The sequence below is a fragment of the Bubalus bubalis genome, chromosome 18 (assembly GCF_019923935.1).
Source record: "Bubalus bubalis isolate 160015118507 breed Murrah chromosome 18, NDDB_SH_1, whole genome shotgun sequence".
In the NCBI taxonomy this organism is placed as follows: domain Eukaryota; kingdom Metazoa; phylum Chordata; class Mammalia; order Artiodactyla; family Bovidae; genus Bubalus; species Bubalus bubalis.
This window is the reverse complement of record NC_059174.1, coordinates 63668218-63790113: the sequence shown is the minus strand read 5'-3', so window position 1 is coordinate 63790113 and position 121896 is coordinate 63668218. Positions and strand designations below refer to the sequence as shown.

Here is a 121896-nt window from a genome sequence, read left to right as displayed (position 1 = left end):
CAACCACAGCTAATAGCTGTTAAGTGGAGTATATACATTCTTTACTTTTTACCTTCAGAGCAGTGCTGGCAGGTGGTAAGCGTAATTCTTCCCACTTAACAGAATGGGAAACTGAGGCACAAAAGTGACAAGTGACACACCGAAGGACAAGCTAGTGGCAAAGGCAGTCTCCGACGGGAGGCGGTCTGGCCTCAGGGTCCCCGCACTGTCACACCCCTGCCCCGTCTCCTCCCGCCTCCCCCCACCCCAGGTGCTGGTTGTAGACTAGGAACCACCAAGAGGCCTGGGAAGTTGCTGGTCTCTGTGGGCGTCCGCAGCCGGGGACGTGCCCATCCGGCCGGGGCTGGAAGGCTCGTTCCACTCTGGCCCCGGCTCACCGCGTGCGCAGCCCCACAGCCACACTGCTGACACGTGGTCACCGTCGCCCCTCCGCTCTCTTCCCCTGTCCCTGCAGGCGCTGGCTCCCAAGGAGGTGGGGGCCGGAGGGGAGAAGGCCGCTCGCTCTCCAACTTCCCCATCTCCCTCCCGCAGCCTCCGCGTCTGCGCAGCCGCGGTCTCTGCGGCGCCAGTTCTGCGGCGCTGGACAGGGTGTGTTTGGGGAGGGTGAGTCCTCCGAGGGACCCCGCGGGCACGAGCGGGGCAGGGAAAAGGGGCTGGGGGCTCGGAAGGCGGGCCGGGGACGCGCGCGTGTGAGCGTGGATGCGTGCGGGTGGGAATACGCACGGGGTGAGGAAGAAAAGGCGCCCCAGGGGGTGTGGGTCTGGGGTGGGGGGGAGTGTCCCGGTCCCGCGAGTGCCAATGGGCTGGGCTGGGGCTGCGGTTCGCCGGGTTTCTCCGTCCCGCCCTGTCTGCCCGCCTCCTGCGGGTCGCACGGGGTTTTTAGCCTCTGTGCGAGGAACCGGGAACCGCCCTGCCTGCCTGGCACGTCAGCTGCGTGCGCGGGTGCTCCGGTCTGGCGGGGGTCAGGTGTCTGAGCTCGCGGGACCCGCGTGTTAACCGCGTCGTACCTGTGTGCCCGCGCGTGCTCCTTCGAACATGTGTGCGCCGTGTGTCTGCCTGGGCACGTGTGTACCACCTGCACGGGCGAGGAGCACGCGCTCTGGAGTCGGTCGGGTTTAGGGTCCCTGCCTGGCTCCCGTTAGCTGCGTGCCTATGTTCAAGGGCCTTCCCAGTCTGTAACACCACAGACTTGTGAGAGCAGCTGCCGCGGAGAGTGGCCGGCGGCGAGGATTAGGTTACAGGAAGACGCGGGGTTCTCCGCAGTGCCTGGCGCCGGGAAGCGGCGGTTGCAGTGTTACTTTACTGTGGTGGAGGTGGTGGTTACTGCGTCTCCGTCCTCCTCCACCTTTTTTCAGACATCCGTAGTTTGTTTAGTCCAAACACATTCAAAATGGAAACTCAATACTTTCCACCTGAAACAAACTAGATACTACCTAGTATATAATGCTTAACGCATTACGGCAATACAGATGACCCTCTATTGTCTTATGCACCCACCACAGCCAATGGCAGAGCCAGCTTGGTTGCAATAGTGTCATGGTCCGTCCTTCTCAGAGGATGACCCGTTACTATGATAAGATAATAGTTGAGGCTCTTGGGTGTGAACTCACACACCCCTGTCACACCCGCAGATTTCTTTCTGTCTTGTGCCCCTCCTCCCTCCTCCCTGAATCGGGTTCTGCATCTTCTGACTTGGGTCGGGGGACTCTTGTCTCCTCCACCCCCGCCCCCTCACCTGCATTCTCTCCATTTCCCACGCCTTCTTACCCCTCAGCTAAAACACACGGTTAACTACTTGATGGGTGATCATTTACCTCAAGAGGCTAAAGCCGGTTTTATGTTCTTGTTCTAGGACCTTGCATGTATTAACCACCTTGCATAATGTAACCCACTGAGTATACTCCTGGATAAGCATTTAGAAAAAGAGTACAGGGCCTTCCTGGTGGTTCAGTGGTTAAGACTCCGTGTTTCCAATACAGAGGGCACAGGTGCGATCCCTGATGGAGGAATTAAGATCCCGCATGCAGTTCAGCAGATAATACAAACAGGCTGAGTGTAAAAAAATAAATCGAGAGCCCCCTTCCTCCTTCTGTCTTTTGACTCTTCTGAAAGTGAAAATGAAATACAGGTCCAAGAAATTCTCTGTTGTAAGGAAAACATGAAGAGGTCTCAATGGAGGCGTGCGCAGCGAGAGGAAATGGAGTGGAGTTGCGACAAAGGTGCGCTCCAGGGCTCTGTGTGGACAAGCCACCCCTTCCTCCCAGCCACTGTTTACCCTTGAAGACGCGGGCCCAGTGGCCCCCATCTTTTGATTTCTTGAGGAAACACTGGAAATCTGTATTTTCAGTTGACATCGTCTGCATTTTAAAATGCCAATAATTATTTCAAACCCTTGAAAGGAAGACATCGTGTAAGCCAGGCGCAGAGGTGGTGGGGCCAGGTTAGACCCTGGGGCTGCCCATTTGCAACTGTGTTGTGGGCTGGGGAGTGTGGAGGGGGTGCGGAGAGGAGGCTGTGAGCACAGACAACGTTTCCCAAGAAAACAAAAGCAAAAACTGGCCTTGGCGGAAAAGTAGTGAGACAGCCCCAGTAGGGAGTAGCGTTTATTGCCTTGGGCCGTTTAATTTTTATTTCATATTGGGGTGCGGCTGGTTTTGTTTCAGGTCTTCAGGGAAGTGAGTCGTCACACTTGCACTTGCATCTACTCTTTCCCGCTGAGGTTGTTGCAGAGCACTGAGTCGAGTCCCCTGTGCTGTTCAGTAGGTCCTTGCTGACATTGTATTTTGGCTTTAATATGAGCTGTAATTAACCGTGTGTTTCAGCTGAAGGGTGAGAAGGCATGGGAGGTCGAGAGAATGCAGGTGAGGGGGCGGGGGGATGGAGGAGACAAGAAAAAAAAATCTGGTTTAAAATGAAATAGTCTTTCACACTCTCATTTTATATCTTGCCAACTTGAAATTCAGGAGGCTGTCACTTGTCAAGTTGACAAGATATAAAATAGAGTATTGAAGAACATGTCATTTTAAAGTATTTATTTATCTATTTTTGGCTATGCCGGGCCTTAGTTACAGCGCTCAGGGTTGGCGGCATGCGGGATCTTTAGTTGTGCGTGTGGGTCAGTTCCCTGACCAGGGATGGAACCCAGGTCCCCTGTGTTGGGTCCTTGGAATCTTAGCCACTGGACCACCATGGAAGTCTCTAAATTAGATTTGTTTAATCCTTGTCTGTCAGATACTCCTCCTCCTTCTTAATGATCACAGAGGAGAAAGTCAATGCTGCAGGGGGCTCGAGGGAAGACTGGGGTCCTTCTTTTTGCAGCCAGAGGGGTTACAGGGGGTGGGGTACTCTCTTTTCCTAAAAGCTTCTGGGTCTGTGCTTTGGTTGTGGAGTGTGTGTGTGGAGTGTTCATGTGTGTTTGTGTGCACACTTGCCTGAACCACCCTCTGGCCATCCTCTCTAAACTCCTTATTCCCTTTCTTGTTTTATTCGTCTCTAGAGCATTTATCATCATTTGACATATTGTCTGTCTGCTCCACTTCCCGCCACTAGAGAGCGAGTCCTAAGAGGGGAACTCGGTTCCGCTCAGCGCTGTATCTCTGTGGTTGCTGTTCGGTCACTCAGTCGTGTCTGACTCTTCGCGACCCCATGGACTGCAGCCCACCAGTCTCCCCTGTCCTTCACTATCTTCCGGAGTTTGCTGAGATTCATGTCCACTAGCCGCTGATGCTATCTAATCTTCTCATCCTGTTTCTCCGGCACCCAGGAATTGCCCTGGCACAGGGCTGGCACTCCGTAAATATTTGTTGAGTGACTGAATGTCTGTCAGTCCTCAGGTCCCAACTCCTGTTCCCTGGGGAGCTCAGCAGGACCCTGGAACGGGGGGAGGAGAAGTAGCCTGTCTTTCAAGTTCCACGTTCTGAAGAGATGCAGAGTCTCAGACCTGAGCAGATCCGGGGGCTGCTGGAGCCCGAGAGGGCAAAGACGCTGCTGCCTCCGGAGAACAAGGCCTGGGAGAAGCGTGCCGCCTTCGCCAAGGACTGGGTGGCTGTGGAGGTTGGGGCCTCCGGCTGCGGCAGCGATGAGAGAGGTGAGGGCCGGGGTCCCGTGGGAGGCGGGGGTGACAGAGGCCATGGCAGAGCCTGGGGAAAGGGGACTTCATCCTGCTGCTCCGTTAGGCACATTTCTAAATGAAACCTTGTGTCAGTCGGCTTTCTGCTGTGTAACAAGTCAGCCCAAAACCGAGTGGCTTAAAGCCAGTCATTATCTGTCGACGATTCTGCGGGTTGGCAATGCATGCGGCCTCAGGGCATGGTCCTGCTGCCCCTGCCTGCGTTTGCTCCCGCTGTGCAGCCGCAGTGGCTCGAGAGGCAGCTGGTCCATGTGAGGCGGCCTTACTGGGGTGTCTGGACGCTTGGACGGTGCTGACTTACGGCCATGTGTCTCCAGCAGGCTTGCTCAGGCTACTTCTCATCGGGGTGGCTGAAGGGTTCTTAGGAAAAACAAGATATGGAAGGCCCCAGGTCACAGGCGCGTTTTCAGCCTCTCCTGGCAACCTAGCAGCTCTTGGGTGTTCAGAGAGTGGTGTCATTTGCTGAGATGGGGACAACCCGTACGGCACCCCCATAGCAGAATGACGGCTGAACCTTCTACCAGGAAAGGGTTCTTCCTTCTTCCCCAGGAGATAAGCAGGCCCTCGACCAAGGTGTGGGGAACAAACATCACTTCCAGCAGCGAGGAGGAGGTTTGGGGTTCCTGGCAGGACCTGGGTGCAAAAGAGTGGGAAATACCCATCTTTGGTTCCACCCCGGTTCTCTCCAGTTTAGCAGTGACAAGAATGCTGAGATTCGAATATGGGGAGATTCCTTCACTGGTGGCTGGAAGCTGGGGAAGCCTCCATCCTCCTGGCTTAACTCTGTGGCTTTTTCTTCTGCTCCCTCACTCAGTTTTTGCCAGAGGGCTGTAGAAAAGGAACTATTGTACCCATTTACCAGGCGGTAGAACAGAGGCTCAGGTGGTGAGTCATATCAGGTGACTCTGTTTAAGTCTCCTGGGTAGGTAGTGGCAGAAATGGGATCAGAACTCAGGTTTCTTCTTCTCTCCACCCCATCTGAACCATGTACATGCACTGTGTCTGTGTGTGTTTGTGTCTGTGTGTGTGTGTGACTGTGTGTGTGTCTGTGTGTATGTGGTATGTGTCTGTGTGTGTGTGCCTGCGTCTGTCTGTGTGACTGTGTGTCTGTGTGTGTGTCTCTGTGTGTCTGTGTGTCTGTGTGTGTGTCTGTGTGTGTGTCTGTGTGTGTGTCTGTGTGTGTGTCTGTGTCTCTGTGTGTGTGTCTGTGTGTATGTGGTATGTGTCTGTGTGTGTGTGTCTGCGTCTGTCTGTGTGACTGTGTGTGACTGTGTGTGTCTGTGTGTGTGTCTCTGTGTGTGTCTGTGTGTATGTGGTGTGTGTGTGTGTGTGTGTCTGTGTCTGTCTTTGTGTGTGTTAGGATATCAGCAGGACAGGTGTCGTGGGTGGGAAGAAAGCAGCACCCATCCAGCTGGCCTGCTCGCTCACTCATGACTCCTTTCTCCTCCATTCCCGCCCTCGCCCAGATCTACCTTCTCCCAAGACTGTGGTTCCCCAGGAGTGGAGCTCGGTGGAGGAAGACGATGAGTCCGAGGACCCCCAGGTGAGCTGGGGATTCCTTCCTCTTTTGATGAGACCCCTCTCTGCAGTTCTCAGCGGACTGTCACACTCCCTTCCTCAGCCTGGAATTTCCTGGCCCCACGAAAGCCTGTCTGGGGATGTGAGCCCCACGAGGTCTCTGGTGGGAAAGAGGACATGTTCCATAGTCGTCAGACGTGGAGTGGAGGGTATCAGGTGGTGGGTGTAACTCCATCCATGTATACCCTCCAACCCTTCACTCATAAATGCTTCATGACTTAACCATTCATTCCTCTGTCCTCTTATTTATTCACCCAAGCTTTCATCTGCCTACTCATCCATATACCCATTCCACCCATCCATTCATCACCTGTTCATCCATCCGTCCATTATCCACCCATCCATCACCCATTCATTCATCCATCCATCCATTATCCATCAAGCCATCATCATCATCCACCCATCCATCACCCATTCATCCATCCATCCATTATCCATCCAGCCATCATCATCCATCCATCCATCACCCGTTCATCCATCCAGCCATCCATTATCCATCCAGCCATCATCATCCATCCACCCATCCATCACCCATTCATCCATCCATCCATTATCCATCCAGCCATCATCATCAATCCATCCATCACCCGTTCATCCATCCAGCCATCCATTATCCATCCAGCCATCATCATCCATCCATCCATCCATCACCCATTCATCCATCCAGCCATCCATACATTATTCATCCAGCCATCATCATCCATCCAGCCAGCCATCCATTATCCATCCAGCCATCATCATCCACCCATCCATCACCCGTTCATCCATCCATTATCCACCCATCCATCACCCATTCATTCATCCATCCATCCATTATCCATTCAGCCATCATCATCCATCCATCCATCACCCGTTCATCCATCCAGCCATCCATTATCCATCCAGCCATCATCATCCATCCACCCATCCATCACCCATTCATCCATCCATCCATTATCCATCCAGCCATCATCATCTACCCATCCATCACCCATTCATCCATCCAGCCATCCATCCATTATCCATCCATCCATCATCATCCATCCATCCATCACCCGTTCATCCATCCATCCATTATCCATCCAGCCATCACCCATTCATTCATCCATCCATCCATTATCCATCCAGCCATCATCATCATCCACCCATCCATCACCCATTCATCCATCCATCCATTATCCATCCAGCCATCATCATCCATCCATCCATCACCCGTTCATCCATCCAGCCATCCATTATCCATCCAGCCATCATCATCCATCCACCCATCCATCACCCATTCATCCATCCAGCCATCCATACATTATTCATCCAGCCATCATCATCCATCCATCCATCACCCGTTCATCCATCCATTATCCACCCATCCATCACCCATTTATTCATCCATCCATCCATTATACATTCAGCCATCATCATCTACCCATCCATCACCCATTCATCCATCCATCCATCCATTATCCATCCATCCATCATCATCCATCCATCCATCACCCGTTCATCCATCCGTCCATTATCCACCCATCCATCACCCATTCATTCATCCATCCATCCATTATCCATCCAGCCATCATCATCTATCCATCCATCACCCGTTCATCCAGCCATCCATTATCCAGCCATCCATCATCCATTCATCCCTCCAGCCATCCATCCATTATCCATCTAGCCATCATCATCCATCCATCCATCACCCATTCATCCAGCCAGCCAGCCATTATCCACCCATCCATCCATCATCCACCCATGCATCCATCTGAGGTCATCCATCCACTTCTGTATCCATCCATCAACTCTCCCATCCACTCACCCTTCTACGAATCCATTCATCCATCTATCCATTGAACACTCCATTCATTTGTCCTCTGATTCATCCACCCAGCCTGCTCATTCACACACATGTCCCATCAGTCCATATATGCAGTTATCTGTGTGCCCACTCATCCTCATCATCCATATGCAATCACTCCATCCATTCAACACACCCACTCACCCATCCTTCTATCCACACATCTGTCTACACACCCATTCATCCATCTACTACTTGTTGACTGTTGGAAGGATGTGCCTTCTTTCATCCGCCCCTTTGCGTACTCATCCATCCATCCCTCCATCCACTACTTACTTACTGTGTTTTAATCCAAGTACTCTGAGTAAAACCAAAAAGAATGACCGAGCACGTTCCTTTCATTGGAAGACCTAATGTTTTCTTTGTGGGGGCATAAGACATCAATATGTGAAATAGTAACAGTGGTTCTTTTATTTACATATTTATTTTGTGTATTAGAAAGAAAGCGTATAATCACTCTTGGCAACATGTGAGGGTCCCATCTGCCAGTCAGATATCAGAAATCCAACCTGGACTGGCTCAAGCCAGAAAAAGGCTTTGTCGACACAAGGTGGGAGGAGGCAAGCTGGACAACCAGCCTTGGTGGTGTAGAAATGAGTGCTGGCTCCCAGTGGGGTGGCCCAAGGGAAGAAGCAAGTGATTCTGTGGGCCAGGAGGCCTATCCTTTCTTAACAGTATTTATTCATTTAGTCATGCCAGGTCTTATTTGCAGCATGTGCGGTCTAGTTCCTTGAGCAGGGATTGAACCGGGGCCCCCAGCATTGGGAGCTCAGAATCTTAGCCACTGACACCAGTGAAGTCCCAGAAGGTTTATTCTTGAATATCTGAGAGAGGAAGAGACACCACACCTATGATTTTATTTTATTTCTGTTTGGTTTTTTTTTTTTTCAAGCTTTAAGCTTTTTATTTTGTACTAAAGTATAGCTGATCAACAACGATGTGGTGGTTTCAGGTGAACAGCAGAGGGACTCAAGTGTACATGTACACGTGTCCACTCTCCCCCAAGCGCCCCTCCCAGCCAGGTGTTTGCAGAGTTTTTAATTAAAACAGCTCTACAGCTGACAGGCTATTTCTTTTTCTTTTCTAAATTTTTGTCTATTTATTTGGCTGCACTGGGTCTTAGTTGAGGCGTGTGGGATCTTTAGTTGCCTGTGTGAATTCTTGGTCGCTTCTTAGTTGTGGCGTGTGGGATCCAGTTCCCTGACCAGGGGTCAAACCTCAGCTGCCTTCATCGGGAGCACGGAGTTTTAACCACTGGACCACCAGGGAAATCCCTGATACACTGTCCCATTCCCAGTTCTGTAATCCCGCTTTCTTACAAGCGGCAATGGTGGCCCCTCCCCCGCTGATATTCGTACTTTTTCTTTGTTTCTGTTTCAGGGCTTTGTGGAGTGGTCGAAAGCTCCACAGCAAATGACCATGGTCTTGGTGGTGTGTGTGCTCTTTCTGTTCCTGGTTTTAACTGGGATGCCCATGATGTTTCACATTTAACTATAAAGGCGGCTCTTGTTTGTGTCATGTTCAGGAAGAGCCCTGGTTTAAAAAATCAGGAATAGGTCTTGAATATTATCAAATGCCTTTTACACATCCATTGAGATGACTTTTCTTTTGTGTTTCACCTTTTCATGTGCCATTTCTGCATTACTGTATTTCACTGAACTTGACATCTTCGATTGTAAATGCATATTATTTTGTGTACTCCTGAGAAACAGAATGCTACTTAAATGATGTCACCAAGTGGAAGATGCAGTGTGACTTCAGAGAAGGTGAACACATGTGCAACATACGAGCAATGAAATTGAGTCAATTTCTCAATTACAAATCACCTTTGCATTCTTAGGATGGAGGCACACCTGGCTTTTCAGACACCGAATTCTGTTCCTGGATATTTTATGTAGGATTCCTGCCTCTATCTTCTTACATAAGATTGGTGCTATCTTTGTTTCATTTCGGTATTGTGGCTAAGCTTGCATCATAGAAGGACTTGAGTAACGTTTGACCTTTTGCTGTGCTTTCGAATACTTTCTGTAGTTTAGGCTGTGCTCAGTCGTGTCTGACTCTTTGTGACCCCCATGGACTGTAGCCCACCAGGCTCCTCTGTCCATGGGATTTCCCAGGCAAGATTACTGGAGTGGGTTGCCATTTCCTTCTCCAGGGGATCTTCCCAACTCAGGGATAGAATCTGGGTCTCCTGTGTTGGCAGGCAGATTCTTTACCATTGAGCCACCAGGGAAGCCCTTTCTCATAGTGTAAAAAGTATCAATTCTTTGACGTGTGGAAAGAACTCAGGAAAGGGATCAGGTCCTAGAGCTATGGAAAGGAGGTTTCCGTGTGTTCTTAGATGGCTTTTCCATTTCTTCTCTTGTTTTCAGCTTGTTAATACTTTTTAACTCCATTAATTTTGATGATTTATAGTATTCTTTTGTCCCTTAGACTATTCTTCATTCCACTGAATATTTTCCTCCAGATAATGAGCTTAATTATGAACAGTATTTTTTGGCTTGGCCAAAAAGTTCATTTGGGTTCTTCTGTAAGATGGTAGAGAGAAACTTGAATGAATTTTTTGGTCAGCCCCAATATAATTAAACAAAATCTTCTCTTTATTCTGTCCCCATTCTGCCTTTGATTTCTCAAAGTTTTATCTAGTTTATTATTTTTCTGAAGAACCAGCATTAGGATTTGTTTATGTCCATTATTTCTCTAGTTTATAATTTTTTTCGTTTAATATGTATTGGGTTTATTTTTTTGTTGTTGCTATTCCTTGTCTCGATTTTTAAGTTGACCTCTTAATTTATTTATATTCTTTTTATAAAGCTATTTGCTGTAATAGTGCATTTAATAATATAAATGTACTTCTGGTTATAGTCTTGGCCACATCTCAAAGTTGGATAATTCATCTTGTTTATCTTGTTGTTTCCTAAGTATTTTATTGCCTTGTTTCTAAAGAGTGATTTGAAACTCAGTGACAAGGTCTATTTAAAAAGAGATTTCTTCCCGATTCACTGCACTGTGAGTGGAGAATGTGGGCCATCACATGTCTGCTTTCAGAACCTTTTAAGAAGCTTTTATCCTGGCCTAGAACATATCCAGTGTCTGTGTATGTTTCATGGACATTTAAGATGAATATATATTTTCTGTCTGTAGAATTCAAAACTACATGTCGGTTAATTAACTTCATCTTATCAATTACATTGTTCAGAATCACATGCTATTTAGTTTTGTCCAAACCTACATGTCAAAAACCAATAAGGCTATGTAAAAACCTGTTAGTATTGATTACATTTGTCAATCTATTTTTATTAATATATACTTTGTGTATTTAGCAGCTGTGTATCTTGGTGCATATAATATATACAGCATTGTTATGTCTTTGTCAACTAAGTAATACATGTAAAACACCCAGCACAGTGCCAAGTATAGAGTAGGCACGCAATAAATGTTGGTTAAAATCTGATTCTTAATCCTTTGCCCAATAGGAAATGATTGCCTTTAACTAATGTAATCCCTTGCCTTAAATTTTACCTTGTCTAATAATGGTCGATATTACCATCTTGCTGTTTAAACTTCCTGTGTATGTGTATTTAGACTCTTTGAGTTATTTTGTTTTAATAGGACTTTGAGTGGTCTCTTTTGAGTTTGTTAGAGACATTAGGGCAGATAAAGTGTTGGCTTCTCTCTCTCTCCATTCCTGTCTCTGGCTGATTGTGTCCAAAAAGCCACAACTGGCCCTTAAAATAAACACATGCCTCAGCTGTTCCATTCTTTAGGATTTTATTGGTTGCAGATGGGAGAGTCTCATTTCATATGAACTCAAGCCAAGAAGGGCTTCCCTCATAGCTCAGTGGGTAAAGAATCTGCCTGCAATGCAGGGGACCTGGGTTCGATTCCTGGGTTGGGAAGATCCCCTGGAGAAGGAAATAGTCAACCCACTCCAGTATTCTAGCCTGGAGAATTCCATGGACAGAGGAGCCTGGCGGGCTACAGTCTGTGGGTTGCAAAGAGTCGGACATGACTGAAGCAACTTAGCACATGTAGCAAGCTAAGAGATTCATTATAGATTCACCAACGTTCAGGATGAAACTGGCTTCATTTAGAGTTGGAATGAACTGTCGTGACTGAAAATGTAAATGAGGATATACAAGCTGTATTAAACATGTTATTTGTAAAAGGTGTTGATCAGTGCAAAAAATAAAATGAAATATCTCTTTTTCAAGAATTATATTCTTGGAGATGTTAGGAAAAGATTCCTGGGTCTTGAAAGATAATTACTAGAAATATGCAGGGAGGTAGTACATATCGCTATTTTTTTTATGTGTTAAGTATTCCTGGAAAAACGGGTCAAGTGGTACAGTGGTAAAGAATCCACCTGCCAATACAGGAGACGCAGATTTCATCCTTAGGTCGGGAAGATCCCCTGGAGAAGGAAATGGCAACCCGATATAGTATTCTTGCCTGGAGAATCCTGTGGACGAGGCGCCTGGCGGGCTACAGTCCCTGGGGTGGTCAATAGTCAGATATGACTTAGCATGCACAAGCAAGTATTCCTGGAACAGAAGCAATGAGTTGAAAGGGGAGACTTGTCCAGGCAAAAAATGGATTTATAAAGAAAAAAATTTAGAGCTGGTTTGTTGTTGTTTTAGTCACTAAGTTGTGTCCAACTCTTTGCAACCCCATGGACTGTAGCCCACCAGGCTTCTCTGTCCATGATATTTCCCAGGTAAGAATACTGGAGTGGGTTGCCATATCCTCCTCTAGGGGATCTTCCCGACCCAGGGATGGAACCAGCATCTCCTGCATTGTGGGCGGATTCTTTACCACGGAGCCACCTGGGATAAACCATAGAGCAGTGGTTATTTATTTCAGCTCTGTCACGTGCCAGAACACTCATTTCATGGACGATGGAGGTCCCCACCGGCACCCTGATGCTCTGGTCTTCACCCAAGAGCCAGGCAGATCCCATTAAATGTAATTAAGACCGTTCGTAATCCACCCAATTCAGGAAGTCAAAGGCAAAGTCCTCCCCCTGGCCATCCAGCCCCATGCGGACGCGCCTGTGTCCTTCCCCACCCTGCCATGCCTCCCTCTTGTTCCCTTCCCTGCTCCAGCCACACTGGCCCGCGGCTGTTCCGACAAGCCCGTCATGCCCGTCTCAGGACATTGGCCCTGGCTCTGGAGCGGACCTCTGCCTGCAGTGTTCTTCCCCACAGACGCCCCCGTGGCTCCCTTGGGCCTTCAGGTAAGCCCTTCATCAGGACCTACTGTGCTGTGGCCTGGGTGATGCCTTGAATACAGGCAAGACTCAGACACTGCGGTTCCTGACCCTGCAGGACACCAGCTGGCAGAGGGCTGTTCTCTCTGTGTGTTTATTTTCTGTTTTGGCTGTGCTGGGTCTTTATGACTGTATGGCTTTTTCTACCTGCAGTGAGCAGGGGCTCCTCTCCAGTTATGCTCAGGCTTCTCATTGCAGGGGCTTCTCTTGTGGAGCACACCTCTAGGGGACTCGGCTTAAGTAGTCGCGGCTCATGGGCTCCAGCACACAGGCTCAGTTGTGGTGCATGGGCTTAGTTGCTCCGTGGGCTCTTCCCAGACTAGGGATTGAACCCATGTCTCCTGCATTAGAAAGGCAGATCCTTTACCACTGGACCAGCAGGGAAGGTTTTTCTCTTATTCATTCATTCACCTGGCATTTCTTCACGACCTCTTGTGTGCCAAGGCCTGTGCAGAAAATGACGGGACAGAAAAAAAAAATGCAGACAGATTCTCTCCTCCCAGGTCCTCCCTGGTTTCCTCTAGAGGGCTGAGAACTGAGAGGGCACGTGGGCAGGGAGGTAGATGTGTCTCCATGTGTTGATCATTTGCTCCTTTCCACAAGCTAATATGCCCAGTTCACAGACAAGGCACAGTTCAGTTCAGTCCAGTCGCTCAGTCGTGCCTGACTCTTTGCAACCCCGTGGACTGCAGCACGCCAGGCTTCCCTGTCCATCACCAAGTTCCGGAGCTTGCTCAAACTCATGCCCATTGCATTGATGATGCCATCCAACCATCTCATACTCTGTCGTTCCCTTCTCCCCCTGCCTGCAATCTTTCCCAGCATCAGGGTCTTTTCAAATGAGTCAGTTCTTTGCATCAGGTGGCCAAAGTGTTGGAGTTTCAGCTTCAACATCAGTCTTTCCAATGGAATATTCAGGACTGATCTTTAGGATGGACTGGTTGGATCTCCTTGCAGTCCAAGGGATTCTCCAGAGTCCTCTTCAACACCACAGGTCAAAAGCATCAATACTTTGGCGCTCAGCTTTCTCTATAGTCCAACTTTCACATCCATATGTGACTACTGGAAAAACCATAGCCTTGACTAGACAGACCTTTGTTGGCAAAGTAATGTCTCTGCTTTTTAATGTGCTGTCTAGGTTGGTCAATAGCTTTTCTTCCAAGGAGCAAGCATCTTTTAATTTCATGGCTGCAGTCACCATCTGCAGTGATTTTGGCTTGACACATTAGTTTCTGATAAAACTAAATCACTTTTTCAACCTGTCTTGGTGGGAGAAGCAAGGAAATCTGAATATGGACTGGTCAGTGATATTAAGAAATTATTCGTTTCATTGTGTGAAAATGATATTGTGGTTGTATAGAAGACACTTTATTTTTCCTTCTGTTTAGTATATGTTCTGCTGAAGTGAGTACAAATTGTTTTTTCCTTAGAGATGCAAGCTGAGGAAGTGAGAGCATGTCTGTAATTTACTTTAAAATTGACCTGGAAAATAGACATATAGATAGATTTTCACAACCTATTTTTAAAGCAAATATGTATTATAAAACATGGTGCATTTCCTTATTTTAAAAAGACAGGTATTATATTTTCTTGTTACCAAAGTTATTTTTAAAAAATATTGAATACTTTATACCTTTCTATATGACTGAACATGTCATAGCAATTGTTTTTAATGTGGACGTTCTCTTTTATGTAGAGAGGTCCTAGTTGCCCTACAACACAGGCCAAATTTGGAAGAAAGGCTTCACTCACAGCTGAGATGGACAAGGCAATGGCACCCCACCCCAGTACTCTCGCCTGAACAATCCCATGGACGGAGAAGCCTGGTAGGCTGCGGTCCATGGGGTCACTGCGAGTCGGACATGACTGAGCGGCTTTGCTTTCACTTTTCACTTTCATGCACTGGAGAAGGAAATGGCAACCCACTCCAGTGTTCTTGCCTGGAGAATCCCAGGGACAGGGGAGCCTGGTGGGCTGCTGTCTGTAGGGTCGCGCAGAGTCGGACACGACTGAAGCGACTTAGCAGCAGCAGCAGCAGCAGAACTGAGAAATATTTTTCAGCAATTTTTTTTTTCTGGAGCTAAACAAATCACAATGAGGTTTAAATAATCATAAGGGATTCTTTATAATAAATCTTATGACCCCTAAATAAATATTTTAAAAAAACAAAACGATTTAGAGAAAAAGAAGATAAAAAATAGTTTATGCCCAAACTGTGTGAAATGGAAACGTCCACCTGCCTTGTCTAAGCACAAAGAGGGTCTCAGATGACAATGAATAAAGGCAAGCTGGAAAACCATTCCATGCGGTACCATTTGGGTAGAAAGGAACATTATATAGCTTTTTAGAATATTTATGCATATAAACAAATATCCACATAAAAATTTGCTTATACATGCATAGAATATTCTGGAAAGATACAAGGCAGCTGCTCTGAGTGGTTGCCTCGAGGGAGAGGAGCTTGCTGACTGGTGGGAAGGAGAATATAGAGGTAAGATGATTACTTTGCTTCTTTGTAAATTATGTGTGTGCGTGTGCGCTCAGTTGCATCTGACTGTAACCCCATGGACTGTAGCCCTCCAGGCCCGTGTCCATGGGATTTTCCAAGCAAGGACATTGGAGTGGGTTGCCATTTCATCCTCCAGGGGATCCTCCTATCCGAGGAATGGAATCTGAGTCTCTTGTGTCTCCTGCAGTGGCAGGTGGATTCTTTGCCAGGGAAAGAGCCACCAGGGAAGCCCTTATAAATTACAGACCGTATAAATTACTTAGAATAATCTTGCGGAGATCTTGCTGTCTGATTAGACCTTGTGTGTGTGTTCATCTCAGTTGTGTCTGACTCTTTGCGACCCCGATCCTCTGTCCATGAAATTCTCCAGGCAAGAATACTGGAGTGGTTTGCCATTCTCTTCTCCAGGGGATCTTCCCAACCCAGGAATCAAACCCTGGTCTCCTGAACTAGACCTTGTAGTCCTCCGTAATTCCTGGTAATGCAGGTGGTCTGCACTAGTGATTGGCATGTTTCATCCTTCCCTGTAGCCACACCATTGAGTCAGCCCTTCCCACACCACCCCGGGCTTGGCTGTGGGGCGTGCTTTGACCAGTGGAACCAGAAGCAAGCTTGGTGCTATGCCCATGTCTCCCTACTCTAAGTCCCGGCTCCCACCTCGAGGGCTCACCAAGCAAGACGTGAGTCAGCTGAGCCATTCTGGAGCACCAGCCCACAGCTGACCACGGGAGCATCACTGAGCCCTTCGCGTGTTACGGTGGGGTTGGAGTGGCGCTGCCCTGCCGGAGTACGCCAAGAGTAAGGGTGCTGTGACTCACCCCCTTCTCCCTTCACGGGCCCTGATGGCCCTCTGTGCCCATGGTGCTCGGGCTTCTCCCCACCCAGCCCTGGTGGGCTCTGGGGCTGGGAAGTGCAGCGGCTGTGCTGACCTGTGCGGGCCTCTCTCAGTTCCGCCCGCGGCTGCGCCCGCCTCCCAGCTGCTGAAGCCCCCTCGCTCTCCCACTGATCAGTGCCGGCGCTCCCCGAGGTGTGAGCACCTTTCCTCTTCACACCTCCCTCCCAGGGGCACACACTTCCTGTCCTGCTTCCTGCTTTTTTTTTTTTTTTTCCTGGGCTGTTGCAGTCCATGGGGTCACAGAGTCAGACCCAACTTAGCGACTGAACAATAAAAGCTACAAGAAGTCTTTCAATTATGTTACACGAATGATCTGTGTTCTACTCCATGCCTTAAAGCAAAAAAGTTTATTAAGAAATAAGTCCTTTTACCCTCTTGCTTTCTGTTACCCAGTTCTGCTCTGAACAGGCATCATACATACTCCATGGACTGACACCTTCTGTCCTCTTAATGCATCCAAGGAAAGAGCCATCCAGACCTCAGCTGATGAGCTGTCTTTCTGTTGCTGTGAAGGCCTGTTACTTTTATGGCACAAAATAGGATTAGGTTCCTTATACTGCTTTGCTCTATGTCACCCAATAACCACAATTTAATTATAATTCCACACTAAGAATCTTTGGCCTGAAACCAACTCAGTGCTAACCAATTTCTATACTGGTTAGTTTTCCCTAAGACAGCAAAAGAACTTAATCTTATTTTAAAATGAGAACAAAATGCTGGTGGGGGGACAACCTGGAAAGAACATGAAACATTTTAGCTCTAGGAAGCAGAGCAGCGGGAACTCGGGAAGCATCTTAAAAGTTGTGGCCAAGAGATGATTCATATTTAGCTCCCGCCTGAATCCCAAGGAGAGAATGTCTGATTGGACTAATGTGAACTGTGTACAAGCTGGTGACGCAAAGAAAACCTCAGGGAATGACATCAGAGCAGCCCAACCAACAGGGAACGAGTCTGTGCATGCGTGGTTTCTATTTGCATTGCAGACAAAAACAACATAGTTCATGTTAACTTTAAAGAGTTTATGTACTTTTAACTATGCCATATTACAGTTATGAAAATTACATTCTCAATAAACTACAAGGCATAGTTTTGTAAGTATAGAGATCCTCCTCATTCTTTTCAGTTACTGCATAATAATCTACTGAACTGATTTTCCAAAATTAACTCATCAATTTACCACTGCTGGATACTTAAGCTGTTCCAAGTTTTTAAAAATTCTGTGGTAAATGTACATCTATATTTTTGTGCCTGTGCTTTTTGAGAAGATAAATCCCTAGAACTGCAGCAGTGATTAATTCATTACACTTTATATGTTTTACATACAATACCATGTTAGTGTGCTAGTCATCCAGTCATGTCTGCTTCTTTGTGACCCCACAGACTGTAGCCCACCAGGCTCCTCTGTCCATGGCATTCTCCAGACAAGAATACCGGAGTGGGTAGCCATTCCCATATTGCCTTCTAAAATGGCTTTCTACCTATTTACCCTCCCAACGCATAAAAACATGTCACATCTGTAGCAGTACTGGATATTATCCATAATGTGTGTGCTGGTCTGTGCTGGTGGCGAGAACTTTTACAGTTTCCGTTTACCTGATCATTAGTGCAACTGAGATTTTCCTTGACTGTTTTCTTCGTTTCGAGTTGCTGTCAGACTGTGTCTCTTACTTGCTGCTTTACAACAGCATTTCTTTTTCAACTTTTTGTTTTGTATTGGGGTACAGCCAAGGAACAATCTGATAGTTTCAGGTGGCCAGCAAAGGGCCTCAGCCATACATATACATGTATCCATTCTCCCCTGAACTCCCCTCCCATCCAGGCGGCCACATAAAGCAACAGCACTTTTTAGAAGGACTATATCCTTTGTAATATATGTATAAAATATCTGTCATGTGTCTTTTCACTTTGCATACAGTGTCTTATACCATGGAAAAGTTTAAATTTTTTACATGGTCCTACCTAACACTGTCCCTCTTCATGACTTCTGGACTCTGTGTCCTGCTTACTAAAGCCTACCTGAACTCAAGGGGATAGAAATATTCTACATTCTCTTCTAAGAAATTTAATATTGTGCTTCCTATTATATCTTTAATCTATATGGAATGAACTTCTCTGTAAGGGGTGAAATGTGGATCTGACTTTATTTCCAGCTGGATAATTGTCAAGCACCATTTAAGTCATCTATCTCCCCCACTGACACATGAAAAATAATTACTTTTGCAAGTAACTAAATTCATGGGGATACATTTTTCAAAAATTCCCTTGTGATGCTTTCCTATTTACCATTCTACATTGATTTTCAGAACAAAATTGTCAGTGGAAAATTATCCTAAAAGAATTGTGACTGGAATTGACTGAATGTACAGACATGTTTACAGTACTAAAAGTTCCTTCTAGAAACATGGATCTCCATTTATTCATAACCTCTGTTCTCCTTAACAGGGGTTAGAAGTACTCCAAAATAATCCATTTCAATTATTTTTTTCTGTACTCTAGAACAGCTTAATTATGATTCCTTGAAGGTTCAGCATTAATCTGTGAAACCAGGTATCTTAAAAAAGGGCTTGATTATTCAAGTTCTCTGCTTCTTCCATTTTAAATATTAGGAATTTTTACTTTTTGCCTTTACTAAATACAGTCTTGCATTATTCCCAGTTATTTTCTAATTCTTTTGATCCAGTCTTATCCAGAGTTCTAGATACTTCCTAAAACATACTCTATGTATTAGGTCATGTTGAATTTTCTCACCAACAAAGGAATACAGTCATGTATGTGGTGGTATAAAGCTTTAAACGTGTTAATGTTTAAGCTTTAACACATGCTAATCCTCATCATTCACATTAAGTTTCAGTTTTAAAACTGTTATGATCTCCAAGTACATATACTGTCTTCCAGAGTTCACTGCTTAAAAAGGGCTTTCAAGCAGACTCTGAAGGATACTGAACTGTCAGTATAGAGCATTTACTCTGGGTCAGGCACTATGCTAAGCACTTGGTATGCATCAAGTAGTTTAAATTTTCACACCAAGGGTTTTAAGAGAGTCATATAATTACATTTACATTTGAACAGACCACTGTGGGAGCAGTGTGAAGAATGAACTTGGAGGAGACAAAAGAGGATGCAGAGAGACCAGTGTTTAGACAATTGGAATAGTCCAGATGAGATGACTACGTTTTGGATTAGGGCAATGAGGATGGAAAGACGTGGATGAATTCCAGAAATACTCAGCAGACATATCCCCAGGATTTGGTGATGCAGGGGGTGGGGAAGAGCTGAGGGCTTGAGATGACTCTGTAGCATGAATTTTATGATGATGAGCAAGGTGTGCACTTTGTCTGAAGACTTCTCCACATTCTTTATATTCGTAAGATCTCTCTCCAGTGTGGATTCTTCTATGTAGATTAAGGTGTCCAATCTGGCTGAAGGTTTTCCTACATTCCTTACACTGATATGGTTTTTCTCCAGAATGAATTCTCTGATGAACAGTAAGCGACTGTCGATGGCTAAAGGCTTTACCGCATGCACTACATTCATAAGGTTTCTCCCCTGTATGACATCTTTGATGGCAAGTAAGTGATGATTTTGTTCTGAATGCCTTCTCACATTCAACACATGCATAGGGCTTCTGGCCTGTGTGAAGTCTCAGATGCTGAGCACGGGATGAGCTGTCACTAAAAGCCTTCCCGCACTCAGTACATTCATAGGGTTTCTCTCCTGTGTGGACTCTCTGATGTTGGATAAGGCGGGTAGCCTGGCTGAAGGCTTTACCACATTCAGTACAATCATAAGGTTTCTCTCCAGTATGAATTTTATGGTGCTGTGCGAGGTGTGCCCTCTGGTTGAAGGCTTTCCCGCATTCCTTACATTCATAAGGTTTCTCTCCAGTATGAATCCTCTGATGAGTAGCCAGCTGTGAACTGATGCTAAAAGCTTTTCCACATTCCTTACATTCATAGGGTTTTTCTCCAGTATGGATCCTCAGATGGCTAGCAAGGTGTATGCTCTGCCTGAAGGCTTTTCCACATTCCCTGCATTGGTAAGGCTTCTCTCCAGAATGCACTCTTTGGTGCTGGGTGAGTGAGGCATGATGGCTGAAGGCTTTCCCACAGATGTCGCATTCATATGGTTTCTCTCCCGTGTGAATTCTCTGATGGACGGTCAGGGATGAGCCGTAGCTGAAGGTCTTCCCACACACATTACATTTGTAAGGTTTCTCCCCAGTATGAACCCTCCTGTGCTGAGTAAGTCCTATGTGATCGCTGAAGGCCTTGCCACAGTCGATGCAGTCGAAGGGCTTCTCCCCAGTGTGATAATATCTCCAGTGCCGGATAAGCGATGTGTTCTGCCTGAAAGCTTTCCCACATTCAATACATTCGTAGGGTGTTTTGCCGGTGTGACACCTCTGATGTCGGGCAAAGGACGAGCCATCACTGAAGGCCTTGCCACATTCCTTACACTTATAAGGCTTCTCCCCAGTATGAATTCTCTGATGCTGAGCAAGGTGTGCAGGCTGGCTGAAGGCTTTTCTACACTCCTTACATTTATATGGTTTTTCTCCAGTATGAATTCTTTGATGTTGAATAAGATGTACATTTTGGCTGAAGGCTTTCCTACATTCCTTACATTCAAAGAGTTTTTCTCCGGTGTGTATTCTGTGGTGCTGGACAAGGTGCTGACTCTGGTTGAAGGCCTTCCCACAGTCCTTACACTCATACGGTTTCTCTCCAGTATGAATTCTCTGATGAACAGTAAGAGATGAGCTCTGGGTGAAGGTTTTCTCACATTCATTACATTTAAAAAGTTTCTTTCCTGCATAGACTTTCTTGTGTTTTAATACCATGGAATTTTTGGAAAAGTTTTTTTTATCTGACTTGTGATTATTATAAATATTCCCTTCTATACTGTGTAGAGGAACAAATTTCTCAGGTTTGTTATATCTGTGGTCTATTTCCACAGTGAGGTTTTCTTTAGGAGCACGTCTTTCTTGCCTGATAAATGTCTCTTGGCTTAACAACTGCCTCTCAAAAAGATCTTCACATTTCCAATTTTCTCCAAAAGTAGGACACTCCCGTTCATAGCTTGCAATTCTCTCCATTAACATATCATCACATACAAACTGCTTCAGAGCTAATTCTTGTGTCTCATGTATAGATTCCCAATCTGAAAGATTCAAAAAACCAAATGTTTCCTTTATCATGGGCTATAACAAAGGAAACATTTAACACAGAAAAGGTGATTTGAAAATAATGAACTCCACAAAATATATTATGCACAGGCATTTCAACTGAAAAAAATATGTAAGCAGACCCCAGAGAATGAGAGCTCATAGAAGAATATAGAAATGGTGATTTAGAGTTAGAGGAGCAAGGTCGTGAGGCAAGGAGCGGTGGTTTTGCAGCCGCCATTTCTTCCGCCTCAGGTCTCTGGATCTTTTGTAGAGCCTCCAACAGAGCTATGTTGGGACAGAGCATCCGGAGGTTCACAACCTCAGTGGTTCGTCGGAGCCACTATGAGGAGGGTCCAGGGAAGAATATACCATTTTCAGTGGAAAACAAGTGGAGATTACTAGCTATGATGACTTTGTTCTTTGGGTCTGGATTTGCTGCAGCTTTCTTTATCGTCAGACACCAACTGCTTAAAAAGTAATCCATGAGACAGATAGGAAGAGAAGCATATTAAGAGGTGCAGTCTCTTAAAAGGATCAATCCCTTGAACTCAGCATCCTAGATGTTTGTAAATAAACTTATAGCATAAATCCTTAAAAAAAAAAAAAAAAAAAAAAAAAAAAAGAAATGGTGATTTAGAAAATTAAATGTAGGATAAGAGAGTCCTGAAGGTGTAGGTTGCAATGGTAATAATATTTTATGCCTGTATTAACGTAACAGACTATACATGAAATTCTCTTTATTCTCTCCCTCTTCTAGGAGACTTGCATATACAGCCAGGCTAACTTTCTTAAAAAACCAATACTACCACATAACTCTGCCACTCAAAAATCTCTGTAGATTCCCTGAAACCACAAACACCTTATGCTTTGTGACTTCTCTTGGAGTTTAGGCAAAATCCTAGAGTCATCTCTTCATAATCAGAAAATAGCATTCCCATAAGACATTTCCATGTATTTTAATAAAGTAAATGCTCTTCATTTCTCATAGATCCTTGAACTTCAGAGTGCATATTAAGGGATTTTTCCATTCATCATCTTTCTTTCACCAGCCTAGGAAAACTATCACATCTTAATAGGGTTCTGCCATGTGTCTTTTTGTAGGAACTAGTCTTACAGAGATATGTGGGTTGGTATCACTGTTGTTAATTAAATGCTTATTTACTACCACATCACTACCTTTCTTACCTTGTGAGATAGAATATAAGCTTTTGGGAAGAAATAAATGAGCCTTATATACTACTACTAAGTCACTTAACGTATATCATAGGAACTCAGGCATAAATAAGAAATTCTTGATAAATCTATAAAGAAGAAATGTGTATAGAAGAGGTGACACTAAGAGAAAACTTTAGGGAAGAGGTGATATCAAGAAATATAATAACAAATTACTGACTAATCCAATGCTCCCTAAATAGTTTTCTACTACATGTCAAGCATGGGGAACACTAAAGTAATTAAAGACAGTTGTTCTAGAGAAGTACAGAAGGTTATGAGGAAGACAAGACCAACAAAGCAAGTAATTTGAGAAGAAAATATATCAAAAATGAATCCATGTGGTAAAAAAGTAAAACTAGTATAAAAGTTCAGAGATGCGAGGGATCAAATCTACCAAAGCAATTAAGAAACACTGAGATTTTAACAAGCTTCCTCTCCAGGTCATTCATGGTATCAGGAACACCCAAACTTCAATAATTCTAGAACTGGGCCCATAAGAACTCAAGAAACCAATTCCCCATGGTTCTTCTTATGTAGATGGACTGAGGGGAGCAATCCTAGAAAGAGAAAAGCAGAAAGATGACAGCGTCATCTGCTCCTCCCTCAAATTTACTTTTTGTCATGTGAAGGTTGTCTTCATTTCCAGCCTCCCACGGAGAGCCGTGGTTGTCCCTTACCTTTTTGGCTTTTCTCAACATGAATGCTGAGCTATCTTAATCACTGAAAAGCCATACTGTCTTATTACTTAAAGCCATACTGTCACTCAATGTCCCATCAGATTTACAACAGGCTTCTTTATCCCCTTTCCCTCTTCCTGTATCTGTTCTAACATGGACAGTTATTACCTCTTATCAGGAAAGTTCCTCCTTCTGTTTTCCTCCTTAAGGCTGATAGTAGCTTCCTACATAACCAAACTATAAAGTGTGTCTAAACCGAGCTTATATCCCTCCTAATATTTGGAGGATCCTAGAAGTATAGGGTCCACATCATCCCCAAATGTAAAGATCAAACACTGTTACAGAAGTGAAAGGAGAATTTCATAAAGGCATAATTATCATGTATGTTCCCAACATTCCCTTGTCTTTGTGAAATTTAGGTTCAGTGGGGGAGGCAAAAAATAAGCACACACCATTACGGGCTCTCCTGAGTGTTAAAAAGAAACAGTGGCTTCATAGATCGTACTTGGGTTGGAATAGGGAAATGTTCGTTATATGAGGTGGTTAGGAAGGTCTCCAATGAGATGATTTTTAAGCTCTGGCCTGAGAGCCAGACATAGACAGAAAGCCAAGAGGAGAGCATTCTAGGCAGAGAAAACAGGAAAAACAAAAGCCTGAGTGGGAAAGAGCTTGCAAGTTCAGAAAAGGTGACCTATGGGCTAGAGCAGTGCTTTTCAACTGTACATCAGGCACTTGTTGAAAATGATAATCCTAAGACACTGCCTATGATCCAGAGGGAATCAGACTTGGAACTCAGACTGCCTCTAACCTCATCTGTTCTCTCACGGCTTAGAGACTCAGGATGTGGGAATACCTGTAAAACATATGGAACATACCTTGATACCTTGCATCGTGAAGAAAACTCTGGGCTAAAGTACAGTGAAAAAGCTAAAACATAATGGAAGATAAGGCTGGAAAATTAAGGAGCTGGTAGGATTTGGATTTTTCCTATTTGCAACAGGAAAGCAAAAAATGATTTAAAGTAGCAGGGTATGTTATGATTTGTATGCAGCATCTAATTTTGGAGTTAAGATTTAAAAAACAGAGAAGTTTATGTTAAGTCAGTATGTCAAAAGGAAAGAGGGAATGGGAAGGAGCTGGATAAAGATGTTTGCAAAATGAGTTTTTAGAAGAGTCAAGATTGCCGGGAGAAATAACAATCTCAGATATGCCAGTGATACCACTGCAATGACAGAAAGTGAAAAGAAACTAAAGAGCCTCTTGATGAGGGTGAAAGAGGAGAGTGAAAAAGCTGGCTTGAAACTCAACTTTCAAAAAACTTAAGATCATGCCATCCAGTCCCATCATTTCATGGCAAATAGAAGGGGAAAAAGTGGAAACAGTGACAGATTTTATTTTCTTGGACTCCAAAATCACTGCAGACTGTGACTGGAGCCATGAAATTAAAAGACACTTGCTCCTGGGAAGGAAAGCTATGCTAAACCTAGACAGCATATTAAAAGGCAGAGACATCACTTTGCTGATAAAGGTCTGTATAGTCCAAGCTATTGTTTTTCCAGTAGTCATGTTTGGATGTGAGAGCTGGACCATAAAGAAAGCTGAGCGCCAAAGAATTGATGCTTTTGAACTGTGGTGTTGGAGAAGACTTGAGAGTCCCTTGGACTGCAAGGAAATCAAACTAGTCAATCCTAAATGAAATCAATCCTGAATAGTCAATGGAAGGATTGATGCTGAAGCTGAAGCTCCAATACTTTGGCCACCTGATGCAAAGAGCCAACTCAATGGAAAAGACCCTGATGCTGGGAAAGATTGAAGGCAAAAGGAGAAGGGGGCAGCAGAGGATGAGATGGTTAGATAACATCACCAACTCAATGGACATGAATGGAGCCAACTCTAGGAGATACTGAAGGACAGGGGAACCTGGCATGCTATAGTCCAGGGGTCAGAGTCAGAAAAGACTGAGCAACTGAAAAACAAGTAGAAGAGAAGATATTTGGGGAGCTCACGCTAAGAAGTCAACTTTCAGTTTTCTTCCAGGTTTGGAAAGCTTGAGAAGAGTTTCTTTTTTTTCTTTTCCTTTTAATTAATTTAATTGAAGGATAATTACTTTACAATATTGTGATGGGTTTTTGCCATACATCAAGATGAACTGGCCATAGGTATACATGTGTCCCCCTCATCCTGTACCCCCCTCCCACCTCCCTCCCCACCCTGGCCCTCTGGGTTGTCCCAGAGCACCAGCTTTGAGTGCCCTTCTTTGAGAAGAGTTTCTAAGAAGCATAAGAAAGGAGGAAAGATCACCTGTGCAAATGGCTGAGCCATTGCCTAGAAAGGATTCCCCTCTCTGGTTCTCCCACACTCACCTGGGAATGGGCTTCTCATCTCATTCTCCATCATCATCCAGGGCTCTTTCCCTTGCTCCAATAAGGAGATGACATATGGCTTAGAGATACAAAGTCCTGCATACAGAAAAAGATATGAAAATTGGTCATGTTTTGGACATTTCAGCTGGTCCCTTAATTCTGATGGAATGACATGATAGAAATGAATAGTTCAAGGAGTGACAGACTATATAAAGCTTCTGGCATAGTTTAGTGGGGCTGCCAACAGTCAATCCTATAAAAGTGGAATCATTTTCTAAGAGACTGGAGGCAGAAATTCAGCCCAGCATTTTTAGAAGATCATTGGACAGCAGTAAGTGAGGTAATATAAAGGACCCCTAGAGACAGTTTGGAGATGGCTGGATGGCATCACCGACTTGATGGACATGGGTTTGGGTAGACTCCAGGAGTTGATGATGGACAGCGAGGCCTGGCATGCTGCGATTCATGGGGTCGCAAAGAGTTGGACACGACTGAGCGACTGAACTGAACTGAGAGACAGTTTGGAGTTTGAGTTAACTGTCTGATTAAAAAACAAAATCAGTATTCTTCAGAGGAACGTAACAGAATCCTGAATTATTTATAATAATCCTGTATTATTTATAGTGTCCAGGAAAAAATCTAATTACTCCCTAAAAAGTGGAAAAAGTGAATCATACTCAGAAAAAAAGGAATTAATGGAGACCCAACCTGTGACAAGACAGATGCTGGAATCAGTAGACTAGGATTTTAAAACAGCTATTATATCTATATTCAAGAATATAAAGGAAAATATGCTTGTAATACTCTTGGCACCAAAACAGAAATTATAAAAAAGAACCAAGTAAAAAGTCTAGAATTGAAAAATATAGTATCTGAAATTTAAAAATTCACTAGATGGGCTTAATAAGACATTGAAGAGGACAAAGAAAGCGGCAGTGAACTTGAAAATGAATCAACAGAAATTATCTAAGCTGACAGAGAAAAAAGATTTTTAAAAGGGAACACATCCTTAGTTACCTAAGGCACAATATCCAAGGTTCTAACATGTGTGCAACTGGAATCCCAGAAGGAGAAGAGAGAGTAGAAAAAATTAAATAATGATCAAACATTTCTCAAATTTGGTGAAAGACATACATTTAGTTTCACAACATTTAGTGAACCACAAGCAAGCAGGATAAAAGGGGCCTCTAGACAAGAGAAAGCTAAACTAGCCAATGAGGTGGCCCTAGGGCTGAAAAGGGTGTTAGTTTCCCTAAGAACATCTAAAGCAATTTTCAGCTTATGCCTCACTAGTTCACCTTCTGCAAGTTAATAAAAATATACAGGTTTTAAAGCAATATTCCGAATTCCTAACGATCCGGCTATATTCTTGGTGAGCTCTGTTACGCTGGTAACACTACTATAGGGCAGAGGAAAGGAGCCAGCACAGGAGGCCAGCGCGAGTCACAGCATGCCCTGTGCTCCCAACGGGCTAAAGGCCACACTCATGAAATAGCTGATACACACCAAAATCACCGACTCAACCTGAAACGGTCACCACTTCCTGAACATCCTCTTCATTTTCCAGATTCAATTCTGATCGACACACAATAAATTAAAAAAAAAAAAGTAAAGAGTCTCTAAGGGTAATTCTGAATTATACAGAGGGGGAAAAAATCCTCACCCAGTGATACCAGGCTCTGATAGTTCTCCAACATCATACTCCTGTACAAACTTCTCTGAGCAGGGCTCAGCCATTCCCATTCCTCCTGGGAGAAGTCTATTGCCACATCCTTGAATGTCACCAGGTCCTGAAATAACACAAAGACCTTCTGGATCAAGCAATGCTCGTGTCCACACGTGACTTCAAGCTTAAGCATTAAGTTGGCCCTACATTATGTGAGAAATAGCCCTTCGAGGAAAAAAACCTTAAACATATAATATTAAATAGTTCTTATTGAAGTTGCTAAATTGTATTGTATACAATGGTGCTAATCCATTTCTCTTGTGTGTGTGACCGTGTGTGCTCAGCTGTGTCTGACTTTGCCACTCCATGGACTACAGCCCACCAGGCTCCTCTGTCCATGGGAATTTTCAAGCCTGGGGAAATATGGACAGATGGCCACAGGGCAGTAAACAAGGGCTTCAAGGAAGGATGTGTATCTATGGTTGAACCTTCAAAAACAACAAAAAAGAATATTTAAGTTGATATTATGGAAATGGTACCCTATGGGATCCTAGTGCCTTAAGGAAAAGAGGCATTGAACTGACATGGCTGGGTTTTTTTTGGTTGACACAATAGAAAATATATTTAGAGTGCAGTTTTTTTTTTTTGGTGGGGGGGCGGGGCTTGCTGAGCTTCATGGCTTGTGGGATCTTAGTTTCCTAACCAGGGATTGAACCCAGTCCCAGTAGTGAAAGCACAGAGTCCTAACCACTGGAATGCCAGGGAACTGCCCTAGAATGCAACTGTTCTTTAATGCTGTACCATTAAGAATTAATTAGCATGTCATGCCACACTTCAGTGACCTGAACAGCAACATGCTGTGCAGGACTGCAACACATCCAACTTGTGTACTAAATTTGAGTACAACAAGCCAGTATATATTTAGACAATATCAATATGAAACCAAAAATAGTTATTTTCAGTTTCTTAAAGACAATGCCCAGTTATAATCACCAGCAGATTAAGACAATTTTCTTTTTTTTCTTTTGGTCAATTTTGAGAGGTTTGCAGGTTTTTTTTTTTGAATTGAGATATAGTTGACAAACAATATTATATAAGTTTCAGGTATACAATATAGTGTTCACAATTTTTAAAGGCTATACTCCATTTATAGTTATTATAAAATATTGGCTATATTTACCTGTGTTCTACAATATATCCTTGTAGCTTATTTTATACATAATAGTTTATAGCTCTAATTCCCTACCCCTATCTTGTCTCCTCCTTCCCCCTAGTAACCACTACTTTGATTTCTATATCTGTGAGAGTTGTGAGAAAATTTTTAAAGTGTTATGGGCATTTTCATCTTCACATTTATTTCCAATGAAAATACTAAAAATCTTTGTAATGCTCAGTGTTGTCATTTACCACTACATGGATGGAACTAGAGGGCATTATCTAAGTGAAATAAGTCATACAAAGACAGGCAAACACAGTATGATCTCACTTAACTACAGAATCTAAAAAAACAAAACAGAAACTGACTTTGGATAGATAGAGCTAGAACTGGTAGTTGCCAACGGAGAGGGGAGTACAGCATGGAAAAGTGGAACATAAAGGAGTAACTTACAGTGCAGAAACCTGGTAATACTACCCCAACTAGGCACTCAAAGTATAGTAATAAGTCACGTTGACAGTATGAACCCTTGATGTATGATACATGATGAAAATGGAACTCTGTGATCTTCCTTCTAAAAATACATTAGGCCAGTCTAATCAGAGGAAAAAACATCAGATTTCAGAGATGTTCATAAAATAACCTGCTGCTGCTGCTGCTGCTAAGTTGCTTCAGTCGTGTCCGACTCTGTGCGACCCCAGAGACGGCAGCCCACCAGGCTCCCTGGTCCCTGGGATTCTCCAGGCAAGAACACTGGAGTGGGTTGCCATGAGACCCTCTCAAAACTGACAAGGTTTTCAAAAAGAAGGAAAGTATGCGAAACTGTCACGTTCAAGGAGACAGAACTACTAAATGCAATGTGGTACCCTGGATAGGACCCTGGTACAGAAAATGGACATTAAGTAAAAACCAAGGAAATGTGAACAAAGCACGGACTTAGTAATAATCTATCAATGTTGGCTCATTAAGGGCTTGCCTGGTAGCTCTGCTGGTAAAGAATCCGCCTGCAATGCAGGAGATCCTGGTTCAATTCCTGGGTCAGGAAGTTCCCCTGGAGAAGGGATAGGCTACCCACTCCAGTATTCTTGGGCTTCCCTGGTGGCTCAGCTGATAAAGAATCTACCTGCAATGTGGGAGACCTGGGTTTGATCCCTGGGATGGGAAGATACCCTGGAGGAGGGCTTGGCAACCCACTTCAGTATCCTTGCCTGGAGAATCCCCATGGACAGAGAAGCCTGGTGGGCTACAGTCCATGGGGTCAAAAAGAGTCGGACACAACTGAGAGACTAAGCATAGCACACACCAAACTAATGTAAGATATTAGAAACTGGGGAAGCGGAGTGTGATTCATATGCATAGTCCCTGCTATCTGCAAATTTTCTATTATAAAAAGGAAGTTTATTTGTAAAAAATAAGGGGCATGCTCTCTGGGAGAGGTGGGAACCAGGCCCTTAGATAAGACTGTTGTTGTTCTTGTTCAGTCGCTGTCATGTCCAGCTCTTTGCCACTCCATGGACTGCAGCACACCAGGCTTCCCTGTCTTCACTGTCTCCTGGAGTTTTGCTCCAACTCATGTCCATTGAGTAGATGATGCTATTAACCATCTCATCCTCTGCTGCCCCCTTCTCCTTTTGCCTTCAATCTTTCCCAGCCTCAGAGTCTTTTCCAAAGACTGTTAATCAAGGGATTTTCATAAAGAAAACAGCTTTACCAAGTCCTAAACAGAAAGACTGCCTTTCGAGGAAGAGATATGGAATAACTAACCTGGGGTATGGCTTTCACTAGTTCCACTGTCATTTTCACCTTCTTTTCCTGGCTTTTCTCTTGGAGAACAGCAGTGTCCTGGGAGGGTAAGGCTGGAAGAAGAAAAAGAGTGAGAAGATGAGAACCTCTCTGCACTCCCAGGATCACCAGCGTAAAAATTCTGTCTTCCCCTTCCTCCTCCCAGCCTTCTTTGGTTTCACTGTCCACATAACCAAGAGATTACAGGCAACCAATGGTGATTGAGGGGTCTAATTTATAACTCTTTCTCTTAAGCTCGAGTTCCTAAATTTGATCTTTTCTAAAAGTTGCATTCCCATTCTTTGGTCTTATTATGAATAAAACCAATGAGATGTGCTAGATACTCTGCATACATTATGTTCTCTCACTTTATTTTAAAAAATAATCCCATGAAATTGTTGCTTTCTCTATTTTATAGATAAAGGTGGACTCTTTCCTTCCCACATCTCTGCTTCATGCTTTGATACAGTCTACAGTTTGAAAATCTGACTCCTGAATGCCATGAGAGGACAGGGTTATCCTCCTCCTCCTGCCAAACCTTTGCTTTCCTCCATGACAGTGGATCCTTTAGCACCCAATTCTACCACCTTCCCTCTCATCTCTCTCCTCAACCCCTTGGTTTCCCCTCCTTTCTGTCACCCAGAACTGAGGGTGTCCCCTGCTCCAATCAGGAGATCCAGGTGCCCCACCTCTTGCTTCTCAGTGGAACTCTTGGGACTGGGAGCAGGGAATTCTACCCCAGGATTCTTATCCTGGCAATACACAATTCCATAAATCAACATGCACAAGGCGGCCAGAGTTATCAACCTTCCAAGCAGTCTCCCCCAAAACACCCCAGTCACACAGGCGCTGTTACAACCACACCGGGTGATACACAGACACTGATACAAGGTCTCACACACCCCCTGATCACAGGAAGGACACAGTCACAAGCATCCAGTGGAAGGCACATCACTGCAGCCGCACCACCGCCGCAGAGAGCTCATGTACAAGCACGTGGTGATCACAAACATCACACACACAACCCCAATCTCAGTCTCTCTCACACCCACGGCCCCTCATCTCTGCCTCGCTCACACACGCACACTCCACGACCTCGCAGAGGCTGTATTTGCACACCTCGGAGTGGCGAACCATGGTTCAGTCTCTCTCCTACTCACTTTGGTCTCAACACATTAGTTTTCCTCCCTCTCTCTCACACACACACAGTCTCAAAGGTCTCTGCTTCTGAGACACGTGGATTTCTCGCGCACATAGATACACAAACACTGCAATTGCTACCTCTAACACACGCACACACAATACACACTGGTCTCCCTCACACGAGGACAAACAGGCACTGTCACACAATCTCACACGCCGGACACACCAATATGCTGGCGGTCTCTCACACACACATCAGCCCCTCTCTGCACGATCTCTCAGCCTCTCCCGGGGACCCCGCGCTGGCTAACCTTTCACACACCCGTTTCGAACACTCACACCAGCACGCCCCGGCCGCACGCTCTGGACGTTCACAGCCCAGTCCTGCCTCTCGCACTCGCACACCCCGATCCAGCCGCCCCAGACACCGATCCCGGTCCGAGCCGCAGCCTCGGCGCACCCGCGCGGGCCTCTGGGAAATGTAGTCCGCCCGGCAGCGACCGAGCAGCGGCGTCCAGGCCGGGGCTCCACGGGCGGGCTCAGAGCCGCCCGCCTCGGCGGCCCTGCCTGGCTCTTGGGCTCAGACACTAGACCACCCTGACCAACCCACGAGCCTCCCACGGAAGCCAGCCGCCCTCACCCGAAGGACTTCGGCAGCCGACGCCCCGGAGACCAGCGCACAGGGGGTCGAACCTCCCCAGGTGGGCGAGCAGTCAGGCGCGAGGGGCGGAGACAGGGCGTGGCTTAGCCGAGGGGGCGTGTTCTTAGGCTGTTGAGACGGAGAGGTGGAACCTTAGCGTCAGAGCGGGAGTGCCTGTGCACGTACGCGATTACGCCTGAGGGGCGGGGCCCAGGATATCAGAGGCGTGACTACGCCGGAGAGGCGGGGCCCGAGGGTTCAGGGGCGTGGCGCGGCTGGGCGCGAGTGTACGCAGGCGCGGAGTATGAGAACTGCCCCCTCCCCTCTCCTGGAAACCAGAAGCGTCCGTAGTTACGGGAACCGACAGTCCTCTGTGAGCTCTAGTGTGCACCTGTGATGTCCCGCTGTCTGTGTCTGTATGACCGCGGTGTCGCTCGAGTGCAGTCCTCTGAGCCTGCCCGTGGGAGCGTGATTTTCTTTCTGTGTTAAGTTTTGGGACCGTAAGATCAGTACGGGATGACTTGTTATTACACCAAATTAGTAGATTTCTCACTTGCAGAATGGGAATGTCGTTATTATCACTCTTCAGAAAGTATTTTCTTTGGAACCTGCACTGGTGTTGAACCCCATTCTGCTCCTGATCACAGTGGAAATGGCCCGTGGTATGAGATACTAAGAAAATAGTAAAATTAGTAGCTGACTTGGAAATTGAAGCAAATAAGGAAAAGCTGCTGCTGCTGCTGCTGCTAAATCGCTTCAGTCGTGTCGGACTCTGTGCGACCCCATAGGCGGCAGCCCATCAGGCTCCGCCGTCCCTGGGATTCTCCAGGCAAGAACACTGGAGTGGGTTGCCATTGCCTTCTCCGAGAGGAAAAACCTAAAGGAAATCAATTCTCAATATTCATTACAAGGACTGATGCTGAAGCTCCAATATTGTGGCCACTTGATGCAAAGAGCCAACTCATTAGAAAGGGCCCTGATGCTGGGAAAGATTGACAGCAGGAGAGGGGATGACAGAGGACGAGATGGTTGGATGTCATCACTGACTCAATGGATATGAGTTTGAGCAAGCTCCTGGAGATGGTGAAGGACAGGGAAGCCTGGCGTGGTGCAGTCCATTGGGTCAAGAGTTGGACATGACTAAGCGACTGAACAACAAATGAAAAGCCATTCAGGGGGATACAGCAGAGAAAAAACCCACAAAACTCCCCACCCTCTAACATCTTACTTTCAAGTGAATGGAAACAAACCACAAGAGAATGAGTAAAATAGTGTATTGAATGGTGAGAAAGGCTGTGAAGAAATAGAAAACAGGGAAGAGGAATAGAGAGTAGAGAAAATGAGAATATTTACTGTTGAAAAATGAAGTCAGGGCACTGAAGTCTTTAATCTTCATGCAGCTTTTCATCCTGAATTTCAAGGTCGGCTCATTTAGGAGTAACTCCTTACATGGAATCTACTGTTATATTCTCAGTGGTAAAGAATCTGCCTGCCTGAGACGTGGGTTTGATCCCTGGGTTAGGAAGATCCCCTGGAGGAGGAAATGGCAACCCACTCCAGTATTCTTGCCTGGGAAGTCCCACGGAAGGAGGAAGCTGGCGGGCTATAGTCCATGGGGTTGAAAAAGAATCGGACATGACTTAAGACTAAACAACAAAGGGTATGTATTTTTCTTCTCTACACTGGTGCATGCATTTTATAAATGCTTTTATATATGCACTGAAAAGAAAAAAGAAAAAAAATCCTGTGTGCTCAGTTTAGGAATACCCCCTAACATCTATTAATATGATACCCCTTATGTCTGTCCTAGTGCTGGTCCTTTGTGTCAGCCTCTGGATTCTTGTTCAAAAGTGACAGGTGCAGTGATGAGATCGTTAAAATACAGCAGCTGTAGGAGGAAGCGTGGGAGGAAATTCAGGAAAGCCCACTGGTTGGGTAATTCGAAGCTAAATCTGTGACCAGATCTGGGCACCATTTTTCAGATGTAAAGTATTAAGTCATGGCTGTTTGTTTTTTCACACTTTGCAACATTCAAGCCCCACCCCGCCCCTTGCTAAAGATGTGAACTTGGTGGCATATGTGTCTCTCCCATCAGGACAGAAGCAAAAGCCAAGAACCTGCATTGTAAACCTGGTTTCAGGGCATTAAATGTGAGGGTACACAGGCTCAGGGCCAGTAAAGTCATTTGTGCAGGGCTGCTGTTCATTAGTGATGGCAGCCAAGTAGGATTCAGGTAGGAGTAGGAGGCTAGAGTTCTCCAGATTGCAGGATAATGGTTTCATGTTCTGCTTTTAACTTGCTTTGCTTCCTCCCTGTCTTTAGTTATTCCATCCAAAGAGCTCTTTAAAAAATTGTTTTAATTATAGTTGATTTACAATATTGTGTTGGTTTCAGGTGTACAGCAAGGTGATTCAGTTATACATACACAAATATCCATCTTTTTCAGATTCATTTCCCACTGTTGTTGTTCAGTCACTAAGTTGTGTTCCACTTTTTGAGACTCCATGGACTACAGCACACCAGGCTCCTCTATCCTTCACTATTTCCAGGAGTTTGCTCAAATTCATGTCCATTGAGTCAGTGATACTATTCAACCATCTCATTCTCTGCTGCCCCCTTCTCCTACTGCCCTCAATCTTTCCAGGTATCAGGGTCTTTTCCAGTGTATCAGCTTTTTGCATCAGGTGGCCAAAGTACTGGAGCTTCAGCTTCAGTCCTTCCAGTGAATACTTGAGGTTGATTTCCTGTAGGATTGACTGGTTTGATCTCTTTGCAGTCCAAGGGACACTCAAGAGTCTTCTCCAACACCAGAATTAGAAAGCATCAATTCGTCAATGCTCAGGCTTCCCCGGTGGTTCAGACAATAAAGAATCTGTGTGCAATGCAGGAAACCCAGGTTTGATCCCTGGGTTGGGAAGATCCCCTGGAGAAGGGAATAGCTACCCAATCCAGTATTCTTGCCTGGGGAAGACTATAGACCGAGGACACAATTCCACGGGCAGCCTTCTTTATGGTCCAAGTCTCACATCCGTACACAACTACTGGAAAAGCTGTAGCTGTATTTCCTTTGTAGCTTATTACAAAACACTGAGTATAGTTCCCTGTGCTATACAATAGGTCCTGGGTCATTATCTATTTTTCAGTTAGCTCCTGAGACCTTGAGAATAAGCTGCTTTTCCAAGAGTCAGAGTCAACTGAGGCTGCTTGTTTTCAAGATCTTGACTGATGGTTAGGTAACTGGAATAGTAACATTTTCAAGTCTGGTATGCGTTTTCAAGTCTCCCGTATGCGTTTGCTGATGTCGACTAAGGTGTGACCGGCACCTGAAGGACTTGCCGCATTCGTGGCAACTGTAGGGCTTTTCCCCAGTATGAATCCTCTTATGCTGACAGAGCGAGGAGGAGGTGCTGAAGGCCTTCCCACACGCATCGCATCTGAAGGGCTTCACTCCACTGTGAGTCCTGTCATGCGTCACCAGGGAGGAGTGACTGTTGAAGGTTTTCCGGCACACCTGACATTCATAGGGCCTCTCTCCCGTGTGACTCCGCCTGTGGACAATGAAATGGGACCTGCAGGTGAAGGCCCGGCCGCATTCCTGACACGTGTAGGGCTTCTCACCCGTGTGGGTCCTCTGGTGCTGAGTGAGCTGCACGAGGCGGCAGAAGGCCTTCGGGCAGTCCTCACATTGATAGGGCTTCTCTCCGGTGTGAGTCCGCTGGTGCTCCGTCAGGGAAGAGAGACGGATGAAGGACTTGGTGCACTTGCTGCATCTGTAGGGCTTGTCTTCAGAGTGGACCTTCTGGTGTCTGAGGAGCTGGGCGCTCTGTGTGAAGGCTCTGCCACAGGCCTTGCACTTGAAGGGTTTTTCTCCGCTGTGGATTCTCTGGTGGTCCGCAAGGGCGGAGGGGCGGCTAAAGGCCTTCCCACACTCGCTGCAGCCATGGAACCTCTCTCCGGTGTGGATGATCTGGTGCTGGGTGAGGTGTGTCACCTGGCTGAAGGCCCGTGTGCACTGCCCGCAGGTGTAGGGCTTCTCGCCCGTGTGGGTGCGCTGGTGTTGGGCAAGGTGGGCCTTCTGGTTGAAGGCTTTGCTGCACTTGCTGCATTGATAGGGTCTCTCTCCTGTGTGGATCCTCTGATGCTGGATGAGAGTTGATCGACGACGGAAGGATTTCCCGCACTCGAAGCACTGGTAGCATTTCTCTTCCTTCATCTTCTGATGGATGACGAGGCATGCCCTGGTGCTGGAGGCTTTTGCATATTCTCTACCCGTGCTGCTCGTTTTTTTCATCACTCGTTCACGATGGTATGTTTCTCCTTTTATCCTCTTCCTTAAAGACAATTCCTTGCTCTTCTGTGTTGACTCACTCTCTGAAAACGAACATATAAACACATTAATATAAATAAATGTACGTATCCCCACTGCTAAGAATCTATCCTTAGAAAAAGGTTCTAGTATTTAAGGATGTATGTACAAGGACATTTATTGTCATACTCTACTAACAGAAAAAGCTAGAAACAAATACCTGTTTATTCTTATTTTTAATTAAACATTTTTTTATTGTGGAAAAATACACAAAACATAAAATTTACCATTTTAACCAACTTTAAGGGTGCAATTCAGTGGCATTAAATACACGCCAATGTTGTGCAACGGCTAGCACCACACATTATCCTTATTTTTTATTTGAAATGCATTTTAAGTCTTAAAAAAATTGAAGTATAGTTGATTAATAAATATCCATTTAAATATTAAATTATTTAATCTCTCATGAATGGAATTAGTGCCCTTCTAAAAGGGACCCCTTCCACCACATGAGGGCACAGTGAGAAGATGGTCATCTGTGAACCAGGAAATGGCCCTGCCAGACACTGAATCTGCAGGCACCTTCATCTCCAGAGCTGTGAGACATGAAGATGTGTTGTTTAAGCCACCTGGTCTGTGGTGTTTCTGTTATAGCAGCTCAGACAGACTGAGACAGACATCAAGGGCTGACATGGCCCAGACCGCCCACAAGAGCTGGGTACTGTCCACCCCACCAGTTCTCAGCTGGGGCATTCCCAGCGGCAGTCTCCCATGAGAGCAAGAGGTGCACCCAGGACTTGGCTTGAAAAGGTCTAGACGCTGCAGGTGAGCCGCACACACAAGAGGCCAGACCCCTGCACCAACCCCACAGATGTGTTTATCTCTGGCCACTCTGGTGTGTGTGCAGTAACCACTGTGTTTGAAATGATCCAATCTTGGTTCCTACTTTGCCAAGGTATCTAAGAACATCTCTTTTTTAAAACTGGAGCATAGTTGATTTACAATATTGTGTTAGTTTCAGGGGTACAGCAAAGTGATGGATAATACATACATATGTATACATCTGTATTTTTTAAATTTCGTTTTATATCCATGATAGGTTATTATAAGATATTGAATACATATAGTTCCCTGTGCTATGCAGTAAATCCTTGTTGCTTATCTATTTTATACATAGTCGTTTGTGTCTGTGATTTCCATACTCATTTATCCCTGCCCCCACCTTCCCCTTGGGAAACCATATGTTTGTTTATTTCTGCTAGTCCATTTCTGTTTTGTAAATAAGTTCTTTGTATCATTTTTTTTTTAGATTTCACATATAAGTGATATCATACAATACCTGTCTTTCTTTGATTTACTTCACTTAGTGTGACCATCATCTTAGTGTGATACTCTCAACCATCCATGTTGCTGCAAATGGCATTGTTTCATTCTTTTTATGCATGAGTAATATTCTACTGTGTATGTGTACCACATCTTTATCCATTCATCTGTCCATGGACATTAAGGTTGTTTCTACGTCTTCAATATTGTAAATAGTGCTGCAGTGATTCAAATTAGAAAATCTCCAGCTATATGCCCAAGAATAGGATCACTGGATGATACAGGAACTTTATTTTTAGTTTTTTAAGGAATTTCTATACTGTTCTCCATAGTGGCTGTATCAGTTTACATTCCCACCAACAGTGTAGGAGGGTTCCCTTTTCTCCACACTCTCTCCAGCATTTGTTTTGTAGACTTTTTGATGATGGTCATTCTAACCAGTGTGAAATAATACGTCATTGTAGTTTTGACTTATATTTCTCTAATAATTAGCAATGTTGAGCAGCTTTTCATGTGTCTGTTCTAAGAACATCTCTTACTTTCCCTTGTTAAATAGTAAATTCCTTGATGGGTTCTAGTCTCTTACAAAATGCCCTTTCTTGGCCAGAACTAGAGATTGAATATGTTTGTTAATGGAACAGTTCTTGGATGGATATATTTATTCAATTTATCAGAGGTGAGAGTGAGAATTTTTTGGATACATAAAGAAAACACAAGTTTTGAGATATCTTTCTGAGGAAACAGTCTTATGAAATGAATGAAGGATAAAGTGGTGAAAAACAATCCAGAGAGTAAAGGTGGAGAGCTGATCACAAACTTACATTTGGAGTCAATTATTTAAAAAGGTGGGTGAGTATAGTGAATGAGGATGAGAGGTGGATCCACTGGGGACCTCAGACCAGAGGCCCTCTGAAGGAAGATGCCCAAACACCTTAAAACTGTGGTCATCTCAGAAGGCAGCTGGCCTTTTGCACATACATCTTTCCCTCAGCTTGGTCCCAGACTCACCTGCTCCTGGAGCTCCTGCATCCTCCTCTCTCATCAGCCAGGGCTGTAGGCCTCGCTCCAGTAGGGAGGCTATGTTGGGCTCTGCAACAGATATGCCTTTGGAAAGAGAAAGAAGTGGCAGTTGGTCATGCCGTTATTACCCAAGAATTCATCTCCTACCACAGAATCAGGATCAAAGCCCTTATAAGAATGGCCAGAATAAAAAAAGAATGGCCAGATGAAATTTGAAGGTTTTTGGAAGGACAGTAAAGAGGAACTTGTCCATTTCTAACTATGCTCTTTCTGGGACACGGAACAAAAAGTAAAGGCCACTGTAGGTCCCCAGAGATTTCCAATAGGAGCAGGAAGATATAGCTACAGGCAGATGTGAACTAAGGGCTGGGTGCACTTACCCAGCCAGATCAGGTTCTGGTAAGTCTCCAACATCACAGCGGTGTACAGTTCTCTCTGAGCGGGGTCCAGGAGTCCCCACTCTTCTTGGGAGAAGTCGATGGCCACATCTCGGAATGTCAGTGACTGCTGAAAGGGCAGACACTTTCTTACCCACAAGGCCCGAGGGGGAGGGCAGTCCTGGCTGAACAATAGCAGGCGGCGCACAGGCACTGTGGTGTGTGCTGGAGGGTCCAGGGCTTGTTGTTTTGTTTTTGCCAAATACAGATACATATTACAGATAGTGAAAAACAACTCCTTGGGTAAGAAAAATTATCCTGTATTATCAACCAAAATGTTAAAACTGGTCGTGGACCCTGTTTGAGGAAAGCATTCCAGGAACTTATTTGGAAAACAAGGATTTTTGAGGAAAGCATGAACCACTGTGCCTCTACCCTGAGTTTGTAGCCTGTGGTTCTAGTCAACAGATCCGGGCCTCCAGCTGCAACATCCAACAGCATCTCCAGTCTCTAGCCAGCAGTGCTCATGTCAGACTGGCCCCCACATCCTTACTGGTGGGAAACAATTCTTTAATCTACTGTTTCTCCTGCCAAATAGGGATTTTGTACAAACTGGTGGTGTTTGTGGACTGACAAACACTCCTGAGTTTGTCTAAAGTCTGAAGACAAGGGAAGACTGTCAGCAACCCAGGACCTCAGTTCAGTCCTGAATGGGTTTTTCCTCCAACTGTAGCCCAAAGCTTTACATATGTCTTCCTGTCCCTATAGAGTTTACTAAATGTCTAAATATATGTAGACGGAACTTTACCACCTTCTAGATTCTCTAATTATTTAATATATTCTATAGTGTCTAATTGGAGAAGGAAATGGCAACCCACTCCAGTGTTCTTGCCTGGAGAATCCCAGGGACGGGGGAGCCTGGTGGGCTGCGGTCTGTGGGGTCGCACAGAGTCGGACACGACTGAAGTGACTTAGCAGCAGCAGCAGCATAATGTCTAATACATCACATCCTTAAAGTCATTTGTCCATTTTTTTCCCATTTGTCCATTTATCTTAACATTTAAAAAAAATCTGAATATAAGGTCAGCGTATACTTATGCTCAGTATTTAATGGTGAAATTTACATGTAAGTACAATGAAATGTGAAAACTGTATATTTAAGTTAAAAATGGATTATAGATTTCTCTTTTGATAAGTACATTTGAACTGACGTACATTTCATAATTTACTAGAATCCTGGAAAACATATTTGTTTAAATATGTGTCCGTGTGAAATGGAAACTGTTCTCCAACTAGTAAGGAAAAGAAAATCTCACTTCTTTTAAAATTTGTCCTTGGATGTGGGATTAAAGCTCAGGGCACTTGATAACAGCAGTATTTATGAGGATTTCTGTTTTACTAGATGACTTTATTCTCTAGGGTTAGGGTTAATCTTTATTCTTTAGGGTCTCCTTGTAAGAAAAAACAAACCATAACTCACCTGTGATATGCCTTCCAGAGGTCCAGCGGCTGTGCTCCCCTTCATGGGGCCTCTCTCTTGAAGAACAGAGTCCTGTGAATGTGGAGCTGAGGAGATGGAAGGAACTATCAAAAAAAAAAAAGCATCAAATTTGTGTCATTCTCTCCCCTCTACCCCCCGCCCCCGTAAACCATCAAAACAGAGTGGTGCCCAATCACAACACCTTTTTTGAGGTTTACTGGTTCTGCAAGTTGTGAGCGATTCTAGTGCGATGTCTCCACATCTGTTCCTCAAAACGGTCACTGATGCAAGTGACTAACCGCAGTTACCGTGCCGAGGGCTTTACATGTGTTTCCTTCACACTCCGTCGTGGCTGAGGCAGCCGTTCCCGTCTCAATGTCTCTCCCCGAAAGCGCACGAGTGGGAAAACGGGTCCAATCAGAAAAAGGCCAGTAGATGGGTTCCCAGTATCTTGATGTCTTAACATGAAAGTATACGTGACTTACAGCATTGTGTTAATTTCAAGTGTACAAGACTGACTCAGTGTTAGTTTTAGATATTCGTTTTCTTCAGGTTTTCCCCCTTATTGTTGTTTAGTTGGTATACAAATTTAAACGAATAGCCACACAGCCTTTCTAAAGCTCAGAAGAGTCCTCAACAAACACCCGCAGAAACCGTGAGCCAAATCCCATAACCACACGGAGAACAGCCGTGCAGGCGGACAGGACGCCGGACAAACCAACGCGGACACCCAGGTACTCTCAGCCCCAGCGACCACGCCCGCCGCACCCTCCCGCAAAGCCCCTCCCAGCCCGCCTCCAAGGACGCCCCACCGACTCACCGCAGCGCTTCCGCCCCTCCAGAGATCGGCCGCGACTCTGCGCGCCTGCGCAGCCTTCCCCATCCGGCGCCCTTGGGCACGACCCCACGACCCCACGGGCGACCGCGCACCAGCGTGTCCGTTACTCTCGGGTACCCGGCCCCGCCTCCATGGACGTCAGTACGCACGCGCGCTCCGTTTCCAAAGCGCCTCCCCGTCCCATCCCTGAGCCAAGCCTTGTGAAGGGGAGGGCACCCCCTGCCGGATAAAAGCAGTCCAGCTCGTTGACACACCCAGACACTCCCAGGCCTGCACGCGGCCGTCGCTACCAAAATCCTACCCCGTAGCGGGCCAGGATCCCACTGCATTCTCGTCTCCCGGACCACGTTGGTGAGACCGCGCACGCGCACACTGGGGCTGCGCGAACTCCCGGGAGCCCCCGCAGCGCGCGGGCGTTGTTTTGGGGCGGGCACTTCCGATCGGGCAGGCATCTGGGGGACCTGGTTCGCGCTCGGGACGTTTTCCTCTTGCCGCTCGGGCTACTGGTGCGTTCTCAGGTTAGGGTTCCATGTTGGCAGGGGCGGCGGCGGCCGCCGTTCGCAGCCGCTCGGGGGAGGGTGGCCCGGGCACTCGGCGCTGTGCGGGCCGGGCGTCTGGGTCTTTGGCTTGGGCTGCCGCCCGAATGGGCGAGTTCAGTGTAGTGCGGGCGTTATCAATATATTGGTGTTTATGAAAGAAACTCGTGTGTGTGTGTGTGTATACACACATGTGTACGGGCTTGTATTATTAAAGTTATATTACTTTTATTTTTGTTGTTCCGTCGCTAAGTCTTGTCCGACTCTTTGCGACCCCGTGGACTGCAGCACTCCAGGCGCCCCTGTCCTAAACAGTCTCCCGGACTTTGCTCAGATTTATGTCCATTGAGTCGGCGATGCCATCCGACCATTTCATCCTCTGTTGCCCCCTTCTCCTCCTCCTCCAATCTTTCCCACCATCAGGATCTTGTTCAGTGAGTCAGCTGTAACTAATTCCATCCCTGAATAGGCAATTGAGGCATTGGAAAAAGCCCCGTTACATGCACTGCTCACTAAACAAAGTTGTATTTATTCATTTTGCCCACCCGGCACTGCTGCTTTGGGGATGGGATATTAGTTCTCCAATGAGGGATTGAACCCGTGCCTTCCATAGTGAAAGCCAGGAGTCCCAACCACTGGACCGCCAGGAAATTCCCACAAAGTTGTGTTTTGACAGTGAGATCTTTCCCGGCGTTTCTTCTGGCACATAGTCGAATATGGGTGGCATTATTATGGTCTCTTTGAGTATACTTTCTCCTCAGCTCTGCATTCATGGTGTTATGGGAGAGGGAAGTGTCCCATTCTTGGACCGTCAGGAATTCTTAGGCTTGAGTGCCAACTGAGGGTCCTTGGCCAAAGACAAGCGAAAGCTTATAAGGATAAGGACATTTACTAGGGCACTAGCAAAAGATGAAGTGTAGGATCGTGGGATGCAGTTTTGAGTTTTAATAGCTTAAGCAGGAGACAGGCTTCATCTGTGGAAATACCTCATCAGTTTTCTTTAAATGAGGAGCAAAACACTAATCTCCGAAGAAGATTGGTGAGCAGGCTCTTTCCTGGAGGAGAGCCGTATGCAAGGTTGTTTCATGGGTCCGAATTTCTATGTGGTGCAAACAGATTTGATTCTTTCACCTCTGAATATTGATAGCAACTCATTTTTATTTTGCATAACAGACTTTTCTTCTCAAAGAGAAAACTCCTGTTTTCTTTTTTTTAGGGAAAGAAGCAGTATTTTCTCTACATGTGCTATTAAGATGACTCATATTATTCATGAAGTTGCTAAAGTGTATATAAAAAGAAAAGTATAAAATATTTCAAGTCTTATACAGATATATATATATACATGCATTCATACACACATACACAAAAAATTTTTTAACCATTTTATTGTTTCTTTTCTGTTTTATTTTAACCACATGAAATATTTATGCCTAAGGCTCTTTTGACCACAGCACTTTATTCCATTCATTCTGTGCTACTCTTACTCTCTTGATATTCTTGTATGTTATCATTGTAATTGAAATACAACTTACAAATAATAAAATACAGATTATTAACTATGCAGTTTTGCTGTTGATTACAGCCCAATCAGTTCAGTTCGGTCGCTCAGGTGTGTCTGACTCTATGCAACCCCATGAATTGCAGCACGCCAGGCCTCCCTGTCCATCACCAACTCCCAGAGTTCACTCAAATTCACATCCATTGAGTCGGTGATGCCATCCAGCCATCTCATCCTCTGTCGTCCCCTTCTCCTACTGCCCCCAATCCCTCCCAGCATCAGAGTCTTTTCCAATGAGTCAACTCTTCGCATGAGGTGGCCAAAGTACTAGAGTTTCAGCTTCAGCATCAGTCCAATAAGCACCACTAAAATCAAGATAGATTCCTGTCTCTCCTGAAACTCCCTTCGTGCCTGATTTCCTACCCTCACTCTCAGAGGAAACCACTTTGTTTTTGTGACAGTAGACTTGTTTTGCCTGCTTTGTAAGTTTTTCTTTCATCTGACTTCATATAAATGGAACCAAGCAGTGCATACATTTTTGTGTGTCCAGCTTCAGTCATTCAGCATGTTTTTTTTTTTGAGACTCACTGATGATGTCTATTAGTAATTTATTTTCTACTGAGTTAGGGTTAGGGTTAGTGTTCTGTTGTGTTAATATAGTACAATCAGTTTATCCATGTTCTTCTTGATAACATTTGGGATATTTCTGGATTTGGGGGCTATTTTGAATAAAACTATGAATACTTTTAAACATGTGTATTTGTAATACTTTAGAAGAGATAATCGGAGAAGGTAATGGCACCCCACTCCAGTACTCTTGCCTGGAGAATCCCATGGACAGAGGACCCTGGTGGGCTGTAGTCCGTGGGGTCGCTAAGAGTCGGACACAACTGAGCGACTTCCCTTTCACTTTTCACTTTCATGCATTGGAGAAGGAAATGGCAACCCACTCCAGTATTCTTGCCTGGAGAATCCCAGGGACGGGGGAGCCTAGTAGGCTGCCACCTATGGGGTTGCACAGAGTCGGGCAGGACTGAAGCGACTTAGCAGTAGCAGTAGCAAAAGAGATAATAGTTATGAAAAAATACTGGGGTTTAAAGAGTATCATGAAAAGTCATTCATTGAAATAGTACAGTTTATCTAATCTATGGTGAGATGTTTTCTGCTAGACAACATTAAGACTCGGTGCCTCTGGATTTTATTGGAGGCTAGTTGCAAGGCACCTTCTGCCTAGTGTATGTGGTGGTGGCGGCGGCGGCTTGGTCGCTAAGTCGTGTCCGACTCTTATGACCCCAGGGACCGTAGCCTGCCAGGCTCCTTTGTCTCTGAGATTTCCCAGACAGGAACACGAGTTGCCATGTCCTTCTCCAGCGGATCTTCCCGACCCAGGGATGGAACCCGTGTCTCTTCCATCTCCCGCATTGTAGGGCAGATTCTTTACTGCTGAGCCACCAGGGAAGCCCCAACCTAGTATATGCCATATACTATATGCTTTTCAAATTTAAACTCACAGTTAGCATGTAGAAACATGCCTGGCTTTCATAGGAACTTCAGTGGTTAGGACTCTGAGCTGTCACTGCTGAGGGCCTTGGTTTAATCATTCGTCAGGGAACTAAGATCCCAGAGGTGTGGTAAAACAAAATAAAAAACTTACGCGAATACCCTGTAAAATCTGTCCTCTGATAGCATTTGGTCAACTCTGGAAACTTTAGTTTTTCCTTTTTAGGGAGCGAAGTTCATCTAAAATTTGAAATTTTTATCAAAAATGTGAAGTGTTGAGCCTTATTTTGAATGCCTTTTATGTGTGTTAATACATCCTCACTTTTAGTACTGTAGAATGCTTTTACAGAATTTTTAAGTGCTTATATTCTCTTTGAAAGAAAAAGCTTCAAGGTTAATAAAACCTCTGTTTAAATTTCAGTGAACTGTTTCTTCTGTGTATTGTTATGTTCATTTTCTAGCTTCTCAATAGGCCTCCGGTTCACTTATAGTTTTCTTGTCTATGCTGCTGCTAAGTCACTTCAGTCGTGTCCGACTCTGTGCGACCCCATAGACGGCAGCCCACCGGGCTCCCCTGTCCCTGGGATTCTCCAGGCAAGAACACTGGAGTGGGTTGCCATTTCCTCCTCCAATGCATGAAAATGAAAAGTGAAAGTGAAGTCACTCAGTCGTGTCTGACTCTTAGCGACCCCATGGACTGCAGCCCACCAGGCTCCTCCGCCCATGGGATTTTCCAGGCAAGAGTACTGGAGTGGGGTGCCATTGCCTTCTCCGTTTCTTGTCTATAAATGCATTCAAAGTAGTAACTTTTCGAGTATGTTTATGGCCACACTCCACGGGTTTTGTTTTATACTGCTCTCATTTGCTTCATTGTGCTCTGTTGTTTCACTGAAGGAGAAAACACTAGGTAGTAATTAACATAAATATTATTTTGTGAATGTCTAATTTATTATATTCTTATCTGAGCCACAGCCCTGCATGATTTGTTTGAAACTTCTCCATACCTTCCTCAACTTGATAAATGTTTAACTGTTGTTTAAAATGCCTGGTGTTTTATTTAATGTGCATTTTCTGATGCATAATAAATAACGAATGGGGATTTTAAATGCACAATACGTTCTTCAAATATGAATTTTCTGATTAAAAGAGACTTATGACTAAAGAACTTCCCACACACCTAACATTCACAGGATTATTTTCTCTTATGCTTTCTTTTATTTAAGTTAGGATTAGCTTAGACTGACTTCCCTGGTGGCTCAGACAGTAAAGCGTCTGCCTACAATGCGGGAGACCCAGTTTCAATCCGTGGGTGGGGAAGAGCCCCTGGAGAAGGAAATGGCAACCCAGAAGAACTTAAAGAACTTATGCCATAGAAAATCCCTATAAATAAGAGAAGAAAAGACTTCTCCTGTCTCATTCTTAACCTTGTCAAATGTGGAAATGCTTTTTGGTTCAACTCATGTTAGATTTCTATCAGCAGATTCATCACTATCACATTCATCATTAAAGACCCTATTAATATGATGGTGTAGAAAAGCTTCTGGACACTACCTATCAATCATTAGCAACTGGAAAATTCACGCTGGCTAGCAACCAAAGATGGAGAAGGCAATGGCACCCCCCTCCGGTACTCTTGCCTGGAAAATCCCATGGGTGGAGGAGCCTGGTGGGCTGCAGTCCATGGGGTCTGCAGAAGCCCCTGGAGAAGGAAATGGACAGAGGAGCCTGGCAGTCCATGGGGTCGCAAAGAGTCGGACACGACTGAGCGACTTCACTTTCACTTTCAAAGGGTTTCCAAGATTTCTCCACTTCTTTGGTTGGCTGCTGCTGCTGCTGCTAAGTCACTTCAGTCATGTCCGACTCTGTGCCACCCCATAGACGGCAGCCCACAGGCTCCCCCGTCCCTGGGATTCTCCAGGCAAGAACACTGGAGTGGGTTGCCATTTCCTTCTCCAATGTATGAAAGTGAAAAGTGAAAGGGAAGTCACTCAGTCCTGTCTGACCCTTAGCGACCCCATGGACTGCAGCCTACCAGGCTCCTCCATCCATGGGATTTTCCAGGCAAGAGTACCGGAGTGGGGTGCCATTGCCTTCTCCATCTTTGGTTGCTAGCCAGCGTGAATTTTCCAGTTGCTAATGATTGATAGGTAGTGTCCAGAAGCTTTTCTACACCATCATATTAATAGGGTCTTTAATGATGAATGTGATAGTGATGAATCTGCTGATAGAAATCTAACATGAGTTGAACCAAAAAGCATTTCCACATTTGACAAGGTTAAGAATGAGACAGGAGAAGTCTTTTCTTCTCTTATTTATAGGGATTTTCTATGGCATAAGTTCTTTAAGGTTGGGAAGATGAGTGCCCGAAGTCCTTCCCACGTTTCTTTCATTTACTGGGAATGAATTTTGTGTTGAGTAAGCTGTGAGCACTGACTAATGGCTTTCCCACATCCCTTGCATTCTATGGATGTGGCTTCTCACCGGTGTGAATTATCTGACGTAGTTTAAGCTGTGAGCCCTGCCAAAGGCCTTCCCACATTTGTTACATTTTTAGGCTTTCTCACCAGTTTGGATCCTCTGATGTTGAGGAAGATGTGAACGATGGCCAAAGGCCTTTCCATATTCATTACATTTATATGACTTCTCACCACTGTGGATTCTTTGGTGTTCATTAAGTTGTGTGGTACTGCTAAAGGCCTTTCCACATTCCTTACAGACATGGGGCTTTTCTCCAGTATGCATTCTGTGATGTTTAATAATCAACGATAAGTAACTAAAAGCTTTTCCATATTCAGTACATTGATAGTGTTTTTCACCAATGAATTCTATGACGGACTCTGAGTTGTGAGAACCGAACAGAGGTTTTCCCACATCCTCAGATTCATAGCGTTTCTCACCAGTATGAATTCTCTGATGTCTTGTAAAGAGTGAAACAGAACCAAAGGCCTTTCCACATTCTTCACATTCATAGGATCTTTCCCTGCTATGAGCTCTCTGATGAGGAGTATTGGGACTGTGATGGGAAAGCCTTCCCACACTGCTGACATTGACAAGATTTCTCACCAGTATGAATTTTCTGATGACTAAGAAGAGATTTCTTCTGCCCTGACCTGTTCTACATTCATTACACACGCAGGGTCTACTTCCAGGTGGAACTTTATGAAGCCGGTTACGGGATGTTTGCTGTCTAAAAGTGTGTGTTTCTTCATGGGTGGTTATGACTTGATTGGAACTTTCTTTCTGATTTCTGTGATATATCTCAAATGTGCCTTTACATTCCCAGTCATCTTGGAAACTGGAATTCTCAGGATCTTTGTAACATTTCCTGTTTTCTCCCACTTGGACACCTGATCTGAAAGATAATGAAAAAGCAGAGATGCTTGTTTTAGTCCAAGGTCAGTTAGAGCTTCTTTAGTAGAAATAGTTTGAAACTGAAAATAATGCTTATGAAGAAAGCACGCTCCCAAACAGGAATCCAGGAATTCCTGTTCTCCAAAACCCCCAGAGTACCTGCTTCAGCAGGAAGGATCCAGCCAATCAGCGATTCATATCTGAAATACTGATGGGGATAGTAGGTGGGCTACGATCAAAAGGTGGGGGTAGTGACGGCGAGCGGCCTTTTCTCTGGAATTCGGTGTCCAGGCATTTCTGGCAGCAACGGCTGTGGTTTCCTCATCTTGGCCTCTGAGCGCAGATCGCGGCCGAGGCGGTGTGTACTCGGAGGCGCGTCTCTGCCTTAACGTGGCTGAGGAGACACCGCTTCTGGCGACTTGCTGTTGCCACATTAGAGGAGGCATTTCTGGAGACCTGCCTTAGAGCCAGCTCCCGGAACCCTTCTAACAGTTTTATAAGCACCCATTTCCCATATTTGAATCTTTAAATATAATCTTAATACTGACCTTAAGAAATTGGGGGGGGGGGTGGGAAACAGGATTTCAGGAAAGATAAAGCAGGTTATTAGGAGCAACCCTTCCACTAAAAATGTGTTTTAAAAATAAAACTTACACCAAAAAATCTTTGTCAAAGGTTTGGGGGAAAAAAAAAAACTCAGAATTAACAGGCAAAAGTCTACGGAAACTTGAGCTCCAAGGCTCAAAGAGTACTGAAGCTGGTTTGCCCTGAGTACCAGCCCTAATTTTGTTCAGATGATCTCCTGTGTATATGTTGTGTGTCTTTTTTGCCCAAACACGTCACCTGGTGTCTTGGTGCATTTGGGCTGCTAGAAGAAAATATTAATGCCACAGACTGGGTTGCTTATAAACAACAAATTTCTCACAGTTCTGGAAGCTGGGAAGAATTCTGAGGTCAAGGCGCTGACACTCAGCGACCAGGAAATAAATCCTTACATTGAGACACCATATTTTGGAGTCTGATAGCAGCAGCTTAGCTTAAGCCCTGAGACAAAGTCAGCCTAAAATCATATGTGAAAGGAGCCTCATTTTCTCTGTAAACCTTTTGAGAAAAAAGTTTAGAAGGAAAAACTGGAAGCCAACCAGGTGAGCTTCTCCTGTCCCCCACAATGGCTCACCTCTTAGGCCGCTGTCTCTTCACCACCAACAGTTACTCCCTTTTTTGCAACAATCGATCACACTTGACTTAGAATTGCTAAACTTTCCATGTGAAAAATAAATGGAACCTAGTCGTGCAATTGGTATCCAAATGCCCAGTCCCTTGAGGGGACATTGACAGAGGAGAGTAATGAGCATGGCTAGACAAATCAGGAAGGTGATGTTTCAGAAGTAACTCAGACCTGTTTCCAGCTTTACCAGGCTCAAACTGTTGCTTCCGAAATCCAGTCAAACTCTTTAGCGGTTCCCTGGAAAGTCAAGTTGGTGGAATCATGATGCTTAGATGATAGGTAATGAATTCTGAGAGTAAGGTCTTAACCAACAGCTGTCCTCCAATTTGTGCATGTCCCTCCCGGTGGATACGTGTGGGAGGAGAAGGAGGGAATTAGCCACCGATACATACTCGGCTCCAGCGGACTTGACGGCTGCATCTTTGGGGCTACCCTGGTATGGAAAAACTACCGTGTTTAGACTTTGAGAGCTGAGTGACCACATGACCATGAGGGGAAGGGTAAATTTGCTACATAAAGGGAAAGGGCACTATAAAAAATTGCTCAGGGTTAACTGAGTTAAAAAGTGCTTATTATGTTATAGTGCCATATATATAAAACATACGCTATTATGTTACAGTGCTACACACACACATCTTCCTCAATTTACTATGGGGTTACAGCCTGATAAACCCACTGTAAGTTAAAAATATTTAGTCGAAAAGCATTTAATAATACACTTAACCTACTGAACGTCACAGCTTAGCTTCAGCTACCTTAAAGGTGCACAGACCACCTACATTAGCCACAGTTGAGCACAGCCACCTAACACAAAGCCTACTTTATACTAAAGAGTATCTCGTGTAACTTACTGACTCCTGTATTGAAAGTGAAAATCAGAATGGTTCTAAGTGTATCTGTTGCTTCCCTTTCTGATATCCTGGCTGTCTGAGATAACTTGCTGGAGCTGGAGCTTCTTGCTGTTGCCCAGCATCATGAGAGCCTCATACAGCATATTGCTAGCTCAGAAAAGGGTCAAAATTAAAAACTCAAAGTACAGTTACTCCTGAATGAATATCACGTTCAGTTCAGTCGCTCAGTCAAGTCTGACTCTTTATGACACCATGGACTGCAGCACACCGGGCCTCCCTGTCCATCACCAGCTCCCAGAGCTTGCTCAAACTCATGTCCATCGAGTTGGTGATGCCATCCAACCATCTCCTCCTCTGTTGTCCTCTTTTCTTCCTGCCTTCAATCTTTCCCAGCATCAGAGTCTTTGGGTTTGCATCAGGTGGCCAAAGTATTGGAGTTTCAGCTTCAGCATCAGTCCTTCCAATGAATATTCAGGACTGATTTCCTTTAGGATGGACTGGTTGGATCTCCTTGCAGTCCAAGGGACTCTCAAGAGTCTTCTCCAACACCACAGTTCAAAAGCATCAATACTAAAGCGCTCAGCTTTCTTTATAGTCAAGCTCTCACATCTATACATAACTACTGGAAAAACCATAGCTTTGACTCGATGGACCTTTGTTGGCAAAGTAATGTTTGCTTTTTAATATGCTGTCTAGGTTGGAAAAAGTTGGCTTAAAGCTCAACATTCAGAAAACTAAGATCATGGCATCTGGTCCCATCACTTCATGGGAAATAGATGGGGAAACAGTGGAAACAGTGTCAGACTTTATGTTTTTGGGCTCCAGAGTCACTGCAGATGGTGATTGCAGCCATGAAATTAAAAGACGCTTACTCCTTGGAAGGAAAGTTATGACCAACCTAGATAGCATATTGAAAAGCAGAGACATTACTTTGCCAACAAAGGTCCATCTAGTCAAGGCTATGGTTTTTCCAGTGGTCATGTATGGATGTGAGAGTTGGATGGTGAAGAAAGCTAAGTGCCGAAGAATTGATGCTTTTGAACTGTGCTGTTGGAGAAGACTTGAGAGTCCCTTGGACTGCAAGAAAATCCAACCAGTCCATCCTAAAGATCAGTCCTGGGTGTTCATTGGAAGGACTGATGTTGAAGCTGAAACTCCAATACTTTGGCCACCTCATGTGAAGAGTTGACTCACTGGAAAAGACCTTAATGCTGGGAAGGATTGGGGACAGGAGGAGAAGGGGACGACAGATGAGATGGCTGGATGGCATCACCGATTCGATGGACATGGGTTTGGGTAGACTCCAGGAGTTGGTGATGGACGGGGAGGCCTGGCGTGCTGCAATTCATGGGGTCGCAAAGAGTCGGACACGACTGAGCGACTGAACTGAAGTTGGGGGCTATCTATACATACAGAGATAGAGATATCTTTATCTACATATAGCTCTATCAGGTCTATTTATCTCCATGTCAATCAGTAACAGTCTTTCTTTAAACAAACACACAGAGACTTTCTCCTTGAACTAACTAGATAGGCTTCTCCAAGCCCTCAAGGCTCCAATCTCGGATTCTGTTCCTAACCCATTGAGTCCAGTTTTACAAGAATTCTGCTGGGTCAGTTTATCAAGACTCCCCACTCCTACCCCAATCCTTAACATCTTTTCACTCTCGACAGCTTTCAGCAAGAATCCTATTAAGTCCATTTAGCCAGATTCTCCCTCTTGTCTTCGATGATTTGTCTTTGTTAACTGCACATCCAGTGATTCCCCACCTTGCTCCTTGACTATAAATCCCGACTTGTTATATTTGGAATGGAGCCCAGTTTTGGACAAAGGCCTCTGGCCCTGTGGCAATAATTCCTGGGTAAAATTTGCCTTGAGAAACTTTAGATTCTATCCAGTTCTGGTTTTCTTTGACAATATTTTGGGGAAGACTCAGATATTGTGGATAATCCACATAATTACAGTCTTCCTAGGGAAAACGCAAATTAAAAAAAAAAAAAAAAAGACAAAATTGCCCACAGCCATAAGTGGTTTCTGGGGTCTATGGATCCTACGTCAAGAATCTTCAAGAAGGCTGGGATCCTTTTGGGGCTGGACACAGGCCCCACTGCCATGGTTGCTGAGAAAGGTAGTCCCGAGGAGAAGAGCTAAGACTTGCTCATCCCTCACCTCCCCCGACCGACCAAATACCCTCCCTGCCACCCACAAAGAGCTCTGATCCAACCCTGGGCTGAGCAGAACGTCAACTCACACATGCATAAGTAATCACTTTGAGACAAAACCAAGCGAGGGTTCCTAGTAAGTTATTCAAAAAAGTAAATACTTGCAGGCCACCGTTACCAATGATAATAAAGTAAAATTTGAAGTTGATCATTTAGAATGCTTTCAGCTGCAAGTTTACAAAATATTCAACTAAAAGTAAGTTAAGCAATAAAGATTTATTTTTCTTATATAACAAAAGCATCAAACAGTTTCAAATTGGCCCTGTAACTCCGTGTTGTTAGGGTTCTGGGTCAGCCTCTTTGAGGTCCTCTCTTTTCTGCTCTTGGTTCCAAGATGACCGCAGCAGCTCCAGGCATCAGGTTCCCAGAGAAAAATGTTTAAAAGCAAGAAATGAAAGAAGAGGAGTCTTCCTAATATATCTGTCTCTTCTGAATGAGGACGATCTTTCCCTGAAGACCCTGTAGATCCCTAGAATATACTGGCCATACACTGGAACGGATGGGCCATCTTGAGCTGCAAAGGAGGCTGAAAATTGGCATCTGACATCTTCAGAGTCTAAGACAAGACACAGATGCTGCCAATAGAATGGGAATTGGGTATGGCTGCTAGGTAGGCAACCAACCTGTTCTGTGACAAGTTATAAAAGATAATCCAAACAAACAACCTGAAAATTAAGAAACAGTCTCCTAATTTCCCTTGGATCAGAGAGAAATAAAAAATGAGATTATTGTAGGATGTGTGTTTAGTCGGCTTACATGACCGACTCTTTGTGACCCTATGGACTGTTAGCACATCAGGCTCCTCCATCTATGGGATTATCCCGACAAGAATCCTGGAGCCAGTTGCTGTTTCTTCTTCCAGGAGATCCTCCTGACTCGGGGATGGAACCCGAGTCTCCTGCAGCTCCTGCATTGGCAGGTGGATTCTTTACCACTGAGCCACCTGGGAAGCCTTAGCAGAGAATGTAGGATAGCTACTTCCTAGTTCATCCTTTTCTGCCTTTGTTTCCTATTGTCTATCATCAGGGTGTTTGGTATTCTCTTTTCTGGCTTCTTAAGTAGTACATTTAATATATTTGAGTACTATCTTTCAGGTTTTCATGTTTACATGCACTTAAAGGCATAAGAAATTCCCGAGTAGCTTCAGCCACATCCCACATTTCTTGGCATGTAAAACTCTCCTCATTGTTTTCATTACCATCAATGGTAACTGCATGATTTAGTTTCTTGTTAACCCAGGAGTAATTTGGCGTGTTTTGTTTTCAAATTTCCAAGAAAACTCACTTTTGGCTATTAAAATTATGACACTGTGGTGAGAAAATGTAACTTTGGAATGTGTTAGAGACAAAATTTTCTCCAACCTTTCTGTCTTTTGAAAATCATGGTCTAAAAAAGTTGCACCCATATAATTTTTCTTCAATATGAATTTTATTACTCAGGATAAAAGAAAGCTCTGAATAAAGGAATTCTCGCTTGCATGATATCCTTCAAGTCTTTCTCCAAGATCTAAAGAGTAAGTTGTGATTAGCCTAAGCTAATGGACTCTTCCCACTATTTCCATTCATATGATTGCTTGCTAACATAAATTCTCTGATGATTAATAAAGGGTAAGTGCTGATGGACGGCTTTTCTACATTTATTAAATTCACTTGTGTTTCTATATTATGCATTCTCTGATGTTGAACGGTAGCTGAATCATGATTTAAAGTCCTCCCATGTTCCTTATATTCATAGGGCTTTTCCTCAGTATGAATTACCTGATGTTGAATCAGTTGTGAGCAGTGGCTGAAGGCTTTCCCACATTCCCTGCATTCATATGGCTTCTCACCTGTATGAATTCTGTAATGTACAGTAAGATGGGAGACCCGTTTGAAAGCCCTACCACATACCTTACATTGGTAGGGTTTCTCTCCTGTGTGAATTCTCTGATGTTGCTTAAGTTGTGAGCTTACCCTAAAGGCCTTCCCACATGCCTTACATTCATAGGGTTTCTCACCAGTATGAATTCTCTGATGTCGAATAAGAGTTGAGCCTTGATTAAAGGCCTTCCCACATTCTTTACATTCATAGAGTTTCTTGCCAGTGTGAATAGTCTGATGTTGAATCAGCTGAGAACGATGACTAAAGGTTTTCCCACACTCCTTGCATGCATAGGGTTTTTCACCAGTATGAATTCTATAATGCACTTTAAGATGTGAGATCCGATTGAAAGCCTTGCTACAGTCCTTACACTGATAGGGTTTCTCACCAGTATGAATTCGTTGATGTTCAATCAACTGTGAGCTTCGACTAAAGGCCTTTGCACAATCCTTACATTCGTAAGGTTTCTCACCAGTATGAACTCGCTGATGTTGTATGAAATTTGAACCAGAATTGAAGGCCTTTCCACATTCCTTACATTCATACGGTTTCTTGCCAGAATGAATATTCTCATGTTGAATTAATCGTGAACCATATTTAAAGGCCTTCCCACATTCCTTGCATTTATAGGGCTTCTCATTAGTCTGAATCCCTTGATGATTAATAAGGAAGTCCTCTTGCCAGAAGTCTTTTGTACATTCATTATATCCATAGGGTTTTTCTCCGGTATGAATTTTCTGATAAAAAGTAAGGGGTGCTGGCTGGTCGAAAGTGGATATTTCTTCATTTTCGATTATCATTTGACTCAGATGTCCATCTGGATTTCGCTCTTCCCTGTCAGAATGACTTCTGCATTCCCAGTCATCTTGGAAGCTTGAGCCCTCAAGACCGTAACTGGTAAGGCTTTCCATTACCTCCCACGGGCGTGACTGTACTTCACAACTCTGCTGCTTTGGAGAGAATACCTCAGTATCATACCTGGACTTCAGCACTGAAAAAGAACAGAACAAGCATGTGTTGGTTTTTTTCCTTTTCCAGAAAAAGGAACTTGTGTAGTAAACACTGGAAAGTTGAGACTCAAGATAATATCTGTATGCTCTTGAATGTGATTAAGAAATTAGAAAATGGACAAACAGAACAGAGAAAGAGGAAACACCATAAATTGAGGTGAATGAGGTAATCAGAGAAATCATTAAGAATAGTTCTAAAATGTTAACGTGGAGCAGAATCACTGCTGAACCATGGTTTTAAAAAAATGAATGTTTCGTGAAACCCTAGAAAAGACAAACAGAAGAGTAACAGAAAACAAATCATTTGTTGCTTGTGGCTAGGGGGTTTGTGTGGGAAGGAGCACACAGGAACTTTTCAGGGTGATGAAAATTTATCTCGTCTGTGGTAGTGGTCATATAAGTGTATACCTTTGTCTATAGTCATTAAAATATGCTTAAAATGCAGGCATTTTCCTATAAATTGTACCTCAATAAAGTGGATTTTTAAAAACGATAAAGAGGGTTGACTAGATACTTCTCTGGCCACAGGAATGAGATGGTGCATCTGCCTGCCAGCGGGTGTGGTGCAGCAGGGCTGCTTGCACATGTCCAGTGGAAGACACAGCTGTGGCCTTCTGCTGTGGCGCTTTCTGTCTCTGACATTTAGCTGAAGACCACAGCTACAGCTAATGTCAGCTGGACCAGGCTCTCCTGGACTTTCCTGTTGCCTAAAAGTGACACCTGGGAGAAAGGAGAGCCTTGTTCCTTGTTTGGAAGATTAGGCCCAAATTGAATGGAGGTGGCCTCTTCCAGAGCATATTCTTTGCTGGTTATTCAAACTGCAAGGAAGGGCTGAATGCTGTTGCTGAACTTGATTCATGTACCTGGTACATGATTTCTACTGCAGTGGCCTGTTTTACTGCAATCATGGAAATCAGTCCCATTCAGCTAATAAAGAATTGGTTGTCGCTTCATGCAGGGAACTATGGGGAAAGTGAATGGGTGCTTTTGAATGTGTTCATAAAGTATATGAGAAGGCCAAAGAGGACTTTATAGGGGGCATGTCTACTTCTTATGGTAGCATATCAGAGACCACTATTCATTTGTTTTTTGTGTGAAATTATTAAGCAAGAACTACTGGAATAAAAAATTACTCTGACAATACAGATGAAAGTCTGTAAAAGAAGTGTCAGTTTTGTGGGAATGATGCTGCTGTCGCCTCAGAAATGTGTACCGCAACCACAGTGTATGCATACACATGAAGGTGTGATTATAAGGCTATGTGAAAAGATCAGACAGCGTGTTGCGTTGTTCACGAGGGCAGCTGTCTTTACGGGTCCCTGTACTGTGGTCTAAGAGCTGTGGGAAGGCAGATTCTAAACAGCGCCATTGTAATGCCACCAACGCATCCGTGTCCATCTACTCAGTGGTCAGCAACACCTGGCCGCCAGCGCATAAACAAGGGCAACCAAAAGACTGCAGCGGGCCATGGAACATTAAAGCCAGCCTGGTAGACAGAAGAAAATGAGTTTGGGATCATGTAACTATGCCCAAGTGGAAGTCTGGTTTTAGGAATTAAAGTGATCACACATTATTGGTGTTTTGGGCAATGTGGGAAAAAAACCAGAAGAGCTGTCTCTAAGGTCATGCCATTAAAGGCACGCCTCTCTCCAAACTGCTGCATATTCTGTCAAGACAGCTGACACAGTTTAGTTCTGTTAACTGATGGCAGTCAGAGTACAGTGTTTATTCCATGAGCACTTTTGCACTCATCTAAATTAAGCTATCTCTAATCATATATTGTGAAATAATGTTACAAAGATAGTACTGATTTTCTAACTTTTAGCTTCTCTTCTCCTTGTAAGGTTGCAAAATAGCAAAAATAATAGTGAGGTCCTCTGTATTGTTTTTACATTTTCCTGACAAGATCTGGCACAGTTTTTTAATTTAGCATTCGTAGACGCTGTTTTTGACAACCAATGAGGTAATGTCTAAAAATCTTATGGATAGTCTTAGCAGGTTTTGTTTTGGTTGGTTTCCTCATATGGAACCTTAAAGGATCCCTAATGGCCAAAACAATCTTGAAAAGGAAGAACAAAATTGGAAGAACAAAGAGGCCAAAGTTGGCCTCTCTCACTTCCGATTTCAAAACATGTTAAAAGAGCTACAGTAATCAAAACTGTGGAACTGCCATAAAGGAAGATATTTATCCAGTGGAACACAACAGGGACAGCAGAAATAAACTCTTATACAAATGGTCAAATGATCTTTAACAAGGGTGCCAAGACCACACACTGAGGAAAAGACAAGCTCTTCAACAAATAGGGCTGAGGAAACTGGATATCCACGTGCAAAAGAAAGGAGGAGGACCCCAACCTTACATTAAATAAAACAGCTCAAAATGGACTAAAGACCTAAACCTAAGATATGAAGCTCCTAGAAGAAAACAAGGGAAAAGCTTCATGACACTGCATCTGACTGTGAGTTTTCGGATATGGTACCAAGAGTGCAGACGCCAGAAGTAAGACTGGACAGATGGGACGACACCAAACCTAAACACTTCTGTGCATCAGAGGAAAGAATCACAGGGTGAACAGGCAACCTACAGAATGGGCAAGGCATCTAAAATCATGGATCTGGCAAAGGGCTAATATACAGACAATATAAAGAACTAAAACTCAACAAAAAAATAACCTGATTTTAAAATGGGCAAAGGATTTGAATAGACATTTCTCCAAGAATACATACAGATGGCCAACAGGCATGAGATTCAGTATTCAGAGTTTGGTATTAGGAAATCTATTCATGTAATCCATATTTTATGGATTGAAAGAAAAAAACTTAATAAAATATGAAAAAGTAGATGCTTCTTTAAGCGAAGAAAAATCCCTATGTCATTCCTATGGCTGATATTATGCTTAATAAAAGTTACTAAAAATATTCCTGTTAAGGTCAAGAACAAGATTAGTATGTAAAACCCCTCTTAATACTGTTCTGGAGGTATTACATAATCAGCATCCTAGTCAGGCAAGAGAAAAAAACCTGTAAAATAAAAAAAGGTAAAAATATCACCATTTGCATATATATATATATATATATATATAATCAAATGCTTGGAAAGCTCAAGAGAGTTACATTAAAAAACTATCATAAACAATGAGAAAATTCAATAAATTGGGTCAGCTACAAAATTCATCTGAAGATGTGAATAACTTTTGTTGTATTAGTTATATTAACTGAAAATAACCAGTTGGAGTATAATATGGATGAATGCTGTATTAATCCATTTTATAGATTATGCCATTTTCAACGGCAATAAATATAAACTACCTAAATAAATGTAATAAGACATACAAAATCTTTATTAAAAAAATGTGAAAATCTTCATCAGGTATAGTCATAAAGGGAAGGGAAAAGCCTGTCATGTTCTTCAATAGGAGACTCCACATGATAAAATCAGTTTTCTCTTAAATTAATCTATATATTTACAGTGATTACAGTAGGGGAAAAATGCATGATTTTTTTTGAAAGCAAATATTCTGATTCTAAAATTTAGGTAGAAACGTAAATGAGAACAGCCAGGAAAATTCTGAAAAACAAGAATGAAGAGGGACTAATACCAGATATATAAAACATTTAAACCCTTAATAAACTAAAACAGTAATGGTATAGACACACGGTTAGAGATTAATGGGCTACAACAGAAAGTCCAAAAATAGATTCGGTGCGCAGATGATAAAGCAGACGACAAAGCTGGCTTTATACATTAGTGATGAAGAGATGAACTGATAAATGCCGTCTGAATAACTGGATAATCTGGAAAGTAACATGAAATCACATCTTACACTAGGAAAAATTCAATATGAATCATAAATTTCATCGTAAATAAGCTAGAAAAAAATCACAGGAGACGCCTAACCTGAAACGGTGAAGTTCTGTTTAAATATGACACAAACCCACAGGACAAAGGAGTAAACAAACTGAGCACCTCAAACACACATTGTCAAAACTCAGAGGACAAAAGCAAAAATCTGTCCTCTGACATCCTTGGTGTGGTAGGTACAACAGCCTCCCTGAGACGTCCGTGTCCTAATTCCCGGAACCTCAACGTATTAGGTTACAGGGCAGCACACGCCCCCCTCTCCCCATGCTCATCCCGTACCTGACCTCACTCACGCCCAGGGCTCATGCTTGCTTCTTAAGTTCCCATTTAAAATTATCTTATAGTACACTGCGTGTTGCAGAAACTCTTTATGGACGTGAATTTGCTCCCATGTTACACGGTGGCTTTGAGTCTCATCAGGGAAGATTTTGCACACACACGCATGTTTGCACACACACGCATGTATACACACACACCCACACACACACACACCCACACATCACCCCCTCGGGAACATCTGGTAATGTCTGGAGACATTTTTGGCTTTACAACCGAGGGGAGGCCAGGGAGCCTGCTAAACATCCTGCCATGCATAGAATGACATCCCCTCTTCCCGCCTCAAGTAGCTCCCCAACAAAGAATTATCCCACCATCCAGAGCAGGAGCACCCTAGGCAAAAAAGGACAGCTGGGGACAAAGCCTCAAAACAGGAAGACACTTGATGCATCAAAGCCGGCATGTGTGGACTCCCACTGTCCACTCTCATGCCCCTGCAGCAGAGCTGAGTAGCTGTGGCCCAGACCAGAGAGCTGGCAAAACCTGAAATGTGTCCTGTCTGGACCTTGAAAGAAGACATCTGCCAAACTCTATGTGAATGGAACAGCAGGAGAGGCTGGTGTGGCTGTAACAGAGCAAGCAACATGGGGTGGTGCGAGATGGAATCAGGGTGGAGGCAGGCGACAGGTTACAGAGAGCACGGCGGGCCGACAGAAGCTGCGGGGACGCTGAAAGCGCCCTGCTCTGCACTGTCCACTAGGGCAGCCCTCACTGCTCACGGCTACTCGGCAGCTGAAGTGTGGCGTGGGCAGCTGTGACAGGGAATTTTACTCTTCATTTTAATTAAAAGTTTCAGTTAAAAGCCGTGCCACGTGTGGCCGACGGCTACAGTATAGACAGAGCCTTCTAGGCCATGGGATAGATTCGGGCTGGTCTCTTGAGTGAGACAGGAAGCCGTGGGCAAGCTGTGAGCAGAGATGTAATACACCCTCGCTGAAGATTGAGAAGGGCTTCCCAGGTGGCCCAGGGGTAAAGAATCCGCCTGCCAGTGCAGGAGACCCAGGAGACGTGGGCCTGATCCCTGGCGCAGGAAAAGCCCCTGGGGCAGGAAATGGCAGCCCACTCCAGGATGCTTGCCTGGAGAATCCCAGAACAGAGGAGCCTGGCGGGCTCTAGTCCATGGGGCTGCAAAGAGTCGGACACGACTGAGCACGTACGAATACACACACGTGCACGCACACACACGCACGCACAGAGGACCCCCCCCACACACACACGTTTAACAGTACTGTTTGAAATCAGGACATGTGCATCCAGCACGCACGCACTCTGGCTGCCATGTGGAGACTGCCCTGTGGTGGACAAGAGTGGACAGAGTGCAGGGGAGGCCACTGCACTTCCAAGTGGCGGGGCGAATGCGGGAGGCAGCAGCATTGCTTGTTGGTGAGAAGTGCTTAAATTCTGGATGTAGAGCTAACAGGATCTGCTGACAGACTGAGTATGTGTGTGAGATGGAAAGGCCAGGGATGCTTCAGCAGTTTTTGACTTAAGCAAGTCGAGCAGAGTCCCCTAGTACTGATGTGCAGAAGAAACGGGGAGGGGTATACCTGTCGGGAACGACCACCAAGGACTCCCTTTGGGACGTCAGTTCAAGGTGTCTGGTGGACATCCAAGTGGAGCTGACAGGGTACAGGTACTGAGTTCAGGGAGAAGCTGAAGCTGAAGGTAGAGCTTCATCCGGTGATGGAAACATTCTGTATCTGCACTGTCCAGTAGAGAAGCCACAGGCCACAAAATAGCTACTGAACACCTGGAATGTCAAGTGCAACTGAGGTACTGAATTTTGAAATGGATATTATTGTAGGAAATTGCCGGGAGCCGGCATATTGCATGTTGAGTGCATATTGCATATTGCATATTGAGTGCAGCACTTTCCACAGCATCATCTTTCAGGATCTGGAATAGCTCAACTGGAATTCTATTACTGCCGGGAGCAGGAGCTCCGCCCATGGCAAAGGTCATGAGGAAGGAGGCTCGGCACACGCAAAGGCGGGATCGAGCCTCAGGAGTCCCCCTGGACATTCTCGAGCATCTACCCCCAAACCAGAGTATGCCTACTTTCGGCTTTGTGCTCTCACCTACACCTCTGACTTTACGGGGGCTGTCCCCCACTACCGCTCTCTGAAAAAAGAGTTAGCTTACAGCTCCAGTTAATAATTCCTGGGTGTGACAGTGTTTCAACCTACAAACTCCTTTGGAAATCCTCTAGCCTGCCTGAATAGGTTTTTCCGGCCACATGAGATTGTTCAGAGCCTCCCAACTGTGAGAGGCAGGAGATGTTCTAAACTGTCTAAACACAGATTCTTTTGAGTAGTTAAAAGATTGATGAGAAATTGTATTGGTGAAGGGTTTTTCACTTATTGGGCCAATGTTTGCTGCTAAGTCTCCATACTCCGTACCTACTGTGTCCTTGGCGGTGTATTGATTGATATAATGGGTGTATAGAAATGTAAGTAGTAGCCTCAATGTTTGTAACCTTGGACCCTTGAGTTAATTCTTTTCTTGATTGAGCCCACCTCACCTTCGCCCTATAGGAATGCAGCTTTGTCCAATGCTTTTTTGGAGGCTAGTGCCTGACTTTGGAATAATCACCTTTAGAGAAAGAAAAGTTTCTTAAAATGTTAACAGGCCTCCTGGCCAGAAGATGATGTAATTCACCTGAACTTTTGCATATGGTAAGTTTGAAAGCCTGGCTTCGATTAGGACCAGGAACTGCTGTCCTTGCATGACTTCACCCCTTCCCCCATTATCCTCTATGCACAACTTTAGGTATAAAAACTACTTTGGAAAATAAAGTGCGGGCCTTGTTCATCGAAACTTGGTCTCCCCATGTCGCTCTCTCTTTCAAATTCTGGCTGAGTCTCCATCTGGAGCGTGGAACCCGCCATGCTTGCTAATTATGCCTGGGCTTCTAAGATTCGACCGGGGAGGCCTCAGTGTCTCCTCTCCTTCGGGAGAACGGAAGGATGCCTGCGGCCTATGTAAGTGGTGCAAACTTCTTGTCTTGAAGTTTTATTGGTCTCCCGCGTAAACCAAGCTACTCAGCCTCTTTTCTCCACTGAATTTTCCTCCTGAGCTATCCTTATTTCAGCCGCTTTTCTCCACTGAATTTCCTCACTGAGCTATCCTTATTCTATTACTCTTTGTATCCTTAATTAAAGTGTAATTAAGCAGTTGTTTCCTGACCCTTGCCTATGCCGTCTCTCCTTCGAATACCCTGGATCAGCTGGGGCTGGACCCCAGCAGGAAATTCCCTGGTGGCCCCGTGGTTAGGACTCCCATGCTTTTACTGCCTAGGGCCTGGGTGCAATATCTAGTCAGGACATGAAGATTCCACAAACCTGGAGGCATAGCCAAAAAAAAAAAAAAGTGAAATCTGTGGTACATATACACAACGGAGTATTACTCAGCCATTAAAAGGAACACATTTGAATCAGTTCTAATGAGGTGGATGAAACTGGAGCCTATTATACAGAGTGAAGTAAGCCAGAAAGAAAAACACCAATACAGTATACTAACGCATATATATGGAATTTAGAAAGATGATAACGATAACCCTGTATACAAGATAGCAAAAGAGACACTGATGTATAGAACAGTCTTTTGGACTCTGGGAGAGGGAGAGGGTGGGATGATTTGGGAGAATGGCATTGAAATACGTATAATATCATATATGAAACGAGTCACCAGTCCAGATTCGAGGCACGATGCTGGATGCTTGGGGCTGGTGCATTGGGACGACCCAGGGGATGGTGTGGGGAGGGAGGAGGGAGGAGGGTTCAGGATGGGGAACACGTGTATACCTGTGGCGGATTCATTTCGATATTTGGCAAAACCAATACAATATTGTAAAGTTTAAAAATAAAATAAAATTAAAAAAAAAAATGTATCTGCTTATAGTGAATTTAAGTTTCCATGGCCACGTGTGGCCGGTGGCTTCTCCTTAGCCAGCACAGGTGTGAACGGTGTGTATCGCGCGGTCCTGGAGAAGGTCTTGGGGAACAGACATACACAGCAGAGGCCCAGGTCTGAGCCCGGGGTGCTCTAGCTTGTACTGAAGGTGAGCTCCAGCTCAAAGTGCCTGCCTCCTCATCAGCCTGCTGGGCAGTCAACCACACTGTGTTCTCTCTTCCCACACATGCCCCACTCACCTGGGCACAGGCCTCCTGTCACCACTTCCTCCACCGTCCAGGGCTCTTTGCCTTGCTCCAGGAAGGAGATCACATCAGGTTTGGAAATGGCAAGACCTGGATGTAAGAGAAAAACATGCCACCCGGTTATGCTGTGAGGCCTCAGAATTCAGACCAGGGCCTGGTTAACAAGCAAGACAGGCAAGAAGGGCCAAGGGAATAGGAGAGTCACATGAGGGTTGGGGCAGATGCAGCTTCAGGCCAAGGAGCTGCCCTTTAACCTCTCAAAAGACCCTCAACATTGACAAGGAACCCATGTGGCCTGGGGTAACCTCCAAAGTAACAGACCTTACCCAGGGAGACCAGGTTGCTATAGGTCTCCAACATCACGTCTCTGTACAAATCCCTCTGAGTGGGTGCCAGCTGTTCCCATTCTTCTTGGGAGAAGACTACAACCACATCCCTGAATAAGTCTGACCCCTGGAACAACAGGCAGGTATGTATAAGCATATTTCAAGGCAACATTTTTCCATGGGATGAGAGGTGATGGAGGAGGTCTCTGCAGGAATGGTGTGTCCTGGTGAAAAAGAAGGCTGGGGCTGGGGGCACCTGACGTGACAGGAAAAGATGAGCACAGGTGAGAGAGGTTCAAGTATTCTTGAACTTTCCTTTCTACTACAAACCAAAGCTTGTGTACTCGGGTCTAGGAGGAAAATTAAATCCAGCCAAATCGAGTCTTCCCGGTTAGGACAGTGTAGTCGAGCATACTGCCCACCCTGTGCTTGGCACACGATAAACTCTCGTGTGAGGCCTGCCATCTGTACTTCTATGGAGTAACAGCAACAAAACCCAACAATTTTGGGGTAGTCTTTCCTCAAAATATTTTATTAAAAGAAATACTTAATATCTTGTGCATGCTCAGTCATGTCCGACTCTTTGTGACCCCATGGACTGTAGCCCCCCAGGCTCCTCTGTCCATGGACTTTTTCAGGCAAGAAAAAAACTGTCCACGACTTTTTCAGCGTGGTTTGCCATTTCCTCCTCCAGGGGAATCTTCCTGGCCCAGGGATGGAACCTGCATCTCCTGCATTGGCGGGTGGATTCCTTACCACTGAGCCACCTGGGAAGCCTGGTGTTTTATCTTAGAAAACAGAATTTTCGTTTGTCAGGAACTGCTTGAAGACACAGGCTCATCATTATATGAAAACATGTCACACAAATTTTTCCTTATGGGAAAAATCTTGAGTGATGACTACTTTTATTAGCTGCATAATTTACTATCAAGTGAAATAACTGATTCAACCTTTCTTTTACTTTGGATGCAGAGGTGTCTAAGGTCTTTCTGTTCTTTCAAAACTATGACTATCCAGATTCGGAGCAATGCATCCATCTAACTAACTGTCTTACAGTCCCAGCTCTGCACTGCTCCTGCTCTTAAGCTGAAGAAGCTGGTGGAGAATGACCGAGATTCACATGCTCTGTTCAGCCTCAAACTGGACCTTAATGCGGGCATTTAATCTCATAGATGCCCGATAAACTTCAGTTACACATCCAGCTGTCAGTACAGGAGATGGTGACCCCACAGTGAAACTGAGCCCAACCAATACCAACTCCCCTGATGTTGTGTGTGTGATCTCTCATCAGTATTCATCTCCATTTCATCAAATTTCAGTTCTTGTAAGGCATGTTCTCATTTTATATAAGGAAATAGATTTCTTCTCCCTCTGGCCTCCCAGCAGAATACCAAGCCATCAGAAGACATAGAATGCTATATAGGATGAATCCACGTGGGCACTGGTCAGCGTGGATGGGGCCAAGGGGGAGGGAACCTCTGAGAAGCAGATTCTTGGGTGGAACCCAGGTGGGAAACTTCAGGATAAGGAACACAAATATTTACATGATTTGAAAACTCACGAGGGACATGACTGTCAGGATTTCATGGGCTGCTGCGGCCTCCTCTTGGTTTGTCTCTTGGGGAAGGGCAGAGTCCTGAGATGACAGACCTGAGGGGGGAAAGAGCAATCATATGAGAGGCCGGGCTTGCCTCACGGCTCCCGGAAAGTGCGCAGTGACAGTGCCCACCTCTCCTCCCCACTCCCCAATTACAGGGAGCCTTTCCCAGCTCCACCTTGGCACTCATGCGATCTGAGGTGGGGATGCACAGACCTGGTCCAGCGACAGAATCGGGTCCCTGGGACCAGGAAGGCTGTCCTCGGGCTAGGGAGCACAGCCTGCCTGATCTGCTCAGTGAGACCTTCCCAGAACCAAACCGTTTAACTCTCGTGCCCACACTGTAACACCTTTGGAGGTCTCCCTGGCTCTTAAACTAACGTTCTAATTAATAAAGAACCCTACAGCCCTACCTAAGGTCTGGCAGGCACCATTGTGCAGACCCTGCCTTGAGGCAACAGATGTTTGCAGTGGGCAAATAGATGGGGCAGGCCCCGTTCTCCACCATAAATAAGCCTCTGCACAGAGATGTAAGTGAGCGAAGCTCTGGGTACAGCATTTGCTGAAAAACAGAATCAAGATGAGTACATAACAGTTCACAAGTAGGCGAGTGGTTGAATCATATGATGGATGTCAAGCAACTATCAAAAGTCATGTGGGACAACATCAACCGACAAATATATTTGCAACTGGATCCCTTCTACAACAAGGTAACATTCAGCAACAGAGGTCAAACCCGCCCACCTACTGACAGGCAGGCTAACACCGCCCCCCCCCCCAAACTAAACTGGAATGGAAAACATCCAAGTATTAAGAATGATGCCATTTAACCACTTTCTGAGTTCATCAGTAAAACAGTAGTATTTTATAAAAGAGCTTAGGACATTGCCCAACATGTAACAAATACTTAATGTGTAAACGGAATAATGATTTTGTTTAGTCGCTAAGTAGTGTAGGACTCTTGCGACCCATGGACTGTAGCCCACCAGGCCCCTCTGTCCATGGGATTCTCCAGGCAAGAATACTGGAATGGGTTGTCATTTCCTTCTCCAGGGGAATCTTTCCCAACCAGGATCGAACCCGTGTCTCCCGCATTGCAGGTGGATTCTTTACCACTGAGCTATCGGGGAAGCCCACTGTTCCTTAATGTCATGTAGAAGGACGTTTTCCTTATGACAACTTTCTTTAAAGCATAATTTACATTCGCTGTAACTATTTCATTACAGGGGTGGCCCGTGATTTACTCAGCCATCTTCCCATGAATAAACCATGGAAGTGAAAGTCGCTCAGTTGTGTCCAACTCTTTGGGACCCCACGGACTATACGGTCCATGGAATTCTCCAGGCCAGAATACTGGAGGGGGTTGCCTTTCCCTTCTCCGGGGATCTTCTCAACCCAGGGATCGAACCCAGGTCTCCCGCATTGCAGGCGGATTCTTTACCAGCTGAGCCACAAGGTAATCCCCAATGGTTGGACAAATTTTGAACAAGATCCTCTAAAATGTTTCCAAGTCGCTGCTTGTAAACTAGAGGTTCCAAATTTCCAGGGGTCTTCCAACTCTGAAAGTCTCATGAGACAAGACGTCACCCCAAATTTTTAAAAGGATGCATAAGAAAAATGCAAAACATCCATAAGCAAGCACTTTCTGGTGGCCGGAACCCCAACAGGCACACCCACCTAAGGGGTCCATGGACCCGGGCTATGAGCCCTGACGGCAACAGGGGGCGACAGCAGGGCGCGCCGCGGGGGCCGATGGGGAGTGTAGTCCGGAGCCCGGAAAGCCGCAGACCGACGGCGAAACGAGACGTTCCCGTTCTTTCCAGGCCCGTGACCCGCCCGGCCGCAGCGCCCACTTGGGCGCAGACCCCGGGGCTCCTGGTAAGATCCGGAGCCCCTCACCTGCCAGCTCCTCTGGTCCAGGTGCCCCCTCGGCCGCGCCCCCCGCAGCCCCGGGTGCGCTTTCCCGTCCGTACCAGTGGACTCAGGAGCCGGAAGATGGCGCAGACGCACAAAGCACTGCCGAGGCTGCGTCGCGGTTGGACAGGCGCCGCAGTGTCTTCTGGGAAACGTAGTCTCCGTCGTCAAGGCTGGCTCCAAGGAGCAAGACTGCGTCTCGCGATGCTTCGAGTGGGCGGGGCTCGTGCGTAGGTCGGTGCGTGGGAAATCGTCTGGGAAACGAAGGAGCCTTGTGGGTTTCGTGGGTCGCCGGGTGAGTACCTGGGCATCGGGCGCGCTCTCCTCGCGTGGGTGTCTCCCTGATGCAGGTGAGTGTGGGCGTGGCCGTACCCGCGTGAGCTGTGTCCGGTTCTGACCCGGTCGTTGAGTGTGTGACTGGGACCGTTAAACGCCGGGTACATGTTTGTGTGTGTAAAATTAGTATGTGAAAAAAATCCCACTATTAAATCACCGTCGCCGTGGAACAGCCATTTTACTGGAAGGCTTGGAGGGAGGAAAAAGCCCGAGAGTTCATTTGGTAACTAATTTTAAAACGTTGTTGTCGCTCAGTCGTGTCCGACTTTTTGCGACCCCAAACACTCCAGGCTTCCCTGCCCTTCACTATCTCCCGGACTTACCTCAAATCCTGTCCATCGAGTCAGTGATGCCATCCAACCATCCTGTCCTCTGTCGTCGCCTGTACTGTCCTCCATCTTTCCCAGCATACGGGTCTTTTTCCAGTGAATGGGCTCTTCACATCAGGTGGCCAAAGTATTGCCCAGGTGGCTCAGTGGTAAAGAATGGGCCTGCCGGACAGGAGACGCGGATTCGATCCCTGTGTCGAAGAGATGCCCTGGAGAAGGAAATGGCAACCCGCTCAAGTATTCTTGCCTGGAGAATCCCATGGATGGAGAAACTTGGTGGGCTATATACTCCATGTGGTTGCAGAGAGTCCGACACGACTTAGGGACTAAACAGTTTTAAAACATTGTAAAAAAAAAAAAATGCTGAAATACTTGCAGACTATGAAGGAAAATACAGAATCAGCAAAAAGGTTTTGAAGGAGATGTCAAAGAGTTTTCTGTTATGAGATGATATTTCTCGGCTTAGATCTCTAGCTACAGGTAGTTCAACTTTGGTTTGTGAAAGCGTGAGAAGCCCTGAACTTTGCCCATCCCGGGACAGCATGTTCTGATATGGTGGGAACTCCAGTGGATCTGCTCAGTTCAGTTTGGTTCAGTTGCTCAGTCGTTTCCGACTCTTTGCGACCCCATGAATTGCAGCACGCCAGGCCTCCCTGTCCATCACCAACTCCCGGAGTTTACTGAGACTCACGTCCATCGAGTCGGTGATGCCATCCAGCCATCTCATCCGCTGTCGTCCTCTTCTCCTCCTGCCCCCAGGTGAGACCCTGTTAAACCTGGCCTGTAAATGAGGAAAGCATTTCTGTGCAGGGTGATACACTCGTGAGCCAGACCCAGCCCAGCGCCCTGGCCTCAGAGTTGTCCTAGAATACGCCCTCTTGCATCTGCCTTCTTGAAACGTTTTTCTGAAATCTGTGCATATTCACATTGTTGCATGTCTGAAGAATGCTTTTCTCTAAGTTTCAAAATGTAATTTAAACCCAATAAAAATACCAGTACTGTTTCTCCATTGGAAATAGGTTGATACTAAAGCTCAAAGTAAAAAGTAAACTTGCAAAAATGGGTAAGAACATTCTGAGAAAGGAAAGCTATAAAGTATGCTAACATGACCAGATATTAAACATTCTAAAGAGGGTCTATAATTGTAACTACTGCGTGGTATCGACTCATGAATTGTTAGGTGGGAGAGACTAGACTGTCCAGAAATATCAAGTGCAGAGGGAAATCTACTGTATGTAAATGTAGCATATCATTGGGATAAAAATGGATTTTTTAATAAAAAAGCTTGTGGAATAACTGGATAGTCAGTTGGAAAAAAATAAAATTATATTAATACCTCACATAATGCAAAAGAATAAACTCCAAATTGGCTTGACTTCTAATTTAAACCATACAAATAGCAGACATGTACAGAGGTGAATTCCATTATGACTTGGATATGTGGAAAGACTTTCTGACTTAAAAATCCAGATGTAATAAAAGACCGCTGCACTTGAGAACTTGAGAGTGGCATTGAAACATGTATAATATCGTGTGTGAGGCGAGTTGCCAGTCCAGGTTCGATGCACGAAACTGGATGCTTGGAGCTGGTGCACTGGGACGACCCAGAGGGATGGTACAGGGAGGGAGGAGGGTTCAGGATGGGGAACACGTGTATACCTGTGGCAGATTCATGTTGATATATGGCAAAACCAATACAATATTGTAAAGTTAAAAAATAAATTAAAAAACAAAAACAAAAAACTAAAGCACTTATGTAAGGCAAGATACACCATAAGCAAAGGCGAAACGCAAATGACAAAATTTTTACAACTTTATGAATCTCAGATAAGGAGCTAACATTCCTAATAAATAAAAACCAAAAGCCAAAAAATGCAGCTTCTGAACTCAATTTAGTAGATTGTTTTTCATAATAGCTTTGGTATCATGATTTGGAAACTGTTTTATGTGCATTATTGTTGTTGCTTAGTTGCCAAGTCATGCCTGACTCTGTGACCCCATGGACTGCAGCACGCCAGGCTTCCCTGTCCTTCCCTGTCTCCCAGAGCTTGCTCAAACTCATGTCCGTTGAGTTGGTGATGCCATCCAACCATCTCATCCTCTGTCGTCTGCTGGGAGCCGGCATATTGCATATTGAGTGAGGATCTGTAATAGCTCAACTGGAATTCTATCACTGCCGGGAGCCAGCGTGAGCACTCCGCCCATGACAAAGGTCATGAGGAAGGAGGCTCGGCATACGCAAAGGCGGGATCGAGCCTCAGGAGTCCCCCTGGAAATTCTCGAGCATCTACCCCCAAAACCAGAGTCTGCCTACTTTCTGCTTTGTGCTTTCACCTACACCTCTGACTTTACGGGGGGCTGTCTCCCACTACCTCTCTCTGAAAAGAGAGTTAGCTTACAGCTCCAGTTAATAATTCCTGGGTGTGACAGTGTTTAACCTACAAACTCCTTTGGAAATCCTCTAGCCTGCCTGAATGGGTTTTTCCGGCCACATGTGATTGTTCAGAGCCTCCCAACTGTGAGAGGCAGGAGATGTTCTAAACTGCCTAAACACAGATTCCTTTGAGTAGTTAAAAGATTGATTAGAAATTGTATTGGTGAAGGGTTTTTCACTTGTTGGGCCAATGTTTGCTGCTAAGTCTCCATACTCCGTACCTACTGTGTCCTTGGCGGTGTATTGATTGATATAATGGGTGTATAGAAATGTAAAATGCAGCTTTGTCCAATGCTTTTTGGAAGGCTGGTGCCTGACTTTGGAATAATCACCTTTAGAGAAAGATAAGTTTCTTAAAATGTTAACAGGCCTCCGGGCCAGAAGATGATGTCAATCACCTGAACTTTTGCATATGATAAGTTTGCAGGAAGAAAGCCTGGCTTGCTGCATGACTCTACCCCTTCCCCCATTATCCTCTATGCATACCTTAAGGTATAAAAACTACTTTGGAAAATAAAGTGCGGGCCTTGTTCACTGAAACTTGGTCTCCCCATGTCACTCTCTCTCCCAAATTCCAGCTGAGTGTCCATCTGGAGCGCGGATGTCCTCTGCGACCATTTATTTGCCTGGGCTTCTAAGACCCACTCGAGAAGGTGTCTAAGGTGGGGCCACCTTCCGCTATTTGAGAGGGCGCCTGCGGCCTCCGTGGTCAGAGCTAACCTGGTGTCACGGGTTATATTGATTTTCCGCGTAAACCAAGCCACTCAGCTTCTTTTTTCCACTGAATTTTCCTACTGAGCTATCCTTATTTCAGCCGCTTTTCTCCACTGAATTTCCTCATTGAGCTATCCTTATTCTATTACTCTTTGTATCCTTAATTAAAGTGTAATTAAGCAGTTATTCCCTGACCCTCGCCTAGCCGTCTCTCCTTCGAATACCCTGGATCAGCTGGGGCTGGTCCCCGGCAGTCGTCCCCTTCTCCTCCTGCCCTCAATTGTTCCCAGCATTGGCGTCTTTAGAATTGAGCAACTGAATAAATGCATTGATTTGTTGGTGGCCAATGTTTTACTGTGGGAATAGAGAGATATAAATAAAGGATAATAGAAGGTAAAGAACCACCCCATGATGTTGTTGGTGTGCACTCATGATTAAAAATAGGTTTGTGCAGCTCACTGAGATCAGTGTTAACACCCATAGTGATGGCATGCTAAGATCAGGTACTCATGATAAGATGCGGTGGAAGTGGCACTTGGCCTTTATGATCTTCCTCCCAAAACACAGAGCCTCATTTTAATGACAGCATGGCAGACAAATGGCAGTCCTTGGACATTGGACAAAATATCTGCCCTGAACTCCACCAAAGTGGAGGGACGGTCATTGTAAACAAGGAAAGTCTGAGAAACCATCACAACTAAAAGGAGCCTACTGAGACACAACTACTAAAAATAACGTATCCTGAGTGAGATCCCGGAAAAACCAAAGGACATTAGATAAAAAGTGGGAGAGATAAAGTGTGGACTTTAATAATAATGCATCCGTGTTGGTTCATTAATTGTTAAAAAAAAAATTAACCAAAACTGGGTGCAGAGTATGTGGGAACCTGCTGTACTATATTTGCAGTTTTTCTGTAAGTCAAAAACTTCTAAAATAAAAGTTCATTTGAATCAATTAGTCTTACTCTTTTTTTTTAAGTGTGTGTGTGTATAATTTTCTACTTCTCTATTTGGTGAAGGAGCGTGGAAGCAATGATGCCTCAGTAGCAATAAGCAGACCTTGGTCTCTAAATACCATTCTCTAATAAAAAGGAACCAAAGCTTATTGGGGTGATGTCTGATTCCAGGATGATGGCAGGGAAAGTACAAAATGAGAATGGAATATCTTCTTATGCCCAAAAGTGGGGAGATGCTAAAAAAATATCACAGAGGATCCCCTGCCCACAAGTGCAGTGGTCTTATATAGTACAAAACTTGCCATCCCCCTTTATATACAAATAGAAAACTAGGTAATGTGTAGGAAACAAGTGTTTTCAGATACTGGACACCTGGTAGTGCGAGACTTGGGCCCCTGAGAGAGGGGAGGATAAATGACTTCTACAGCAGCAGCAGCTGTCTCTCGGGAGGCACAGTGCAGACAGTACAGGAAGGAGGGATGCAAGCAGAGCGCGCCAGATTGCCTAACGTGAGACAGACAGCAGAGCTGGGGAAACAGGTGACTGGAATTTGCCAAGCGGAGTGTGGAAGAGGAAGGAAGGGATGGGAGGGAAAGAGCTCCAGAAATATGCACAGGAGTCTCCCTGAGTTCTTAAGCTGTGCATGTATCTATTTAAAGGGAAATTCTAGAATGTGCAAAACTGTAGGGACAGAAAGATCAGTGGTTGCGCTGGTCCACAGGTTCAGGGAAAGTTGGAAAAGGAATGGAAGGGGAATTTGGGGGATGATGGAAATCTTGCATACCTTGACTGAGTTGGTGATCACATGGATGTAGATATTTGTTGAAGCTCTTTGAAGCATATTCTCCAGGATTCCGTTTGAGGAGGGCTCTTGTGGGCGTAACTAGGACAATCTGAGCGTCAGTATAATTAGAGTAACTGCGCTGCTGCTGCTAAGTCGCTTCAGTCGTGTCCGACTCTGTGCGACCCCAAAGACGGCAGCCCACCAGGCTCCCCCGTCCCTGGGATTCTCCAGGCAAGAACACGAGTGGGTTGCCATTTCCTTCTCCAATGCATGAAAGTGAAAAGTGAAAGGGAAGTCGCTCAGTCGTGTCCAACCCGCAGCGAGCCCATGGACTGCAGCCTACCAGGCTCCTCTGTCCATGGGATTTTCCAGGCAAGAGTACTGGAGTGGGGTGCCATCGCCTTCTCCAGAGTAACAGTATAAGTGAACATATTTCATATATCCATACTAAAATAAATGATGACTGAATGAGAAGGGAAAGAACTTACAGAATTTCAACCAGTGAATGTAGAAGGAACGATAGAGCTATAAGATATCTTCAGCCATCCTGATTCTAAAGCTGTTGCTGAAGATTGATAATGAACAGGATATCTTTGTAGTCTCAAATTTAGCTCCTCACAGATAACTGGCTACAAAAACAAAAGTAGTCACTTTAGAGCGCTCGCCGCTAATCAGATGCTTCGAATCTGCAACTGTCTTCTGGACTGTAGGTTCTCAAGGTATGAAGTTCAGTCTTGCTGTGCTCAGTCACTTCTTGGTTTAATAAAGTAGCCAGATTTTGTCTCTAAGATTTTGATGTTTTGTTCATAATGAACTTTTTACATTGATCTTTATTTTTAAAAACATTTCATCCATGTATCATGTGTTCTGGTTTCTGGTTCTGTTTGGTTTTTTGGTGCCCCCTTAAATGTCTGCGAAGGAGCGCTGCACTCCCTGAGCTGTAGTTCTGGGCGTTTAAATGAGGGGGAGGAGCAAAGGGGGAATGCGAGAACAGAGGGGCTGCGGGAGTGAGGACATTCTGCCCTACTCTCAGGGTCCGCTCCCTTTTCTTCAGTGGCTAACGTGTTAGTCGTGTCCGACTCTTGTGACCCCATGGACTGTAGCCCACCAGGCTCCTCTGTCCATGGAATTTACCAGGCAGGAATACTGGAGTGGGTCATCATTTCATTCTCCAGGGGATCTTCCTGACCCAGGGGTCGAACCCAAGTCTCCCACATTGCAGACAGGTTCTTTAGCGTCTGAGCCAGCAGGGAAGCTCTTCTTTGGAGGTATTTCAGCATATTCACAGGGTTGTGTAACTATCAGCACGATCTAAACTTGAAACATTTTCATCACCAAAGAAGAAAGCCTGATGTTCCTGTTCATTCTTCATTTCCTCCCCTCAGCCCAAACAACCACGGATTTACTTTCTCTGAAATTTTTGCCTATTCTGGATATTTCATATCAAATGGGCTCATACAATACGTAGTCTTTTGTGACTGGCTTTGCACATAGTGTAATGTTTTCAAGGTTCATCCTTGTAGCTGGGTGTCAGTACGTCATTGCTTTTATTACAGTTGATGACTGAATAATAAGGGCATTTGGGTTATTTCCACTCTGGCCATCATGAATAATGTTCCATCCATCATTATTATTAATGAGCTGTTGTTAATGGCTGTTATGAACCATTTGTGTACTAGTTTCTGCGTGGATGTGTGTTTTCAATTTTCTTAGGTATATATACATCTATGACTGCAATTGCTGGGTCATGTAGTAACTCTAGCTTTTTAAGGAATGTCTGGAATGTTTCTCCAAGGCAGCTACTTCATTTTAAATTCCCACAGGCAATGTATGAGGGTTCAGTGTCTCCACATCCTCACCAACACTTGGTCTGACTTTTTGATTCTAGCCATTTTTGTGGGTATGAAATGGCAAGTCATTATGGTTTTGATTTACATTTTCCTAAGGACTGATGTGGAGAAGGCAGTGGCACCGCATTCCAGCACTCTTGCCTGGAAACTCCCATGGACGGAGGAGCCTGGAGGGCTGCAGTCCATGGGGTCGCTGCAGGTTGGACACGACTGAGCGACTTCCCTTTCACTTTTCACTTTCATGCCATTTTTGACTCTTTGTGGGTGTGAAATGGCAAGTCATTATGGTTTTGATTTGCATTTCCCTAAGGACTGATGTGGAGAAGGCAGTGGCAACCCACTCCAGTGTTCTTGCCTGGAGAATCCCAGGGACGGGGGAGCCTGCTGGGCTGCCGTCTATGGGGTCGCACAGAGTTGGACACGACTGAAGTGACTTAGCGGCAGCAGCAAGGACTGATGATTTGAGCATTTTTTCAAATGCTTTGGACTTTCTGTTTATATTCTTTGGAGAGATGTCTGTCCATATCCTTTGCCCATTTTAAAATTGTGTTCGGGTGCTAAAGCAATTTATTGGAGGAAGAATAGCATTTTCAACAAATAATGCTGGCGCCATTGGACATCCACGGCAACAAAAGAACTTCGACCTCCGCCTGTTATAAAATTTAACTCAAAATAGAGTACAGACTTAAATTTGCTCCAGTATTAATCCATGAAAAAATAAATATATCTTCATTATGACAATGAGAGCAAAGTAAATGGGTCCTTCTGTCTCGGATTCTATACTCTAGTACTCAAGATCATGTACTTAGACTACTCCATTAAATTTAATGTGCTAGGCAGACATCTGTTTGCTGATTATTGATTTGAAAATGATAAATTTGTTTTTTATGCAAGTCAGTAAATTTTGATGCAAGCTTTGTAGAGGGTTCTGCCAACAGAAGCTTAAAAGGTAATAGTTGAAAACAAAAAAAAATGTTATCACCTATCTTCTTCAGGGTAAAGATGCCCATACATCTTTATGGGCATTCAAGATTCTTCATACATCTGTGAAATGTGGGAAAGGCTACAAAAACCTGCACGTTTACTGATACGTCTTAATTTGCATGTTTGCACTGTTTCAGAAAGCCAGAGGTTAGGTACAGTCGGAACTTCAACGTTAAAACACAAAACCAACTAGTTTTTGTGGATTGTGTTCCTTTTACTTTTTTATATATAGGAACAGCTTTCCAATAGTGCAATCTTAATGTAGTTGTAACAGATTAATTCCCTTTAAGAAAAACAAAACCCCAGAAATACAGGTTGCTTCAGTATCACACAAGTAGTTTTATACGTTGTATAATTTCAAACAAATGTATTTATTTCTCTACTTTTAACCATGTTGTTTATATTCAACATGGTATTACTATATACAGTGTTTCAATATCTTTGTAAATATAACATTTGCATTTTGTACATTTCCTCCATATAAACATTTCCAGCTTTTTGTCATTGGTTCCTTTGATGAGAAGTTACTCTGAAGCTCCACATCCTATAACGCGATTTCAGAAAAGGTGAGGCATGAATGTAGACGAGAGCTAGGAGTTTATTAAACATTTTCAGACACACGCTGAATAGGAACAAGAGGGTGTAAAAGAACAAAGTACTGAAAGAATGGCCTTGTGCTCTGCTGTTCTTTATAACGTGTATCAATTCCCAGTATTTATCAGTATCTCTTTTTTCCTATTAAATTTCTCCCACACTGGAACCTCAGCTCCGCGGATGGCGATTTTGGCACGTTCCTAGTTGCGTCCCCAGCGCCTGCAACAGTGCTCGGCGAACTGTGCTGTCCTTGGTCGCTCAGTCCTGTCAGACTCTAGCCCGCCAGGCTCCTCTGTCCATGGGATTCTCCAGGGAACAACACTGGAGTGGGTTGCTACGTCCTCCTCCAGGACATCTTCCGGACCCAGGGATGGAACCCAGGTCTTCCGCATTGGCAGGCGGATTCTTTACCACTGAGCCATGTGGGAAGCCCTGCTTGGCACACAGTAGCCCCTCAGTAAGTGGCAAATGAAAGGATCGGGAGGACACAGGGGTACATGAAGAGCCCCGAGCCCCGGCGCTCTCCGTGGCCCGTACACCCAGCCCCGCCGTCTGCGTTACCCCAGCGCCGGCCCGGAGCCCCACCTGCGGCGCCCGCACGGACGCGGCCACTGCGCGTGCGCCCCACAGCCCCGCCGCCACGCGCGCCCAGCGTTTCTGGACGCCTCGGCGATGCGAGCGAGGTGCGCCTGCGCAGTTCACGCCGGCCATCCAGGTCTAGGCGGACTCGGCGGCCGGGCGATGGGTCCGCCGGCCTGAGGGCTGGGCCGGGTCGGCTCTGGGTCGGAAGGCCGGGGCTGCGGGAGCGCGGCAGAGACGACCCGAAGGGACGAAGCCGGAAGCTGCCGGCGCCTGGGGCCGGCAGTCCCGGCATGCTCCGCGCCGCCCCCGGCCCCGCGCCGGACTCCAGCTCCCGGCGGCCCCCGCGGCCGGCGCCGGCTGCCCGCCCGGGCGCCGCGGCCCCTTTGTGAGGCCGCCGCTCGCGGCGAGATCGAGTCCCCGCCCCGGCCGCGGGCCGCTCGGCGCCGGGCGAGGAGAGGTGAGGCGTCCTGCGCGGCGCGTGGGCGAGCGGCTGAGGGCGTCGGGGCCGGTGGGAGCCGGGGGCAGGGTGTGCGTGACCGTGTGTGGGCAGAGCGAGCGTGTCACTGCGTGTGAACCGAGTCTGGCCGTGTGTGACAGCCCGTGACAGCGCCCCTGTGTGCGTGACCTTGCGCGTGGGAGTGCGCGCGGCCGTGTGTGAAGAGAGTTTGAGGACGCGGGAGAGAGCATCGTGCCCGTGCACCCGCCGCCGTGCCCGTGCGTCCCCGCAGGCTGCGCCCGGGGAGCCGCCAGCACGACGGGCGGTGGGGCGTGTGTGTGAGTGTGTGCGCGCCGGGGCCCCGGGACTGGGGGCTCTGTGTAGTGGGGCAGACGCGAGGTGGAGGAAGAGAGATGGAGTTCACGGAAGAAAGAGAGCTGGGGAGGACACGGCCTCGGGCCCGGCGGGCAGAGCCCTGAGCGCCGGCCATGACCTCCTCCGGCACCGAAGGTCCTTCCACTGCCGCTGTACTGCCAAGGCAGGGGAGTTCGTGGACAGTAACTCGTAACTTAGGGAGTTGCGGTGACTGTTTCTGCATGTCCCTGCACCTGCACACCCTCCCCACCCCCCCGAGGAAATTTCTTAGAAAAGTTGAGCGAATGGTTTTCCGGTGTGTTTTATAAGCCAGGACCAGAAGCAGGAAGTCCTCTTTGGTCCAGGGTCCTCCAGACCACACGACCCCTGTGCGGGCTACCCTGTGTAAAGATGCTTTCTCTGAGGCATTCACTTTGTAGCTTTTTAATCTCATCGTTGTAGAAAGGGTGGGGACACATTTCCCTTCAGTGTCATCCTCTAGTGAAGAGACTAAGGAGGCAGATCTGGATCCCAGTTGGGCTCACCTGCTTGAGCATGAAGCCTTGGATAATTTCACTGATGAATACCCTTATTTGTGAAGGGGGACATACCCCTTACTTGGCAGTGCCACTCTGAAGGGTGCTGTTCTTCTTATAAACGAGGAGCTATCTTATGCACAGAGAGTTTATGTTGCATATTGAGATCTAAAGCACGTGGGAGATTTAAATGGAGTATGAGCGTGTTAAATTGCTTAAGTCATGTACTACTCTTTGGGAGCCCATGGACTGTAGCCCACCAGGCTCCTCTGCCGTGGGGTTCTCCAGGCAAGAATACTGGAGTGGGTTGCCATTTCCTTCTCCAGGGATCTTGCTGACCCAGGGATCAAAGTGTCTCCTATGTCTCCTGCATTGTTAGGCGGGTTCTTTACCACTCGAACCACCTGGGAAGCCCTAAGTGGAGTATGATCTCTGAAGATACTGAGTCACTACCTTGAACACTTGAAACTAATATAACACTGTAGATCAGCTGTGCTTGAAGCAGGTAGGTGAAAGACTTTAGATAGCAAAGACCAACTGAGTGACACGTCTTCTTTACTCCTGTGGTGGGGAGAAGGGCAGCGAGAGGGAAAGGCGACTTTCTTGGCTGACAGTGCTGGGAGCTTTGGGCAGGCCTGGCGTTTTATGTTTTCTTCCTCCCGCTCCAGCTGTGTTTTCTCGGAACACCGCTCAGAGAGGAGCCGGAGGGAGGAGGGCAGAAGAGCTGTCGTCATTTCTTAAAGCCATGTCCGAGGTAAGGAAATGTTTCTCTTAATGCCTTGTTTTTTTAGATTTTACATGGACATTTTGCTTTTCTTCTGAAATTCCCCACTCTACTGAAGTTCCATTCATTCAGTGACCTGGTCCTCATGTTTTCCAATCTGGTGAAAGGAGATTTCCCCCCCCCCCACCACCCCCACCCCCAAAGCACAGCGAGCTTCCTTTTTTTTTCCCCCTCAGACAGAATTTTCATCTTCTATTCAAGAAACAGTTTAGCACTTGCTGTGGGTGAGGTGTTCAGTTGGGAGGTCTTAAGAGGGCAAAATACACTCCTTGGTGGAATATGAAAATCTTCGCTGGAGGGACTTGATTCATTGAGGTCAAAGTGGGTGTTAAGATGTGATCAACAGTTTTGAGCTTTTCCACAGACCTTAGTTTGAGAGTAGACAGGGACTGCTGGGGAAGTCTTAGCTGTGGTACAGGACAGGGTCTCTTGCTCAGGGTGGTTTTGAGGAGTGGGATTTGCTGTGTCTTGAGTATTAAAGAGTGGGTCAGCTAGGCAGGAGTTTAATTCAGGCACTGGGTGAGCATTAATGAGTAGGACTCCACGGGAGTAATGAGATATCCTGAGTTAGCATCAGGCCACAGACCGAATATTCTGCATCATTCCGTGAAGGTTAGTAGAGTTAATATGGAAAACTGCAGGACATTTTTTGAAAAAGGAGACTGATAGGAGGGAATATTGGATATACATTAAAAAGTGGCTGCTTACATCTGTAATAACAGAATCAGTAAATAATATAGAATGGGGGCCAGAGAAATAAAAAGATCAGCACATAACGTCCAGAAACAACTACAAGTACAAAGGGAAAATACTTTTTCACTCGCTGAACATATAGTTATTAAAGACTTACTGTATATTAAGTGCTGGCAACACTGTGGTCAAAAAAATAGATACTGTCTTCATGGAATTTACTGTCTACTAGTTTATTATATGATAGTGTAATGATATTTTGAATCAGAGGAGAAGGGCTGGATGTTCACTTGAAATTTTTTTCTTCCTCATACTTTGAGGCTAAAAACATTCTCTAGATTAAATACAAAAAATAAAACCACAAACTGCTACATCTTTCTCTTGTTTTATATCACACAGAGCAGCACTGTGACGATTGGTGGCAGAGATGCTTTGTTTGCACGGCCCAGCACCATGTATGGACTAGTGTGACTGAAGGACTGAATTTTTAAATGTTAATTGATTTAAATAGCCACATGTGGCTATGAGCTAGTCTATTTAGACACCAGAGTTCTAGGTTCATAAAATGATAAAGCCAGAAAGAAAATTATGAGTAACCTGGTTTTCTGAGACTGTTTTCCAAATGAGGAAAAAGAGGCCAAGGAAGGAGTGAAGTGCAGACGTCACTGTTGGTGACTGTCAGAGGCAGCAGGCTGTACTCCTGAGGGTCAGCACCAGATGCTGTGAGAAGGGTGGCAGGACAGTGAACGGCTCCTGGGGGCAGAGTGCTCCGAGTCCCGGAGCACGTCACTTCTACACGGAATGAGGTCCTGTGTCCTTCCCTTGTCTCTCACGTCCCACACAGCCCAGCTCCCGGCGCTCAGACCTCATTTCCTCCCGCCTTCACTGCTCTCTGCTCCAGTCACGCTGGTCGGCTTGCTGTCCCTCAAACGTTCCAAGCTCCTCTCTATTTCTGAACATTTGCATTTGCTCCTTCCTCATCTGTAACTCGCCTCCCCTAGAGGATGGCCTGGCTAGCTCTCCCACTTTATGTAGATTGTTGTTCAAATCTCAGCTCATTTTTTTTTTTAATTTTATTTTATTTCAGCTCATTTTTAAGATTTTATCTTTATCTTACATAAAAGTGAAAGTTAGTCACTCAGTCATGTCTGGCTCTTTGTGACCCCATGGACTGTAGCCCGGGAGAAGGGAATGGCAACCCACTCCAGTGTTCTTGCCTGGAGAATCCCGTGGACAGAGGAGCTGGTGGGCTGCCGTCTATGGGGTCACACAGAGTCGGACACGACTGAAGTGACTTAGCAGGAGCAGGAGCAGGACTGTAGCCCGCCAGGCTCCTCTGTCCACGGGATTCTCCAGGCAAGAACACTGGAGTGGGTTGCCATTTCTTTCTCCAGGGGGTCTTTCTGACCCAGGGACTGAAGCAGTCTCCTGCACTGCAGGCAGATTCTTTACCATCTGAGCCACCAGGGAAACCCGTTTTTACCTATATGAATGCCCCTGTAACTCTTAAGTTACCCTACCTTGTTTCTGTCATAGTATTTAATATTATCTGACTTTGTGTGACCTTATATTGAATGTTTTTCTCCTTTGTCAGAATTTTAATTCCATTAGGGGAGGGGCTATATTCTGTCCACCTTTGTATTCCCAATATAGGTAGTAGGGAATTACAACAATGTAGGTAGTAGGCATCCACCAAATATTTGCCAAATTAATATATAAATCAACAAAAGAATGAATGTTTGAGGCCAGGGCAGCACGAGCCAGCAAGCAGTGTCTCTCCCGCTGTCTGTGAGCTGGTGACGGAAGGCGGCAGGGCATGTGATGCGGGACAGACAAAGCCCATCGGCCCAATGCTCTGAGGTGCATCACAGTCTCTTGTGATGGGGCCCAGGAAACCACATTTTTATTGAGTCCGCTGATGATTTTAATGCACAATTTTTGAGAACCTCTGCCTCTAAAGATTATATATTTAAAGTATGCCTCTTGTGCTCAGTCACTATGTCGTATCCGGTTCTTGTGACCCTGTGGACTGTAGCCCACCAGGCTCCTCTGTCCACGCGATTCTTCAGGCAAGAATACTGGAGTGGGTTGCCTTTTCCTTCTCCAGGGGATCTTCCCGACCCAGGGATTGAACTCGTGTCTCCTATATTGGCCACCTGGGAAGCCTCTTATTTTTTCTCTATTCTCACAGACAGGCTATTACTCTTTTAGTGGCCACTTTAGGATAATATGTATCCATTACTTCTTACTGTAATGATCATCTTTCTTCCCTCTGTAATCTTCCTTCTGTAGTTAGTACTTTTGCTACTTTCTCAACAAGGTAACTCCCCTATATCATTAGTAGTAGATGTTATATTTAGTTATTGTTTCGGGGCTCTGAGTTTCTTCCTGTGCTACAATGCTTCCATTTTCCTTTTATTTTTCATTTTGTTCCATTTTCCTTCTACCTGAAAAACTTGTATTAGTATTTCTTTGACTACAGGTCAAAACTTCAGTCCCAACCTGATTTTTTTTTTCATTACGTCCTTTTCTGACTAGGCCAGAATAGTGTAATTTAAACTTTTTTCTGATGTTAAGTTCGGAAATCGTAGTCTTAATGGAGAGAAGAACTTTTAGGAATATATTTTAAGACAATAACTAGAGACCTTTGTAACATCATAGTGAAAAATTAAGACATAATTGAAAATAATCAAGGGGTTAGTAAATCAGATATGGCTGATTGACATGATTGACATTAGTATTGATAATAATATGCATCTAACGAGTGATGTTATCAGTAAATGAATACATAATCATAGATATGTCTGTGTAAGGGAACGTGAACAAATACATACTAACTGTGCATTTTGACTGCTTATAGGAGGTAGGTAGATGTTGGGGGTTAGGACTTCCGAGTTTTTAACTTAGAAAGGGGAAAAAAACACTGGGTAGAAATACCAGGCACTATTTTCTTTCTTTCAAAATTTTTTTTTTCTTCTATTCTAAATAATCTTGCCATAAGAGTAGCCTAGGCTGCAAGTTTTTCCCTTTCAAGTCTTTGAACGTATCTTTCCAGTCCCTTCTGCCCTGCACTGTTTCTGTAGAGAAGTCACCTGAGAGCCGCATGGGGGTGTCCTTGTAACTAACTGTGTTCTTCTCTTGCTGCTGTGAGAATCCTGTCTTTCACTTTTGAATTTGTGGGAGAAGGTGGGCTTCAGAAGTCTTGCTACTCTGGCATCTTGATGGCTCTCTCCAGACATTATTTCCTGGGCTTCTTTAATAAGGTGACAAAATGATATAAGATTCCTGTTTTATAGAATCAAAATAAAGACCTTTGAAAAGTATTCAGATCTCATTGGCTAAGAGGAAAATGTCAACTAGACGATCAAAACCCAGAATCCATTTGTTTGTGTGTGCAAGTAAAAAAAAATAAGAACTTTACCTGGCAAAACCTGCCTGGCCTCTACTACAGAAAACATGGCGTGTGGAACACTTTTTTTTGCACACGGTTTTAAAGAGTGTATTGAAGTGGTTGAATTTTAATAGAATTTATGATCGATGGTGCCCAGTCCTATCTAGCACAAGTTCCATCTTTTAAACCCAACCCGTGTTGCCTTCCTTGAAGCCTTCACCCACTTCCCAGATTCCCTTTGTTAAGAAGTGGTTTTTGAGGTTGAAGCACGTAAGATGGAAGCTGAGCACGTAACTGATGTCTCGTGGTGTCCTTTCACGTCACTTGTAGCTTCCTTACCTTTTTGTCCATTACTCAGACAGTTACTCATATACTGACTCATTTTTTTTCTTCCCATTAAAAATGTTTCCGTGTAGCATCCCTGATAGGCTTAAATGCATCTTCAGTAAGGGTATTACTACTCTGTCAGGAGGCACGTTAATAGGAGTGACATTCATATTTGACGACCCCTCCGGCCAGGACACATCCAGAACTTACCCCGATGGGGTCCTGGACGCTGATGCAGGGCGGGCGTCCCCTCCCTCCTGGACTGTGGGGAGGATGGCCGCCCGCGGGGCTCCCTGCAGCTGCTGTTCACCAGCCAGCGTGGAAGGATTCCAGTATCTGACAGGTCGGCTCGGCTGTTTGGGCGTGTGCCATTGAGGGCAGCTGCGTGTCAGTTCAGCTTAAGGGTAGGTTTTGCTCTGAATGTGCCAAACCTGTAAAGCACGTACCAGATCATACAGTCAAAAAAAATTAAGTCTGGAGCAGACTTACATAAGGAAGAATCTGTATTTTCTTAATTTTGGGGAAGCAGACTAGGTCTCATTTCATATTACAAAGATCCTTAATTTAACCATGGTATTTGAGAGCTATGTGGTAACATTTCAGCAACTCTCGTTCACACAAGCCAGGTGTGCACAACTGGGTGTGTTTCTCTAGTGAGAGCCGTAGGTGTTCTGTGATGCACTGCGTTATCACATTTGAAATGCTCCCTATTTAACTTAATAGTGGTTAAAATTACTATTTGTCTTTTAGTGGGCATGATAAGTTAACAACTGTCTTTGAAACTTAGTGATGTTATCAAGAGCTGTTATGTAATCTTTTGTTGTTCCTGATTGTTCTCTGTAATGGCATACATTTAAGTTATATTTTTGCAAAATCACCATAAAACTTCTTTACTGCTTTTATTACATTTCTATGTTATTTTAGAGTACCAATACAGTGAGCATCAAATATATTTTTATATATACCTAATTGATATAGGTGGAACACTGATCATTCAGTTGCATAATTTGGGAAAAAGCACATAAAAATTGAACCTAACCCATGCTTCTGCCTTCCTCCTCGAGGCCTTTTTTCACTGCTCCAGTCTGTCCTGATTTTCCACACTGAGAAATGCTCTAGCATGTAGTTTGAGTACTGAATTATTTCACATTTGATTGTTTACAGTGTTCTGTTCTTGCCAATTTTCACTTGTATCTTTTCTCCATCAGTACAGTCTCTGAAATTGTGTACTTTCCATGACAGAGTATCAAGACTAAGCACAGAGAAGTCATGTTGCACAGACCCCAAGATCCTGACAGGAAATTTCACTATATGCAGTATTTCTAAGAACACAGGCCATTTAACTTTTTAAACTATGCTCATGTGAGGGTAAGAACACCAGTCGAGCAGGAACGTGTCTGTGTCATTTCAGGATCTGGTGACATTTAGGGACGTGGCTGTCGATTTCTCGCAAGAGGAGTGGGAATGGCTGAACCCTGCTCAGAGGAGTCTGTACAGGACGGTGATGCTGGACAACTACAGGAGCCTGGTATCGCTGGGTGAGGAGGTCTCCCTGTAAGGCGGAATCCGCACGGAGGCTGCTTTCCAGTGCCACGTTTGGGGAGCCTCTGCTGCACCTCACTACTGCTCCCCCAGATGAGTGTAGCTCTGTGGAGTTGGCAGCTTGGTTGGATGTTCCTGCAGCTCCATCTCCCCACCCCCAGAACTCGTCACCTCGCCCTCAGCTCCCTCCCCTTCCCAGTGACCAAGCAGCTTGATCTGACTGATGGGCCTGGCTAATGCCCCTTTTTATTTCTTGTGAGCAGGAGTTTCGGTTTCTAAGCCGGATGTGATCTCATTACTGGAGCAAGGAAAGGAGCCCTGGATGGTGAAGGAGGAGGGGCCGAGGGGAGCGTGCCCTGGTGAGTGAGCAAGACCCAGGGCTGGAGAGGCCCCTGCCAGGAAAAGCTCAGCTAGTCTGAAAAGTCCAGCTCCTAACTGATGCTTCCTGGGTAGCGTCAAAGGGCTCCAGGCCTGGGAAGAGACAGAGGTGTCTCTGGCCTGAGCTCCCCAACTAAACTCTCTTCGGATTCACTCTCTCACACAGTACTGTCCTCTCAGATAACCTCTTTCTGTTCTCTGGATCCAAATGTCACAGCGTCTCCTTGTCTCTGCTTTTCAGTTTTTCACAAGTTGCTCCAATCCTGTGTTAAACATCTAGATGCAGTAATGCGCTTTTTTTTTTTTCCTTTTCACTCATTCATTCCTTTTAGAATGAAGGACTGGTTCATTTATTTATTCACTTAATCTCTTACCAAGATTCAGGTTTTTACTTTGAGAAAATCATTCTATTAAACTTTTAGGATTATTCTGACGTTTATAAACCATCAAAAGAAAAATACTTCTGGTAGTATTTTCTTCAAGTCTGGGTAACTGGAAGGTGATAGCATTTAACAGAAACAAGTCAAAAGGAAGAACAGGTTTGTAGAAGAAAAGATGAATCTGACTTAGGACAGTAAGAGAATTATCTGATGGGAAGATTTCCTAGTGAAGAAGTGCAGCATACCACTGGAGGGAAGTGGAGGCTAGGAAGATAGTCTGATTAGATGTTAGTGTGACGGAACGAGGTCAGCAGTCTTAGAGTTTGGAAGAAAAACTCTTTACCAGGGCCTCTGTGGGGAAGTAGACCTTTGATAGCTTTCTCAGTGTCCTCTGGTAAGTGGCCTCCTGATAGCTTCCTCCTTGGGTTAAATTATATAAATTTAATTTTTCTAGATAGTTATCAGGTTTATTTCCATGAACCTGAGCATAATAATTGCTTACAATTCTTTTTGTTTTGTACTGTAGTATAAAATATCCTATTTTAATTTCTTATTTTATATAGCTAATTTTTTTAGTTGTTAGGTTGCTACTCATGAATCAGTTTTGCTTATTTATTTTTAAATTCCAACTTTTGGCTATATCTGTTAATATAAAATATAGCTTCATAGTTCTCCCTTTTTCTAATTCTCTATTTTCTGTTTTTCTTTTTACTAATTACTTCCTTAGATTTACTTTGTTTCCATTTTTTGGAAAATGCTAAAAAACTGAAAAAAGCTTAAACTATTATTTCATTGTCTCTTAATTCACTAATGAAATTATTAGAGGTTTTAATTTCTTCTTAATATAGTTTCAGCTGTATTTGATATTTAGTGGTTTTATTTCCATTTCCTAGACAACTTTTCTTTTAATTCCCATTTACATAACAGTTTGTTTAACAGAAAGTTTTCTGGTTTTACTGTATTTTGATCAAATTGTTTTATCATATTTGATCAGGATAGCAGTTACTACTAATTCTATTTTCTAACGAGTTGAGGATTTTATATGACCTAATATATAGCTTTTTTTTTTTTTGAACTATTCTATAGGTTCCAAGTTAGAGTATTTTTAGTGTAAAGTGCTTGTTAACATGAGTTTTACTTTATGTCACTAAAGTCTGTCTTTACTTAGTCTTTGTTTCCATCCATAATTTTTCTTAACTTTTTAAGACAGTAAATTGCATTTATGTAAATTACAGTGTGATGAGTTCTGACAGCTGTCTACATCCATGAAACCATCACTGTAATGAAGACACAAAATGTTTCCATCACCCCAGAAGCTAGCTTGTGCCTTTCTGCAGTCCATTCTTCTCCACTCTGGCTCCAAACTAACCTTTGTTGTTTTAGATTAGTTTGCATTTAGACTAAATGGAATCGTACTATTCGGTTTACTTCACCATCAAAATTTATTTTGTTTGTTTGTTTTTTTTTTTTTCAAAATTTATTTTGAAAATCACACTGTTGCATGTGTGAGTAGTTTACCCTTTTTGTTGCTGAGTGTCAGTCTACTGCAGACGGTCCACACCTTTGTTTTGCCACTCACCTACTGATGCAGCTTTGGGTTGTTTCCAGTGTGGGCGGTATGAAGTGGTCACATACAGGACTTTGTATGGACATACATTTTCATTTCTCTTAGGTAAATATCTAAAAGTGGAGAAATAGGGGTGGGGGTTGTGGGAGGAAGGCTCAAGAGGAAGGGGATATACGCACACATGTAGTCGTACTTTGCTGTACAGCAGAAGCTAACACAACACGGTAAAGGGATTAAACAAATTTTTTTTAATACCAGCTTAAAAAAAAAGTAGAAAAACTGAGTCATATGACAGGAATATGTATCACTTTAGTTCTCCAAGGAGATGGTATTTTCATTCCCTTCAGCATTTGTAGTAGAGTTCGTGTGCTCCATATCCTCACCATATCTTCTGAGGTTACTATTTTTGTATTTAAAATGATTTTATTGAAGTACAGCTGATCTACAGTGCTGTGCTAATTTCTGCTGTACAGCAGAACGGCTCAGGTGCACGCACAGGGGGCCTTGTTTGCCATCCTGTATGACAGTTTGCAGCCCTAGTCCCAAACTCCGGATCCTTCCCTCCCCAGCCCTCCTCCCCCTCGGCAACCACAGTGTGTTCTCTGTATGAGTCTGTGGCTGTTTTTCAGATACACAGTTGCTCCAGTGCCCTTTTTTAAAAGACTTTCCCTTCCCCATTATATTGTCTTTTTGGTGTCTTTGTTGAAAATCAGTTGGCCATGTATGTATGGGTTAAGTTCTGAACTCTGTTCTTCTCCATTGATCTATATATGTCTGTCCTTTCACAGGACCAGACTGTCCTGATTACTATAGCTTTATAGTAAATTTTGACACAAGCTGAATTTGTAAAATCACTCTGACTATTTTAATAGATCATTTGCATTTCCATATAAATTCTAGAATGAAGTTGAGCATTTCTACCTAAAAATCCTGCTGGGGTTTTGTTTGGGATTGTGTTGAATCTATGTATCAATTTAGAGGGAACTAATATCATTGTTTTATCACTGACATCCTAATATCATTGTTTTCCAATTCCTGAAATTTAGCCATTTTTTACAGTCTTAGTTCTATTAGTATTTTGTCATATCCAGTGTAGTGGCTTCTTATAAGTATTATATTTATATATCTATATAGAAAGATACAGTTTTATGGATATAAGATATATAATTTTTTAGAAATAAGTTTTTTCCAGTAATGTGTGCATATGTGATCAGTTGTGTCCGACTCTTTGCAACCCCATGGACTATACAGTCCATGGAATTCTCCAGGCCAGAATACTGGAGTGGAGAGCTGTTCACTTCTCCAGGGGATCTTCCCAACCCAGGGATTGAATCCAGGTCTCCTGCATTGCAGGCAGATTCTTTACCAGCTGAGCAACCAGGGAAGCCATGAAAAGTAATGTTATCTGCAAATACAACTTTATTTCTTATTGAAATAGCTAGGATTTCTTGTACTGTTGAATAGCATTGGTTAAGAGCAAATATACTTGCACTGTTCTCAATCTTAAGGGGAAATGTATTCACTCTTTCACCATTAAGTTGTTACAGATATTTCTTAGATGCCCTTTATCAGCTTGAGGAAGTTCCCTTCTATTCCTACTTTGCTGAGAATTTTTATAGTAAACATGTTAAATTTAGTGAAATACTTCTATACTGATTGAAACAACCATATGATTTCCATCTTTAATCTGTTAATGTGGTGAATTATACTGATTTTCATATATGAAACCAACCTTGCATTTGTGGGATGAACTCCACTTGGTCAGGATTATGCTTTCATATTTTCCTGGATTTTATTTGCTATAATTTTGTATCATTTTACATTTATGTTTCTGTGCTACATTGCTTTTGTAAATCATAATAGGAAGTCTGGTTTTACTACAGATAAGGTGAGAAACCATTGGAAAGTCTTGAACAGAGTAATAGGTGATTTGATTTAGGAGTGGAAAAGAAGGCAAATAAAGGCCTATGGCAGATTAATAAAACCAACAATTTGAAACAAACTTACTTCAATATGAAGCCATCTTAGCTTGAGTATCAGCTGAAAATTTACACTTGGGTGGAACATATCACACAGAAAATGATACTCAAGAAGACTATTTTCAGACTGCTAAAGTTTAACCATAGCGTTTTATATATAGCCTGTGGCAATTAATAGGGTTCCCTGGTGGCTCAAGACAATAAAGAATCCGCCTGCAATGTAGGAGACGCAGGTTAAGTCCCTGGGTCGGGAAGATCACCTGGAAAAGAAAATGGCAACCCACTCCAGTATTCTTGCCTGGAGAATCTCATGGACAGAGGAGCCTGGCGGCCTACAGTCCATGGGGTAGCGAAGAGTTAGACACAACTGAGTGACTAACACTTTCATGGCAATTAATGACACCTGGTGTGTTTTGGGATGTGGGGATCTAATAGATTTTTTTTTTTAGCCACATTGACATGAAGTTTTCTTTTTTAAAGCTAACGAACTTACCTTGAATGCAGGCTAACCTGAGGCAAGAGAGGAAGGGTGTTTGCAGACTTATATTAATATAGAGATATATATATATAATGAATGATTGTGATTTTCTGATGGTTACCTTAATAGTTATGCATGAGGTATTTTCTTAATAAATTTTCCTACATTTTCATTCTTTATAATCTCATCGTTAGACTGCATTCAACAGCTATTACATCCTTGAACTTATGTATGTAGTTCATTCACCAGTTTGTGTTTTAGAAGTTCTTTTCTAATGCATAAATACAAAAGATGTTTGTTTTCTTGATATCTTTTAGGTTGGGAGTATACATTTAAAAACAAGGAATTTCCATCAAAGCAAGTTATTTATGAAGAATCATCCAAAGTAATGATGATGGGAAGAAGCCATCTTAGTTATAACCTCAACTGCTCCAGTTGGAGAGGAGACTCTAAAAGTAAGGACTGGTTTAAGAACCAGTTGGGAACTCAGGAGGTACATGCTAGTCAGCTGATCGTCACTCATAGAGAAATCCTAAATGAGGATCACAGTAATGAATATACTAAGTCCTGGCAAACTTTCCATCAGGATACAATCTTTGATATAAAGCAGAAACGTAATAAGCATGAGCCACAAAAGAGAAGTTACCGGAAAAAACCCGTCGAAATGAAACATAAGAAAGTCTGTGTAGAAAAGAAACTCTTGAAATGTAATGAATGTGAGAAGGTGTTCAACCAGAGCTCATCTCTCACTCTTCATCAGAGAATTCATACTGGAGAGAAGCCCTACGCATGTGTCGAATGTGGGAAAACTTTCAGTCAGAGTGCAAACCTAGCTCAACATAAGAGAATCCACACTGGAGAGAAACCCTATGAATGTAAGGAATGCAGGAAAGCCTTCAGCCAGAATGCCCACCTTGCTCAACACCAGAGAGTTCACACTGGAGAGAAACCTTATCAGTGTAAAGAGTGTAAAAAAGCCTTCAGCCAGATTGCACACCTGACCCAACACCAGAGAGTTCATACTGGAGAGAGACCTTTTGAATGTATCGAGTGTGGAAAGGCCTTTAGTAATGGTTCATTTCTTGCTCAGCATCAGAGAATTCACACCGGAGAGAAACCTTATGTATGTCATGTGTGTGCAAAAGCCTTCAGCCATCGTGGATACCTAATTGTACATCAGAGAATTCATACAGGAGAGAGACCCTATGAATGTAAGGAATGTAGGAAAACCTTCAGCCAGTACGCACACCTTGCTCAACACCAGAGGGTTCATACTGGAGAGAAACCTTATGAATGTAAAGTATGTAGGAAAGCCTTCAGCCAGATCGCATACCTTGATCAACATCAGAGGGTTCACACTGGAGAGAAGCCCTATGAATGTATTGAATGTGGGAAGGCCTTTAGCAACAGTTCGTCACTTGCACAACATCAGAGAAGTCATACTGGAGAGAAACCTTACATGTGTAAGGAATGTAGGAAAACGTTTAGCCAGAATGCAGGCCTTGCTCAGCATCAGCGAATTCATACTGGAGAGAAACCTTACGAATGTAACATTTGTGGGAAAGCCTTTAGCTACAGTGGGTCTCTAACTCTACATCAGAGAATTCATACTGGAGAAAGACCCTATGAGTGTAAGGACTGCAGGAAATCTTTCAGGCAGCGAGCACACCTCGCTCATCATGAGAGAATCCACACTATGGAGTCATTCTTGACTCTTTCCTCCCCCTCAGCCTCTATGTCCAGTCAGCTGCCAAGACCTGTAGGTTTTATCTCCTAAATATGCCTTGAATCTGATTCCATTAATCCATTTCCATTCTATCAATGTTTGTCCAATACACAATAATCTATTTGACACAGACGATGGGAAGGGCTTTCTAACCCACCCCCTGTATTTACCATTTCCTGTTAGTAATCCATATTGCAGTCAAACTTGTATTTCAAGAGTCTGACCATATCACTTCTCCTTCATTAAAACCCTTCATTGGCATCCCATAGGGCTTAGGGCAAGGTGCACATTGCTCAAAATAGCCTAAAAGACCCCTGCCCCCAATACCTTGTCCCACTTTACATTTCAGAGTCCCATTTCATGTGACCGTCTCATTCCTGGGCTACTTATCAAAATTCAGAATTCATATTGCAGCAACAACTAGATCGGGGTTCCAGTTCTTACTGTTCCATTTTCTAGCCCTCTAGTTGTGGAGAAACATTTTGTCCCTTGTAAGCATCTTGTCTTTTTATTTCTATTATAGAAATAATAATGGTACTACCTCAAAAGTTAATGGGAAGATTAAATGAGATAATGCATGTAAATTGCTCAGCACAGTGCCTAGCATAATCAATAAACATTAATGTAAAATAAAAAGATAACTGTATACAAAGAAGACCTGATCATCTTAGCAGTGATTATCGGTGAAATAACAAAACAGCTCAAGACCCAGGAGACTAAAGACTTTTGAATAGAAAGAGCAGCCCTTGTTCTGAAGCTGAGTGAAAAGGGCATCCAACACAGTAGAGTTAATGTTGGAGTTCATGATGATAGAGTTAAGATGGTTGCTTCTGTTTCAGTACAAACATGGAAATATGATTTTGTTGATAAGAAAAACTAACTTCATTATATATTCAACACTTTTAAGAAACCAGGTGTTAAACATCAATTGTAATAAGTAAAATTTACTGAGATGTATTCGTCATTTACATTTAGACAAAGGCAATACAGTCCTCAAAAGACAAAACTTTAAAAGATCAATAACCAAAGAAGATTAGAAAACAAAATTTTACTCACTGTTCCTAATTCCAGGTAGATGAATCATGTTAAATCCATGTCATTTAAATAGAAAAGGTGTTAGTTTCTAAGCTGTAATTCCAAGACCAGAGGGAAAAGAAATCAAAACTATAGGTCAAAACTCATAAATGTGTTTGATTTGTGTGAAATTTAAAATGAGTACCTTTAGATGGGCATTTGTTTTCCACTTTTCCACAGTTCAAACTACTACCTGTTGTCTTACATCTGACTTGTTTTGCACTTTATTACTTCCTGACTCCTGAAGGCTTTGTGCAATCAGTGCTGGAACCAATTCTCATGTGACTATAAGTACAAAGAAAAGGAGTAAAGTTTAATGGAGGATGAGAAGAACAGACATTTTATCCTTCTGTAGGGGAAGATTCAGTATTATACAGATGTTAGTAAGCCCCAAATTAATCTATTGATGCTTCGTACCTAACAAAATCCTAAGAATTCAAGGCTTGAAACATTGTGTTTATCAACACAAACGCATAAACATTCACAATAGATATACACATAACGGAAACTTATAATAAAGGTGATAGTTCATTGTCAGTAGCTTAACAGTATTGGTATATGAGATTCTGCTCCAAATTATTTCTGTACAAAACAACTGTCTCATTCTTTTATCCAAATGCAAAACAGTCATTAGAGGATACCATACATAATCATGGAAAACAATCTCCCTAAATACAACATGAGATCCAGAAACCACACACATGGATTCTTGACTATATAAAAACGTTAATGAGCTTTTTATATAGTCAAAGATAGTACAAAAGGTTTTTAAACATTAGAATTTGAAAAAATTAGTAAAATACGTTTAACCTATGAGATTCATATCCTTAACATATAAGTACTCCTCCAAATCATTTAGAAAATGACACCTCTTCCCTTATGGGTAAGGGGTATAAAGAGATAACTGATGAAAATGATAAGTACCGACTCTCAAAAGGATCAGAATACAAGTTAAACAAGTGAACTACCATCTTTCAATATCGGATTGATAAAATTTGCACTGCAAAAGCATAGGAGAGGAGGTACTTCTGTGTACTGATGTAAAGGTGACTTGTCAATATCAGAATTTTCAAGGCTTTCTTTTGCAATTAAACACACGAGTTTACCCTTCCATATCCTATAACAGATAAAAGATATCAGAAAAGAATCAAATTTTGTTAAAAACAAAAGGGAAAAAAGTGCTTATTCATGAAATGTAGCAGAAACAGCTGTGACTTGAAATGTCTGCCTGATGGATTTCAGTAATGGGAAGTCAAGTCTGTCCAAAGGTCCCTAGAGAAGCTCATGCTCTAAGTTAGTGTGTGTAGAGGCTGGGGGTAACAATGACAAGACAGTTTATATGATTTTTTATGTGAAAGTTATGGTAGTATCCCTACCAAAGCTTTCCCATTGTACTCGTCTGTAAGTAAAGTAAATTGGATCCTTTCACACCATTCAGAAAGATTAGTTCTAGTTGAATAAAATCCTGAATGTTAAAGTATTGGGAGAAAACATAATAGGATATGCGTATGACTGCTGTTGGATATATCTTCCTAAACTAGACAAAAACGAAAGCCACAAAGTAAAGATTAATGAACAATTTGATTGTATCAAAAGTTGTTCGGTCACTAAGTCTTGTCCAACTCTTTGCAATCCCATGGACTGCAGCATGCTTTTAAAAAGACAAACAGAATGGGGAAAAGTTGTAATAAAATACTAAAGGAAAGATGTAAGAATACCTATAAATAGGTAAAGGACAACCAAGGGAGAATAAAAATGAACAAAGGATAATAATGAATAAGTCAGAAGAAATGCAGACCGCTGACACTGAGTCCCTGCTTAGCCTTGCTAGTAGTAAGAGATGCAAATTTAAATAATCTAATTTTAAAAACCTGGCAGTTGTATAGAGAAATAACTACTCTTATCAGTACTGCTTTGGAGGCAATGAAGTTGTTAAAACATTAACTAACCCCTTCAGAGGGCAGTATGGTTAGTACATGAAACTGAGAACTATTTAAATTTCCATCAATAGAGAAATACTGGCACTAGTTTAAAAGGATGGACTGGTAATATAAGGATTTGACTAAAAGGCACTGATTAAAAATTTTCAGATTAATAAGAGACTATATATTTAAAATACATTTCTATAACTGCAAATACAGAGAAATAAGTCCTGAACAGACATATCCAATTTGTGTTTTGCGGAGGGACCTGGAATTGGACATTCTGGTCAAGAGGGTAGATTTATCATTATCTGTAATGTTTTAAATGAGAATGTTGTCATTAAAACTATGAAAAAATTCAATGAACTTGTGGAGAACTACAGCAACTAGAATGAGAGTTGGTAGCTTAAGTTGAAACCTTTCCTGGAATTTGGAGACTCTCATCATCTCTCCAGCCCTTCCCAGGCACACTGAAATCCCAGTAAATCACTTCATTCAGCGGAACAGATCTATAGTGAGAATAACCAAAGTCCTCCTACTGTCTACCTAGGAGACTCAAACAGGATCATTTTCAAATGTGAACAGACAGCTTAGGATCATAGATGATGGAAGAGTATCAGCATGATGAGGACTAAGAGACAGACTAAACCTGGAGCAGGTGAAGTTATAGAATGAGAATAAAACTTAAAATGTACATTTGAGACTGGAATAGATGTTACACTTTTTTTTATGATTTTATTTTTTTAATTTTTATTTGTTTTTTTTTTAAGCAAATATGAGAAGCTACCAAAAAGAAGACAACTCCTAAAAAAAAAAAATTACTGTTATAGTAGGTTTCAAAGAAAGTTGGGGAAATTCTTCCATTTGATAAATTTGGAAGAAAATGAGAAACAAAAGGGACTTGGAAGTCGAGTAGAAGGCCCATCTAGTTAATATGAGTTCTACCACACACACACACATAATAGAGAAAATAAAATAAGAATGTGTCAAATAATTAAGAATCTTTCTAAACTGAAGAAAGTTAGGAATTCTCAGCTAGGAATAGCTCACTTGAATGTTGGGCAGGCTGAACTGGCAAAAACCATATTATAATAGAAAAAAATGTTTAAAAGACACCCAGAAATATGCTTGTGGAATTCTGTAACACTAAAGAGGACACTATCCTAAAAGCTTTCAAAAAACGTGAATTTCTCCTGATAAAGAATAATGATCGAGATAGCATTAGCCTTCCCTCCAGTGAGCAATATTAGATTGTAGAATACAGAACAGCAGCTGCCAACTTAGGACTTGAAACTGCTTTGAATCTAGAGGTTTATACTGGAACAGTAGCGAAACATGAGGCCAAATACTGATATTCTGTATATACAGTTTGCTTCAGTTTACTTCCACTTGTCTTTCAATAGGGCAGTGAATGATTAGTTTTAGCAAAATCTGGTTGGAAAAGGGAAAAAACAGAATCTAACCTAGTAAAGTGGTGTTGAGGGTGACTAGGATGATCACTGTAAAAATCAGACCAAATTACTGGCAGGCTAGATATCCAGGGAGTCAGTGAAGAGAAACTTCAGGGAGAAAGGAAGGGATGGGTTACATTAAATAGAAAACACAGAGTTTGAGGACTTCTGTAATATGGTGAAAACAAACTCGTCAGAAGGACAGACAGACAATTATTGGCTTGGGGAAAAAACAAAGGAGAAGCCATACGAGATACCATGGTCCTAATATAAAGCAAGCCCCATAAAATGTGACATGACTTTGGAAACAGAATATGGGAAAAAAAAATTTAAGTGAGTACTGGGATCATAACACTGGACTTGTAGAGGAAATGTAATCTTCAACAATGCTTGGCTCTGACTCTTACGAGAATATTTATACAGTGATAATGATCTAATGCTATTTTATTTCCAGCTTTAAAATAGACAAATCCCTTAAGTCTCTGTATGTGTGTGCATGTATGTGTATAACAGACCCCATGGACTGTACTGTATCATCCATGGAATTCTCCAGGCCAGAATACTGGGGTGGGTAGCCTTTCCATTCTCCAGGGGATCTTCCCAACCCAGGGATCAAACCCAGGTCTCCTGCATTGCGGTGGATTCTTCACCAGCTGAGCCACAGGGAAGCCCCTTATTTCCAGCTTTAAAATAGACAAATCACTGAAGTTTCTGTATGTGTGTGTATGTATGTGTATACATTATATATATATACACACACACACAGTGTAATATCTATTTAATAACATAAAGGCAAAATACAGCTGATAGACTGGATGGTGGGAGGCTAACTGGGAAAGAAGAACTTGAAGCAAGGATAAGGGGCAATATGCTCATGGTATATGGAGAGGATTCAGGAGATCTGTCTAAAGTTGATAGAAGAAATGTAGGTTAGTTGTATTTGAAGTTAAAACACATCAGAGGAGCTATTATAACCCACTTGGTGGGATGAATTAAATCCTTACCTTTCATGAAGACTCGGAGAGTATATAAAGTTAGTAAATTTACAAATAAAATCAACTGTAATCAGGACTCTGATAGAAACCCAATTCAAATCAGGAAAAAGCTGATTTATTAGCTCCTATAAATGAAAGATGCAGAGCATGTATGTCGCAGCCTCGGGTACGCTGGACTTGGTGCTCAGGCTCATCAGATTCGTAGCTCACAGCTGTGCTTTCTCTCGTTTCATCTCTGGCAGGCAGAAATCAGTAAGATAGTTGGAAAACTCCTAAATATTTGAATATAACTAGCTGCTGTCTATGGGGTCGCACAGAGTCGGATACAACTGACGCCGACTTAGCAGCAGCAGCACAATTTTTAGTAACCCACAGGTTAAAAGAAAAGGCAAAATAGAAAGCATTTTGGATTGAAACTTGTAACAGCATATCAAAATACATGGAAAGCAGCTGACACATTACTTAGAAGGAGACATCACTAAATTGTAAAATAAAGCTCTCAATGGCTTCAATCTCACCTTTATCAGATTAGAAGATGAAGAGCAATGAAACCCAAAGGTAGCATAATAATGGAAATAAAGAATAGAAATCAATAGGAAACAAATATAAAAGGTCAATAAACCCAATATATCTTCACTCAGACAACATGAAAGAAAATATTCCAGTTACAAATACCTGGAATGACAGAGATGACATCACTACAGTTATTAAGCAGATGATAAGGGAATACTGTGAACCTTACGCCAAAAAATTTGACCGCTTAGATAAAATGGAAAAACTTTCCTGAAAGATTCAAACTGCCAATCTTACTCAACCTCTTTAAACTTATTGTTTCATCCTTTGTCAGGTGCTTTTTATAAAGGAATAAATGTTTGATTTCTTGATATATCTGCCACAGCAATAGATCCAGTTTCCTATAGCAAATTTTATAACTTTCATGAAATAAATCCAAGGTTAACCTCACCTTTTAGGATCTTATTATAAATAATGAAGCATGCAAGGTAGATGAGCTTTTGTCTATTAGCAAAGATCATTAAAATCACAGTCAAAAAGTGTCAACATAAGAATTAACTATCTTGCAAAATTAACTTGTATTCCTGGTATCTTGCAAACACATTTGAAGAAATACAGGATTGGGGGCTTCCCTGGTGGCTCAGTAGTAAAGAATCCACCTGCAAATGCAGGAGACACAGGTTTGGTCCCTGATCCAGGAAGATCCCACATGATGTGCAACAACTAAACCCGTGCACCACAACTCCTGAGCCTGTGCTCTAAAGCCCGGGAGTCTCAACTATGAACTCATGCCCTAGAGCCCTTGCTCCACAGCAAGAGAAGCCGCCCCAATAAGAAACCCCACGCACCACAACTAGAGACTAGGCCCCGCTTGCCGCAATCAGAGGAAAGTCCTGCAGCAACAAAGACTCAGCACAATCATAAATAAAATTATTTAAAAATAGATTTATTTTAAAGGATAGGACTCATCTTATTTGAGAATCCCTTAGATTGAAAGGCGATCAAACTAGTCAATTCTAAAGGAAATCAGTCCTGAAATTCATTGAAAGGACTGATGCTGAAGCTGAAGCTCCACTACTTTGGTCACCTGATGGGAAGAGCTGACTCACTGGAAAAGACCCTGATGCTGGGAAAGATTGAAGGCAGGAGGAGAAGGGGACGACAGAGGATGAGATGGTTGGATGGCATCACCGACTCGATGGACAGGACTTTGAGCAAGCTCTGGGAATTGGTGATGGACAGCGAGGCCTGGCATGCTGCAGTCTATGGGGTGACAAAGAGTCAGACACGACTGAGCGACTGAACTGAACTGACAGGAAACAGTTAAAAATGAGTGCACAATCTGCCTTGACTTTTCGCAAAGAGCTCCTCATTCTCTTCTAAATGATTTAAAATTCATTCCATTTTTTGGCAATGTGGCAGAAGTACTGGGAATCAAACATAATGGGGCAGCAGGAGGTCAACTTGGCACTAGATAGTCAAGCCGACGTCAAAGGAAGTAGGTTCTGCTTCGTGTGGAGTCGGCGGCTGAGGGGACGTGGGCTTGGTCCTCGAGGCGGGGTGGCCTGAGGTTGGGGGAGACTGAGATGCAGGAGCGGTGGAGGCGTCTGCACTTTAAGAAGTTAAATAACACAAGTTCTTGAATTTAAAATCAGTTGGTAAATTTGGGGACTTTCTCATTTCTGATCTGTTACCTCTTGCCCAGATTGCCTGAATTTTTTTACATATGAGTCTTAGAAAGGAAAAACTGCCTGTTCTTTGGTTTTTGTTCTTTTTCTGCCTTCTATTGGGTTAACTAAGGATTTATTATTCCATTTTATTTGATTAATTGCTTACATCTCTTTAAAACATGTTTTACTGGTTACTCTTAAGGTTATAATCTACATCTCTAATTAACCAGAATATATCTTCAAGTAGCATTAACAAGGTATTACATGATGTTTCCTAATCTCTCCCATCCTTTGTTTCTGTATCTACACTTACACTGCTATAGCATACTGCTGTTGATGGCTGTCTTCCAGATGTTTAGGTAAGCCTAAAGTTAATAAAAATTATCTTACCTTCATTTATTCCATTTCTAGATCTTTGTGCATATCCGAGTATATGCTATGTTTCACATCCCTTCTGCTTAAAGAACCTCATTTAACATTTCTTTTAGAGTAGGGTTTTCTGGCAATGTACTTTGTTTTTCTTTCTTTGAGAAAGTCTTCATTTATCTATCAATTCTGAAAGATATTTTTATGAAAAATTTCATAGAGACAGTCCCTCCTCCCCATTTTGTTCCTGTGTAATGTCTTAACAAAACCTTTCCTGGTATTAAGCTTTATAGATTTATGTTCTGTTGTCATTATCCATTATTTATTCAGATATTTCTTATCAGTCATTTTCTCTGCTTCTTCTGGGATTCCACTATGTTATGTATGGGGACAACAGATCTTTCCCCACAGCTCTTGGGCGATCTATTCTTTGCTGTCACTCCTACCCTCCTTAGTGTTCCAGTTTGGCTACTTTTTATTGACTTACCTTCAAGTTCAGTTATTCTTTCCTTGGCTGCGTCAAGTATACCTATGAGCCTGTTGAAGGTTTTGTTCATCTCTACTGTGTTCATTTTTTATTATTTCCATTTGATTCTCACAGTTCCATCTCTCCGATCAAATGACCCATCTAATTTGCCTGTTAAACACATTTTTCATTAGAGCCTTTAATGTATTACTCACAGTTATTTAAAATTCTGTGTCAGGGAGTCTGGTTCCATTTCTTGATTGCTTTTGTCTCTTGGTGGTGGGTGTTGATTTTTCTTGTAGTTTTGTAAAAATTACTTTTGACCAAACTCCATGTATCTTGCGTTGGACAGTAGAAACAGAAGTAATAGATTTTAATCCTTAGAAATGGCCATGCCATTTTTTCTGTGAAGCCTTTCATGTTGTCATTAATATAAAAACTGGATGAGGTTTAAGGTTGCTTGTTGCTATGACCACCCTAAGTTCATCACAGCCTTCAAAATTCACTAACGATTCCTTCAAGTGAGGGCTTGTTTTTCACAGGTTTATCTCAATGTCTGGGTGACCTTCGAATTTAGGTGTTCCCTTTTGACTATGCCTTAAGAGAAAATCCAGCTAAACTAAGGTTATTTTCATTCATTCAGTATCACTGTTTACTACTTACTTTGCGCCAGTCACTGTACTAAATGCTAGAACTTGTAACTCCCCTAATACCTCACAACCCTCTGCCATTAGTTTGTACATCTGTACTTTCTCTGTTGCCTTCAACAGCCTCCCAACATTTGTGTGCCTAGTAAAAACCTATTCTGCCATTAATACGACCAGTCACCAAAAGTGATCGATCACCATGGAGTTCACTATCCTTGACATTACTTGTGTACCTATATGCTTCCATATTTAAATAGTCTGTATTCCCTAAACTGCAAGTGCCTGCAGGCAAGAACAGTGTCTTATTAGTACACATAACATGTTTCAGGTTTGTGACCATTGATTTGGAACCAACATCTAGGGCGGATTGGCAGAGGACTTAACAAACTAGAGGGGTGTGTGTACAGAACGGTAGGGAGAAAAGACATGGCCCTCCACGAGCCTTCTCTGTGTCGTCTGCTCATCCGTTTGCTTGAAGTGCTGATTTTTATGCTGAGTTTGCACACTGATATGACAAGTTTAAATGGAAAATTAATTGTTCTATTATACTGCATGCATGCTCCCTTCATAAATCCAGTTGTTATTTTCTAAGCTGTGTTCAAAGTTAGAGTGACCTCATGTGACCAAACAATCCACATAGTTGTCTTAACAACATATGGGTATTTTCAAAAATAGCTTTTGCAATAGGAAAACACACAGAAGAGTCCAACTGTATATAAGCCAGTTCCAAAAAAGAACTCTGATTTTATTTCTTACATATTTTGCACACACTGGAAAGAAGGACTGAACACTATTGTATATATGGTGAACAGCTGACAAGAAAAGAGCCTGGCACATAAATGCAGGGTTTTTCTCATGTCTTAGTTCAGTTTGCCATAACAAAACACCATAAACTGAGTGATGTAAAATTCATTTCTCAGAGTTTTGGAGGCTGATGCTGGTGAGGGCTAGTTTGTCTTCTTGTGTTCTCGCATGGCAGAGATCTCTGGTGTCTCTTCTTTTAAAAACACCATTCCTATTATGAGGACCACATCCTCAAGACCTCATCTAACCCTTACTATATCCCAAAAGGCCTCAATTCAAATACAGTCACACTGGGGGTTACGTTTTTAACATGAACTCAGTCCACGACATCCCATTCTCCACCAATCACTTGTGGCACACCAGTGTTCTTACATAAAAATACCAATGTTTATTCATATAAATATAAATTCATATACAAACAAAACAATAATTTCTCCCCATTCTGAAGTTCCTCATTCTTCAGTACATCCTGTTTTTTTCCCCATTAGCTTGTCCCAGGCTTGTTAGATTTTTCACACCATGAAAATCCTATATCTTCATATCGACAGAGACAGTATTGTAATGATTCTATCGTGCACACAACTGTGAGTGCTATTATCTCTTTACTCAGTCTTCTTTATTCTCACCCACAAGTTACTGTTAGCTGAAAGTGGCACCCTGGTTTGTGAGAAAATCCCTTCTGTGATTCTTCTAAGGGACAAACTCGAACTCTCTCTTCACATGCCCTTAAGTCAGGCTCACAGATCCATCCAGGAAAATGGATTTACAATTTACTTTGTTGTACATGACCAATGAAATAGCTTTAAAGTTACGATGGAAATAAAGTATCAGTTATTTTTATCAAATGAAGAATGCTCTTCATTAAAAATGACTGACCCAATCATCTGAGCTTGTTATTTTGAAACTAACATATATGATAAAGTCACTGCTTCAGTTGATTTCAGATCCTCCGGTCAAATCACCAATGACTTTTGTTCTTTGGCTTTCAAAGTGGGACACAACATCAAACTGCCCCATTTTTACAGTTTGTGTTACAGACATGCATTTTCCCACGCCTCTGTCTCTGCTACTTGGCTGGCCTCCCTCTCTGCTTTTACATATTTAAAACGATCTTAAGCCTTTTCCTCAGAATGTGTATTCTGATGTCGAATCAAGGATGAGCTCCGACTGTATGCCTTCCCACATTTACTACATTCATAGGGTTTCTCCGAGGAATGACTTCTCTGATGCCGAATAAGATCGGAGCCGCTGCTAAATGCCTTCCCACATTCATTACATTCATAGGGTTTCTCTCCAGTGTGACTTCTTTCATGGAGGATGAGGGATGTCCGCTGGCTAAAGGCCTTCCCACATGTTTTGCATGTGTATGGTTTCTCTCCAGTGTGAATTCTTTCATGTTGGGCGAGGTGTGCGCTCTGACTGAAGGCCTTCCCACACTGATCGCATTCATAGGGTCTGTCTTCACTATGAATTCTCTTATGTCTCGTAAGAGAGATGCGGTGACTGAAGGCTTTTCCACACTCCTCACATTGATAAGGTTTTTCTCCAGTATGAATTCTCTGATGTTCAATAAGAAATGACTGGCGGCCAAAAACTTTACTACACTTATTGCATTTGAAGGGTTTCTCTTCAGAATGAATGTTCTGATGTATTTTAAGGTTGGCAGTTCCAGAAAACATCTTCCCACACTCTTTACATTCAAACAGTTTCTTTTTCTTTGTATGGACTTTTTGGTGTTGGATAAGGGATGAATGCCGATTGCAGACCTTCTCACATTTATTACATTGGTATAGTTTCTCTTTATTATGAATTCTTAGATGTAGAATAAGGGTTGAAAGCCGCCTGAACATCTTCTCACATTTATTGCATTTGTGGGGTTTCTCTGAATTATGAATTCTCTGATGAAGCATAATGGATGAAATTCTACTAAAGAATTTCCCACATTTTCTGCATTTATAAGGATTCTCTAAATGGTGACTTCTCTGCTGTAGACTGTGACTTAAGGTCTTCTCACTTTGACAAGTTTTCTCTCCAGTATGAATTCTTTTATGTATAACAAGGACCGATTTCTTACTGAAGACTCTCCTACATTTATTGCATTTGTATGTTTTCTTTCCACTGTGAATTTTCTTATGAAGTAAAAAAGATGACATGCGAATGAAGGCTTTCTTACATTTTCTGCACTGGTAGACATTTTCAACAAAGTGGATTTTCTGATGTATACTGAGAGATGAGCACTGACTCAAGGCCTTCCCACAGTCAAAGACCTCCTTCTCACCATGAACCTTCCTGTGTAGGAGCAGGGATGTTCTCTGAATGAAGCTTTCCCCACATTTATCACATTCAAAGCTTTTCCTTCCACTGTGGATTTTCTGGTGAAGAATGAGGGATGAGATCTGTCTGAAAGCTTTTCTACAAGTACTGCATTCATAAGGCTTCTCCCCAGCATGAGAGTTCTGATGGAATTTAAGAGATAAGCTTTGACTAAAGAACTTCCCACAGTCGTTACATTTTAAAGATTTCTTCTCTGAGTGTACTTTCTTGCGTTTTATTAGGACTGAATTTTTCCTGCAGCCTCTCTTTCCTGTGGGAACTTTCTGCGGTGTGGAAACTGGTTTCTGATAGATGCTTTGCCCAGATTTGTTGCACTGATTTGGAGGTAACTTCTTGGTCTCACATTTAGACCCTAAGTCTGAAAGACATCAAGAAATTCAGTTTGTTTTCCTGTGCTAAAAAAATGAAGCTGTTTGCAATAATTATCAATCAAAATAATAACAATGATAATTAGAAAAATAACTCTTTGAGTGTTTTATTATAGTTTTAACATAGTAAGGACTTTATAGAAATATTTAATAACAAATTCACAGAAGTGCAATTTGAAATGAATAAAGGTTTTATTATTGAATAAATATATACCATATACTTTGGAAGAAAAGCTATGACAATCCTAAACAGTCTGTTAAAAAGCAGAGACATCACTTTGCTGACAAAGGTTCATATAGTCAAAGCTATGGTTTTTCCAGTAGTCATGTATGGATGTGAGAGTTGGACCATGAATAAGGCTGAATGCTGAAGAATTGATGTTTTTGAACTGTGGTGCTGGAGAAGACTCTCGAGAGTCCCTTGGACCACAAGGAGATCAAACTAGTCAATCCCTAAAGAAAATGCTGAAGTGGAAGCTCCAGTACTTTGGCTATCTGGTGCAAAGAGCTGACTCATTGGAAAAGACCCTGATGCTGGAAAAGACTGAAGGCAGGAGGAGAAGGGGGTGACAGAGGATAAGATAGTTGGACGGCATCACTGACTCAATGGACATGAGCCTGAGCAAACTCCAGGAAATAGTGAAGGACAGAGAAGCCTGGCATGCTGCAGTCCATGGGGTCACAGAGGTGGACAAGACTTAGCAACTGAACAACAACATATACCACATTAAACTCCATAAACTGTTCAATAGATAAATGTAGTTTTATTGTAGGAAATGTCCAGGAAAGGCAGAAGGTAAAGTATAGACAGACACAATTTGCCAAAACTCAAAACATAAGAAAAAGATGATCTGAATAGGCACATATCTATTTAAAACACTGAATCAGTAATTAATAACCTTCCAAAACAGAACGTACCAGGCCCATATGTGTTTGCTAGTGAAATATACAAAACATTTAAGAAAGACATCATTCCAATTCTCCATGATCTCTTTCAGAGGACAAAAGCAGAGGGAATACTTACTACCTCATTGTATGAGGTCATCATTACCTTAACACCAAAACAAGACACACCATAAGAAAAGCAAAGTACAGACCAATATCCCTGTTAAATACTTATGCAAAAATCCTAAACAAAATACTAGCAAGCCAAATTCAACAGTACATTAAAAGGATCATACACATGAGCAAGTTGGATTTATACCTGGAATGCAAGGATAATTCAACATAGGAAAATAAATGTAATATATCACAATCACCAAATTAAAGGACAAAACCACATGATCATCTCAACTGATGCAGAAAAAGCTTTTGACAAAATTCATCACTCTTTCATGATAAAAAACACTCAGTGAGCTAGGAACAGAAGGAACTACCTCAATTTCACACCAAAAACAGTTTGAACATTTATTAACTAATTTGAATTAATAAGTGAATTAATTCAGTAAAGTGGCAGGATATAAAATCAACACTCAAAAATCAGCTTTGTTTCTATATACTACCAATGACCACTCCATAAAGGAAATTGAGAAAACAATCCCATTTACTATAACATCAAAAAGGATAAAATATTTAGGAGTAAGTTTAACCAAAGAGATGAAAGACACTGAAAACTACAAACATTGCTAAAAGAAATCAAAGCTATAAATAAATGGAAAGACATCCTGTGCTTGTGGATTGAAAGACTTAATATTGTAAAACTGTCCATACTACTCAAAGTTATCTACAGATTCAATGCAATCCCTATCAAAATCCCAGTAACATTTTTTGCAGTAGAAAAAAGTCCTAAAATTCATATAGAATCTCAAGGGACCCTGAATAACCAAAACACTCTTGAAAGAGAGAAATGAAGAAGGATGCTTAGACTTCCTAATAATTAAGATGGTGTGGCAGTGGCATAAAGGTAGATATGCAGACCAATGGAAGACAACAGACAGCCCAGAAATAAACTCTTACATATCTGGTCAAATGATTTTCAACAAGGGAGCCAAGACTATCACAAAGGGGAAAGAACAGTTTCTTCCACAAATGGTGTTGGGAAAACTGGGTACCTACTTGCAAAAGAATGAACATGGACCCCTTAGTTACACTATATACAAAAACTAAGTCAAAAATAGACTAAAGACCTAAAATGTAAGACCAAAAATTATTACACTCCTAGGCAGAAAACACAGGGGAAAAGCTTCAGGACATTGGATTTGGCACTGAATTTCTTGGATATGGCACCAAAAGCACAGGCAACAAAATGAAAGAAGAGAATGAGACTACATCAAACTTAACTTTTGTGTTTCAGAGAAAACAACAGGGAAAACGCAACCTATAGATATTGCAGATCACATATATGATAAAGGACTAACATGCAGAATATATAAAGAACTTCTACAACTTAAAGACAAATTACCCTATTAAAAAAATGGGCAAAGGACTTGAATAGATATTTCTCCAAGGCAGACAGACAAGTGGCCAATAAACATATTAAAAGATGTTTTAGATTTAGATTAGAGAAATGCAAATTAAATCCACAAGATCACCTTACAACATAAAAACAGCCTATATATATATTAAAAAAAAAACAAACAAACAGAAAACAAGTGCTGTAAGGATGAGCAGAACCCGGAACCCTTGTGTGCTACTGGTGGAAATGAAAAATGGTGTAGACACTGTGGAAAATGGTATGGTGGTTCCTTAGAAACTTAAAAACAGAACTACCATATGATTCAACAATACTAACACTGGGTATATATATCCAAAGGAATTGAAATCAGGGTCTTGAAGAGATTTATCTGTACACCCATATTCCCTGCAGCATGAATCACAGTAGCTAAGATGTGGAAGCAACCCATATGTCCACTAACAGATGAATAAAGAAAGAAAATGTGGTACATACACACAGTGGAATATGATGTAACCTTAAAAAACAAAATCCTGTCATGTACTACAACACGGATGAACCTTGATGACATTATGCTAAGTGGAAAAAAGCTAGTAACAGAAGGTCAAATACTGCATGATTCCATTCATATGAAGTATCCATAGTAGTCAAAATCATACCAAGGGCTGAGTGGAGAGGTGGAAAGAATTAGTGTTTAGTGGATACGGAGTCAGTATTGCAATACTTAAAAGTTCTAGATACCTCTTGTTCAACAATGCAAATATACTTAACTATACATTTAAAAATGGTTAAGATGGGAATTCCCTGGCAATCCAGTGGTTAGGACTCTATGCTCTCACTCCTGAGGGCACAGGTTCAATTCCTGCTCAGAAAACTAAGATCCCACAAACCAAGCAGCACAGTCAAAAAATAAATAAATAAAAACTAAATTTAAATGGTTAAGATGGTAAATTTAATGTTATGTGCTTTTTACAATTAAAAAATTAAACTCATAGCTGTAAAAATGAACTAAAAACACAACAAAATTTAAAAACCCATAATTTAACCAATCAAAGAAGAATTTATTAATACTAGAGAAGGAAATGAGTTCTTGAAGAGCAGTCAAAATAAACGCTTGTGGGAAAGATTTTTAATTTTTTTTTAAGGAATAAAGACAATGATGCAAGTCAGATCATTATAAATACAATCACTAGAGAAGTCAGAATACACACACTTTCTCTGAAGGGAAATATGAAAACCAAAGCAGGATGGGGATGAGGCTATTAAAACCTGAGCTTCTGAGACCAGAAGCTGGGGTTCAAATCCCAACTCTGGTGCTACTTCCCAGCTAGATGACCTTGGGCAAGTCACTGAACTTCTTTGGCCCTCAGTTTCCACATCTATAAAATAGGAATAATAAGAGGATCTACCTTATAGAGCTGTTGGGAGGAACCTGTACTTAAAAAAGAGTTATCAAGGACTTCCCTGGTGGTCCAGTGGTTATGCATTCACTTTGTTATGCAGGATACGCAGGTTCAACCCACAGTCAGGGAACTAAGATTCCACATGCCACAGAGCAACTAAGCCTGTGAGCTCTGGAGCCTGTGTGTCATAAGTAGGGAGTCTGTTTGGCAATCCAGCATGACACTACTAAGACCAGATGCAGCCAAATAGGGAGAAGGCGATGGCACCCCACTCCAGTGCTCTTGCCTGGAAAATCCCATGGACAGAGGAGCCTGGTAGGCTGCAGTCCATGGGGTCGCTAAGAGTCAGACACGACTGAGCGACTTCACTTTGACTTTTCACTTTCATGCATTGGAGAAGGAAATGGCAACCCACTCCAGTATTCTTGCCTGGAGAATCCCAGGGACGAGCTGAGCCTACTGGGCTCCCATCTATGGGGTCGCACAGAGTCGGACACGACTGAAGTGACTTGGCAGCAGCAGCAGCAGCAGCCAAATAAATAATTTATTTTTTTTAAAGAATATCAGATACCTAGTGAGAGACTTGTTGAATATTAATTGTTCTCCCTCTGGGGACACATACTGAAGAGACTTGAGTTTTCTGCACAACCTTGGGGTCTTTGAGGTGGAGAAAGTGGCTCTCAACTATTATCTTAAAGATGTTGCCCTTTTATGATGGAAGGCACTCACCCAAGCCCCGGCGTCTTTTCACTGGGTCCACCATCCAGGGCGCTTTCCCTTTCTCCAATAAGGTGATCACGTTTGGTCTCCGAAAGGAAAGTCCTACAACACAGGAAAAACATTGGAACTGAGCATGATGCGGGCACCACCGCTATTAGAATCAGGCTTTGTCTCAAGAGAAATGGGGTGTATTCATGCAAAAGGAGCACAGAGGATGTGAAGGGTAGGTGGAGAAAAGGATGAAAGGTCAGTCATAGACAGCATAGCTATTCACCTCTAAGTCTACAAAACCGACTGCTCTGGGGAAGAGCTGGAGCAGAACTCCTGAGGCTGGTCATTTGGTGACAGTCTGCCCACATGCGAGCCCGCGCGCTCTGGTCTGCTGTAGCCCACACTCCCATGCCAGCTGCTCCCGTCAGCGTCCGCCAATAGCAGCACTGGCGGCTTCCACTTCTGCTCTGCTTTTTCCCGTGACTCCCAGAACGAGCCTCATGTTGCCCCCTCAGCACGATAAACAAAACAGGCAGTGCTCCCCTCGCCTTCTGAAGTCTGAGTCCTATCCCCAAAGTCCTAAAAACTCCAAACTCTTCCCTCTGTCCTCCCAGCCCTAGGATGGAGGATGTGTCCTGCAGTTACCATATGTTACTTCAGCGTCCAATATTTACCTTTTAATAGTACCTGTTAAAAGTCAATTCTTTAAATTTCTCTCAAAAACAAGTCCTCAAAAGGTTATATATATAGTTACTATTGATATATGACCAGTACCTACCACTCCTAGACATATACCCAAGAGAGATGAAAATATGCATCCACACAAAAATTTGTACATGAACATTCAGAGCAGCAGATTCGTAACAGCCATACAGTGGAAACAACCCAAATGCCTATCAACTGGTGAATGGAAAAAGAAAAGGTGGAATATTATTTGGCCACGAAGAGGAAATGAGGTACTGATACATGCTACAATGCAGATGAACCTCAAAAATATTACCTTAAATGAAAGAAGTCAGACACAAAGGACAACATATTTAATTTCATTTTTATGGAACACCAAGAATAGGGAAATTCATAGACAGAAAGTAGATAATGGTTTAGTGTTTGCCTAATCTGGGGGCGTTAGTTGGCACAGGTAAATAAAAAAGTGATTGATGATAGTTACAGGCTTTCTTTGGGGGGTAATGAAGATGTTGGAGAAGACTCTTGAGAGTCTTGGACTGCAAGGAGATCCAACCAGTCCATCCTAATGGAGATCAGTCCTGGGTGTTCATTGGTAGGATTGATGTTGAAGCTGAAACTCCAATACTTTGGCCACCTGATGCGAAGAGCTGACTCATTCAAAAAGACCCTGATGCTGGGAAAGATTGAGAGCAGGAGGAGAAGGGGACGACAGAGGATGAGATGGTTGGATGGCATCACCAACTCAATGGACAGAGGTTTAGGTGAACTCCAGGAATTGGTGATGGACAGGGAGGCCTGGCGTATTGCGGTTCATGGAGTTGCAAAGAGTTGGACAGGACTAAGTGACTGAACTGAAGATGTTCTAAAATTGACTATGGTGATGGGTGCTCAAGTCTGTAAATACACTTAAAAAACCAACTGAACTGTATGCTTCACATGGGTGAATTATACCTCAATAAAGCTATTAAAAAAAAAAGCCAAACTGGAGTGGCTTCTATTTCCCTGACTAATCGATTCATCTCCCTCAACAGTCCAGTTGTGGATCATGGGAGCAGGAGAGCCTTACCGAGAGAAACCAGGTTCTGGTAGTTTTCCAACATGACATCTTCATACAGATCCTTCTGAATGGGGCTCAGCCATTCCCACTCCTCCTGGGAGAAGTAGATGGCCAAATCCCCAAATGTCACTGGTGCCTGGAACGGAAAAGCAGATGTCCTTTCACTGCGGGCTTGTGCTTCCACACGGCTGGAGAAAACAGTGGACTTCCAAACATGGAAGACACATGATGCCAGGGTTCTATTAAGGAAACACTGAGGCTCTGAGATCAAAAGGGGCCGTTGTAATAAATAAAACACAATGCAATATGATACAGCTGGTGTTAAAGGTTTTTTCCCATAAAAAGCACATCAACTTGGATTTATACGGCACTGACAAAGACAAGGCGTTCTTCTAGGTACCCTGCATGCACTAGCCCACGTTAGGCAGTGACTGGGGCACCGCCGAGAGGACCACAGCAATGGTACAGATACAGGAACTGAGGCCCAGAGAGGTGAGGTAACGTACTGGAGGTCTCACAGCTTGTAAAAGGAGAAGCTGGGGTTCAATCTGGGCAGTCCTACTTCTGATTCATGTCCCTAACCACATGTGAGCGCATTATATGTGGCAAAATTTTTGCAGATGTTATCAAGGTTAAATCAGTTGACCTTGAAATAGGAGGAAGTAGCCTGGATTATCTAGGTCGGCTCGGTGTCATCACAGGAGCCCCCAAGAGCAAAGGATTTTCTCCAGCTGGCGGAAGAGGAAAGCGCAAAGGGAAGTCGGGGAGATCTGCAGCATGAGTGGTACTGGACCTGTTGAGGCTGGTTTGAACAAAGGGAGCAAAGGGAGACCCTGGGACAAAGGGAGCCACTTGGGAAGCAGAGGAGAAGGAATGAAATTTTGCCAGTAACCACTGAGTTCAGAAGAGGACCCTGAGCATCAGATGGGACCACAGCTGGGGGACAGCTTGATTTCACTCTTGTGAGACCCAAAACAGAGGACCCAGCTAACCCAAGCTGGGTCTGAACCCCAACCCACAAACTTGTGAAAATAAATGTATGCTGTCTTGAATGGCCAAGTTTGCAGCAATGGGGAACAAATACACACAACTTAAAGGGCAGAAGTGTCTATTATGAGAAACTGCATTCAGGAGGCTTGCTGTAGAAAATTGCTTGACTGCTAAAATCTTGAAACATGCCTATCATAGGCGGCTGCCTCACTGGCCTGGGTCCAACTAACTCTACCTGAATACCAACAGGGTCAGAAGTCTCGCAAAGTTAGAGAAGTTTCCTCCTCGTAAATACGGGCTGTATAAGTAGAAACAACGGCAACATTAGAGATTAACTCTGGAGGACAACATCCAGCCCTCTGCCCCAGCAGGTCCCACCTGGGCACTTATGTCCACCTTGAGAAATCATGGTGTCTCTGGCCTTCTCTCTGGGGAGGGAAGACAGGCAGAGCCCCTGGAGATGCTGAATGCATAGGTGAAAGGTCATGCACACACTGAGAAAAAAAGAGACGGGGCCCCTACTCACGCTCCCACCCTCTGAGGTGATGGTAGGAAACCAGGGACCATGTCTTCATGGGGCCGGAAGGCAAGAAATGGTTTCCTACAAGGCAGAAGAACTTTCCCGAAGGAAGAGCAGTACTTACCTTGGACTTGGACTTCCCCCGAGCAGCAGGCATCCTCTTCTCTGTCTTAGGGCTCACAGCTGGAGGAGGGAAGAGCACTGAGAAGGTAAGCCTAGGGGAGAAGAGAAGCCGTGAGACTGCCTGCGCCATCAGGAGGGCCCACAGCCTCCAGGCCCACACCTTGGTCACACACACACACCGGGTAAGTCAGAGCATTGTCTGAAACATTCCTGCCCTTTCTCAGCACCAGGGAGAAGCTGTAGCCAACACCGTCTATTCCTGAGATCACAGGAGGTGCCAGGTCAGGAGACAATGAAAGGGGCAGACGCCTGCTCTTCCAGCTGACAAGTAGCTGTGGCGTGCCCGCCACGTGCCAGGAGCTGTCCCAGGGGCTGGCGGGGGAGCAGAGTCAGAGCAGAGAGGCACCTGCTCCCGGTCCCTTACATTTCAGCAGGGAGGACAGGCCCACACAGAGCCCAGTGTGAGCTGTGATCCCTGCTGTGAAGGAAACTGGACCTGAGCAGGGAAGGAGGGGCAGGCGTGGGGGGGAGGCCTCTCAGAAGCAGCCACCCGGAGCCAAGGTGTGACTGCAGGGCACGCATGAGTCACCTGGGCATGGGGAGAAGGGCATTCTGGGCAGAGGTACAGCAGGTGCAAGAGCCGTGCAGCAGGTGCACGCTGGGCATGTGGAGGGCAGAGAGAACGCAGGTGAGCAGAAGCAGCATGAGAGAGCGGGGAGATGGTGGGCCTGAGGTGACTGGGGTCAGGAGGAGCCAGGTCATGAAGGGGGTGACAAGCAGTTTGGAACTGATCTAAGTGTGATAAGGTGTGGGGAGGGATGGTAGCTGAGCAAAGGAATGATGTGACTGACTTAACATTTAACAAAAATTTTTCTTGGTGGCTATGTGGCCAATACTATGAATGTGTGTTGGTGGGGTACAAAGGAGGAAGTAAGAGCTGCAGAAGGGGCTCATTAGACAGGTGCGCAGAAATCTGGAAGAGAAACCTCAATGGTGTGCACCAGGGTGAAAGAGCAAGAGCTGAGATGTCAAGAATCACCTCCAAGGGAGGCCCTCTGTCGCTCCATCACTCTATACCTGTCTCGTCCAACATGAATACCAGCGGACACTGAGTTCAGGAAATAAGAAACTGTTTCATTTTATTTCAATTCATTTATTATTAAAACTATAAAAATGATAACTACTAGAATCATCAAATTAAAATTTATCACTAATCTAAGATTAAAAACTGATCCTTAGTTCAGTTACTGTAAAACTTTTACGTATGTCTGGAACAGTTTGGGTTTGTTTCTTTGGGCCATGCCATGTGGCTTGTGGAGTATCTCAGCCCCCCAACCAGGAATGGAACCCAGGCCACAGCAGTGAAAGCCTAGAATCCTAACCACTAGGCCACCAGGGACTGCCCTCCAATAATAAATTTTACAAAATTTAAATATAGATCAAATATCTCCAATAAAAATTAAGTGTCTGGATTGAGGTGCACTCTAACCATAAAATACATACCTGATTTTAAAGACCTACTATGAAAAAAAATAGAATGTAAAAAATCCCATGGGTAATTGTTTATATTGATTACAAGTTGAAAAGGTAATATGTCAGATATACTGTATTGAGTTTTAAAATGTATTATTAATAAGACTATACAATGTTGGAAAGACAGTCTCTTCAACAAATGGTGCTTGGAAAACTAGACAGTCATACATAAAAAAAAAAAAAAAATGAAACTAGATCATTCTTTAACTCCATACACAAAAATAAGCTCAAAAAAGACCTAAACGTGAGACTGAATACTATAAACCTCCTATAGGAAAACATAGGCAGAACACACTCACATAACCATAACCACAGCAATATCTTTTCAATCCATCTCACAAAAAAATGGAAATAAAAACAAACAAAAACAAATGGAATGGGACCTGCTGCTGCTAAGTCGTTTCAGTCGAGTCCGACTCTGTGCGACCCCATAGACGGCAGCCCACCAGGCTCCCCCGTCCCTGGGATTCTCCAGGCAAGAACACTGGAGTGGGTTGCCATTTCCTTCTCCAATGCATGAAAGTGAAAAGTCAAAGTGAAGTCACTCAGTTGTGTCCAACTCTTAGCAACCCCATGGACTGCAGCCTACCAGGCTCCTCCGTCCATGGGATTTTCCAGGCAAGAATACTGGAGTGGGTTGCCATTGCCTTCTCCAGGAATGGGACCTACTCAAACTCAAAAGCTTTTGCACAGCAAAGGAAACAAAAAACAAAAAGACAGCCCACAGATTGGGAGAAAATATCTGTATCGATGTGACTGGTAAGGGATTAGTCTCCAAAACTTACAAACAGCTATGATACTTAACATTCAGAAAACTAAGATCATGACATCTGGTCCCATCACTTCATGTCAAATAGATGGGAAAACAGTGGAAACAGTGACAGACTTTATTTTGGGGGGCTCCAAAATCACTGCAGATGGTGACTGCAGCCATGAAATTAAAAGACACTTGCTCCTTGGAAGCAAAGTTATGACCAACCTAGACACCATATTAAAAAGCAGAGCATTACTTTGTCAACAAAGGTCTGTCTAGTGAAAGCTATGGTTTTTCCAGTAGTCATGTATGGATGTGAGAGTTGGACTATAAAGACAGCTGAGCACTGAAGAATTGATGCTTTTGAACTGTGGTGTTGGAGAAGTCTCTTGAGAGTCCCTTGGACTGCAAGGAGATCCAACCAGTCCATCCTAAAGGAGACCAGTCCTGAGTGTTCATTGCAAGGACTGATGTTGAAACTTAAACTCCAATCCTTTGGCCACCTGACACGAAGAGCTGACTCACTGGAAAAGACCCTGATGCTGGGAAAGATTGAGGGCAGGAGGAGAAGGGGACGACAGAGGATGAGATGGTTGGATGGCATCACCGACTCAATGGACATGGCTTTGGGTGGACTCCGGGAGTTGGTGATGGACAAGGAGGCCTGGCGTGCTGCGATTCATGGGGTTGCAAAGAGTCAAGACATGACTGAGGGACTGAACTGAACGGAACTATGATACTTAATGGCATCAAAACAAACAACCCACTCAAAAAGTGGGCAGAAGACCTAAGTAGACATTTCTCCAAAGACGACACACAGATGGCCAATTGGCACATGAAAAGATGTTCAACACAGCTAATTATTAGAGAAATGCACATCATAACTACAGTGAGGTATCACTTCACACCACTCAGAATGGCCATCATCAAAAATCCACAAACAATAAATGCTAAAGAGAGGGTGGAGAGAAGAGAACCCTCCTACATTATGGGTGGGAATGTAAACTGGTACAGCCGCTATGGAGAACAGTATGGAGGTTCCTTAAAAAACTAAAAGTACAGCTACCATATGGCCCTGCAACCCCAGGCCTGGGCATGGATCTGGAGAAGAACATGACCTGAAAGGATGCACGCACCCAACGCTGACTGCAGCAGTGCTCACCGCAGCCAAGACATGGAGGCAACCTGCATGTGCACCGACAGAGCGACGGACAAAGGTGTGGACACACACACAATAGAACACACTCGGCCATTAGAAAAATGACACAATGCCATCCGCAGCAACACGGATGGACTAGAGAGTGCTCTACTGAGTGAAGTCAGACAGAGAAGGAGGAATACCGTTTGACATCCCTTACACGTGGAATCTAAAAAGAAATGACACAAAAGAAGTTACTTACAGAAGAGAAAGACTCACAGAGAAGGAACTTATGGTTGCTGCAGGAAGGTCACGTACACACTGCTGTATTTAAAATGGATGCTGGGTAGTCTGCAATGTCTGCGGATTTCCATGGGGTACAGACTGCCATCAGAGTGCGCTATAAGATATCGAACTGATGCCACTGAACCTGAGGCTGGGGAGACGTGTGCCCCAGGGGCTCGCGTGAGCCGGGGTAGGCCAGCTCCAGCACTCCACTGCCACGCGGCCTCCAAGCTCTTCTGACTACATCCCTGCACAGCAAAGGAGGGCTAATGTCTAACTCAGCAGCCTGAGAACACCCCAAAGCAGCTGCCCAACCACATAAAACTCCTGAAGTCTTCTGGTTTTTTTTTTCTGCAACAACCATATGACTTTTGCATTCCACCTCATGATAAATCTGTGTTAATATAAAAACTGTGTTTAAAAATCACTTACCAGATTCTTCCTTTCTGATTCCTCAAGTCAAGTGGACTGCTCCAGGAAGTGGCACGGCGTCCATCCTGTGGTTTCTCATAGCTGCTTGTGCTCGTCACACACCGTGAATTGAAGGTGTGTGATTCTTGTCCACAAAGTAATTTCCTCCAAGGAACTCGGCACAGCTGGGAGGAAAGAACAGCAGTTTGTCGTTAGATAATTCTGGATTCAAAGTTTGCCTCTGCCGATTACTGGCTGTGGGAGAGCTACACAGAGCCTCAGGCTGCTCATCTGTACAATGGGGTAAACACAAATCTGCCTCGCCCTTAGCTGGCAGAAGTTTACCTGAGTTACCCTCAACAACAGGCACACAGTTATCTCTCGCCTTCCTTTTCCTTTTTAATTTGGTATACACCAAGCATCACCAAGGACGCCTGACACCCACCAAGAGGGCTGCGGCAAGAATCCTCACACAGGGCTGGTTAGAGAGAGACCGGCGACTTGGCAATATCGCCTAAGACTGAGGGTGCACATACTGTTTGACCCAGGTATTTCTGATACGTCTTTGGACATTCCTGCGTGTGTGTAAAATGACAGGGTTTGCAGGAGGAGCCAGGGCAGTGCTTCGGTGGAGGGCATGCATCTGGAGCCAGGCGGTCTGGGTTTAGCTTCCGACCTCGCCACCCACTTCCTGAGTGACTCAGATGCCCTCCCTGTCCTCTCTGGGCCTCAGCTTCCTCAACAGCCAAACGAGGAAAATAACCAGGACAACTCCACAGGGCTGCTGTGAAAATTAAATGAATAAAAACACTCAATGAACTCAGGGGAGCACCAGTGCTAAACAAGTGTTAGTGTTTAAATTTTCATTACCTTACTAAGTCCGAGCTCCAGTGCTCAGCATATGACAGACCAATGAACCGAGAGACGAGCTGCTGGAACAAGGAACAGTGACTTTATCTGGAAAGCCAGGAGATGAGAAGGTGGCGCACTCATGTCCCAAAGAACCACCTTGCCTGAGTTAGAATTCAGGCTTCTTTTATGCAAAAAGGGGAGGAAGTAGAGGCAAACATTTCCTAGTTCCAGTCAGCCTCTGAAAGGGATGCATTAATTTCTTCCTGCCTGCAGTCATTCACAGGTGGCCTTGGTCAGGATGATTCCAGAGACCTAAACAAAGGTATTTTACCTCCATGCTCATTACCTGGCAGACAGAGTTCCCGGAGATGGACCACTATGTGTAACTTAAGCTTACAAGCAATGGCCCTTTAGTGATTAACCTGTAATAGAATACAAAGGTTCTCCCATTATGATTAACTACCTGTCAAGAGCCTGGAAACAACTGCCTATCAGTAAGAAAAGGAGTGAACGCTACATGCACATATGGGGCACCAAGCAGCCTGACAAGGAATAAGGCAGCACTACACCCGTGGGTCTTTACTGGGGTAATTGTGCTCCCAGGAGATGCAATGCCTGGACATTTGTAGTTGTCCCAGCTTGAGGGGTGAGGTGCTCTAGGCATCTAATGGGCAGAGATAAGAGACGCTGCTAAACATCCTACAAGGTTCAGGACAGTGCCCAGAGCACAGAACGAGCAATCAGGGCCACGATGTCAGCTCTAAGGAGGCTAAGAGATCTGCTGTGCCTGTCATGTGTGAAATGATTTCCAAGACATGGTATAATGATGGAGAATAGGTGTAGAGGAAAATGTTTAGGAAAAAAAAAAAACACACGATATGAATACTTGAGTGAAAAGGCACAGACAAGTTCTGGAAATGGAATAAAGAAGTTGGTAGCAATGACTGTCCCTGAAGAATGGAATTGGGTCACTAGGTTTCAAAATTCCCTTTTCCCTATCTACGCTTTGGCAAGTGCACAGACAATCACCTCTTCGAAACAACAACACAAAATACAGAGGCTGGATCCCACGACACCTCAGGGGAGGGATCTAAACCGGGCCTGTATTCTGAGTCCCAGACCACAGGGTGGGAGAGGGCTGTGCAATTTAGCACAACACTAAAGCCTTGCTCCTAAGATGAGGATGGCTAGAACCTGGATGAGTACAAGCTTCAAAACTTACTGGAAAGCTCTACCCCACACTGCTGCCAGTGTTGCTGGCTCCTGCAGCCCTGAGCCCTCAGAGCCTCAGCCCTGATTGCCACCCCCGGCCCAGGCAGGAAGGAGCCAAAGGTCGTGGTGGTGGGCGACAGGGGCCGTGGCAAGACGTCGCTGCTGGTGGTGAACGGCCAGGGCTCCTTCCCCGAGCGCTACGCCCCGTCCATTCAGCAAGGACAGGGCCAGCATGACTACGGGCAGCAGGGAGGCGACCAGGAACCCCCATGACGCTGCTGGGCACAAAGACTACGATGGCTGCGGCCCCTGTCCCACCAGAACACCCGCCTCGTGCCCACCTGCCAGGATGTCACGAACCCCACCAGCTATGGCAACGTTCTCACGGAGGGCTTCCCTGAGGTCACACGTCTCTGCGTGGGGTCCCCATGCTGCTCACTGGAGCTGGGGAAGGACGCGGAGTGGCTGCACAAGCTTCAGCAGGCCCAGCTGGAGTCCGGCACCTGCACGCAGGGCCAGCGTGCCCTCTACCTGGAACGTTCTGCCGTTTTGGGAGAACGAGGAGGACATCTGAGAGGCCGTCGAGGCCGCCCTGAGCACACTGCATAAGGCACAGCGGCAGAAACAAAGCGGCTGTGCCTGTGGCTTGGACACCTCCCAGCGGGCACATGGCCCCCATGGCAGGACGGACAGTGCCCAGGTCCGCACACACAGACTGCCCTCCGGATCCGGCCCCTCCTTGGCTCTCAAAAGGTGCTTGGAGCCGGGCGTCTCCAGGACCTCGTGTCTGGGGCCTGTGGTCAGGCCCTTGGCACATTCTGGAACTCTCTCCTTTCCCAGCTGGGGCTCTGACCACAAGCTCCCCTCCAGCCGGGTGACAATGGCGGGGAGGGCGGATTCTGTCCCTCTGGACCCCGAAGCTGGCATCTGTCCTCAGGACTCAAGAGTGCCCTCTTCACAGCCAGCCCCCAGCTGTGTCAGGCCCCGCACAACAGGTCCTCAAGGCCTACGCCTGAAAACGCGAAACAACGTCCAGCATGTGGATAAACGTGACCTGGCGGCCTTCCACAGCTCCCAGGCCTGCTCTCCCAGGCCACCCCTCCCTGGGCTCCTGAGAAGGCACAGCTGCATCCTCCAGCTTCCAGCTTTCTCCCCCAGGAACTCGGGCAGCACGGTGGGGCCGGGGCCCATGAGAGGACACGGGCCCCAGCCCCGGGCGTGGGGGCTGCACCAGCCCCCTCCCACCTCCTCATGCAGAGGACTTCAGTCTCAGCCCTCAGCCCAGCCACCATCTTTCCAGGGCTGGACGCACAGGGGGCAGAGAAGAACTTCTCTCAAAAAGCATTCCCTGGACCATCTATCTGACTCCTGCTCAGCGCTCTGCAACCCTCCTCCCACCAAAACTTGCCAGAAACCCGAGATGAAAAGTGACATCAGCTCCAAGTGCCCTTGGGCAAGTCGGGTCTCTCTACAGACTGTTGCCCCACCTGCAGAAGGACAGCACTGGCCTATTAAACTGTCATCACGCTCCCCTCTGTCCCTCACCAGCCCCACTTCTGCTGAGGAGTGGAACCACGTGTGGAAGCCAGGCCATCCTGGCCACCTGAGAGAACAGACTTGATGAACCCCCAGCACAGATTCACCGAACCTCCTGGAAGGTCTGGGGTCAGGGGCCCCAAGTTTTTAAACAAGCGCCCTGGGTGACTCTGATGTCCCGCGGATTGGGAGCTGGTGGCTCCTGAGTAAGCCCGGGAATCAGCATTACCTAAGATGAGCTCATGGCAGCCCATGGTTCCTGCCCACCCCGGTTCTCTCTCACATCAGCTCCCTCCCTGGCCCAGTGCTTCGGCCTCCAGCGGACCTAAGAAAGAGAATTCTGAAATCCTCCCTACCACACCTAGGTTCCCCAAGGCCCAGCCATGGCCTGGGGAATCAACAGAGCATTCTGTCCAAGACCTCGTGGAAAAATTATAGTCTAGGGCAGAGGTCCATAAAATACAGTGTGTGGGCCAAATCTGGCCACTATTTTTGTAAAGTTTTGCTGAAACACACACACACAAAAGTTACTGGACAGTGAGACTTCCCTGATGGCGCAGGGGATAAGAATCTGCCCACCAGTGCAGGGGACACAGGTTCGATCCCTGGTACAGGAGGATTCCACATGACATGAAGCAACTAAGCCTGTGCGCCACAATTAATGAGCCCTTCAGCCACAACCACTGGGCCCACATGCCGCGACTACGGAAGCCCGCACTCTTAGAGCCTGTGCTTCGCAACAAGAGCAGCCACGGCAATGAGAAGCCGGCTGCTCACCGCCGCTAGAGACAACCCGCGCAAAGCAACGAAAACCGAGCACGGCCAAAAATAACAAAGAATTTTTTTTTTAAGTTACTGGACAGTGGCATGCCTCCCTTCTGGGCACAGCACCCCTGTGATCCGGGGGGCTCTGCTGGGTGTCGAGTTGGGGACGGGTCCTGACACACCTGAAAGGCAGTCTCACTGCCTCTGTTTAGCCAGCCTGTTCCTGCTGTACCACCTGTCTAGTATTTTAAGCTCACTCTCACCCTGAACCTGAAAGCCCCAGACCCCAGGGATACAGGAAGGTACTTTCTCCAAAGACGCAAACGCAGCTGAACAGAAAACACAGGCTTTGCACCTGAATGTCAGCCCCGCCATTTTCTCTGCTGGGCGTGGGAACAGATTTGACTTCCTCACTTAAAATGGGATGGGGCTAGGAATGTCCCTACTGCAGGCAAGTACAGCGGTCAGGACTGCCTTTGACAAGATATTGGAAGCACTGGTCACTGGTATCTCCTCTTCCCTCCCCACCATCAACTTAATTTCTCTTATACTGAGAAGCCCCAGAAGAGTCCACAAACTCTCACAGCCATAGCTCTCAACCCTGTTTGTACACAGTAATCTCTCGGGAGTTTTTTTTAATTAAAAACTGATGGCAGGGCCTGATGCCAGAATAATCAAGTCAATCTCTGGGACCTGAGTCCAAGCATGTCTTATTCCTATCTTCTAAGATTTCTACTTTATGCAAAGCCACAGTTTAGAACTACTGCCCCAGTCTCAGAGCCCCAGGCTGGAGATCTCCCTGTCGAAGCCCAGACCTGAGCACTGGGGAGGAATAAGTCTTTGATAAGCTCAAACTTTTATATTCCCTGACCAAAGAATTCCAAGGAGGGACTTCTCTGGTGGTCCAGTGGTTAAGAATGTGCCTGGCAATGCACAAGACATGGGTTCAATCCCTGGTCCGGGAAGATCCCACATGCCTCGAGGCAACGAAGCCCACGTGTGCCACAACTACTGAGCCCGTGCTCTAGAGCCTGGGATGCTCTGCAACAAGAGGAGCCACCACAGTGAGAAGCCGGCGCTCTGCAACTAGAGTAGCCCCTGCTCCCCACCACCAGAGGAAGCCCGAGAGCAGCGATGAAAACCCAGTGCAGCCAAAGATAAGTAAATAAAGCAATAA

General features: G+C 44.1%; 7 protein-coding genes and 1 long non-coding RNA gene across 29 annotated transcripts in view; 4 read left to right on the top strand and 4 right to left on the bottom strand.

Moving 5' to 3' along the window:
* Window positions 1-480: 480 nt before the first annotated feature.
* Window positions 481-16186, top strand: SMIM17 (small integral membrane protein 17). Of its 4 annotated transcripts, none has more exons than XM_044931749.2 (5): window positions 481-603; window positions 3834-4087; window positions 5596-5672; window positions 12641-12771; window positions 15844-16186. In XM_044931749.2, exons 2-5 carry the CDS (start codon window positions 4079-4081, stop codon window positions 15954-15956), a joined length of 330 nt encoding a protein of 109 aa, XP_044787684.2. In that variant the 5' UTR covers window positions 481-603; window positions 3834-4078; the 3' UTR covers window positions 15957-16186. The 4 variants fall into 4 exon arrangements, with proteins under 4 accessions (XP_044787684.2, XP_045019316.1, XP_045019317.1 ...); XM_045163381.1 differs by lacking the exon at window positions 481-603 and adding an exon at window positions 2481-2861 and having other exon boundaries at window positions 3827-4087; window positions 15844-16181; XM_045163382.1 differs by lacking the exon at window positions 481-603 and adding an exon at window positions 2483-2759 and having other exon boundaries at window positions 3827-4087; window positions 15844-16181.
* A 1026-nt stretch (window positions 16187-17212) lies between these two features.
* LOC102392628 (zinc finger protein 420) lies at window positions 17213-41287 on the bottom strand. Its single transcript, XM_045163388.1, is given in 8 exon segments — window positions 17213-19682; window positions 19684-20968; window positions 35335-35451; window positions 35620-36388; window positions 38655-38750; window positions 39047-39173; window positions 40524-40627; window positions 40726-41287. Coding segments are annotated over 7 exon segments (2895 nt in total). The 5' UTR covers window positions 40569-40627; window positions 40726-41287; the 3' UTR covers window positions 17213-19226.
* Window positions 21541-21959, top strand: LOC123465130 (cytochrome c oxidase subunit 7C, mitochondrial-like). The gene has a single exon (XM_045163385.1). It carries the CDS (start codon window positions 21663-21665, stop codon window positions 21852-21854), a length of 192 nt encoding a protein of 63 aa, XP_045019320.1. The 5' UTR covers window positions 21541-21662; the 3' UTR covers window positions 21855-21959.
* Window positions 22893-32865, bottom strand: LOC123330329 (zinc finger protein 471). Its single transcript, XM_044931752.2, has 5 exons — window positions 32018-32865; window positions 30217-30308; window positions 27294-27420; window positions 25631-25726; window positions 22893-23147 (listed from the first exon to the last, which is right to left on the bottom strand). Exons 2-5 carry the CDS (start codon window positions 30247-30249, stop codon window positions 23092-23094), a joined length of 312 nt encoding a protein of 103 aa, XP_044787687.1. The 5' UTR covers window positions 30250-30308; window positions 32018-32865; the 3' UTR covers window positions 22893-23091.
* A 431-nt stretch (window positions 41288-41718) lies between the features above and the next one.
* Window positions 41719-55915, top strand: LOC112580456. The gene is made up of 3 exons (XR_003104842.3): window positions 41719-41867; window positions 53988-54061; window positions 55250-55915. It is a non-coding gene; the product is annotated as an uncharacterized LOC112580456 (long non-coding RNA).
* ZNF582 (zinc finger protein 582) lies at window positions 52746-67793 on the bottom strand. Of its 8 annotated transcripts, none has more exons than XM_025270314.3 (6): window positions 67374-67710; window positions 66110-66258; window positions 65644-65749; window positions 64100-64226; window positions 63768-63863; window positions 52746-55399 (listed from the first exon to the last, which is right to left on the bottom strand). In XM_025270314.3, exons 4-6 carry the CDS (start codon window positions 64131-64133, stop codon window positions 54078-54080), a joined length of 1452 nt encoding a protein of 483 aa, XP_025126099.3. In that variant the 5' UTR covers window positions 64134-64226; window positions 65644-65749; window positions 66110-66258; window positions 67374-67710; the 3' UTR covers window positions 52746-54077. The 8 variants fall into 8 exon arrangements, with proteins under 8 accessions (XP_025126099.3, XP_025126096.3, XP_025126102.3 ...); XM_025270311.3 differs by having other exon boundaries at window positions 65661-65749; XM_025270317.3 differs by lacking the exon at window positions 66110-66258 and having other exon boundaries at window positions 67670-67793.
* A 9711-nt stretch (window positions 67794-77504) lies between these two features.
* Window positions 77505-95098, top strand: ZNF583 (zinc finger protein 583). Of its 9 annotated transcripts, XM_044931728.2 has the most exons (7): window positions 77514-77629; window positions 78878-79003; window positions 79167-79252; window positions 83883-84094; window positions 85102-85218; window positions 85496-85591; window positions 90332-95098. In XM_044931728.2, the coding sequence occupies exons 5-7, from the start codon at window positions 85155-85157 to the stop codon at window positions 91789-91791; spliced, it is 1620 nt and encodes a 539-aa protein (XP_044787663.2). In that variant the 5' UTR covers window positions 77514-77629; window positions 78878-79003; window positions 79167-79252; window positions 83883-84094; window positions 85102-85154; the 3' UTR covers window positions 91792-95098. The 9 variants fall into 9 exon arrangements, with proteins under 9 accessions (XP_025126090.2, XP_044787665.2, XP_044787662.2 ...); XM_025270305.3 differs by lacking the exon at window positions 78878-79003 and having other exon boundaries at window positions 77505-77629; XM_044931730.2 differs by lacking the exon at window positions 78878-79003 and having other exon boundaries at window positions 77505-77629; window positions 85102-85228.
* A 6915-nt stretch (window positions 95099-102013) lies between these two features.
* The window catches only part of ZNF667 (zinc finger protein 667), a 23074-nt gene continuing 3191 nt past the window's right edge, over window positions 102014-121896 (bottom strand). For 3 of the 4 annotated variants that reach the window (XM_025270297.3, XM_025270298.3, XM_006078370.4), the window contains exons 2-6: window positions 116376-116539; window positions 112235-112325; window positions 110610-110736; window positions 108875-108967; window positions 102014-104340 (exon numbers count right to left, since the gene is read on the bottom strand). In XM_025270297.3, the coding sequence (XP_025126082.3) occupies window positions 102761-104340; window positions 108875-108967; window positions 110610-110736; window positions 112235-112267 (1833 nt within the window). In that variant the 5' untranslated portion in view covers window positions 112268-112325; window positions 116376-116539 and the 3' untranslated portion in view covers window positions 102014-102760. Of the gene's footprint in view, window positions 104341-108874; window positions 108968-110024; window positions 110172-110609; window positions 110737-112234; window positions 112326-116375; window positions 116540-121896 lie in introns of those variants that run through there. The other variant, XM_044931723.2, reaches the window with a different exon arrangement.

Coding starts and splice junctions, on each gene's coding strand:
- SMIM17 (XM_045163381.1), top strand. Junction 5,673..12,640: donor ATGAGTCCGAGGACCCCCAG/GTGAGCTGGGGA, acceptor TCCCTGCTCCAG/CCACACTGGCCCGCGGCTGT. Junction 12,772..15,843: donor TGGCTCCCTTGGGCCTTCAG/GTAAGCCCTTCA, acceptor CCTTCCCTGTAG/CCACACCATTGAGTCAGCCC.
- LOC123465130 (XM_045163385.1), top strand. CDS start 21,663: ATGTTGGGACAGAGCATCCGGAGGTTCACAACCTCAGTGGTTCGTCGG.
- LOC123330329 (XM_044931752.2), bottom strand. CDS start 30,249: ATGACAGTGGAACTAGTGAAAGCCATACCCCAG. Junction 27,421..30,216: donor TAGTGAAAGCCATACCCCAG/GTTAGTTATTCC, acceptor GTGTTATTTCAG/GACCTGGTGACATTCAAGGA. Junction 25,727..27,293: donor TCAGAGCCTGGTATCACTGG/GTGAGGATTTTT, acceptor TTCTGTATGCAG/GACTTTGTATCTCTAAGCCA.
- ZNF582 (XM_025270310.3), bottom strand. Junction 64,227..65,660: donor TCCTGACAGTCATGTCCCTC/GTGAGTTTTCAA, acceptor CTGTTGTTCCAG/GGGTCAGACTTATTCAGGGA. Junction 55,400..63,767: donor GACAGGAGGCCTGTGCCCAG/GTGAGTGGGGCA, acceptor GTTCTTTTTCAG/TGCTGAAGTCCAGGTATGAT.
- ZNF583 (XM_025270300.3), top strand. Junction 85,229..85,495: donor CAGGAGCCTGGTATCGCTGG/GTGAGGAGGTCT, acceptor TCTTGTGAGCAG/GAGTTTCGGTTTCTAAGCCG. Junction 85,592..90,331: donor GCCGAGGGGAGCGTGCCCTG/GTGAGTGAGCAA, acceptor GATATCTTTTAG/GTTGGGAGTATACATTTAAA.